Source organism: Echeneis naucrates, chromosome 15 (assembly GCF_900963305.1).
Source record: "Echeneis naucrates chromosome 15, fEcheNa1.1, whole genome shotgun sequence".
Classification (NCBI taxonomy): Eukaryota; Metazoa; Chordata; class Actinopteri; order Carangiformes; family Echeneidae; genus Echeneis; species Echeneis naucrates.
In genome coordinates this window covers 17,332,486-17,473,780 of record NC_042525.1, presented here as the reverse complement: position 1 = coordinate 17,473,780, position 141,295 = coordinate 17,332,486, and the positions used below count along the sequence as shown (strand labels likewise).

The window sequence follows — 141,295 nt, the reverse complement described above, 5'->3', positions numbered from 1 at the left end:
CCCAAACGAATGAAAGTAAAGATGCTTTCTCTTTCATAGTATCGGCTATGTACTTATCTTGCATTGCAATACATTTGCTTCCTGCTATCATGGATGACCATAGGTAGAGTTAGTTATGCACAACCTTAAGAAAAAGGATTGCATTTGCATTAGTGCAGAATAACTAAATATGCGTTGCATTTTGCTCCAACTTCTACTCCAAAACAAGAATTGTATGTAAATAGCCAACTCCAATTTGTCAACATCTACATAAGTAGACATGAGGTTACGACAAGAAAGTTTAAATAAAAATACACACCTGCTACCCAAAGTTAGAGCTTAACCTCTAATAGAACTGTTCAGACGTGTTAACCACACTTTGGTGATTAACTTGGCCTACTGAGGGATGCTGCCAAATAAGATGTCACTAATACCAGTAAATAAATTAATACTTTTTTTTTACATTTTTTTTTACTTTTGCACTTTTTTTTTTTTTTTTTTTTACTATTTACTATTTTTAGTCCTCCCTTTAAAATAGTAAAATCACATTAAGAGATACTACAGTAAAATTATTTCGAGATGGGGTTAATTATTTCATGGAGGAGGACAAATCTGCAGTAAAAAGTGTAAAGTACCCATTAAGAGAGAGCCCAAAGACCTGAGAATCGAACCAGATTTCTTCAGACATTGTTTGCCAAAAAATGGCTACCACCTGGAGTTAAAAGTGCTAAACACCGCATGTCCTGATGCTCCTTGGAAGTTCTTTACTCCACATCATGATATCATGCTCTCCCCTGCAGCGTGCAGCTCTGGGTGTCAATGTGACTCGGATCACCCTGGAAACTTTCCTGGCTTGGAAGAAAAGGAAACGGCAGGAAAAGGTTGGAACATTTAATTAACGTTGCAGCATCATCGATTTCTAACTTTAGCTCCTTCATAGTTCCCAGTGGAAAGAAGGTCCTCTGAAAATTCAAGTGCATGTCAGAAGCTTTTATTTTATGATTAACAGGTGGACAAAGCGAGAGAGGAGATGGAGAAGAAGAAGGCTGACTTCAAGGCTGGAAAATCACTAGTTGTAAGTCTGGTTCCGACTGGTGTGGGTGGTATTGGTCACCACATATTCTTTTTATAGATGTGGTCATTTTCTGAGTGTACATTTTGTCTCCTGTTATTGCTGGAGTGATTATTTTTATGGTAACAAAGGAATTAAGTGTTTAATTAATGTGTAGGTGAGTGGCCGTGAGGTGTTCGAGTTCCGCCCAGAGCTTGTCGATGATGACGACGCTGAAGCTGATGACACTCAATATGCCAGTAATGAAATTGAAGATGACGAAGAAAGGGTAACTATGGCATTATCATAATTACAGTTCAGAAATAACTTTTCTAATATATTACTGCCCAGAGTCATAGACTCTGCTTTCTGCTTTCTTCTCCTGCAGTCAAAATGTATTAAGTTTTCCTTTAGTGTTTCATTTAGTCTGTTAATGTTTCCATGTTTGAGCAAGTTATTTGGTTACACTGCAACATCTGATTTCAGTCAGTTATGTAGTTAAATTACAGTGAACAGAGGCAGCAAATGAGTTCTATCAAAAGGGGGATTTTTGAAATTATGCAAACTGATTCCCTAAATGAGGAATCAGTTTAAATTTATTGAGTATTTATGAAGCATTAATGAAACAAGTAGCCTGTTATTTTCTTTTATAATTTTTCAAAAATAACACATTTTAAATTCATGGATTTGAACTGCTCCTTTCCTCTAATATGATATATAACATAGAAAGTAAAAAGGAGTATCTGATTATCTGTGGGGAAAGTAGAATATAATTTCCCACAAATTTCTACCCATCCATTTCTCACTCAGTGACTTCATTTGCAGCAATTGGCTTATCAGCGTCACATGATCTTGAGAAGGTTAGGAAGTCATTGCTGGTTAAAATAAAAAACCTCTGTGAAGATGTTGTAATTCTCAGTCTTTTATAGGGCTGGTTCTGGATAGAACAGTGTCTGGCTCTTGACCCAGACCACTGTCCACCTTTTAGTGACCTTGACACTTTGATGCCACAGTGGACCTTTGAACTGTACATCCTGTTAATTTTGAACAAACTCTTACTTCATTAATGTACAGAGTGTTCAGGTTCAGCACATGAATTTAGCCACAACAAAGTTACTGTATGAGGTGAAGTAAGTGACCAGTGTTTCCTAATCTGTGAGCAATCTCATGATAATCCAGGTAAAAATGCATTGCTCATGCATTTTCTTCCTGTGTTAGATTTGGGCTAGAAATAATTCCGTAAATTAAATAAACAAAAGCAATTGTCATTTATCCAATTTTCTTTGCATTTCTTAATTGAGCACGATTGGGCTTTCTGTACCTTGATCAATTTCCTGGTTCCTTTTCTCTGGAAATAATATTGTGTAACAGCTTTGTCTGTCTGGTTTTTGTCAACTTTTAGGGCATTAAGTGAACAAATTAGCAGTTGCGCTTAAGCTTTGCCTGATAACCACATCTGTCAAAAATCATTGAAGTGTGACTTTGTGAGTTAACTTTTGCAATTTAGGTTTTTTTGTTGGTGTGGTTTCACATCAGTTACACGTTTTAAAGGTCAGACTTTTATGCATCAGATTTTTTGTCACACTCATGTCTAAATCCTGCTGTTCATCATTCCTTTTCCAGATCGATACAACAGCAGTCCAGGACATAGACTTATCCCGTTTTGTTCCACAAGAGGTTGACAACACAGGTATTACTGTAGCATCTATGGACCGTTTCACCTCTCGAAATAAGAGCCAACCAACAGAAGACAATGGTAAGAAAGACCCTCTGATAAGAAGGTGCCATGTCAAAAATGGTTTAAACTACAGTAGAAATACACTTTGTTTAAATAAAGCTCAAGACTACCTTAATAAGAGACATATAAGAACAAGCAGTCTATACAACATATTAACCAGCGTGACTAAAAAAATCCTTCTCCCTACAGGGGAGCAGCTGAACGGAGCTTGCGGCGGTGCTGAGGCCAATGGGCTTTCAGGAGCAGAGGGAGGAGGGGAGGATGGAGGCGGAGAGGAAGGGGAGGAAGCAGAAGAGGAGGTACCAGTGGACGAGAACCTGTTCACAGGTGAAGATCTGGAGGAGCTTGATGAGGAGCTGAACACACTGGCACTGGAAGACTAAGAGGCAGCGTGGGAACTGGAAGTTGGGACGGACTAAGTGACAAAGAGATGGACTGATGGGTGCATGGAGCTTAACAACAAAGAGACAAGATGTTTGAATGATTTTAAAATTCAGAGACTCCTGTAATAAAGCCTGACTATGTCACGACATCACTGCCTGTCTCTGCCCCCTCTGTTTGCTGTATTGGCCCTCACATTCCACCACCATCCCAGACTTCCTGTCCATTGGATGTCCAGACCTCCAAAGCTGGGCATTAGGGTCATCCAGGGCCAACTCCACACAATGTCACTTGTCAGTTTCCATTACCAGACAGTTTGGCTGTTGTGCACTTTTTGTGGCTCAACGCTGGCTTACGTTGAAAATAAATTTACTTTAGATGAGTGAGGCTTCGAGTGCTTCTCTTCATGATCACTGTGGTGATTTGCTGAGACATTACCAGGGCGTAAAAATCATAGCACCAAACCTGCAAGCAGGCGCTGCTGGAAATGCGTTAAATAACGTTATTCATGGGTGTTTAAAAAGAGCTTGAACGGGAGTGATTCTGTGGTAGGAAACCACCTGCTCTGACCAAAGAGCTGTACTCTGAGAATGTTGGATCTTTCATCATTCAGTCTAGTGAAGATTTTTTCCCTCAGCCACCATTTTATTTAAATTAAATTAAAACTCTTCAATGCTTGTGTTATGAGAATTGTGTAACTCTTTGAAGGAGATAGCCAAACCTTGCTTTGAAAATATCAGCAGTGTCTCTGAGACAGGATTAGTTGTGTAACTGAGCCCCAGCAGGGAACCTAAGCGATCCGATTTTGTCAGCCCAGTATTGTAAATAATGTTCTCATGAGTTGCCTCCTTAAGAAATAAAACATGACTGTACATCCAGTGTGTGTCTCTTCTTCAAAGTCAGCAATTCCCACATAATTTCACTGGACACAGACATCTTTAGACAATCATACTTTTTTTCAGCTCAAACTGTTGCTCCCATTTTGCACAAAGCAACATACTAAGTCCAGTATAGTTTTCATAGCCCAGAAACCAACCAGTCTGCTCCACAGGCCCACAGCCTGGTCCCAGGTCAGATGTGTTGGTCGAACTGTCATTTCAGAGAGAAATTAGAAACTAGACTCTTAACATGGACCCCCAAATCAATTAATGACAAGTGTTGATCTTGTACTTCAGTTGTGCAAAATGCCAAATCCGCATCTGTTCATATAATCAATAACCAATTGATGCACACAGTTCACTCTTCTTGATTCAGCCTTAGTGTCAGTGATATTCAAATGTAATTAGGTTTTGTGTATTCTTGCTATCTAAATGCTTTAAAGGCTGATAATTACATTAGGTTTAAAGGAAAGGTTAAAATTTGCTTAAAAAGCCCTGTCAACAACAACTCTACGCTTTCTGTGTATTTAACTTGAGAATGCAATCCTTCATTGAACACTTGTCTGTCAGGGTCACAGTGGGTGTTGGAGCCACTCCCAGCTGGCATCTCAGGTGAGGTCAAACTTAACAGGGCACCAGTCCATAGCCACACACCATTTGGACAGTTCAGATGATGAAATTATCTCAATGAAATAATGAAAATACTGCAGCTACTGCTTCCAAGTTATTAGTTTGGTTGTAGTGTCGTGTGTTTTGTAGTGTGGCTACAAAAGAAGAGATAAGACAGAATAGGTGGTGTTTGGAGCTTGTTTTTATTTTTAAAGAGGGGAAAATAAAAAAAATAAAAAAAAAACACAATTAATCTAATAAACACAGTGGTACGAAGCTCAACATTGAAATACAGGGAACACCATGAAGGAAGAAGGAAGGATCAGATCTGTCTACAGCCAACTTTACAAATCCTCTTCAATCAACAGATTGCAGACTCCTGCCCACAGAGGGACTGCCAACTATGAACTATAATGTAACTAAGACGTTAACTACTTCTTCATCTTGCTGATAAATCGTTGTGTGCTAACTGTTGTGGATGCACATAATTAGCCCAGCTGACAGAAGCCAAAAACAATGTCAAAGTTTAAACTATGTACTTAAAACAAACATAAAAGCACGAATCACTATTATATATGATCATGCTGCTAAGCCTTTTGTAGCTGATCCTACTGTGCACTTGTTATATCACTGAGTCACAGCAAGGTCACTTGACCAGAAATAAGGTCAGACAGGTGTCAAATGTCGTGTCAGTGGTCGGGAGAAGGTCTTGATGTCGGTCGGTCTGTCAGGTCAGGTGTCATTGTGTCATGACAACAGTCGCCTAGGGAACAAGAAGCTACAGTGTTATTCATCGGAAGAGAAACAACTCGATTGTCATTAGTAACTTGCCACACTACACAGTGATTTTTTTATTAATAGTATTATTATAATTTTTTTTATTTTTTTTTTTTTTTTACAGAAAGTAAACATGTCTACAGAATGTACAGATGTGTGAAATACAGCGGGATGGATGTATTAAGACTGAAAGGTTTCACACACAGAGCATCTTCACTGGCAAATGAACATATGAAAATGATTAATTATATACGTCTGCAAGTTTGTCCAAAGAATAACAGAAAATTATTTGGTAAATAGAAGCCTCCTATTAGCATGTAAAACCTGTGGACATCCGGTCCTTCACAGCTCATGGTCATTTCATTACTTTTTACATCCTTGTGCATCTAAATCTTCAGCAGAAAACATACTGTAGTACATTGCATGTCATGTCATAGTTACATTGAGTTCCTCCCTTCAGTGTTGCAGAGTACATCTGATTTTGGTTGAACTGGATTTTTCATGATGGATACTAATCATTTCCATCACCACAGTTACAGTGAACTGCTCTGTGTGCACTGCTTCCACTGATCATACAGACTTCACCCTGAACTCATTTACAGGCTGTGTTTAAAAATACATTGTTACCTGGCACTTACCGCTTATTTCAGTCTAGTAGGTACGAGGTCGTTTGTGAGATTCCTCTCTGGGAGGATCAGCAAGCATCACCTTCATCTTTACTCCGTTAACGACCCGACCATGGAGCGCGGCCATGGCTTCATCTGCACACTGAGAGGGGAGATGAGAGAGAAGAGTGGGTCTACTGAGAAAGACAAACTTGATTTGGTTTGTTTTCATTGTCACTGCTATCATTTCTCACCTGTTTGTCTGCATACTTCATATATCCAACTTTTCTCCCTGGAACTAAATGGACCTCAATAAGTGAACCAAAGCGACTATGGAGACAGACAGAGAGATACACACTGTGAGGGAAAAACCATTTAACTGTACAGCAGGAACATTTGTTAACACCAATTCTCTGGACGATCATTTTAAATAGCAGCATTACATTATTGTTTAAGGGCACTTAGCTTGATGTCCTAATTGGAGCAATCTGCAGAAACTGGGCTTAACACTAGTGATACATTGTACTTTTCACCCTCTGGTAAATGGTAAAAACTCAGTGAACTTTTACAATGTTATAATCAAGTAAAAATGTATACATTTACCAGAAAACGTCCTCCAACACATCTGGGGGCAGCGGGGAGGGACTGAACACAACAAATAAGCGTTCCTTGGATTTGCTATCAGGTGGAGCAAGTTTCTTAAGAGGGGGCAGGTTGACATCAGTCTGAACCCGAGATACTGGGGAGACAGGTGGGAAACCCTGGAGGACAAAAAGAAAACATCCATCCTCAAAGTTAAAACTTTAATAGAGTACTGCCATTGTTTTATATCTAAATATACAAAAGACATCAGCTCCAAGGTTATAATTAGCAACTTTTATGTAATTAATTATTTAATCTGGAAAATGGATGAAGTGGCAGGGGGAAGCCTGAAGGAACAATTACTAAGAATAGTTATTAACTTTGAGATGTTATTTACTGGGTGACTTGTTCCCCAAAGTTTAGATTTTGTCTCTGAAGCGACAGCAAGAAAAATAAACTATAGATGAAAACTTAATTAAAATGAGGCATGTGTATAAATAAGTGTTTTTACAGGTGAGGAAAATAACATTAAACCTGGTTCTAATATATTTAATTCTGATAGTGCAGGTCCAACAAATGTCTGAAAAACTAGAGCAATCTGTGGAAATATCCTCTTCTTTAGGAGTAGCTTTCTGAGAATTTAGCTCAAGCAAACAAACCAGGTGACCATTACAGACACACTGAAACAACACAAGATACTGAGAAAGGTGATCGAATAAAAGTTTGAGTCAGACTATTTGATATATTGCACTCACAGGAGGTTTCATCACTTGGCTGGTGGAGGGACCATTCCACACTGCAGACATCATCTGGGTTGCAACAAACTGCATGGCCATGCGGCCGACAGGACTACACACAAAATGAAATTTAAGGGAGACACAGAGAAATTTATACTATGAAATACAGGTTAAACTGTGATTGTATGATGTGTAGCACTGTAAAATAATTTCTATAATAATTTAAAAGTTCTTCACATTAAGTTTCCCTGTTTAGTGCCATTAACTTTTTCTGCTTCACACAGCACACTCAGACCTTTAGTAGATAGAGGGTGCTTTCTCTTTTTCTTCATATGGGTACACCTGGTTAGGACTCACCTGTCATTATGGTCCACTTGGGTACAAATCACATTCACCCAAGAATTTTTGACAACAAACAAACGTGACCGTGAAGATGTGGACAGACTTCACTTTTTAATTATCAGTGGCATTTTTTCACAATTTTTTTATTTAATGAATTTAATAATATAAAGGGCACTCATGCTCTCTGCCTCTATTATCTTCTGGCTCTCATCCAAAATTGCTGTTGTGTATTTTTGGTATATACATGTGTGTGTGTGTACCTGCTGCGGTCCTCTCCATCATCAACAAAATTTACAACCAGTCTGTTGCCTGGTGGGTATTCAAAGCCATTCAGCTTCTCCTTGGCATAAACTGCTGATCCCAAGTTACTGTAACGAATCAGTGCATGACCTGAGGGGACACAGCACATAGTCAACACAACAGATTTTAAAGCGTTTTATATTCAGTCATCAAACCAAAAAACGCATTAACATTCACAGGTTACTAACTTTAAAAAAAAAAAAAAAAATCTAAATTCAAAGAAATTAATTTAAGTGTGTGACCTGTCAAAATTAAAGTTATGAAGTTGTGTGGTTTAATCACTCAGACACACTCGGAGAGGCCAAGTTTTAACATCTGCAAGGTCCAGTTATCCGAATGCATGTTTTTTTTTTCCCAATTTCAAATTATATGTACAACTCGAATACTGTTGTGCTTGTATCAGACAGATAATAATTAAGTGATCAAACATTTTTCGCAGTCACTGACTCATCAGAGACTAAATGTAAAAGCAAATTAATGTGTAAGGAACAGCCATTAATCACTGCCTAAAAAACTAGATTTCCTGCTGTGGTCGACATTTGTGGTTTTTAAATGTGCCTTTAAACAAACTGAGTTGAATTGTGCACAAATATAGGAAACTCCTTCTGCTCTTTCTGGTTCTTCTGGAGAATTTTCCACAGTGCTCTTTGGGCATTAAATGAACAAATACAAACCAATAGACATACAAAAGGAGCGACTACACCATGTTATTCGATCAAAGACACCTTTGTTTTGTTTTAATTCACTTATAAATGAATACACTTTGCAGATGTATGAAACCCCTACTTGGTAATTAACCACCAACCTTTGCTCATTCCGTAAGCATCTCTCTGCAGCTCACAGTACTCCATACCAGGAATTATGTCAAACAGAGCAAATATTTGCTCCTGGGTAAGTGCAGCCCGTGTTGACACCATCAGGCACCTTGTGAAGTCACCGGAGCGGTAGTCCATAGCTTGGTAGTTTCCAGGGTCAGCTGTAGAGAGAAGAGGGACAGCAAGTGTAAATTATTAGACAGAGCACTGCAGGTGGGACTTCCCTGCTGAATTTTTAAATCAGAGATCACCTAGAAGGATACAAATTAATGAATGATGGAAAAATCCTCATTTAGTTAGCAAGACTTTAAATCACATTTTGAGTTTCACCTTTTCTTCTTCACTATTATCTCTCAGTAATCTGCTGTTGTAGGTTATGAAAGGATGCTCTAGAGCTTTAGTTATAAAAATTCTTACTTTATTAAACACACAACACAATATCACCGTTAAGTAAAAAATGTCAAATAATTTTTTTTTATGTTTTCAAGCAACGTAATATCATCATACTGGGTTCTCTTCTCATTTTCTCTTCTGATATCTTTTCTCTGTCTCACTAACAAGCTAGCAGTTATTATTTTTGAACAAATACTACCATAAACATACAAGACTCAATATTACACATCTAGTTGCCATTAGCCCACACACAATAACACAGGAGTCAAGGTTGTGTCTTGCATGTGACAGACATCACTGCTAGAGAAATTAAATGTATACAGAGCAGAACAGACTGAAAATGCCATAGATCGCGCTCACCCATGGGGAAGGCATACTGATTCATGGAGTCAGGACCACTCATGTAATCACCTCTTGCAGCACCGCTGGTGTAATCTTCAGTAGCTGTGGTCTTGGTCCGAGGTTCAGCCAGGATGGCCCTGTAAGCTAATAATGACACCATCATCAACACGACTGTACTGAGTAATTAAGTGTCTACAGTGCTTCACAAAATGTTCACAGTGAGGGACTATACATCTGCTATTTTACAAAACATTAGGTTTTAACAGTATAGCAAAGGTTCATGTACGAAAGGGTAGAAAAATAGCATCTTCTGGTTGATTTTCTCGATGCTACTTCCACTGAAAATAGGGGACCATGAAAAAATTAGGGTCTTACTTTTGTCACAGTTTTCTATCGCGACGGCAGCTTGTGAGGGTTTGTAGTATCTGACATAACCCAAACCTTTACTTTCCCCAGTGAACTTATTCTTGATTATCACGCAATATTCAATATCACCATATTCCTGATAGGAAAACAGACAGAGGAAATAGACAGGGCTTTTTTAAATAAACAGCAGATATAGGTTATGCAGTATTTCAGGGTAGTTCATTTTACAAAAAGACATAGTAATATCATCTCCACAATTTGTATCTTGTATTATACTGTTTTGGTTTGGGGATTTTTCAAATCCATTTTCCAAGTAGGCAGGAAAGTGATGAAATGTGAAAGCATAGGAATTGTCTGTGACAAGGTGAGCAGTTGGTGGACTTACTTTGAATGTGTTTTTAAGGTCCTCCTCTGAGAATGTTTTAGGGATCATGACAAAGATCCTGGTCAGCTCTTCATCCTCAACATCCCTGTGCCTTGTTGAGGACCGTGACTGGGCAATGAACACCTGCACAACCAAGCAGAGAAGGAAAAACAATGGTTGCATCTAAGTGGTTTTAGCATCAGCATAAAAAACAGGGAACGCTATCGATGACTAACGCTTTTAGAATCCAAAGAAAGCTGAGTTGAGTATACTTCAAACCCAGTAACACACCCCTATAGAAACCGGCTCATCCCAAAGACCCTGTACCACACAGCCAAAAAAAGCAACCTGGTGTGTGTCATCCAACGCAAGGAGGACTGCAATGACCAACACATAGGAGAAATGGAACAGCCCCTTCACAAACAAATGGCACAGCACAGAAGACCTAATCCCTAATAATCTTCAAGGATATTGAACCAAGTCCAGTCACTATCGACTCAACTCTCTTTGGACAATGATGACCTGGATGAACAGAAATTCTTTGGAAGTATTTTCCTAATCAAAGAATAGCACTGTCAGGGTAAAGGAGAACTAGATCTGGTGTTGACATGCTTAACGTAGTCATTAAAACATGCAAATCAATGGGGTTCATCTAGATCGTCATCATTCGTTGCTTTAATTTTCAGTGACCATTTACTATACAATTATTATACTCTGGAAATTATCCTGAATATCCGAGGCGTTGTTTCATGACAGGTGAGTAGCTCTGGTGTATTGTAGAGGGTTTCTTTGGTCGGACTACGACTGCACCAGGGCCCTCTTCCCGGGGTTGCTAACGGTGACACCCGGTGCTCAGCCTGCTAACAGGCCCCGCCAAACATATTTTCCACGTCGCACTTTAGACAGTAAACGGTGAACCGGGTCAATCCTGTCAACCACCCCGGCTTCCCCGGCGGCTTTGGCCGTTACCTTGATGGGTTTTGTTCCCTCCGCCAGCACTTTTCCGTGCATTTCCTCCATGGCCAGGCAGGCCTGCGAGGATTTGGCAAACTTCACATAGCAGATGCCTTTGGACTCTTTTGTTTGCTTATCTTTGACAACCCAAACCCCCTGAATGTCCCCAAACACGGAAAAACTTTCCCGGAGCTCCTCCTCGGTAACAGACCGGCTTGCGACCACGAAAAGCCGGCTGTTAGGGGGGTCGTCGAGGTTTTCGGTCGCTTGTTTAGCCGGAAACTCCTCCATGTTTGATTCCCGAACTGCATCTGCAGCCGTCGGTGCTTCTTTCAAGTGCTGCTCCGAACTTCCTGTTTCGACTCTGGCTGCCGCCTATCAGCAAAAAAAAAAAAAAAACAATTATGGGCCGACTCACACTTTTATCACGGAAAAAAAACATAAAGGTGGAAAAACACCGAATATTTTATCCAATGCATTTTTTAGAAATATTAAATTTGTTTTGGTTTTTTTTTTGCCTCTCGGGATATCAGATAATCGTAATATGCTGTCACCAACATGAGTCATTTCCCCGAGTTAAAGGGTGTAGTAGAGGTGACCGTGAACGCTTACTGCCCCCTGCTGCAGGTAGCATTCTCAGCACTCTTCTGCTACTCGTTATGAATGGATGCTGCAGAGCTTCACCTTATGAAGGACGGCGGTTCACCTCAGCGTCTAACCTCTGGGCTTTTCTGCCCTGTCGCATACCATTTTAATGAAGGTTACACAAATCTAAAACAAAAAACCAGTCTGTGTCAATGAAAAAAAAAAAAAAAATCAATGGAATAAACGTATTCCCTTGCATTTAATTGAATCATGTGACACAGGTTGGATAATACAGTCAGCTGATCATATGACGCTTGTGACCTGTTTCCTGCATGATCGGTATGTGGGATGTGTGTGTGCTTGTGTTTGCGTGAGTGCGTGCGTGTGGCTTGAATAACCCTCTTAACGACGCACGTTTAGATTAAAATAGCCTTTTCATAGAAAGTTCCAACTGATTGCTATTATTGTAAATTTTATTAAATATTGATAATGTTCTGACCTAGAAGGTCACCTTTCAGGCTGACACTCTCGAAGAACTAAGTCAATGAACAACAACCACCTATTTGTGGTATGTCATTGATGTGAGTGAATGCATAAAACTATGTAATAATAATAATAATAATAATAATAAAAATATGTAGAAGCAAAAATTATGGGAACAAATCATCATCATTATTATCAGCATAATGTACTAATATTAGATTAAATATTAATTCAGTACCTGATGTATCATACAATTAGAATGTGAATTACCTAGTTTTATTTACTCTAAATACAGTTACACATTTTAATTTATATCTTTTACTCCAAATCCGCGACCCACAAACGGAGAAGCAGATGAAAATGAATGAATTCATTAATATCATATGGTCATTTCAGCAGGTGCCTAGTTACTCACAATGCAAGCAAGGGAATGCCACATGAGGCTGGAACAGTCCCAAGATACACTTCGCATCGTTCCCTAGAACCTTGTCTTATTTCCTTAATGACTAACAACGAATTAACGAATTATCTTGATTTAACTATAAGTGGAAGTAAGACTGCTAACACTTAAACTTTGGGCTTATTGTCCCACAAGCTGCGAAATTTTCACTAAAAAGCAAAGCGATAAAATTCGGGTGAGGACACATCACTTAATAGAAATGGGATGCGGCCGGTTGGAGGGCAAACGTCAGATTTCGGAAGCGGTTTCCCGTCACGTGATCTGACGTCAAAAGCCGGTGCCGCTATAATCCAATGACCTTCTTTACGTCCGCCACAAACCGTTCACCGGCCGAGAGGATACACTTCAGCAGCACCGGAGGAATTTTAAACCGAGACATTTTAAAATCAAAAAGGTAAATTTTTCGAGTGAGCTGTAGTAGCAAGCAGCGGATTAGATTATCGTGACGCTATAGTATAACCGTAATGCTGCCAGGGATTAGCCATAAACTAACTAATGTTGGTGAATAGCTCGTTTGCACACATTGCACCAAGGGAGGTTTAGTAAGCCTGGTCCGTTACCCAAGAGCAATAGAATGATTTTATAATAGATTATGACCCTCAAAGACTTATGCATACGTTGGCCAGACATCCCCGATGTGTTTATGAATGTTTTGAAACGGTTATAGTGCGATATTAAGATCCCGACATTGAACCATCCTTGGGTAATAAATCCCCGGCTGATGTGCACCTCAGCAGGCCTGTCAGACCTATTTAGGTTTAAGTCAGGAGGCACAGTCAAGAATGAAACTGACGGGGCAACACTTGGTTTATTAGCGGTCTATAAAAGGAAGCTGCCTTCGGTGTGTGATGGAGAGTTCTCAGTGTCCTTGGGGCTTCATAAGAAGGTAGCCCGCCATATTAGTCAGAGGCTGCCCGGGCCTTGGTGAACAGGATGGCCTCACCGCGCTTTATCTATGAAACCTGCATAACATACTGAATGGTTTTTTCTCATATATAGCAAACTCTAACGTGAGCTATCCGGTTCAGTCGCTGTAGTCGTGATAGGTGTTACGCTGCTGTAGTTATTTCCGTAGATACAGCTCATGGGTTGAATGTAGGATTTTGTCCGCAGTCGGGGTCTCTCCTCTCAGCCCTGGTCTGTCTGTGCTGGGTGCACACTAAGCTCCACACCGGCAACCTTCGAGTGGTCTGTCTAAATGTGTTCCCCTTTAAAGCGACATTTGAAGCCCGATCGGAAATACAATCCTGTCGAATGGAGTGATTTTTTTCGCAGAAGTGTCTGTTGAAGACGGACGGGCAGATTTGAGTAAATTAGCAATCAGCTTTTATTCTTTGGCGGTTCGTTATTTAAGGACATGAGAAGTCATGACAGCTATGTGTGGTATCACTAACGCCTCTTTTGGCTGGCCCATTGAAACTCACGTTCTGTCTTACAGCGAAGAAAAGCCGCTTGGTTTGTTAATTCAGTGACAAGTTTAATAGCTGGATCAGCGAGAGTGTGACTAAGGCTGTCGGTGCCAACGCGTTTTAAGGGTCTTTTCCCTTGATCGATTTCCTTGACGTGACCTCAGCACTCAGTCAGCGATCAGATGAATGTCACGTGTAGTTAAAGGCAGAGCAAAGAAACGCCACAGGTACAGATAAAGGTGTCACTTCAAACGACCTTCACAATATGGCGCAGGCAACGAGCTTCCAGTAACAGAAGAAGTGCTATGAATAGAAGGCGTGTACTATTAGATGCTAATTTTGCTGCATGTTTATTGTTGTGATGCCCTCTCTTGTTACCGCAAACAAATCGGCCTACGGGTGCTAGTAAAGTCGTCTTGAACGTTGACATTAGCAAGCCCTTAATTTTCCTAATATTTTCCTGTTTGTCCTCCATGTCTTTCGACAGTAAACTATGGGAGACGTGGCCAAAGGAAAGAAGGTTTTTGTCCAGAAGTGTGCTCAGTGCCACACCGTAGAGAATGGGGGCAAGCACAAGGTGGGGCCTAACCTTTGGGGTCTCTTCGGGCGTAAGACTGGACAGGCACCTGGATACTCTTACACAGATGCCAACAAGAGTAAAGGTCAGTTTACACAGCTATAACAATCTACCCCTCAATCTAGATCAGAAGAAGAGTAGAGCTTCACAGCCCACATCAAAATAATTCAAATAATAGAACTATAACAACTGCTCCTTCTATGACAAAACGAAAAATCACTTAATTGATACAAAAATCTACCGAATAATTGATCATGCTGATTATCATTAATCAAAGTCAAAGTAGACTTTATTGTCGTCAGACCATACAACAAGCAGTTGCACAGCAGAATGAAATTGACATTTCTTCATATGTCAATGTGCTGCTTCTTTAATATTAATTTATTCATATCTTATAAATGAATATGGTTTATTTAATTTTCCAAGATGAACAATTTAAAGTTCAGACAAACCAACAAATCCTTACTTCTCTGCTGATATCTGGTCACTTATCCCTCTAGCATCGAAGTCACAGCAGAGCTCGCTTGGTTTTCTTTTATCTATCAGGCTTTCATCACTGCTCTTCTGTGTTTCCTCAGGTATTGTGTGGAATGATGACACCTTGATGGAGTACCTGGAGAACCCCAAGAAGTACATTCCTGGGACCAAAATGATCTTCGCTGGCATCAAAAAGAAGGGCGAGCGCCAAGACCTAATCGCATACCTTAAATCTGCAACATCATGAGCTAGTGGTTAAAATCAGAATATTTAATATCATTTTACTATGTCTTTTTTTTTTTTTTTTTTTTTTTTTCGTTTGTTTATCATTAGGCTTGGACACGTTAAATATATGGCTTTATGTTTGGTCATTTGTACAAAGGTTCAATATGTTACATAGGTTAAAAAAAGTGGCTCTTCCTGTGAGCCAGTAAGTTCACAGCAGCTTACTTCCTCTGAAATGTTGGGGTGTGATCAATCGTTCAAGTGGCCAAACATAAAACTAAGCTTGTTTTTGTCAATCTGTATTTTAACTCAAATGAGGATTTAAAAACTAATCACATTGTTTAAAATTGTTGGCCATGATAGGTTTGTCTGACCTGTCATTCATTGTGTTTTCTGCTGCAACATTAGTCATACTTCCTGCTAGCAGAGCCGTCTGCCATCAACCTCACTGAACACAAAAGTCATCTAATATCAGTTACATCAGCGTGATTTTGGGTGGATATCCTGGAGCGTTATGGTGGTTAACTGGTGCCGACACTCGGTCTACTTAGAATATTAATGCAAACTGGAGTTTCTGATCTATTACAAGCAGTGTGAATAATCTGCATTGCCTCTTGTCTATCCTTAAATATTTGCCTGCGGAGACTACTCCTTGCCATGGAAATCCATCTAGATTCCACAGTGAGAATATTTTGTCCGACAGCTTTGAGGACAATGTACCTTGTTTGAGCACTTCTGACAGTCCCTGATCCTCTGAGTTACTGAAGCAGCTGCTCCTGAAGACTGCTTTCTTGCTTTCTACTCCTCATTTGTCATTAGACTCGGCACAATGATTTAAAACAAAAAGTGCTGATAGTGACAGTCTGAATTTGCCTCAGTACAGCTAAGAATTGTGGGGCGTAAGTTTATACCAATGCCTTTTATACCATGACCACCATGCTGAGATCTCTACAGTGTGAAATCAGCAGGCATACAGTCACCATGCCAAACAATGTCATGGAGCTACTGTATCATATATAAAAACTAAGGTCACCATCTGAAGTGAAATTTGATTTTGTTATTTACCTGGTTTCACAGGCCTGAAGGAATATTTTAACTTATTTTACTGTAATCTGACTAAATCTGTAAAGCGGTTTGATGGGGTTGCTTGCTGTCAGTGTGTACACAGCAATATACTGTATGCACTTAAACCAAATTACACTATGAAAGCTATTGTTTGGCTGTGCACAGGATGGTTGAAGGATCAATTAAAAGAAAACGTCCAGACATGTAAGTGTGTGTGGTTGTCCCTTCATTTCTTTTTTATTAATCTGACATTGAAAGTACTTCTTGTATTTATTTTTTTTTTTTTAATCAGCTTCTGTCAAGGAAGGTGGAGCAATGGTTGTAAATGCTTGCCTCATGGACAAACAGATAAGAATATCAAGATCAAATTTTGTTAAAGAACAACAAAGAGTAATGAATCACAAATATTTAAAACAATTGCAGTTATCTCTGCACCTGTGTGGGCATTTATCAGTTTTTTTTCCTCTTGATTGACTGACTTCAGGCTATTCTAACACGGCAGAACATTTTGAGTGTGTTACTGTTTCATGTTTAAAGACCTTTTTATAGATTAGCTCCGAAGAAAAGCCTTTGAGATTGATTTCATCATCTGTAGCTGAGTTGAACTAAGATCAAACTCTAACCAGCACACCCGGTCATTTTGTGGCTGTGTTATATAATTGTCTGCTGAGCTGTCTTTCTGGGAACTGATCCAGCTGAGGGCTTCTCAGGCTTGTCGTGTTGTCACGTTTCACCCTTGGTCAAAGCTCAGCTGACAGCAGAGAAGTGACTGAGCTGTTTGGATCTGTCTTCAAACAACCCCCCTCTCCCTGCCAGGCTGAGTAAATTGAGTTATTTGTGCTGCTTGGCTGTAAACTAATTAAATTGCAGGAGTTATTAGATTGTAGAAAATATTAATTAAGATAAACAGCTGTTAGGGGCCATTAGCAGTTACTGTACATGGTTTTCTTATAAGGTCATGACTGAGCTGAAGGAGAAGGCAGGAACACACGTCTATTTTGTTGTTATTCTGTGTCCTCAGCTTGCAGTATTCAAGATACTGTGCTGAATATAAATCTGAGCTGTATGTTCAATTGTTTTCATTTGCTTACATTTGGAATGTAATCACTCACACCAGGCTGATTGCTTATTCTTTGATCATGTCTGTCAAGTTCAGACATTAATCCATCAATCCATCAATCCATCCATTCATCTTCTACCGCTTTTCCATTTCCAGGTTGCGGGCAGACATGAATCACCATTCCAAAATGGACTGTGCATTCAAAGGAGAATATGAACCTAACAATTCACAATTGTCTTTCTTTGGCCCAGAACAATTTAGCACTTCCTGCTACAGGAAGAAACCAAAGGGAGCACCTGAAGGTGTCCCCCTAGTCCTAGATGCTGTGAGGCCTTAAAATGTTTCTGAATGAATGAAGTCATATTTCTCTCAAATGATTTCACTAAATCATCATGAATGTTGTGTTATTCAGATGTATCCATATGTTTATTTAGGAGTGTCACCTCCTAGTTTAAAGGTAAGGCACCAGGTCTTTTGGGGTCAAGCTGAGGTTATATCAGAATTTCCACTACCTCATTAATTGGTCAGTTGCACAATGCAGATCACTTTCTCTGTGTACGCCCACCTCACCAATGGGACTGTTCACTTTTTATGTTTTCATACCCATTCAGTGGTTTCTTCATATAAACTGAAGGCAACAGCATACTGTAGATTAGCATCAGCTTGTGAAGAATCCATCAGACCAGGGCTAAAAATGTGTTCAAATTTTTAAGAAATGCAACCCCAGTTGGACACATGTGGAGTAACAGTGACACCTAGTGGACAACGCGGATGTAACACAAAATGCATTTTTTAACACATTTTTTATCACGAAAGGTCAACCAGCTTTCATAACCGGCACAGGAACTCAAGGATCCACGGACAGGTTCACAGGTCAAAACATAAAAAATGAATTTGTTGCATCAGGCAGCATATTAAAGTACAGGAAACACAAGGCTGCACCTCTACCTGAAAAACAGGAACTATGTCCAAGGTCACTGGGGAGAGATAAAAAGCTGCTTATGACATTTTAAATTAAAAGACGAAAGGACAAATTATATGGTCTGACCTGAATGAGTTTGACTGAAGTGAACATTTGACATCATGTGATCACATGTGTTTTCCTTGCAGAATGGACGGCAGCAATAAATAATGTTTGCGTGGCCCAAGTTTGAAATGGCAAACGGGTGTGAAATATTTATAGACCATAACAAGACACACACACACACACAGCCAGCTGTAATCATGGGTCTCCCTTCAGAGATATAAATATAGCTGACATATGACCCAAAAAAAAAAAGCAGGTCTGTGTGTTTGTGTTGATGGAGGGGATGGTTGGGTCACATACAGTTTCTATGCTTGTGAGTATAGAATACTCCCCTTTCTCTAATCTTAACCTCAATCACAGCCATGTGGGTAAGTTGAACTTACCCAACCACTAACTTAACTCTTTTCCTTAAAACCTTGAACCAGCAAACCTTTAGTTAACAAACTACAGCAGAGGAGATACCTAACAACACAGAAACATAAGGTAAACAAATCAAGGCTTCTTTTCAAGGCAAGCACTTCTTTTTTTAAGAGATCATTTCAAAGCATCTAACTGATACTATCAGACACCAACTTCTATTATCTGTCTGGGACATTTATTCACACCTCGCAATGCTCTGTAGTTGTGCTATTATTTTTTGGCAAATTCTTCTCCAATTTGTTTTAGAGTTTTACTCGTTCTATATGTTTGATATAGCCTGTGAGTCTTTTTTATCTTTAAGTCTTTAAGCCTTTTATGTCCAATTTACAGCCCCTTGAATTACCTTGATTTGAAATTACATATACCTTTCTTTTACTTCCGTTCTTTGAACCAGCGAGAAGTATCTATTCAAACTCTACTGAATATTATGGAATTGATCTTCACAAACACAGTAATAGTAGTGTAGTGTTTAGTATGAAGCAACTGGACTTCTTATCTTATTTGAAGGCGTTTCGCCTCTCCCAGGTATTTAACCCAGAGTTTAACCACTAAACAGTCCATGACTCAGATGACCTGAATGACTGAGAACCTTCACCGACAACATAGTAATGCAACACCCTGCTGCTTTTATACTCAGGGTTACTTCATAACAACTACGTTAATTCTGGCAAGGCAAATTTAAACACTCATCTATCAACTTGAAAGACAGTGTGTGGTATAGTTAATACTTCCCTCTCCCCAGCCCCAGGCTAATGTGAAATGATGGTGTTTGATAGTATGTTGCCATTTTTGTGCTGCAGTTATCTATTTGGCCACAAGAGAGAGCTTTTTGTTTAATTTAAACTTATCCAACCAGGCAATACAGTACAAGCCACTGAAGTTTCATAAATAGTTTCATTTTATTCTTCCCTTACTCTTTCTCTTTTTTTTTTTTTTTTTGCTTTTCATTTTGACTTTAATCTTTGATCAAAATTTTCATCAAATGTCCACAATTCAATGTCCATAATTTCTCTCTTTTTGATATTCAAACATGAAAATTTGATACATTTTGATTCAAGCCAAATGAAGGGAAGGTGGGAGAACATGGCTGAGCAGGAGATGGAACGGAAAAATAAAAAACCTCCAGTGTGACAGTTCCCAAACATTCCTGATATATTCAGATGACCTCATGGGGAATTCTCCCGTTGGCCCTTCTTGCAAATTGGCTATTTGCCATGGGAACCAGACTTTTTTTTTCCTTTTACCCAGTGTGCTTTTTTTTTTGTTAACCTTTTAAACATTTCTCAGCAGGTGTCTGTCCCTCATTGAAGGTCTCAGTTGAAAGTGAAAATATGGGTGATGCAATGTTATTGAAGGTACTCTTACTCAAATATATGTGAAACATCCTAAATCCCTTATGTTCAATTTATATTCATTATATAATTTATTACACTGAGTAACATTGTGCTTATCCTACACTACTTTATACTTACACTAAAATTGCTCTATAATAAACTATAATTAGTAGTATTTCTGGCTAACAATGTTGAAAGGGAGTTAGCCTCAGCTTTACAACTACTTTTCACGCTATCTGGAGGGGAATTGTGTCTATGGTGTCTATAATAGTGTCTATAGTCTATGTACTGCCTTGAATTGTATCAAATTATGTTTTGCATTGATTGGATTGGATGGATGTTCAATTCTCCCACATCTCCATATCCAAATCTCTCCCCCAAGCCTCTTTAAATGGGTCTGATGATGTGTTATTCACATTCTGTATGATTCCATAGAATTTAGATATTGCCCCTCTTGTATGTGGTTTGATTTGAGAAAAACTATCTAATGCTATGTGCTGAGGTTTACGTTTGTATTGTGGAACATGAGTTCTCACAAAACGTCTCAACTGTAGGAAACGGAAAAAATGGGAAGCTGGAAGCTGAAATGCCCACAGTAACTGCTGAAAGGAGGTCAAATAACCCCCAATATAAACATTTCTCAAAGTAAATACCCTTCTCTCTCCAGTCTGAAAAAACAACATCATCCAGTGCAGGTTTAAATGCATGGTTACAACAAATAGGAGAATCCAAATAACCTTTGGGTGTTTTCAGAGTTGCTATTACCTGCTTCCATATCTTTAAAGAATTAAAAATTACCAGGTTATCATGATATACGTGCTTCTTAGTCTTTATTGGGCTATTAATGAGTGTTAAAGAGGTGTGCTGACAAGAGAGGTGTTGAATTTGTAACCATGCAGGCAACTCCTCCAGGTTATTGTCAGAGTAGCTGATTCAACTTCTTAGTGACTATAATATCCAGACATGTGAACTTATCTGATACAGTTCTAAATTGAATTGAGGAATGTCATATCTACCAAATTTGACAATGGCATTAATTCACTTTTACCCCAATTTATCTTGTATCCTGCAAATGAGCCAATTTTTATTTAACTGCAGCAGTGGAGATATAGAGGCTTTGGGATCTGAAATAAATAATGTAACATCATCAGTGTAGGCTGAGATCTTTGGCTGAGTTCCTAGATGTGTTATAGGATGAATTTCAGCTCTAGAGTGTATATATAAGGCTAACGGTTTCAAAGACGGAGGATCTCCTTGGCGTGTACCACAATATAGCCAAAAAGGACCCAATTTATTTAGATTTGTGAGGCCATGGTTTCCTTATAATATCTTATAATATCTTGATCCTTTTAATGAAAGGATTGCCAAATCAAAATCTTACTCATTCAGGCAGCACACAGTACAGGCCAAACGTTTGGACACTCTTTCCTATTCATTTGAATGAGAAGGTGTGTCCAAACGTTTGGCCCGTACTGTATATGACCATTCTACCTGGTAGAGGGATATTATAACCGTATCTTCCATGTCACAAAGAGGACCATATAATATGTTAAATAGTCTTCTCATGTTAACGTATATATCTCAATTAGGGATAAACACTATCTGATCTGGGTGAATGATTTTGGAAATATGACTGTTGAGACGGTTAGCTAGAATTTTGCTTAATAGTTTAGTTTTGAATGGGAGAGGAGACACAGGTCTAAGGAGCCCACTTCCCTGTAGCAATTAAACATACACCGGATTAAAGGTGCCAGCAGTGAGCTGTATACCTTATAAAATTCTGCCCCAAACCCGTCAGGCCCGGGAGCCTTATTATTTGGGAACTGGACTTTAATTTCGTCTAGAGTGATCTAGGCATCTAACTCTGCTGCAGCACGATGATCAAGTTTGGAGAGATCACACTTTTCCAGGAACTCATTAATCTCATCCAGACTAGTAGTTTTGTTTCAGCCATATAGATTACAATAGAAATCTTCAAAGCATTTATTTTTTTCCCTGCTGATATGTAACAGTCGGTCCTCTTTTGTTCTTTATTTGGAGTATAGCCTGTGATGCCTGAGAATTTCTCAGTTGCCTCGCCAGCAACCTATGTGGCTTATCACCAAACTCAAATAGTCTCTGTCTTGAGCTAACTATTTGAAAGCATGCACGTTTATTGGTAGTATTTCTTAAGAATATTTCCATTCTGTGGTACATTATAGTTCTTTACTGCAAAAGGAAACACTGTTCTTTTATTGCACTAGATATACATGATTTAACATAAAGTAGCAGTATAGTATATATGATATATACAGTACAGGCCAAACGTTTGGACACACCTTCTCATTCAAATGAATAGGAACTTGTGTCCAAACGTTTGGCCTGTACTGTATATGATGTATATATATGATTTATATGATATGCAATGCATATGTATTGCTGTCATTTTACAGAAAAAAAAATGTAGAAAAGTAAAAATTCACAAACATTAAAGCATAGTGGATTATCAAAACTGTACTTAAAGTAGTGCTCTATATCAAGCAGCTGTAACAGTAAAATACTGTTTAGTGAATCAATTCATAAAAGAGTTTTTGCTTTTGAGGTTTATCATTTTTATAAAACATGAGGCCTTAACTAGGCCTTACGAGGTAAAGGGCAATGCAGAGAAAGGGGTGACATGGAGCAAGGCTGAGACAAAGATATTTGTGCGTGTGTTTGAGGTGAAAAGGACAGACACAGGTAGGTGTTCTAAAAAGAGGAAGAAAATAGTCTGTAGACCAGCCCACAGCTGCTGGAAGATGTTATGGCCAAATCCATCCATTTGGTTTAGTGTAATGTTCATGTCATTATCTCAGATGTTTGTCAAGATATAATAGGCTCAGAAATCATAGATAAAAGGCAAATTTTACCCCAAGAACCTATCTGGGAACAACAACCAGGGATAGTTATCCGTACATCCAGTGGCATACTGTAAACAAGAATTGCAAATTTCAGCGTATGTGACTTTCCCAACACGTAAACAAATATGGGATACAAATCACTTCCTCAAGTATACAATATTATATGGATTAAAAGATCCCTGGAAGACTTGTACATAACAGCTGTCATGTCTATCATACAAACAACACTGCCTTAAGAAGCTGAATTAGAGACTGAATAGACTCTTATCAGGTTTTGCATCTGGTTTTATCTGGAAATCCTTATACAGTCTGCATCATGCTCAAAATTACCAGTGTGTCAAAACATGACAATTTGACATATTGTCATGCGTTTAAGAATGAAGTAATGATAAAAAAAAAAAAAAAAAAAAAAAAAAAAAAAAAATTACATCCTGGAGTGAAGCTCTATTCAGTATTTTCTTCTTATTCACACCACTGATCCTCTTCTGTAGTTGAAACTTGTCACAGCTTAACTAAAATAACTTAGGTTCCTGTTCCATTAGAAGTCAAAGCTGTCAGTCAACAGTCCAACCTCATCCTGTAAAATCAATGTGTTTAGGCTCAGTCCGTATGTAAAACTATGGCTGCTTCAAGCGTGATAAAATTCCCATCATCCTCAATGCCACGGATTCCATAGCTGAAGGGCTCAGTCATTGATGTCCTGGGTGGATTCAAGTTCAGATCTACCACCAACTAATTGCTGCACATTATCAGCTTGTGAACAACGGAACATACTCAGGATAAAATCTTTTTCATAGGTTTTATTGGAATTATTATTGTTAATTATTGAAATGTAAAATTATCTCTACTGTGGTCTTGGCAAGTAAATAATTGGATATTGAATATCGAATATTGAATTTTGATCAGTAATACTTTGAGTGAGCCAAAAAGATCATTAGATACTTTAATTAAAATTTCTTCTTGTAAGTTTTACCTTTGACTGCAATTTTCTAGTAGTAGATATCTTTGATTATATTCTCTATACAAATTTTAAGATTGATTCTTTGTCCAATTGTATTTTAATTCGACAAACATTATTTTCGCTGTGTGTTCACCAAAGAAATGTCCCTCATAGTGCCGTTATGAGTAGAGCACAATCTTAATCTGTAATCTCAGACTTGTAGACATGCAGCTGGAGCTAGATGGAAGATTTTCGTAGGTGCTGCACCTTTCAGTGCAAATGTCACTTCATGTCAACAGTGCAAGCGGTTTTTTCTTGTCTTCACACAACAGTTCAGAGAACTGCAGGGTCATCTACCACCAGAATAGCAGGGTTGACTACCCAGTGGTTCGGTGTATTGTCATTGCGTTTACTATGTCATAAAGGTTTTGCTCTGTCCTGACTGTCATTGACTTCAAACGTGGTGGAAAAAAATCTTTATGTGTGGTTTGTCCAGAGGGAAGTAAAGTAAAGAAGTCAGTGGTTTGTGGATAATTGTCTCTGTTTCTGTTTAAACTGAGAGATCATCTGCTCTGGTTCGGCTGCTCGTTCCACTGGTTTTGCTGAACCTTCGTTTGTCCTTCTGAGAGAGCCCTCCGTTCTGGCACAGCAGCAGCTCATGCTGTCCATCAGTTTCAGTCTGAGAGCAGCCAGTGTTTCTGCTATCAGGGCTGTAGCAGTTAGTGTTGATCCTTAGATATTCACCCTCTAGGATCTGATCCTTACCGGCCTTCTCCCACCCATGTGAGTAGCAGCTCATCTGGAGGAAGCTCTCCTCCTCCACCGCAGCAGCTATTTTGTTCCTCTCAGTGAACATGTTCTCCGAGTTCTGTTGGTTAGCCAGGCCGTGCGTCGGGAAGGGCACCGGGAGGTAGTGTGATGAGCCAATCATACACTGGTTGAAGTCTGGAAGTGGGGCCGGCGGTGGAGCACCCAGCGAGAGCTGTCGGGCTGGAGAGGCTTTAGCAGGAGTGACAGCCTTCCTTGTGAAGAGGAACCGTCTGCAGCATGAGAGATGTACTTGACATGTTTACATCCAAATACAATGACCCTTTGTACTGACAAACAAACAAAAAATCACTTTCAGTACATATGAAATTTTTTTTCAAACTTGCCCCCTTATGTCAAACTGGTGAGGGAGTAAGTAAGAGGTCAGAGAGATCTCTTTATGAAAATGCAGTGTCACCGGATTAATAGTAGATGTATAACATATTTTAGTCTGTTAATAAAATGAACAGATTAAGTTTGTTCAAAGACAGATTTGCTCTGGTAAAAGCGTGGAAGATGAGTCCATGAGAACATGGGCGACTTAAGAGTCCCTCCAGAGTCACAAAGACAGAATAACATGAATATTTTATGTGTAACATGAGAACTAAAAAACCATACATACATACAAATTGACCACAAAGTGACGCAGAACAAATGTAAGCTAACAACTGGAATGTGTAGTTCCATAATAAAACATGCAAAGACACCACCACCCACCGATGTGTCAAAGAAAACAAACAGTTCCTACCTGCAGCAGTGTCTCCAGGCCAGGTGATGCAGCTCAAGCACGCTGAGGGCCAGAGAGACGGCCGACACAGCCAACATGAACACTATGAAGACGTTCTTCTCCGTTGGTCTGGAGACGTAGCAATTCACCGGATGTGGACAGGGCCAGGCCTGACAGAGAGAGACACAGAACAACTATGGGCTTTGATTTATAGGATGAACTCAAAGTAAGTTAGGCTTCTGTTTTTACCTTGCACACATACAGAGGACGGAGGAAGATTCCATACAGGAAGTACTGGAGACCCAGAAACACCACCTGTGTGGAGGGACAGTCACAGTCAGCATTCATCTATGACCTACAGTATGAAAATACAGACTTACTTCTCATTTCACTTCTCTTTTCTTTATTGCTTTAGTCTCTAATAGAAGTAGATTTTAGATTGAAATTCTCTCATCATCCATTGTACATCCTGCTCTGTTGTTATGTATGATTATACCCAAAATGAAGCTGAGACAGGTGGCGTTTGTTGATCAAGCAACTACAAAGATACGTGAAAGCTTGGAAGAAGATTATAAAAAGATTATAAAGGGACTTTCTTTTCTTCTAGTTGGAATCAACAGGACTTTAAAATTCAGGTCAACTTCATACAGACAACTTAAATTTAAAAGAAAAGCTACTTCATCCTTCTATTCCAACTTTTAACTAAATTGATTTTAAGCTGCACTGATTATACTTCTGCAACCATATTACATCTCCAGCATTTCTTAGCACTTGGATTAAACAGAAGCCAAACAAAGCCAAACCAAGATATGGTGCCTGGCAACTCAACTGATTGACAGGAGGCACCAAATGCCTAAATGAGCCACAAGACATGGATGCAAACAATGCTTGATGCAAAACACTTTAAAAATAAGTGTTTTATTAGGAAGGAAGTGCATTCAGACAACACAATGGGTTTGGGAGGGTCACACTGATATGAAACATAACAAAGGTCCATTTAAAGCTGCATTCATTATTTTTCACCATTTGGGGGTGGGAAATTTAGAACAAGCTGACCATTTATTCAGTCCAACATTCACTCCCTTTTCAGCTCTATGATTGTTTGGCTGCTAAATGCTACAGTTAGTTGCTTTTTCCAGGTCTTTGGTCCTGGGCAGATAATATATAGGGGGTTTATCACAGATTGCTCCTGCTGGATGCCAGGTTTTGCTGCAGTGGGAGCTGGTAAACTCTAACAGTAATCCTAAAGCACCACAGACAATATGAGTATTTACCTCCATGATGGTCCGTATCAGTATACTCAGTATGTAAGTCTGCAGCAGTGCCCCCCTCAGACGTACTCGACCTGCTGAGCGACCCTCGCTTTTTTCCTCATCATCCTTCTCTTCCCGCCTCCTCTGTTTCTCTCCTCCTCCTTCACCTCCTCCAGGGTCTTCCTCTCCCCCACCTCCCTCCTCTTCCTCTTCCTCCCTGCGCCTCCTCTTCTCCTCTCTGCGAACAGTGTGCATGGCGTGGCCCATGTAGATCAGACTGGGGGTGGACACAAACACTATCTGGAGCACCTGTGGAGATGATGAATTCAGACTGGGTTGGACTAAAGATGCCAACATTAAAGGACTAATCTAAATATTTTGCCGACTGTTATTTACAATCTGCATATAGTTCATTTTCTCCTATGAAACCTCTGTTAAACCAGTGCAATATTTCAATATGCTTGCATCATGATGCTAATCCATCACAGTGAAGTTTGTACAGCTAAAAATGTATAGTTTTCTTCATCCAGAACCAGCTACAATCGGGTTGTTGAAAAACTCTCACTCCAATACAGTTGTTGGGAACTGAGGCCTGGACGTGTTTTCTGGGGGGTTGTTTTTAATTCCCAAATTTTGGGGTTTGGAGTTTAATGGAATGCATCAGGAGGAAGAGTTTTGAAATGTTGTTCATGTTAAGATAATATTGCAGAGAAATTCAAACTCAAGTTCAAACTGACCTGAGATGATCAATGGCTGCAAAGGAGGCAGCAAACTGATCACAGAACTTCGGATACTAAGTCCATTGACATTAAACATGTTGCAGAGCTCTTTTATGGCAACTCTTTCCATCTTGATGAAGGCAAGGCATCCAAAAAAAGTAGTTTCACTGCTGTTTTCATCACATCACATTGTACCAGGCTGTATCGTGTCTCACCCAGTATCGTATATGTGCTATAGGGAATGCTCGGTCATAGCAGACATTCTCACAGCCGGGCTGTACGGTGTCACAGTTAAAATCTTCCTGTTCGTCTCCCCAGGATGACTCAGCTGCCGTCCCGAGTACCAGGATGCGGAAGATAAATAGGATGGTCAGCCAGACCTGTGGAGCAGAAACCACAGGAACCATTCATTCAGAAAGTTTTCAATAAGGCTTCAGTTTGAAAAGAGTCTGAAAACGTCTTAAAATCTGGGAATTGCAGCTCACAGTGATTGGACTGGATTGAGACCATTAGGACTTTGCCTCCAGCAGAAACTGGACACTTTATAACTGAGAGCAATCAGGACATTGTGAATACAGAGTAGTGATTAAAGGTATGATTTTATCGATCATAACAATGATGGCCAAGGGGCGGAGAGATGAAGTAGACTTCGTTAAGATCCCGGCTGATGGAACCACACTGCAAAACTAATGCCATAGTGCATGGGTGGGACCTCAAAAGGAAGTATCCCGAGAAAAAGCGAGAAAAGGGAGTCCGGCAGCAGCCTGGTACGGCGAAAGCTGCACCACTTGAAAGGCTAAGACCACCTCAGCAGTTATCAGGATAAGCAGACTGGCAGCGCTGGTGCAGCCTTTAAGAAAGAAGCACCAGCCAAGAAGTGGGATTATCTCCCACCAGAAGAGTACAGCAAGTTAATACCTGAACAGAAGAGAGCCCTATGTGAGCCCCGCAATGAGAGCCCAAGAAGTATCACCCAACGGGTGCGGTTATCCTGCAGAACACGTACTGGGCCAGGGACGATATCTATGCTCATGTAGAAGGAGTCCCATTCTTGGTAGACCCTGGGGCCAAGTAGGACACGTCAAGGTCCACTTCACAGATGGGGCAGTGAAGAAAGTCCCGTTTGGGACCTGGTAGGGGATTGTGTGGTTGTTAGGAGCGTACAACCTAATAATAACAACCCAGAAGAAACGGGGTTCCAAAATCATTTTTATTCTTTTAAAGAGGCTTATGTTTTGTTAGTTTTTGGTCATTGTCATTTGTTTATTTTTAAGATATATTAAAAAATGCTCAGCACTAAAACTTTATATCTGTTTAATATGAGACTCAGAAAGCAGAGGCTGGTTTGCCAAATATAAACAGGAAGATTTGGAAATGTTTTATTTACAGTGACTGTATATGTATATCTGCCTCTTGTACCAATGTGTGTGTGGTGTGTGTGTGTGTGTGTGTGTGTTTGTGTTTGTGGTACCTTGCCAACAGAGGTAGAATGTTCCTGTACTTCCTCCAAGAAGTTTCCCAGCAGACTCCAGTCCGCCATGACTGATTACAGTGCAGGTTTCTCAGCTCACCAGGTGAGGTCCTATCAGACGAACACTACAGACAGCACACAACTTTCAGATGCCATCCTTTAAAATATCTTCATATACTGGTGTTCTTTTTGCTGAGAAATTTCATGGGAAATGAGTGATGATGTTTAAGTCAGCCAAAGTTAAACTATCACACACTCATTCATTCAACATATGAACTGTGTAGCATGTAAAATATATCAGCCACATTATGCTCATTGAGCCCGCTCTTAAAAGAAGAACTAACAAAATGTAAAATATGATATGATACAAAATATTTTAGAAAATGTAGGTTTAGGCACAAAACCACATGGACTGATGAAACGCTGTCGCAGTTAATACACTGAAATATATAAACCTTTGCATCTCATTTCCACATTAATCTCATACAGTTCAATTTCTGACAGCAGATGTTTTAATACGTCGCCTTGTCTGTGATGGTCTGTTTTTCACTTGACAAGCGATCCAGCAGCACCATCCGCACTTAACTTTTCAAATGTGGATATCAAATCTGCACTCTGGAAATTATTTTCTGGAAATTTGCACAAAGTTGTTGAGCAAATGAGTTCAGTTAGTGGTGGCTCCCAGTTTGTGTGTGCATGTGTGTTTGTCTATTATCAGTGACACTCTCTCCCCCCCTGCCCTGACCCTATTAATAAAAATATCTGTGCCATGTCTTAGTTTAGCTTCAGTCTCAGTTCCCACACTCCCCCTCTGACTGCCCATGGGGAAGGAAAAACTAGTTTTACTGTAAACACAGCTACCACCTACCACACACGCAAACACACACACACACACATACACACACACAAACAAGACTGGAAGTCTACCAGCCAGGTTAGGGTTCCTACACTCAACAATGACAAACTTTGGTCAGAAGAAACAATAACACTAAAGATGTGAGAAAAGAATTGAACATGGGTGTGTTCAGCTCAACTTGGATGACAGCCTGATGTGGCATTTCCAGCTTTTTAAAAAGGTGTTTTTAAAAATCTGCTTTGTAGTCTTGAATTTATTAAGCATTTCAAACTGCATTGCTTATTTGTTGCTACAGGGACTAAGCTAAATGAAATGTTGGCCTCTGCTTTTTTTTCCAATAACATGGAGTGTTTATAATGTGAGGGATTCGTTTAGACTGCTAAAGAGTTGAGAAGTCGAGGGGATATTTTAGGAGCCCCTGTCTTCCTGGAGCAATTTTTCCCATATACAGCGTGAAGTTACTAAGACAACTACAGCTTTGATAAGCCTCCAGTTAAATCATGGGTGCAAAAAATAAATAGATAATCCTATCAATAAGAGGTGACTGCATAAGCCTGTGTACATATAATATTAGTAACAACTAATACAGGAAATATGGGAAAAAAGATCCAATCAAGGATTTAAAAATGTATATTTCATTAGGGAAAACTCAACTGCAGTCTTTGATATAAAACAATCACAAAGGGCAAAATGAAAGTCTTTCATTTTGATCCAAATATTTTAGGATTTGGTTTTTCCACAGAAGAAAGTATATACCTTAAAAACGTAAATATGAAAAAAATTCCCGAACCTCTAAGCCAGGAAAAAGTTACAGATTTTTGAAAATAAGAGTAACAAATTGCTGTTCAATTTGTCAGACCTGATTCAAAACTAGATTCCCATATAAATTGCCGTTCTTTCCAATTTTGTCATTTACGGAGAAGTTAAAGTTGCATTTTAAGATTTTTACTCTAGCTTTGAAATCTGAGTCTCTGTCAGAAGTTGCACAAACCAATGCACACTGTCAGATTAAACGCACAAATTTCAACAATAACAGTTAAAAATCTTCTTTTTTTTTGTTTTTGTTAGTCCTTTTTCATTTAAATGCCCCTTAAATGCCCCTCCCATCCTGTTTTTGTGAAACAAAGGCTTTGCACAAGCTGTGTGTGTGTGTGTGTGTGTGATGCCTGAGAAATGTGTATGTGTATTTATGTCATTCACAGGTGCCCTCATCATCATTAATAACAATATTACTTCCTTGTATAGACTTTCACCTGACCTCTGTCTTTGTGTGTGTGTGTAATTGTGCTTGAGTGTGTCTTATTCAGGCAGGATACAGAACAATAATGAGTGCTGGCACATGGGCACAAGAGATCACACACACACACACACACACACACAATGCTCTCTTTCTTCTATTCATTTAAAATAATAAACGATGATTCGCTGGCATGACATGCTATTAATCTGATAATACATTTTATTTGGAAATTGTAGTATGAATTTGTTGTAAATTAAGAGTATTAATAAGTCGCCATTATAAAAATGGAAAAGCCAGGGTAAGTGATTTACTATTGAAGCAAAAGAAACAAAATGAAAAACATACACACAAAATCTCACATTGAACACGTGGTATGAGCTTGGAAAACTTTATGCTCTTAAAAACTCCTTCGTAAGCACAAAAACCTTTTTTTTATCCTGCAACATTCATCATTTGTGAGAGAGAAGGTAGCTGCGGAAACGCATGATGCCTTTAGGAAGAAAAAAGCCCTTGACATAAGCTAGATGACCTTTAGACATGGTGACCCACCCGTCTACTTGTCCCATCCCTGAAGGAAATCAATCTTGTTTTCAAACCAATAATATTGAGATACCAGAAACAAATTACTTTTGTTAAACCGACATTTTATAGTAAAGAGATATAAAGTTTGAAAGGTAACAACTATGACATTTGCTAAATGAAAAATGAGGAGAAAATTATCATAGATGTCTAAAAATGTCCTGACAGGGATACAATGAATCCGGGAACCCAGTGTGGTAAAACTGAATTTGAAAACTGTAAATAACTGATATTGAGCGTGTGATAAATGTGCAAATATTTAGTGACAGCAGCTTAACTTTAAATCATGACAGTCACTAAACTCCACCTGATGGACTCATGCACACACTTTACCGTTTTTAAGGATACAGATGGCAAACAGTGGATTGCAGATCTTAGCTGCACTTCTTGACAAAACTGATGAAGTGTCCGTTCTTGTGCTCCTCAACAGGCGTTGAAGTGCCACTGTGAAAGGCACTTCTACCCCTTACACTGTTCCTCAGTGTTCAGCAGCAGCAGCGGCAGATCTTGTGAGGTTTGTGATGTGGTTCCGAGGCTCCAGATTTCTTCCAGTTGTTCTGGCAGTGCCGCTGCTTTCCTCTAGCTTTTCTTGTTTATGTTGCTGTGCAGCTTGTAGAGATAATTGTGTAGATCTTTTCAGCAGGGAGTGAGACGACCAGAGACACACAGAGACAGATGAGAGGGTGACTTCATTCAGCTGAAATGACAGTCTGAAGAAAGAGGTCTGAAGTTGGTAAGAGCCTCCTCTCTCCCAGTCGCTCTCTCTCTCTCTCTCTCTCTCTCTCTCTCTCTCTCTCCATCATCTACATCTCCAGAGGAAATGGGCCTGGTGCCTTGCTGCCTGCTATTCAACTCATGTGTGTGCATGTGTGTGTTTGTGGTGTCTGGCATCTGAAGGAAGTCAGATATTGTATTAGGACACAATGGCTGCAGGTCCCAGTCCTGCATTCCTTTGTGTCGTTCCATTCTTGTCTATGTCTCTCTTTGTATCCCCCATTCTCCATTCAGCCCCCTCATTACAGTGAGAATGCAAATAAACTGAAAGAATAAAACTTGCAAGTCACTATTCACATCTTCGGTGTAAACTGAGAGGTTTGAACTCTCATTGTGCCAGAAGATACAAATTAATTTCCATCCAAACATACAGATGAACATACATACATACATATAGATGAACCTATACATTCATTCATCTTTATATAGTGTCAAATCAGAAGTTTGGTAAATAAACAAAACTGGGCGTTAGTATATCTGCTTATAAATACATTTTATGTTCACACACAGTAAATCGGATGTTGTGTAAACCACCATACATAGATCCATGAAAATGGAACAGTTCCAGCACTGTTATGTTTTATTCCAGCAATCTATTTCTGTTCACCTTTGATATAAATCTTAAAGAGAGCCTCGTGTTTGAACGTGAAACAGCAGAGAGACTTATTCACATATTTGAACCTCAGGAGAACATCTGGAGATGCTGCCCACACACTGCTCCAACCGTTGGAGATTAATGGGCAGGTAGTGGAGAATATGGAACATTTGAATTAACTGGGCATTGAGGTCGACGGAGCACTGTCCTTTTCGGACCTCAGCAGCAACATCTAGAAAAAAGGCTCAACAGCGCCTCTTCCTGTTAAGGAAGCTGAAGACTTCTAATGTAAGCAAGAATGTAAACAGTTGTTTACAAATCGCTCACTGAGTCAGTCCTGACCTACAACATTTCATCCTGGTACACCTTCTCTCTGTTAAAGATAAATCCAAACTGTGTCATGCTACTAAAATAACAGGCACCAATCGATCTCCACACACCAGCAGCCAAATGGAAAGTCAACACCATCATACACAGCCCCTCAAACCCACTCCACAGTTCATTTTAGCTCCTCCCATCTGATCCCCGTTACAAGGTACCATTAGCAAAAACAAAGCAAAGAACTCATTCATTCCAACCACAATCAAAATTATCAATAAGTCCTAAGGGCTGGACTGTCTTGGTTTCTGTACTGTATCGTCATGTCTTATGTCTTTTTCTGTCTTTTTTGGATCTTTTAACATGCATATTTTTATTCTGTGAGCCACATCGAAGACAATCAAGTTCTTTCTGATTCTGATTCTATGTTAGCTTCTAACTTAGCCTATGTGATGTATGAATCCCCAACTATCTGAATGTGTTTTTATGCAACTGTCACTGGTTTACTTGAGTTCAAGAGGTAAATATACAGCCATGAGACTGACCGATTGTTTCATTCATCATATGTCTTATTTGAAATAAAAAAAAAGTATATATATTAGAAAGGTTGTACAGTTGAGTCTCATAAAAGCAGGTCTGCAAAATTTGGGGGTTTGAGACAAATGTACTTTCTGCAGATGGTTCTGACTGTTTTCACCACACACAGTTGTTCAGATGGAAAGTCAGCGTTGGGTCATATCTGTGCTACTGTACAATTGGAAATGAAGAATGTTGCTGTTGCTTTAAAGTTAGTTTTTCCATTTTTCCTGTTGTCGTTTCGGACTTTACATCAGTACGGGTTAATTAGCTTGATTTAATATTGTTCCTGTTAAAGCTAAGATCAATTAAGTGGCATTCATATTTAATTTTTGAAACAATAGACTTACAGGATATCTCAAGATTCCAAACTGCATTTTTACTCAACAGAAAATGTCAATAGGTCATGACTGCAGATTATCATTTGGGTTGGGAGCGTAATAATAATTTTGAAAATATTACATTTGAGGTTTCTCTATTTCAGCCTGGAAAATTTATTGATGGTTTTTTTGTTTTTTCTAGAGACCTTGTGATAATGTCAAGTGCCAGTGGGTTTCCTACAGGCCATTATCAGCGTGCTGTAGTGAGGACAGTAGGAGCCTCACCCCCCTCCCCTGTTCTCATTAATCTTGGTCTGTGGTCACAGCATGTGACGCTTAAAAATGTGGTGAACAGAATCACATAAACAGAAGCTTTTTAGTTTCTGACAAACACAAGAAAACTACTTTGCTACCATTACTGAGCATTGTTTGTGCAAATGTGGTATGATACATGTGAAATCTTTGCAACAAGTGTCGCTAATGCTGATTTAACAGTGAAGTGATCTCACTTTAACAACACTTCAGTCAAATGAAAATAAAATTAGTGATTGTTGCTCATATTGATCATGCAACACATTTGAAACATAGAAACAGAGGGTAAAGAGGGATCATTCTGTGGCCAAGAAAGAACAATAAAACATTGAGGGAACCTCTTTAAGGATTCGTTAAAGCCTCTCCCTTAAAACACATGATGTTTTCATCAAAGCCGAGCATTTAAACAGAAATGTAGTCTTCTCACAAAGACTGCAGGACGCCACAGGATTGATCAATAAGTCCTTATCTAGTCCAAAACAGCTCCAGGTGATAGAACCACACTCACAACCTTCCCAATTGAACTTTGCGTGTGCGTATTTGCCATTCCTATGTGAATTTAGAAATTTTTGGATGTCAAATTTTTTAACATTTGTCTCACTTAAAAGTGTGTGTTATTTGACTGTTAATGATGCACCACTCAGAATACATTAGGTGTTGTTTAGATAATGAATTCTGTTTCATGTCTACGGTTCTCATTAAATTCTGATTGTTGAAACTGAATTAAAACTATACAAACTAGAAATGAAAGAAATAAGAAAAAAGAAAATAAAAAGAAAAAAATTCCTGTCTGCATGAAGTCAGTTTTCGAAATGAAAGTATATTGTAGAGCTTGCAGTATGGTCTCTAAAGCCAAAGTGCTAGGACAGTGTCTATTCTCATTTTTAGGGTTAGGGTTAGGGTTAGACTTAGGTAAAATGTTAAAATGCTGCAGCTCCATAACGCCATCATAAGTAACAGGATGACATTGTTTTATTGCAGAAGTGAGTACTGCGTTACATTTTAAACAGAACCAATGCCTCCGATCGCATATTAGATTCGTGGGCTAAAACTTATAATAAAAAATAAACTTTATTTCCATTTTTAGCACCTAAATATTCTCAACAGGCCCCACTCTGCAGGATGCTGAATGCATGGTATAGAAACATTGTGAGGCTTCCGTCTCATAGTCACAAAAATCTGCAGTTGTTGTCACCCTGTTTATCACGCTGACATACAAATATAGAATGATTTTACAGCTTCACCACATTGCACTTGTAGGAACTGTTTATTTCAGTTTAATTTGTTTTCAGTTTTCAATGCATCTGTAGTGATTCTTCAATAGTTATAATAGGAAGTTGATATCCACATTGAATGATTAGTACTTTTATGTACACATGTACGTGTCTAACGGTTAATTAAAAAAAAAAAAAGTATTTTAAATTAGGCAACTGTAAAGTAGACATTTCTAAATATTGAGTAATTGAGTTCATTAAATAAAGGTTGAGTTATTACACATTGAATACGTGTATCCTTGTGGCTTAGCTGTTCTAATACTTCTTGGATACCATAGTGTTTATCAATTCCTCAATGACTTTAACACAAAGAAAGAAACTTCTTCATGAATTTCACAAGAATATTTATTTATTATTTAACACTTTATACATACAGAATCATAGAATAATCAAAGCAAAAACTCAATGCTGTCAAAAGAACTTGTTGAATAATAACATCTTAATCACTTTGATACAAGTTACAGTTGCTCATCAAAGTGAGAGATTTCGTTATCAGGTGGGTCAGAGAATGAAAAGCTAAATCTTGGATTATTGAATTATTTTAAAATAATAAAACCAACACACACATTCATCAGTAGGGCCTCCAGACAGGCTCCTCGCCTCTTATAGTAAGACATGCCCCCTCGATATAATTGGTCAATGCTGTGATGACATTTCTGTCCTCACCTGTGGTTTGGAGTGGTTGGTTTGATCCATAATAGAAATTGCTAGGCTGGAATGCACCACCGTGGCTAAGAGCTGGGGGAGGAGGAGGCGGAGGAGGGGAAGACAGGTAGGAGCTGTAAGGAGGAGACTGGGTGGAGTATGGGAGGACAGGCAGGTGGTGCATCCTGGGACTTGGAGTGAAGGCGGAGGTCATGTGGCCCAAGAAAGATGGCTCATTGTTCCACTGAGAGGAGGAGAAGGATCGACTATCTGGAGAGAGAGAGATACAGCCAATGTTGCAATACAATAACAAATTAGAAGTAATTCAGCTACATTAATGCAGATATCATAACTAAAATTTATAGGCTGAAAACTGCTTTTATGTCAAGTTGTAGTTTCATGTGATAAAAGTTAGTACTGTATTTGACATACATACCCAATGATGAAGTGCTGCTGGGTGACCTGAACACCACTGACTTCACCTCCTTCTGTCTCTGTCCTAAGGGGGACAGAGGGAGAGAAAAAAAAGTTAATGAGTCTGACTAGAATGGAGAAAACCATGGCATCCTCACTACTGGTGTGTACTAACGTCTAGGCAGTCGTGGTCCGTCCACAGTGATCTTGATGGCTCTGTGCAGGGTTGCAATCTGAGGGGGTGATGTCAGTACGTTGATAGAGAGGGTGAAACTCTTGCCTGGAAAAAAAAAAAACAAAACAAAAACACACGCACACACAATGTTAAAATGCTGCAGCTCCATAACGCTCCAGCTCCAGAGACACGCAATTCAAGGTCACAAAAACGGCCTGTAATAATACGTTCTAATTTAACAGCCTTCTTACGGGGACTTAGATTAGTAAGTTAATTGCAACATGCCTATGTAACCTTTAATCTTCATTCCCACACTATCCATGGTTTCTTTGGAGAGACAAGTGTGTTATTGTGTGTTTTATAAATAAACATGGAAATCCATGAATTATAGCGTTTAATTTATAATTCTATGCCTAATGTCTGTGTGACCTTGGGCTTTGAAATGATAGGACACCAACGGAGGAGGAAAGAGTAAGGATAAACCGCTGTCCTTTCTTTATTATTTTGTAGTTCTGCTTCACAAAAGTTGTTGAACCACTTGGAAGTGCTCCAAGTGTTTATGTGTATATGAAATATTGTATCAGTGCATCGGCGGTTCACCTCTCCCACTGCGGCCAATGAAGCGGAGGTCATTGAATTGGGCATAACCATGCTTCATGGTTGCTGTGGCGTTGCGCAGCTCAGCACTGCTGTTGTCATCGTTACCGGCCATCACTGTTACAACCACCTCATCTGGCACATCATTGCCCAGAGCAACCACCTGGAGGATGAAAAAACTTCAGTGTTAGTCCCAATGAAAGGGGATTTGGGTTGTGCATGAACCAAGTTTTATATTTGCTGCCACTCTCATACGATAGACAGAAGTCAAGAGAAAGAGACTGATTACAGTGAAGGCTCTTGGCAGGGTCTTGTTACACCTCCAGTGCTGAGGGAGGCTACTGCAGAGGAAGTTTGGGCTGTCAGTCTGTACCAGACCTCTGGGGGGTGTGGTGCTGCTCTGATGGAGGGACCGGACCTCCTGGTTGTCCAGATGGAGGTTTGTGGACGATGATGTCGGCCGGCGCTTCACCACAGGATCTGACAGAGGGGAAGAAAAAAAAAAAAAAAAACACGAAGAAAGACTTTATTTTACTGTCCTATTTCATGTTTATCTCCTCTGAAATGTTGGTCACATCAGTCTGTAATAATACTGAAAGAAGTATATACGAAAGAAATTCATAAAGAAAACATACACTTTCACATTTACTATTTAAATATGTTCAAACATATCTTTAAAGCGGATAAAAACTATATGTAGAGACAGGAAGAACAAGTGATCCTGCAACATCAACATCAAGGAGTCAGAAGAGAGATGACATGGAGAAAGACCAAATCAACACAATATACATGAATAACAGTATGTAAGAATTTACTGAGGCAAACTAACGCTGCTTTAATTGTAGAGGGGGAGTATGAAGCTATCTGACATACAAAGGCCTGCTCATATTATATTTAGTGCCCAAAACTTAGACAGAGGACTTTAATTAATCTCAAAAAGTAACGTTTTTTTTTAATAGTGAACTTTAAAATAGCGCCATTTCTGAAATAATTCTCAATGTAGTGACAATATAGCTCGCTGATTTAACACTGCTCTGAAGGAAGTATCTGTATCAAAAAGTTTGCTCACTGACAGGGGAGGCTGTCTACATTCGTTCTTCTTTTAGTCCAAATTACTCGCGAGGAAAAGGGAAAATATTACCTTATTAATGGACGAAAAGTTTATTTTTTTGGACCAGAAACGATTGTGAACTACAAATACAACAGACGCGCGGGGTACACCTACGTCATCAAATCGCGTCGAAAAATCGATGAAACAAAAGTGTCAACAGCAGCAGCGTCTTTCCTGAACGACTCTGGTGAGTTTTGAATTATTTTACCTCTTTCTCCGCGTCTTTGGCCTACCCACTCCCCTACCACCCCCTCCTCCTCTTCATACCCCCCCCCTCCTTTCTTTTTTATGCATTGTGCTTTTTTCACCGCAGTGTTTGAATAGGACTGGTCTGTATTATCATTCACATTTTACTGCCGGAGCGGAAGTTACTGCGGTCACAACACCTGTTCGATTGTGTATGTGTATGCGTGTGTCTATGCATGTATGTATTTATGTATTTATGTATGTATGTATGTATGTATGTATGTATATATGAATGAATGAATGTGTGTGTGTGAGTGTGAGTGACTGTGACAGAGAGAGATTCGCTTCAGATCGGTGCTGGCTTTATCTTTTCATTTTATTTACTTCTATTTTTGTTTTGGTTGAAGTTTTGTGGTTTAATTAATGAATTATGATTACTGACACTGACCTGGGAGTGAAGCTTTATTGCATTATTGTTGTTAACCTACTTTTTTCAGCTGCTCAGTGATGATGATTTGCTGCCTTTGTCTCTGAAAGTTTGGGTTTTGTGTTTACATTATATTTTCCAAGACAAAATTATATCTCCTATTTCAGGAAACAAATATCAGATTGACAAATCATTAGAGTGATCAAACTGCTCTGTTAAAACAGAATTAGAAATGCTAGCTGTAGCGGCAGCGTTTCCAATTCTGCTTAACAGTTTATGTGAATTCCTTCTTTAAAGGTTGGCTGTGGTTATGAGCAGTCCCATGGCCGGCTCGACTGCCTCCAGCTCTAAAGACCGTCCAGCTTCCAGGACCAGCTTCATCCCAGAACTACAGAGCATGATGTGAGACAGACACACACACACACACACAGGAAAAACTCACCCCAGTACAGTATTGGGCTGCTGCTGCAGAAAAGACTGTTTGAAGCCATAGAAACCTGTTTAAGAAATGACAGAGCCACAACAACATGTTTTGTTTAATGGCTCTTACAAAAACCAAAATGCTTTCAAGACTTAAAACTAAAATCAGATGTGTTGTAACAGACCACAGTATTTTATCTCATAATTTCAAGGATATATTAAAATCATATTAACTAATTGTAGAATTTCGTTACTTCCGAAAATATAAGTTTACGTAGGAATGATGTGTGTGACGTAAATTAAAACACAATAAAAGTTAAATTAATGCCTTAATGGGATTGTTGGGGATGCTGAGTGAAATAGAAATGAAAGTTAACATTAAAGTAGCATCTTCCTATTTCTATAGGTGTCCTATAACACGATTTCTAATGTTAGATCTTCCTGTATAAGAAGAAAAATCACATGGTGTTGTTTTTCTGTCACAAATTACATTGTTGTCCTAAAGGCACTGTCTTAATGGCGCGACTTCCCATCAGTAAAGTGTGTAGAGTAGACTGGATTGTGTGTATGTTTTGTGGTACTCACCTTGCGTTGTGTGTGGCTCGATGAGTTCTGCTGTTGGTGGTCAGAAAGCCTGAAACCCAACTAAACCCCAAAACCTAAAACCAACCCTTAGCCTGAAGCCAACCTGCCACAACCCCAAACCAAAGCCAGACTCACCTGCGGGACTGACAACCAATTAGCTGCTCCCGTTAAGGAGGGGAGAGCTGGTGGGGGCGGGGGGGGTTTCAGGTGTTTGTATGGCACAGGCGGAGGATAGGTGGAGAGACAGAGGGAACAAGAAAAAATGAGAAAAGAGCTCCAGGATGTGGCTTTAGCTTCGACTGCCATCATGGAAGTGGCTTGTCTAGATGCAAATTGAGGTTTGACCATATTGTGGTCAAAGTGTGTGTAGCCTGTCGACCTCGGCGTGTGGGGATGCGTGTGAATATGTGTGGGATGTTTGACCTCCATTTTCATTCGTTTAATGTTTTGTCTTATCTGAGATGTGAAGTGTTAACGTGGCAACACATATTTCTTACTTCTGTCAGTCTGAAAGTAAATGTTCTCCTGGTTTGAGATGGAGATCACTGGTTAGACTTTTTAATTTTTTTTTTTATTCATGAAAGCGTTTTTCTTTTCCTCACAAAACTGTGTTTTTAATTTCACAAAGAAATTATTTCACATGAACTAGCTTGTATGATAGGATGAAATTTAATCTAAATTTAGGTTGAAATCAGAGCAATATGAGCATTCAATTAAATTAAATTAAATTAAAATATTTCCAAGAGGATTTTCAAATAAAGCTGAGGTTTGTAACATTTGTAGTTTTCAGTCCTCTGAGCTACAGATACATTTCAGGCATCCAAGTCTCATTTGGCAGTTTTTCAAGCTTAGGTTAATTGTAACTACTTGGTGGATGAATCTATAATAATACTTAATATTAATCACCTACAGCAGCAAATTAACCAAAGCTTTAAAATAACAAATGAGGAAAGAAGTCTCAAATGTCGAATAAGTATCAATAAGCCTCAATCAGAAATCAAATCAGAAATTGTCAAGTACCTTAAAACTGTGCTTAGCTGTAACTAAAATAGTTGTCAATATACTTCATACAGCACAGTAGAGGATCAGCCTGTTGACTCCAAATAGTTTGTAAACATGCACTGTTGCGGAGGTGGTTTCACGTTCTGGAAACAAACAGTAGTTTTAGAGGAATAAACTGAAGTAAAAAACTAAAGAACTGTGACGCAAACTCAGCCCATCAGGGAGAAGCTAGCACCTCAGAAGCTGCCAAAACATAAAGCTTGAATATAAATACATATTATATAAATGAGCTTGCACGCCTTTGTTGTTTCAGAGAACGGCCTTTTTATATATCCATTTTAATCTAGTCATATTTTGTGTCTTTATGCAGGTTCGCTCTGGGAGATGCACGGAGGCCTCTGCACGAGACAGCAGCGTTGGTGGAAGACATTGTACACACACAGCTCATCACCATGGTAACATACTCTCGTACAAAGTTGATATTCAGCAGTTTTCATGCAGACAAATTAGTCTCATAAATGATGTGAATCTGTGTGATCCCAAATACAGATAATAGATAAGGTACTGTGTGTTGATTTGTGGGTAAATTATGGTGCTGACATCCACCAAAGCAGAGTTAAAGACACGTGTAAAATTACTCTTAGTTACTATCAGATTATAGTCATGAGCAGCTGAATTTTTATGAACCACATATCTAAATCTGTGTTCACACATTTAAGTCTATTATTAAATTTATTATTTTAACCAAAATTTTGACCCTAACCCTTTTTATTCGAGTAGTAAAGTAATTATTTATAGATCACATAACACAAGTTATACAGGCTTGTATTATGCCATACACTTATTTTTTTAACAGTTGGATTTCATCCTTTGTTTACCATTTTAAACAACTTTGATGTAATAACCTGCCTTTGGATCACAGATAAAACGCTCTCTTTCTGAACTGTATTTCTTTTATGTACAGGCTTTACACATGTATGTAAAAGTTTTTGTTCTTTGACAGATGTTTGTGATTGTCTTTATACCAGAAATGTAAAGTATGACACAATATATAATAAAAACATTGCATTTACATGACAAAATAGTTGAAATGTTGTATCAACTGAACACAGAAACTTAAGTTCTTTAACAAGAATATTTTCATTCTGATACACTTCTATTTTGAAAGGTTATATCCTCGAGCCTTTGGTTAACCATCAGCATTAATGCGACTGATTTGACTGTTGGTTTCTCAGCTACATCAGGCATGTGAGGGGGCGGCTCTTCGTGGTTCAAGGGTAATTTCTGCTGAGGACATCCTGTTCCTGATGAGGAGGGACAAGGTACAGGAAAAAAACATTCATGAAAGAAAATATTTATAGCTCTAAAATAAATGAATATGCCAGTGTGTCGCCATGTCTTTCAAACAGAGGAAGGTGGCCAGGTTATTGAAATATCTCCAATTCAGAGATTATAAATCAAAACTACTCAAAAGTCTTGAAGAGGAAGAGATCTCACAAGAAACAGGTGAATAAACCTACCTGCAGCTGATTTAACCTGCAGCGAGAGGATATCCTTTAAAAAAAGACACCTGGCTTAGTTTTATTCATTCTGCATAACAGACAGGTGGGGTGCTCCAACGGGCGCGACCGGTGGTAACCAACGGAGGCAGAGATTAGCCCAGGATTTCCTTGCGTGGATGGACCAGACTGGAGAACTCCTGTCTCTATCTGATCGACAAGATGTAGACCCTGTCAAACAGGAGAGGATGGAGGTCAGAGGCTCTGATGTTCACAGCACAGTGATCACTTTGTCTTGGTAGTACTGATGTTTTCATGTTTTTTTTGTCTTTGCATCTTCAGCGTTTAGAGCGTCAGACTCGAGCCATGGACCAGGCTCAGTACTCAGAGTTCTGTGAGAGTCGACAGCTGAGCTTTGGTAAGGTTTGAATCCACCAATCAGTCAGTAATCACTGCATTTCTTCAATCTATTTAGCCTGTCTGTTGATCCCTAAAGCTGCTAAAAGCAAGGGCCGACATATAGAGACAAAGACAACCACTCACACTCGTACTCAGAGCTATGGACAGTTTAGAGTCACCGGTTAACCCAAACATGATGTCTTTGGACGGTGGGAGGAAAGGCACCCAGGCACGGGGAGAACATGTAAACTCCACACAGAAAGGCCCTGGGGCCAGGAATCAAACCCTAATTGTTTTATCTCTGGATCTGCTGAGCTTGACACAAGGAGTAAGGTCACATTTAAAGATAGAAGTACACAGACAAATATATAGAACATTGGCCCATTTATGGCACTTGGAAAGACTTTCCCGGACATTTATGATTCTTGTTTCGTTAGAAAGCTTGAAGATCTGAAGCAATTTTTAAGTCCTATGTCCCTGTTCTGAGGATGGAATTAAAAAAAAAAAAACACCAAAACTGCACAGACCTAATAATTAATATGTTTAAATGTCCGACAAGCTGCAGACTGCTGTGTATGTGTTGTTGACCTGCCTGTGTGTCTGTGTGTGAACTTGACTTCAGCTAAGAAGGCATCAAAGTTTCGGGACTGGCTGGACTGCAGCAGTTTGGAGCTGAAGCCCAACAGCATTGCCATGGAGATCCTGTCATACCTGGCCTATGAGACTGTTGCCCAGGTAATGTGTTTGCTGTTGATGTCATGTCTCTGTCTGCAGGATGCCAGGTGATTAGGTTCTTGCCTCATTGTCTCCTTTTTCTATGTCCCTCCTCCAGATTGTGGATTTGTCTCTGTTGGTGAAGCAGGAAATGACAGCCAAAACCAATCCCATCAGTCATGTGATCTCCGCCAGTTATATCCACTATAACACACACACTGAGGTACAAGCACTCTTATACCTTGTTAAAGTTTAGAGCCACAGTTTTGTCCTGAGTAACATCCCCCACCATCCTTCTCTGCATCAGGTAAAGAAGGATCCTGACTCTCCTGAGGCCACTCCCCCTTCCACCCCAGGCTCCTCCCATGCATCCAAGCTCCTCCCACAGGGTAACGGCAGTCTGGATGGCCGAGCGAGACAAAGGAAACGCAAAAAGGTGTGTGTGCTATCTTATCTGTGGTACTGGTTCTTCTAAGACAGAACCCTGATCCAAAACTGACACACGAAGGACTGACTCCTGCCAAAATTCTTCGTGTCCTGCAGAATTACATCTTTGTTCTAATGATATATATCCTTTTTTTTTTGTGTGTGTTCGTATTAAGATAAACTTCAAACTACTTCAAAAAGTTCTAGTTAACAAAGGGTGAAATAATCCATGTTGTGTTTCAGAGTTGTCCAGCTACAGTGGAACCCCCCACTGGAGCCATCCAGCCCTGTCACATCAGAGAGGCTATTAGAAGATATAACTACAGACACACGGTAAATACACACAGCCTGACGCAACTGGATCAGGTTAACTCAGAAGAGAGTGAACAAATTTTTGCATACACAATAATTAATAATAAAACAGATCTAAACTTAACATAAAAAGTAGGGACATTTGTTTTTAGTGGATGATTTCTTTGTTGTGACAATCCTTCTTGGCAATAAATTTTATACCGTTGGAAAACCTGCTTATTTCCCTTTGAAATGGTGCCACATTTGTAAAGAGCATGCATATGTGGGATGAGCAGCAGAGCTAAGTAAGAAAAATTTGCCACATCTTCTCTGCCAATGCCAAACATGTTATTTTGCTGTTGCTATTGACTGTTGTTTTGAGCTTCTGGTACCCCCATCAGGTGCCAATCAGGTACCTGTGAGCATGGGCCCTGCTACAGTGATCAGTAGGTGTCTGCTCCAAGAAGCAGCATGGCACGTTTGACTGATCTGGTTAGAGCCCGTACGATAGGGCAACTTCAAGCTGGTGTTCTGCAAAACCAAGTTGCAGCATTATTTAGAGCACTAGTACAATTTCCTAAGTGAAGGCCAAGTTCCATATGACAGGGGATGTCAGAGACAAATACATGTTCCTTACAAATGTGGCATAATTTCAAAGGCAAATAAACAACAAGCTAAGTTTCAAAATGTATTATAGGCCTCTAATTAAAGTCTGTCCTTGTTTAGTAGATTTAGTAAATTTGTTGCCAGAACAAAGAGGGGACACCCACACCATCTAACAGAGCATTTGTGTATTTCTGCAGCTTAATGATTCTGGAGTGTGTCCTACTTTGAAACAGCATTTGACACTGCACCCTTTCTTTCTCTCAGAGTGCTTACTGGAAGAGTGGGATGGCTTTCCTCACCTGCTGAGGATTGTTACGCTTGCTGGCAGATTCTCTCTCTCTGTCACACAGACATATGTAGTTTTTCTTCCAATTTCTGTAATAAAGAGTTTTCAATTTCTAAATTCTACATGCTCAGCGCAGCTTTGTTCAAAACATCAGGCTGTGCTTGCACAAAAGGTAATACTGTAGAGAGAAATAATATATATAATATATATATACATTTTTTCTCAAAAATCGGCAGTGCGCCTTATGTATGGGATTCATGTTGTGCTTACTGACATCGAACCAATTTCAGGTGGTACACTGTGCTCAAAAATCTGTTAAAATGTTTTACTGCAACTTTGGTAAGCAACAAGGCCGCTCCAATTGATGGATTGTCGGAGCATTCCCAGCTGACACGGAGACGTATTAACGTTGGTCCTTAACGCAGTACACTTACCTCCGCCACTTTTCTAATACCAATACGTAGTCTGCTTTGCTTTATGTTTTATCATGTGCCTTATGTATGAAAATAGACCCGTTCATTGATATGGCGCATTATAATGCATTGCGCCTTATGGTCCGCAAAATACGGTACATACTGCAAGCTTGTTTAAAAGAAACTTTATTGGTCACAAATACAGAAACACAAAGGGCTACTGAGCATGCTCTAACCTCAGTTTGTGACATCATAGCAATATCGGCACATGGAGGCGGGGCAATTCTCTGAAAGAGATGCAACAACTGAAAAATGACAGGCAGATTTTGCACAATGACTGATTTGTTTCTGAGTTGTTATTCACTTGATGTTCGTATCTCTACGAATATTTGAATGTGTGTGAATGTAAGATGTGCATGTGCTGTTCAGTATTTCTGAGCACCGGTGAGCAGTGACTCCCTCTCCATCAGCAACTCTCCATATCTTTGCTGAAGTTCTCGTTCTCTCTCCATCTGTCGCTCAACGTCCTCTCGCAGAGCCTGAAAAGCACACACACCTACGTCAGACATCACAGTCCCAGGCTGGCGAGACCAAACAATAATGCAATAAATATCATCTGACAGCCTCATTCGGGAGGTATGGATGAGGTTAAGTCACAATTCAAATGTAAATGACAACTAAGTGCTTTGAGTCTACATGGATCTATTTCATAAAATGACCCAGCATATCATTGATCAGCAGATTGTTCAGTTCAAAGTGAAAAGCCAAGGAGCACCTGTTAAACGATCATCTTTCATGTACATATACTGTATGAATTAGTTTATCCAATTTCAGCAGTAGAATGTTGCAACTTCTTGGTCAATAAATGACGTGTGTGTGTGTGTGTGTGACAAATGAGACCATTCATTTCCTTAGTAATGTGTGCGCAGATGTGTTACCGCTTGTCTCCTGGGAATTGCAGTGTCTTCTTGTTTCTTCAGCTGAGTGAAGGTCTGGAGCTCTGTGGCTGCCTGCTCCACCTAGTGGAAACATCTGTGTTATTACATCATTCACCACAAACACTTCCAGCCTGCAAGTGAACTGCCTACACACTTATTCAAAATGAATCATGCATCAACTTTAATATCGGTGAATTCTTCCCAAAATTCTGTTAAAGACTGAAAGTGGAGTAGCAGGGTTCAGTACCTGTTCCCAGAGCTCATTGTGCTGCTTCAGAAGACCCAGAGCTCTGGACTGAAACCCTCCCAACAGGATTTTGAGCTTCTTCTCCAGCTTAGCCGCTCTCCTGGCCTCTGCTGTCATGTGACCGCGGTTCACCTGCACAGAGGCAGATACACAGACTTCAGTGTTTGGGCCATTTAAGTGCTTTCAGAAGGACCATTAACAGGTTTTATACACCTAGTATCTCACCTCTAGTTTCTTCTCCAAGCTTTCAATACGGTCTTTCTTTGATGCTAGGTTAGCTCTGGTGTATCTGTTCTGTCCAGGTAGATATAACACCTGCAGACAGAGAGACAGATAAATATCTACCAACCATTGGCCGAGGAGGACAGCAGTGATTAAAGCAGTCTAATCACAGTCAGATGATCCTCTTTCACTGAATTAAACAAGTCTGAACATCTGGACTCAGCCTTTGCTCCTCATCTTCATAAAGGGATGCTTACCTGGCCATAGCATTCCTCCCACACCTGGCTGTAGGCCTCCATGCTGAGATCACCATGCCCCATTCCTGCCTTCACTACCTCCATTTCTGTTGCCAGTATTGCTTTGGCCTGTTCCAGGAAGGTGACAAACAATGACAAAACTTACTCCTTACTCCTCTCACACGATCATTGTCACAGTTGCTTATACACATAAGACATGTTTGAATGGATACACTGGAGCTGAAGCCATCATTTGACTTGTCAACAGTCAATTAACAGACAACAATTTTGCTACCTGCTCCATCTCTTCTGTGCTGATTGGCTTGTAGGAATGTGTCTCCAGGTAAGATATATGTAATGCGTTGTTGGATGTGGAGGTGGGACCTCTATTTTTGCCACGCTGCAGTTGGTTGGCTGCGTTCATTGATGGGTGATGGATGCAGTCGTAGTGCAACATGGTGATCATTTCCTGTTTGATCATCTCCTCAGCCAACTGGAGGTCAGAGAGTGGCTCAATGGAAGCGGGACGGAGGACAGACTCATTTACCTGCAAAGATGGATATTCACAAACTGATTCATAGTGCTGAAACATAAAAGCTCTACTGTCTGTATTCATCATCTACCTGGAGGAAAAATAACTCTTTATTCCAACAGAAAAGTAATTACACAATGAAAGTAACTTCCACATGATCCTAACATGCAAGTCTGAAATCAGGTGTAGTTATGAAATGATTACTCCTTTATGCTAAACCACTGTAGAAATGACAGAAAGTTAAACATTATAGAGAGCCACTCAAACCCTTTTACAACATAGTGGGTAAAACAGATTATGCTGTGGTTGGCGACTGTGTGGAAACATATTTAAGCAGTGGAGCTCAGTCATCAGTCATCCTTGCCTACTTCTCTGTTACTGAAATCTCAATATTATATGTTCACATTTATTCATTTGTAGCGATGTTACATTTGTATCCTGGGACTATTTACTCTATTCTCAACTTCAATCAGGAAACCTAACAAATTCAAGAGTGCATTTCCTGTTTCAGTGGAAAGTCCAGCCTGGTCCGCCATACTAACAACTCGTAGTGAACTTTGGTTCAAAATGGCAATAAAGACATTCAAAAGTCTGAATTGGGTTTTAAATGGGACTGACAAGTGCGGAGAAACAGATTGTGAGTGTATTTGTTACCTCAGTGGGTCTGGGGAGATTCCTCTGAACAGGAGTGTGTCGCAGCTTCAGCTCCTTCTCTCTTTCAGCCTCCCGTATAGCCTGACACACACAAAAAAAACCTTTGTTTGACATAGGTTTGTTCTTTTGTTTTTCTTTTGTGCTGTAAGAAGAGAATTTTAATATTGTATGTTGTTGTTGTGTGCAAATATGAGTGAATCGCTATACACACCTGTTTGCGTGCCTCTATGTCAGCTGAATCCTCGACAAACCCAGTGTCTGTTTCTGTTTCCTCAAGTTCTTTCTCTGCATTTTCTGGTAGAACAATCTCAAAATCATTCTTGGGAACAGGAAGCGACATCAGACCCTGCCTGAGCTGCTGCAGGCTTTCCCTTTGCTGTGTGGAGGACAAAGACATCAGTAGGTGGAGAGTTAATTTATTGATTCTGATCACTTTTTCAACATCTCAAAGAATGAAATGTTGATGTTTGAGTTGTTTGTTTGTAAATACAACAAAACATTCATTATTTTCAATTGCATCATATATTTTAATATGATTTGATTATGCAGGTCACTGGTTACATTGACTACTCAAAGAAAATTTACAGTTGGGCATGTATAAAATTAGTGTTTACCATGTGTTTAGCATATGCAGGATCAGTGAGCTGCTCCTCGCTGTTAATGTTCAGTTTGTCCCTCAGAGGTGTACGCCCAGGGGTTAAACCAGGGGTGATGGCCCCACGTGGTGTCATCCCTCCTCCAGCTTGAGGGGTCATGCCCTCTGATCCCTGACCTGGTCCAGGAGTTCTGTGGGAGATGACGTGACCTTGAGTGCTAGAATTTAAAGCATTAGCCGAATTGTGTTAAATTGTGACAGAAGTGACAGCTTAGTCCACCTGAATGGTGTACTGAGGACAGTGTTGGGTGTTTGTATCTGCTGGCGCTGAGGTGTCACTCCACTGAAGTCACTCTCGTGCAGTGGGGTGTTGAGGCCTCCCTTCAGTGGGGTGTCGATGTTGGTCAGAGCCATCAGATTCTGGGCTTCCTGAAAGTACAAACATACAGAAGTAGCAAATATTTAACGGTGTGTCTGTAAAAAGACGCATCTGATGCAAGACACTTATCACTTATCTATTCAATTCTATTCATTCACACAGCTAGTGGGCGAGTGTGTTGTGTGTATCTTAACTACCTGCAGTATCCTGTCCTGGGCAGCAGGGGTCCGTGGGGTGCGTAGTCCAGTTGTCATGGTGTTGGTGACGCTGTACTCGGAGAGGAGGGTAGATGAGGCAGAGTTGCCACTTTCACTCTCCTCAGCGGCTTGACGGGCAACCTCACTGGCAACACCCAATTTGACGACTTCCTCCAACTCAGCATCACTGATCTATTAAAGAAATTAAATGAATACAGTGTGTGGTTAGTGTCTGGTGTATGTTTTTATTTGCAAGAGACTAATAAAAAAAGTGTTACCTGCGGTGCAGGTAAAACCAATTTGGAGCGTTTTTTGGTGAACTCGGCCACTCCACTGGTTTGGAGGATTGCTGAAGGCAGATCACTCTCTTTCTTCTTCTTGATCTTCTGTTTATCTTTCTTCCTATCCCTCTCCTCACGCTCACTATATACAAACAACACAGTTTATAAATGTAGAGCAGTTTTTTGTTAAAGTTATACAGTTTTCAATTACAACATGTTTATATTCAACAGTGTAGGTGTGTTCATGAAGTTGTATCATGACTTTAGTTTCTGTGTACAGTATTTGTTGGACTTTTACATTAGCTTCTTGTGTGCATGTTTCCCTGTAGCCCAAATTGTGCTTGTGTATAAAATGTTGCTCAATGTTGTTACTGACTTGCGTAGTTCTCCGTCCAAGTGCTGCTGCCTGAGTCGTTTAAAGTTTGGCTCCAGAGCGTTGTACTGCTCCATGCTGGTGTCATAGAAACCCTTTGAATCAAAATTCAACAATTAATACTATAGTTTACAGCAGTTAGCCACGCACTGATGTTGTGGATTCATTTCAATCTAACATCCAAAAAAGTTATTTTAGATAATATATTTAATGCTGTGGTTACTGGTGCAGGTTTCTTCTCAAAGGGAATTTCAGCATTGTAGTCTACTCCTCTCTTCTTCTTCCTTTTCTTTTGAACATCAATTCCTGCTGCTCTTAGCTCCCTGCGTTTCTGCAGCGCAGCCAACCGCCTGCAGCAGAACAGTCAGTTAATACTTTTTCACAGCAGGTCAGCAGCTTTATCAACAACAAAAAAAAAAAAAATCTGACAAACCAATATTTGACCTGACAAAAAACAAAAAAAACTAAAAAACAAAAAACAAAAACAAACAAACAAATCTGATCAAATCTGTGTGTCTTTCTATGTGTATGTACTCTGTCTCACCTGGCTTCCTCCAGCTGTTTTTCTCTTGCCTTCCTTTTGGCTTTCTTGCCTTGAGTGTTAGCAAGTCGAGCCCTGGCCTCTGACAGCATCTCCAATTCATCTGGAGATAATGACGGACAGAAATCAATAAAGGCAATAAGTGAAGATACGCAAATGTATATACAAGTGCACAGAAGTAAATATTCTGAGGACCAGGGAGAAAATTATGTCTCATACAGCTAACAACAAAACCAAAGCTTCTGGAAAAATGTATCATATCATTGTCAGTAGTAAGTATATCATCGTACCTTCATCCATATCCACGGGGTCAGGTCTGGCAGGTTTAGTTTCAGGATTTGGGTCAATCTCTCCTGGTTTTAATTTCCTGGGATCATCTCCCACTTCCTCCTCATTGTCTCTCTGTGCTGCCTTGTCTCTAAACAAACATGCATGAATAAATATAAGTTATTACTACGTAATGGTGGTAGTAACAGAAAATCTCTACTGTATGGATGTGTGACAGGATATATAGGGCCGTACAGCAGGTATTCGTAGTGCTCCAGGCACTGAGCAGCAGTGCGTCCTATTATAGGAGCGATGGTCCTCCACTGAGTGGGCATCAGCTTGGCCAAATGAAGCAGCTTCTCCTCCTCCTCTCTGGACCATTCTGTCTTCTTGATGCTCGGGTCCAACCATTCATACCTGCACATAGACACAACACCCTTTTAATTAATCAGCAACTCTTTCTTGAAGGAGAAACCACTGTACACCGGAAGACACATGTAAAGAGAAGATAAAAGACATCAGCAAAAACAACTAGAAAAGTAACAGTTCTCAAACACACTCAATCTGTACTTCTAAAATGCTACAACCACTTTGACAACACGAGTGATAGTAAAGTTGCAGATAATGTCTGCAGAAAAATCGCTCTGACTGACATCAAATGTCTCACTCACCATCTGGCTTTACACTGTTTAGCAGACTTGCGGTGCAGGAGGGAGGCAATACGAGACCACTGGTTTTTCCCATATTTCATCACCGCTGCCTTGAGGATCTCATCCTAAATGAAGGGGAAGTTGAGAAAGAGAGACATCCATACACAAAAAAAGTTTGGATAATCTTTCCAAGCATTTGTTCCAACCAATCAGAGTAATAACTAGTTGCTAAGCCCCCCATGTCACACTTTTTGCATTTCCCAAGGTAACCGTGGATCTACCACTGCTCTGGTGCATACTAAAATTGACAATTTATACCTCAGAATTTTTTATATATATATATATATATATATATATATATATATATATATATATATATGAAATGCTTCACCACTTAATATTTGCCAGTATTAGAGTCCTGAGATAGTAAACGCTACATATCTATATATGGTTGACATCTGCTCAGCCAATATCAGCAAATAGAAACTGCAGCTAGAGGGACAACTCTATCCTCTCGTCATTTATTATTTCTCATATAAAATAACTGTCAAAACTACTGAAAATGAAAATTAGCATTGGTAGCAGCCTTAAAGAGCTCCTGAAATACAAATTTGGTCGTATTGCACGCATTTTTAATGTTCAGCATAATAATTATTCAAATAGCTTCTTTTTTTCTTTACCGTTGTTTTAGTTAGATTTTTTGTCAACATTTAGTGTCCATTTTGTCATAGCTGGATGCCATTATTAGTAAGATTAGTATGCTGAGAAGCGAATAAAAATGTAATTGTACTAAAACTTGTTTCTGCATGACAATCTTCGAATCTGCAGAATATTACCTATACTATACACTACACCTGCTAATGTCTTACGTTCAAGAGAGCATTTGTGCTTGGAGGCTTCTGTCCTGCGACAGATTATATTGCAGGCCCAGATTTTCGATACATTTGCAATCAGTCAAAAATCGAGAGACCCTTTGGCTCCTGGGGGCCTTTGGTATTCACCCATCCGGCAGGTTTGCAGTCCAGCCTTGATTCACACGTTATAAAGACATTTGCCTTCCCACAGTTGTTCCTGTGTCAGCACAGTTTGTGTCTAAGTTGTGCTCAGCTTCACAGGAACACTAACTAAAACTCTCTTAACACAGTTTGCAGAAGCGCCACCGAGCCAATTCGCTAAGTTAGCAGCTAGCTTCGCGCTAACTAGCACCCATAGGTTTAGTATGAATGGTTAGCATCAAACTAACGAAGCTAGCCATGTAAACACGTACCTCAGTGTTGCGCCAAACACCTCCTTTTATCATAATACGTGGCATCTTGGCGGCTCTTGGTTCACTCTTTCCCCAGCAGAAATGTTAGAAATACCTCTCAGTCTGCTCGAAACACAAGTTGCGTTAAACAGTTTGACTAAAACAAAAACTAAAAACCGACAGCCACACAACTGCGACAGAGCGTGCACTACGCTGGAAACTTGCGTCGCAGAATTCAATGAGCCTGTCGAAATGGATTGTGGGTATTACGCGTCGAAATTCGTCCCATTGCTCCTAGTAGCGGATTAATGGATCATTGGAGACCACAGACATCCTGCCAGCCGTCGACGGATAAACCGACAAGATAAATGAATGAAGGCCACACAAATGGAGTCAGGGAGAAACGTGTTAGCTCCGTCTGCAGCCAGTGATTCTTACATTCGATCCAAACAGTTGTCTCTGGCGTTGTAATAATTAAACTGATGTAAATACGAAACAATTTAACCTCAACCGTAGTAGAAAGTGGTTTGAGTTCAAGCTTAAAAAAAAGAAAGAAAAAAAAAAAACAACAAGCAATTAAAAAAGGCACAGTAAGATGATCCAACAAACAATTTAAGAAGTTTAAAACCCGCATGCGTTTATTTTCCAACTCCAAGCGAATCCAATTAATTGGATAAAATTGAAGACAACATGGAAATTTAAAAAGAACTACATAATAAAAAAACCTTACAGCACACACTCAATTGTCTAATGTAATACCCTAATAATCATAATCACAACACATTTCCCATATAATTTCGTGCGACCTATGATAATTACTTAATTATCATTCAACACTGGTCCTGGCTCTCCAGTGTGGTTGTTGGTACACTTTAGAAACAGTCTCACACATTACGCCCCACCTTTGAAATTCAGCAGACCAACAAAATTAGCTCAACAGACTAATATCCATTAGCTGTTATCAAGATATAACAATACTGTCAAAGATAATGTCTGGTTGAAAGAGTTTGTCCATCCACATATCAAGCAATGACACATTAAAATAAGCATTGCATTATCATATGTAGATTAATTACTTTTATTCATGTTAAAATTAATATATGTGCTATATATTTATATGTAATCTCAGCCTGAAAACAAAAAAGTTCAGTCAGATATCTGGAGCAATGGTGTTTTTATTTCAACTCGGTATCTGAGTTACATATTTACTGATTTCACACAAATGATACCAGGCTACATGTATGTTCTTCAAATGTTAGCACGACACGGAGAACACTTACATCAACATGACAACAGACATGCACAAACAACGCAGTGATGGGAGAGTGAGCAATGGCGGAAAACTGCACTGACCAACAGTTGGCCCAAGCAAAGAGAACCAACCAGTCACAACAGGTGAATTCACTGACTTGACGGGATGCAGGGATGAGGAGAGGACGAGGAGAGTGAGAGGAAAATGAGCAGGAGGAACAGATGACAAGAGGGAGTAATTAGGGGACAACAGGATGAGAGAAGACAGTGGGGGCCAATACCTAAAATATTAAGACAAATTGTAACACTGAGCACCATAATAAACAAGAAATAAAATTTTCAGTATTGACAATAAATACCAAGAATCTCATAAATAACAGTATCCCTTTGCAATAACATATATTCTTAAATCTCTTAAATCTTGTTATCAGTTGCACACATTCCCATCAAATAGTATAATTTGCCTTACTGCAGTGCACACATTCACACACACACGTTCAAATACACACATGCGCACACACACCTTTTTATTTCCCCTCTTTCTCTTTAAATACATTTATGTTCAGTGTTATGATAGCAATACTGTCGGACGAGGGACATGGAGTCGTCTAAATATAGTTTAAAGGTGATGCTTAGTGTGTTGGGGGTCACATGCAAACTGATATCTACAACTGTAAACTGCCTCTCTCCCACCCTCCCTCCCACCCATTCTCATAGACCCCCATTTACATCTTTCTTCCTCTCTTTTCCCACCTGAACGTCATCATTTCATACTCATCATTCTCCTTCCCTTCCCTTCCCTTCCCTGATCTTTCATCATTTACCACCCTCTTCACCCACTATTCCCCCCATCTCCCTCCCTTTCCCCTGTTCTTTCCTAATATATCTATTTTAGGTCCCCAGCGTCTCCCTGGATGGTCTTTTTGATGCGGAGCAGCATTGTGGTCAACCACTGGTCCAGGCGAGACACTGAGTCGAACTCCTTGACAGCCTCTGTGAATGCCTCGCTGTTCTGCTCCTCGTGGGCCTCTAACAGTTTCTGTAACAGAATAGTGTAAAAAGGCATATTAATACCACTAAGGAAGAGTGAATATGTGAGTTTAAAGTTCTAACCGGAGGCAAATGACCAAGATAAAGTTGCTGATGTGTGACTGAAAAACATTTTCAAAAGAGTTATAAATACATCAGGCGATTATTATCATACCTAAAACAGTTTTTTTTATGACCAGGGACCACGTTTTTCCAACATCTTTTAGATTACTTATACTTTACTTGTCAAATATTTGTTTGCTGCTTTTATAATCTTATTAAGCTTGAGTTATCTTTCTCTGCATGTGTCATTTATGATATATATATATATATTTTTTTTTTCGTCTGAAGTGTGGTTCATGTAATTTGACACTGGCCTTGTTGTCATTTTACTGAGCAAATTGTGTAGTTCAAGTATAAAAGACATATTTATCATGTGTGTTGTGTCCTTGCAATCTTTCAATGAATATTATATAAAGCATAGCATATTTATAAAACTGTGGCAGATGCAGTCCTTCATATGTTCATGCAAACTCAGATGCAAGGAAGTTGATTGAATTCATCTTTTTGTGAAATGATAACATGTATTTTATTTTTGCAAATCAGAATCATCATATTTGCATGACATACTAATCTGAATTTAATGATGATCTGAATGTTTACCTTTACAAAATATTTGTGAAAACATGTTCAAAGTTGTGCCTAACTGCTCTGCAGAGCTGTACATAAGCACTGCTGGGCTTTTATGACGACCCATTAATGCCTTTGGTATAATAAAAGAAATTTACCTTTAACAGTTTGAGCTCTCTTGAGTCTGAGAAGGCTGGAAACATCTCCTCATACTTCTCAATGGCCAACTATAACCCACAAGTGTACAACAGCTGAATTCCACATGCTCTCTAATATTAACAGTTGATGTAAGGGTACAAGAACACCAATACACAATAAAATATACCAATGAGTATGTGAGTCAGTAAATAAGTATATAAATCATAGTCTTTTAGCATTTGTGTTGAGTAGTATGTATGCGTGTCTGTATTTGTGTGTGTGCATGTTTTGTTACCTTGGCGTTTAGCTCGTCTACTATGAAGTGACACAGTGAGGCCTTGAAGAAATACTCTTTGGCGTTGTATTTCAACAAGGGGTTGTCCATGGTGCTCATAGCAACCTGAAAGACACACAGAGACTGATGACCCTGATTTAAATGTGATGTGTGATGAATTACACATCACAGTTGAATCTTTTTCAACATATATTATGTATGGACATTTCATTGTTCTATTTTGGTGTTGGTGTCCTACCAAACACCAAAACATTGCCAAACACAACGACATCACAAACTAGAAATTCAAAAATGACTGTAAAATAGCATCAACATTGCAGACATAGCAGCTCCAAATAGCTCATTAATACATTTACCAAAGCAACATTTACTTTGGGGCTATCGTTTTGGCTGCGTGGGTTTAGCTGTTACCTGTTCATAGATTTCGATAGCTTTCTGATACTGCTCCAACTGAGCGCTGTAGTGTCCAACCTTCAGAAGACATTTGTTGGCTGAGCTGAATCACGCAAACAAAGACACAAATGGTTCAGGGCTGGTGTGTGTAGTGTGTAGTGTGTAGTCTTTCCATATCTATCCTCACTACTGCAGAAGTTAAGAGAGTATTTGACTGTATGATGCACTGTCATACTGTTACAGAGATTAGTCTGCCAATGTGACTCACTGTAACAATGTCAACAGCACTTTGTACAGTGTCACCCATTGCATTTCATAATAGTACAAAAGGTGAACTTAGCGCAACTCAGCTCCACAGTAGAAGCTAGGGGCTGGACTGTTCAGATCATTTGCCTCGTCATGGCATGTGGCCTAAACACTCTGCTATTGGGTCACTCCAATAGCAGCATGATGGCTTACACTGCCATCACACACACTATGTTGTCAGGTCCTGTAAATAAAATACAATATCTGAAACAAAAGCCTCGGAGAGGACACCTTTCAATAGCTTACTGTAATGAGAGAAGCTGAAACCATCAAACATTTTACCCTTTTCAAGTCAAAATAGTTGGTGATCGTCAATTAAGTAAATAATTATTCAGCTACTTTATGTTTATTAATGTTTGTATTTTTATATATTCGTGTGACTTTATCTGAAAATTCAAACTGCATATTTACCTGTTTGATTCTTCTCCCTTGTAGTAATCTGCTGCCTGCTCATAGTGAGCAATGGCCTGAAAACACATATACATAAGCGTGTAATAATATACATAATCAAAACATATAATGTTAACTACATTTCATAATGAAAAAAACATTTTATTAAAATCTTACTTTACCTTCTCAATGTCAACCAGCTCAGATTCATAAATCTCTGCTATAGTGATATGATGTTTGGCTGCGATGGTAAAACGACCCTGTAGTCCACAAGCAAACACACACAGGGTTGTTAGTCAGAGATAAAAGTGACAGTCAGACACAGCAGGTCGATGTCTGAGGCTGAGGCAGAGCTTACCATGTCGGTGTAGATGTCAATAGCCTGATTTAGACAGTTGATGGCCTCTGGAAACAGACAGATAAGAAGGTAAAGGAGGGATGTTACAATTCCATGGAAATTGGACATAAAAAGCAAAATGAAAGCATTTTCTTTCAGCTTCCTCCCCCCTGTGAGTGCTAAGTTGCTAACTTAAAGCTCATTGTAGCAAAACAGGAGGGCTGTTGAAACATAACCTAGATATCAATTTTCTTAGAGCAGGCAAAAGTCCCATTTTAATCTTCCAGCAGAGCCTCCTGTGGGTCCTGACTCTAACTGAGGAAGGGATTCAGAGGCTTCCCCCTTTTCAGAATTTGAGCCACAGCGGTGTTCAGATTTGAAAGGCATGTCCTGGTTCAATGGCAGAAAAACATGAGCATTTGAGGTCCACTCCTTTGGAGGCAACTGTCCAAAGGAAATCAATACGCTAAGGCTCAGTGGGTCGGGACTTGGCTTAGGAACCGGAGGGTCACCAGTTCACACTCCAGCCCGAACAACGAAATGCGGAGTGTGGACTAGTGGATGGAGAGGCGCCAGTCCACCTACAAGGCATTGCCAAGGTGCTCTTGAGCAAGGCACTGTGTGTGTGTGTGTGAGTGTGTGTGTGTGTGTGTGTGTGTGTGTGTGTGTGTGTGTATATATGTATATATATATATATATATATATATATATATATATATATATATATATATATATATATATATATATATATACAATTGTGTGCGCATTGACTTCAGTGTGTGACAATAAATGATAATATAAAATTCACAATAAAAGATTATTCTTCTTATAAAACCTCCCACAGATGAGAAGGGACGATGGAGCACCAGTCACCATGGAAACAGTCTCAGACTTGAGTTGATTAGCGAAACAATACTTCATGTATATCACAGGGTCAGTATCATGGCATCCTCATCTCCTTACACATTTATTGGGGTTCTTTACCCTGAGTAAAAAAACTGAAAAATAAATTGGTTTGTAAGGCTCATATTGCTTCAATATTACACAAATTAAAGGTGGATTTACAGATAAAGAACAATAACTGAGGAATAGTAAGTGCAAATGCAGGTGAAATGTGTTTTCCAGAGAAAGAAAACTTTTCCTTGGTCCTTTTGTGATAATGATAAAGTAAAATACAATAATGTATACATATATAACATGTATAGCATTGTGTGCATTTTGTAGCTTTAGAGCTTAATAGACAATCAATGAAGCTTATGCACAAAAATAAGTGTTTCAGCAGACACCTCTATTCTTGTTGCAGTGTTTGATAAAATGAAAGTAGTAAAGTAAAAGTAAGTAAGTGGAAAAGCAACAGCAACTTCCATCTCCACTATTTCAAATTCAGCGTGGCACACAGACCAAATTGTGACTCCAAACATCAAACCATCATATTCCTTCAAAACCACATATCTGAACACAAGATAGGACAATACAGATGACTGAGAGGAGGATGAACATAGTAAATAATGCAGGGTGTAATGTTGCAGATTAATGTCAGGAACTGAGAGCTTTGCCACAACAACCTGATGGGTCAGTAAAATGGAGGGAAGACAGAGTAATGGAACCCAAATGGAGCACAGTTCCACTTGTGCCTGCACCCATACAGATACGGCCAGGAACACCTGAAGTGAAATGGTTTAGATTTGTTCAAGCTGGAGGCCTGAGAGCTCTATCTCGCAGAACATACACACAGGATTACTGTTCCAATACCTGATCGACGACAGTTCAGTTCCCTGAACAAAATAAGCACTGGTAATAGACACCTCCATCAGACTGACCTCCAATAAATGAAAAAAGACTTCTGCGATCATTGTTTATTAAATGATACACACATGTACAAAACATTGTGCTGTTTAGTAACAAAAGCTTTTGACAGCCAGGATGCACTGAATGAGATTCAGTCAGCCCTGCTGTTGTGTGTGCGTGCACGCAGAGGACAGCAGTGCTAACTCACCCTGTGGGTCAGCCTTCTTGTAGGCGTTGCCGGCATCAACAAAGCTGGTGGCAGAGTCCAGTTTGTTCTGAAGCTGCATGTGGAGCCGAGCGGCCTGACAGAATGCATTCCCTGCAGCTGCACACACACAAGTAGTTTAATCAGAGTTCAGTTTCTTGTTTCACTAAAACTGCCTTTGACTAAACGGTGACCTATGTGACTGTGATCAGAAATCAGTCTGCCTCTATCACTCTCTCTGTCTCTGACACACACACACACACATCCAGCAAACGAAACATCAAAACAGCTAAATTCTGCTCAGGGAGCGCTATTATTGGCTCAACTGCTCTCAACAGAGCTCACGCTGGTTTCTGCAGCCATGCACTAAACGTACTCAATACACGTCCACTGTAACTGTTTAGTCAAAGCTGGTAATATTGCAGGCTCCGTTGCATTTATAACCTTGTTAAAATGTGGATGGATTAGTGTAGTGTGCATGTAGGTGGGACTGTTTGTGTGGGAGTTTGTTTATGTGTGCAAAAATGTATGTGTCTTTATTTATGAATTTTTTCATAGGATGCATTCTGTATATGTTTGTCGGTGCATGTGTGTGGGTGTGTATGTTACCACTCCAGTTCTTTGCCATCTTAAACATGTTGGCTGCTCTGGCGTACATTTCGCAGGCATCCTCCACCTTATGGTTCCCCCTATGACACACAGAAACACAAGCACACACACAGCAGATCAGACACAATTAATCATTTCCAGTATCCTGCATTTCATGAATTCATGACTTTTTTTTTTTTTTATTGGCTGCTATAAGTCAGATCTGAGGCCGTGGGACTACAGGTTGACATGTTCACACAGTGTTTGCATCATTCCCCTGATGTGAGCCTGCTTGATGGAGAAGAAAAACACGGAAAGCACTGAATCAAGCAGCAAGTGCACAGACAATTGCTCACAATTACGAGCCATTATACCAAATTATTTGAAGAAAAGTGACTTCCTCATTTGGACTTGTTTTCACCTCACGTAAAAAACGTGGCTTCCAATGTCTTGGGGTGAAAAGGGGTGAAAAGCCCTGCTGTGGAAAAACATGCTACAAAGATAATAAAAATCTGTTGTCAGAGAAATGAGAAAAATGTACTCTCCACTGACTGAGGCCTGCAAATCAGAACAACTAGGCAAGTTTTCAACCCAACCCAACCCAACCAATGAATGCAGCATGCACTACGGTATGTGTTGAAGCAAATGGAGCTCATGCCGTGCAGAGACTGGAAGTAACTCAGCGTCCAGCAATTACCTCCGTGTATATATCACACGTCATTATTACAGTATAAATTGCTAACTTTCTACTAATGAAATGTACACCGGCAATTAATGAAATACATTGCGTTGTGCCTAGGATTGTGCATAGTATTGCCTCTTATCCAGTATCAGTCTAGAAGGGACGTTCTTTACTGTGGATTGACTTAAGAACAATAAGAACAACAAAGGAAGGAGTGACAATGGCTTAATTAATGGGGGTTTTTATGAATTAAAAAGGGGTAAATAAAAACGTGCTGAATATATACAAGTGCAGGTCAAAGCATAAACTAAGTGAAACAGGTGAGCTTGGATATGTAAATGGAATGGCATGATATAACTATGATAATTAAGTGGCTGGTGATTCTCACCCCCCCCCCCCCCCCCCCCCCCCTCCCCCTTTCCTGACCTCACAACAACTGGATGGTAAAATCCCACATCTTAAAGCTGCAGCTACAAAGTGAACCCAACTGAATTTAGTTAATATCTTAACTGGGGGCTGAATGTCTTGAAATATGTGGGGAAAACACAATAGTGTGTCTTAGTTTTGTTATGGTATGAGTAAAGGTTTGAGGTTTGAGACCTGCAGTGTGTCAGCATTTCCTGCTGTCACTAACAAGTTGCTCATGTAGAGTGAAAAGGATCAGATGATCAGATGTTATGGATTAAATGCTATTGATGCTGATTAAATAGTTTATGTTGTTTGCATTTATATGTAATGTTAAAATGTATGTTTCCTCGTGGCTCATTGACATTTTTCTGATTAAAATGTCTTTAATGTTCCTTTTGTTTATAGATTGATCTGTCATTACTTCCCTGCTTACTATTTGTCTGTCTGTCGGCCTATCTCATATAAATTTTGATGTAGCGTTTTCATTTTACTTGTAATTATCCCAAACACATGAAAGCCACCAGTCCACTCCCATCCGTTAGAAAACCGACACACACACACACACACACACACACACACACAGCCCCCGCACCACTTCATCACCACCGACTGGTTCTTTGCACACCGTCCTGACTGCGCTGCTCTCACAGCCTGCATGCATCCCTTGCGCGGTCTCACGCTGCATCTCAGCCCGCTCACATCACGCCACATCCCGCAGCGGCAGCAGCAGGAGACGATGGACCACGTTTACATTTTGCTTTTTCTGCAGGCCAAGGCCACAGCAGCTGCCGTGACAGCCCCCCCCCCCCCCCCCCCCCCCACCCTCCCACCAGATCTGAGCTGACGAACGAATAAATCCTTCAGAAGGACGCAATGTCACAGTGAAAGTTACAGGGATGTAGAGAACAGAGCACATTGAAATTAAAAAGATCAGTTATAACACCAATCAATTTCAAGAAGAAAAGCAGAAACACCAGCCAGCTTGTGATGGGCCCTGCGTGCATCAATCTCTCCTTCATACCAGAGAGAGAGAGCGACGTAAACAGAGGCAGAGAGAGGAGAGGAACGAAAGCAGTCTTTTACCCGAACATCCCTCCCAAGAAGGATCCGGACGCTTTGACCTTTTTGTCGGCTTCAGCCATCAGCTGCATGGCCTCCTTCTCTTTGCCGGAGTTGTCCATGGCGAGCTGTGTCTGCCGCTGGAGGAGGGATGGGAGGAAAACAGGCCGATGTTCCGCAGTGGACGGAGAGGAGGGGGATGTCTCCGCTGGTGCTGATGCTGAGAGGCTGCGGCTCTTCTTCTACGGCGAGAGAGAAAGCCCATTCGCGGCGCACTGCCACCATCTGCTGGATAGAATAGGAAAGCCTGCTGACAGCTTTTAGCACAGAAATATCAATACAGATTTGATGAATTGAGTTTTATTTGTGGCGTAGGGAGGATTAAAGGGTTAAGCATCACTTCCAGAAGCATCCACATCGTCCCTTTTCAAATCCCTCAGGATCCCCCACAGGAACTATTTATTCTGCCTGCAGTTTTCAAAGCTGTCAGAAGGTGATGGGATGATTGTAAGTTTCCTGGAGTTCTTTCCCCCGTATGTATCTGAGAAGCCTCAAGTAATTTCAGTAAATTCAACATGGATATAGTCGGTGCACTATTCGTGTCACCAGTCCTGCTCCATCTCTGCCTGTTGGCTGTCATAAGATTCACTTTCAGATATGACCAAAGAGTGGATATGCTGAAAAAGCAAAATAAGCTGAAATAGGCGAGAGGGGTGTCTGTGGGTTCATCACTGAAAACAAACCTCTTTCACATCACAGTGAATTGATTCAGCTATGATGTAAATAAAAATCCTTCAAAATAAATTAGGAAATGAAAGAAATCTGATTCAGATTTTCAGTGTGTTTGGAAAACAGTTGAAAACTTGGAGGAGCCAATGAAGGTTGACATAAAGCTGCACCTGAAAATAGGTTACACAAATTAATAGTGACAATAGCATTAGTAAAACAAAACTCTAGATGTCATGGGCTACCTGAGGGACTCAGGAACAAACACAGGGCATGGTAAGAAAAGGTTTATTTAACAGTGAGGTAGTGATGTGGACAGCTAGGGTGAGTAGGGTCTAGGGCTGAACAGGGCAGGCGGGAGCAGGCAGCCAGTGTCCAGGGCTGAACAGAGCAAGAGTGACTGGGGAGGACTGGGACAGGAACAGAGCAAGCGGACTGTTAGGCAGAGACAGAAAAATAGTTAAGTCAGCATGCTGGTTTGCACACATAATCAAGAATGGAGTTGGACGTAGAGACTGACTGAGCAGAGGCTACAATCTGGCAGAGTGGAAGTGGCAGGGTTGGGTCTTGGGTTGATGGTATGAGTTGCAGCTGGGGGAAGGTTCTGCTCTGTATACCTTACTCCACGGTTGTTCACAAAATCCCACCAACAGCAGCAAAGGTTTTGTGCACAAGCACGAAGGCAGTGTGTTTGACACGCCGTGGTTGACAACAGTAATTACCTATTGCGCTCTTCCCCACAGCTTATGTAGCCTACCGCATCATCTCACAACGCAGTGAGTTCTGAAAAGTTCATCCAGCTGTGATGTTGGACTTTAAAACAAACTGATTACACATATTTAGATCAAATGTTTTAATAGTCTTTCAGTCAGTCTTAAAATAGCATTCAGTAAAATCAGGACACAATGTAATTGGCAAAGAAACCCAAGACAGTAAAGCATGCTCAGTTTAATAGCTAAAGTCTGGTGCGTTCAACATTTTGCTGGAGAACCTCTACGGTTGTGAACATGTTTTAACAGATAATTCAGTGATGCATTTGAAGTGTTAGCAGCTGAGTCTAAATAAATTGCAGTGCAGGCCGTCCTCACTAGGTCGTGTACAAACCATGGCCTGCTCCTACTGTGTGAAAGACAACTACCTAAATGTGAAGAAGGAGGTTCTCTGAGGAAACATCATTGAATGCAGCTTCACTCCTATTTGTTTCACTTTCACTTTCAGGAAAAAACAAAACAGGGAAAAACACATCATTTTGAGGAAGATCACTGTACAAAGAGTCAAATGTGCCAATCATTTTACATTTTTACAAAAAAGTCAACTCATTTCATCAGCAAACTGTTTTTTTTTTTATATAAATTATGCCCCTCTTACTCATTTATAATCAAAATAACAATAAATAATATTTATTAGGATGACATCGCTGATAAAACAACTTCCACATCTAAACAGACAAATCATGCAGTGGCAGCAGGGTCTTTGGCTCCTCCACATCCAACAACTGTCTGACCGGTTGTGAAGCCATTTGAGGGGATGTGGCTGCTACTGGTCAGAAACGAAATTATTTAGAAAAGAAATAAAAAACAAAAAAAACAACAACAAACAAACAAAACAAAACAAATAAATCCTCTCCATTGGCTTAAACATTACGTTAACTGTCATTGTTGTTTTGCACTGTATTATTTTTAATTGCTTAGAAGAATCTGTCCTTGAGACATTTCCCTCAAGGTTCAGACATAAATGAAGTGCATCATGAAACCAGTGCGGAATCAACTCAAGGATCCAGTGGTAGTCTAACACAAATCTTATGAAACACAAAAACAGATCTTCACCGTATCTGTTTCTATACTTCCCTAAATACACTGAGCTCATTCAGATGATCTTCTCTCTCATGTTGTCTTAACATGCTCATAAATGTTCTGAATGAGGGTTTCATCCTCGTGAGGGGTTAAGGATGGATGGTGGGAATGTGCGACCAACCTACAGTGCGATACAAAATAAATAAATAAAACTCATACAGAGAGGGCTTGATGATGGACTGGATGGAAATTGGATGTACTGATGTAATGCAAAACCACTAACCTTAATAAATGTGGCAAATTCAACTTTCAACTGAAAAACTGTGTGTGTGTGTGTGTGTGTATACATGTTTTATATTTTATGAGAACCAAATTCAAGTTTGGTTCTCATAGTTTGGTTGAGGAGGATATTTGGGCTTACCCACACAACTTTAGGTAAAGGTAGTAGAGGTTAGGGTGTGGCTAGTCATTTATATTTCTATAGTTGTACATAGGGTCGATGCAATGCATCATGCCAATAAAGATTCACGCAAGTGTGGAATCACGAGTGTGTGCACTTTCCAATGTCCTCTATGGTTTATGTATTATATTGCTCCGATGTAAAATATGTGTATAAATATTTAGGCCTTATGTTCTAAATTTTAGACAAGCAACAAGATGTGGGGGCGATAAATCAGGATGGAGAGCACTGTGAGCCCAAATAGCCTGCTCAGGCCAACACATCAGACTGTTATTGTACTGGGCAGCTGACAAGTGTGAATATGTGCCACCCTGTAAGTGTGAAAAAGAGTGATGCTAATAATGACAAAAAGACACACTCAAAATAATGTGCACTTTTGAATCGTGATGTTTGTTTGGTAAACTTGAAATCTATGAAGAGAGATAAATTGCACCAACTGTCAGATAAATAGGCAGATAGATAGATAGATAGATAGATAGATAGATAGATAGATAGATAGATAGATAGATAGATAGATAGATAGATAGATAGATAGATAGATAGATAGATAGATAGATAGATAGATAGATAGATAGATAGATAGATTGATTGATAGATAGATAGATAGATAGTTTTGTCATGCAGTATGTTTGTCAAAATAACAGAAATTAAAACTAATGCAAGACTAAATGGGTTCTGATCAAATGCTGATATACAGCAAAGTGCATGCTAGAAAGGAATTTAGAAAACTTTTAAAGCATTTGTCCATTAAAAAGAAAAATAACAGTCTTTATAATCTTGAAATCTTTTCTTTTCTTTATTCCCTCACCACTTTTTTTGCCTCCCTTACAGCCATCAATTCGTCTTCACGCTCTCGCACAGCACTATTATTTCTCTCTTCAGTCCTCCTCTGACAGAGTTTCATGAGGGGTTGATGATCGGGATTTACTGTGACCCATGACCTCTGCCTTCCTGTCCTGCAGGAAGTCCTCAATCTCTTCAGGCAAACACTGGAACTTCTCCTGAAACTCTGCCTCCACTGCCCCCTGCAGCTGAAGCACAACAACAGAATAGTGCATATGTGTCAAAGCAGTTACAAGCAAACAAAACTGACAATATAGAAATGCATAAATGTATCAGTGCTGACTCAGCTCTCAATCAAAACAACACTTAAATGACCCTTGTTTATTTGCTATTGTTGAGAGGATGAGCTGTGCATTCGTATATTCAACCAGCTGTTTTCAGCCCTTACTGGCAAACATTCAAATGACCCAATATGGCTGCCAGATGACACATTATATCACTCAACTGGCCAGTGTTGACGTCAGTACCGATTCTTTACTGTGTGGGTGATGAGCCACAGACAGCAGCAGCTCGGAGCTGCATGTATAAGAGATTTCTTGCTGTGCAGCATATCATAAGTGAGATATTGAAAGAGCTAGATCGGGCATTTCATGGAGGCAGGAAAAGAAATAAATTAACTTCATGATCTGGCAATGATGGGGACTCAAGGAAACGAATTGCTGCTCATGCCCTACCTTTGGCTTCTGTTCTTGTATCTCCTGCAGGAGTACATTGTGTTGTTCAACCAGCTGATCGTGGCGCTTTGCCTGAGTCTCCTCAAGCTTGAGGTGGATAGAAAGTTAAAAAGGGTTATGAAGCATTTTATGACTGTGGAGAGACACAGCTTCAGATAGACAGGCAGCGGAACTTCCATAAAATTTTCATAATCTTCTCTGCAGGAGAAAAAAATTCCTCTAACCCAAATTTCTCATCCTCCACTTACCCGTTTTATGTTCTGGACGACTTCATTGACGTAGGACTTATTGATCTCAATCTTCTCCCTGGGAAAACATAGACAGATGGGTTGAGCTCAGTTGAATTTAGGCTAAATCTGACAAAACTTGCTGTGTGTGTGTGTGTGTGTATTTATGGATCATACTCCTCGGCCAGATGCTTCTCTTTGGACTTTGCTTGGTTGATCTTCTCTGTTCTCCTTCGATCCATCTGTCTCTTCAGCTCTTTCTTCTCCCTGCAGCAGAAAAGACATCACAGCTAATGGTGGCCTGCGACTCTGCTAAATTTCACAGTTGTCTGAACCACACCAGGTAACAGTGTCTCACACTGAAGCATACAGTTCATGTGCAGTATCACGCTGAACACGTGAATAATTAATTAATTCATCAAAAGAAATACTCAAGTCAGGAATCAGAAGGTAAAAAGCAAAAATAAAATTTAACGACCTTCCTAAAACTGCTACTGTCACAACAGGTGGTTTTAGACAATACGGTCGTCAGTTTCCACAAAGATCTACAGAATTGGTCCTTCAGCAGCTTTTATACTGCCACAGAATCTGAATTTCCTCTTGGACATACTACTCAATATGGTGAGCAGAGGTGGAAGCTACAATCAGATTGTTTATTTTAACAAAAGTAACAGTACAGCAAGTAAAAATCTGGAAGCTTTAGCGTTCCTCCAGTTCTTCTCCTCTTCTGAGGGTTATGAGAGAATCTTTCATCATCAACTTTTAATCTGAAGTGGAACAATAGCTTTCAAATAAATATAGCTGCTGTATTTTACAGTATCAAAATGAAAATACTCACGTAACAAATATGAAACAGTCCCTAAATTGAGCACTAAATGTACCTCATTATTTTCATCTAATGACAAGCTCCAACCTGCAGCTCAGTGCTCAGAGGAAATTCTCCTCAGGTCTTCAAAGCACAACAAACATTAAAACAAGCTAAAGCAGGAACCTGGGAACCCAGGCGACAGTTGTACTTTTTTTTTTTATTTATTTTTATTATTATTATTATTTTTTTTTTAATCTTACTTGTCACAGATGTCTTTGAGTTTCTTCATCTGGGTGTTGTGACTCTCCTCAGCCAAACTGCAGAGTCGCTCTGTCAGCTGGAGCAAACAAAAACGAAACCTTATACAGCATCATTTGCATCTAATGTTCATGTTAAAACAAACTGAGATGACTTAACATAGAGGTAGTGGATTTTGAAATGAACTGTACCATTTGTGTGGTTAAGGTTAGAACCTGAACTTGAATGTGAAATATTAGATTCACTTTATACAGTTTTTTTCGGTCAAGATTGGACTCAGCCTTCACACAACTGGACAAATTTAACACTCCTTCAAAGTGCAAGGTCCACTGAGTCCCTCTGTTAGGAGCCCTTTGCTATCATAATTCCCTTTGCTGTCAACAAATAAAAAATAACAAACTCCACCATGATTGTGTTTCTAGTACTTTCAGTGTCAGACAGAATAACCAAATAAATGTCACAATTACCCTTCAAAGTGGTGTCATTGATTTTGTGATTGTGGGATCTGCAGATCTGCAGATAGGTTAATGTCCATTTTCATGACTATGCATTTTGTCTGTGTTAGAGGAACTGGCTGTGAGCTTTCTTTTTTCTGGGATTATGATCAGGATGACCAGTGAGACTGTACCATCTTTATATGTTCCCTCTGTAGATATTTCTGACTGTAGTACTGCTCCTGCCTCAGAGCCAGGAGCTGCTGCTGTTGTTCGTCTCTCAGCTGCTGGAGGCGGTCGTCTTTCTCACTGTCTGAACATGAACCCCTGATGAGCATGCACGCACGCACGCACACACACACACACACACACACACACACAGTGGAGTGACACAAAACACAGGAATAGTTAGAAATGTTCTCCTAGCTTTTATTTAAGATAAACTCACAATGCTTGACAGTATGACATATTTTCTGTTCTCAATTACTGAGCACAATGGTGGCAAGTGAGGAAAACGTTAATAACGCGTGTGTGTACCGGCTCTTGCTGCACCGTCTAGCCGTCTTCTTGTACTTGTTGCTGAACTCTCTCAGCAGCTCGGATGTCTTTTTCTGATGTCTGCGTGCCAGTTCCTTCAGCTCTTTAAACTGACGTCTCTGCTCCTTCTGGTAGACCTTGGACTGCTGCAGGCTCTCGATGGAGAACACCGGGACATCTGTGAAAGGGAGCTTATTATTACACTTTGGCAGGAATGAATGAAGTGTTGTCATTGTCTAACTTACTTTATATTTTAAAAATGAGATTCAGTCAAACTGTAAGGACATTTTTCTGTTTAAGTTTAATATCTCTTTATGTATATAAATATATAAAAACAGGAGCATTAACAGAGTTTTTATTTTATTATTTAATTTATTATTAATTCTATCAGTAGATATTTTTTATGTCCTTAAATGTCTGAAATAAGTTTAAGGGTTAGTATAAGTTTTGTTGCTTTTGTTCAGATATTAATTCTAACAGAAGTTGAAAAGAATATCTGATCCAAAGTGGAATTATTAATTGTATTATAGTGATTACTGACCTATCAAAACACTTAAAACCAGGTCTTCGGTCTTTGCTGCTGGTTTAGCTGCCTCTGAAACATAAAGAAGGACAATCATCACCTGTGTTTCTTAAAACCAAGTGAAAATTTCTCAAAATTATTAATTAAAAGATTGCTAGTATTATTATAATCAGACAAATCATGAATCAAGAATCCTTCACTTTAAGCACTTTCTTTTGGGTAAAACATCTTTGAATGTACATGCGAGTGTCCTTATTTACAGGTGGCTGCTACCTGTTGTTGCTGCTTGCTGATTGGCTGTGGAGGCTTTGGGTGTCATGGCAATAGGGGTCTGTCCTGCGGGACCAGGATTGGGGCTGAGTCCGTTTTCCAGTGGAGCTGGTTTTAGATCATTCTTCCGTTCTGCACAGCTGTCAACTTCCTCCTGAGGAGCAACGCCAGTGTGAATCAACGCGATGTGGTTGACTTTCAGAAAGGAGACTTGAAACAATAGAAACAGCACCAACCTCAGCCTGTGATTCCTCCTCCCCGTCCTCCAGGGTCAGAGCCGCCAACTGTTTGGACCTCTGCTCCAGCAGGTTCACATACCGGATGGGGTTGGACAGAGCCTCGATCACATCTGGAGAGCGCAAAGAGCTGCATAATTACAAAGTGGAGTCGTGCTACAGAGCTACTATCAGTAGAAACATACATGAACAGGTCATTTTTAGAGATTGTGAAGCAGCTAGGGGTTTGTTTCAAATCCACAGAAAGACAAAAATCCCTTGTTAAAACCACTTATAAACTAAAATGAAATCCCTTATGCACTATTAAAGGGACAGATGTAAACCAGCAGGTGTGCTATGACTTGAATTATTGATTATTAGATCAGATATTTGTTAGTTCCAAGAGTATATAAAAATTATTTCTATTAATATAACCAATTAAATGAATGTGACCAGAACCTAAAAAAGCAGCATTTAAAATGTATTTATTTAGTTAATATAAGCGTTTACTGTGAGCTGATGATTTTCTCTTACTCCTGTAGTTCACAACAGGTCTGATGACTGAAAAACCCCCTGCAGCACAACCTACTGTCAAATCACTTCCTGACAATGTTTGTATATGTAATTGTTCCCAATAGCCTGTGATTGCATACAACAGCATTTTATTCCCAGCATTACTGCCTACAAGAGACAGGTTATAAGACTTTTAGCATTTCAATTTTTTATACCTACTGAGGTCTTTTTTTGGTGGGATGGAAAATAGAAGTCAATGTTTTATCAGAGTTTACTACACATGTATATCAATGAATAAATAAACTCCACCTCTACAAATGTTATTAAAGGTTGCAAACTGGAGCAAGACTCCAAGTTTAAAGTCTACTGCTGCCCTTGGTGCTCCAGTGTTTATTATGCTCCATAATGCAACTGTGAAGTATTGATGTTGTGTCATGTTTAAACATGCCGGCTAAACAAAAGGCTGCAGGGTCATTCAAACAAAGAAGGTCTGCTGAGACTGTGAATGTGTTCGGGAAACTTGTTGCTGTGTTAGCGGCCAAACGGACAGCATTGGATCTTCTGTTAATGATCAAAGTGTTGGTCGATGGGAAGAAGAGAGAAGTTTGTACCAGCAAAGGTGTCTGGAACATAGTCTTTAACCTCGATGTAGACAAACACAGCTGGTAGAATCAGGGACTGGTTCTTCTCATTCCTTAGGCCTATGTAACGATAACCTGAGGGGTGCAACAAACAGGCTGATGTAATGCTCAAGGTGAATAATAATGAGCAATAAGAGAGGGAGGCAGACAGGAAGGGATGCAGCTGAGTTTACACTAAACAACAGCAGGACAAAATTGCAAGAAAAAAAATACTGTTATCTTATTTAAAGTGGTGAATGACATTTTCCAAAACAGCAGTGTGTCTCTGCAAGATGGTTTAAATAGTTTTTTTTTTTTTTAAGCAGTAGGAGGCAGCATGTGTTTCCCTGGAGGTGCATGTAAGGTTAAAAGAAAAGGCCAACAGTTTTAAAATAATTTTACAAATAGATCAGAGGATTTACAATCATCAGTAGGAAGAGAGATACACATGTATTAAATGTTCAAATCGGGGATTTAAGTAATAATGGGAATACTTTGCATATAAAGACATGTACACCCTGCAAATTTTTTCCACTTAGTGAAATAATGAAATGGTAACTCATCCTGATCTTGATTCATTTTCATGAACCGAGCAGAATTTAAATAAGGAAAAGCCATTTTCTAGATAAACTGAAGAAATATGGAAACGTAGAGGAGTAAAAGGAAAGTGTAATTTAAAGAAACTAATTTCACATAAATAAAGCAGTGGAGAGCAGGCTGCATCACAGATATATAAAGCATTCCCATAACAAACTCAAGTACCTGGTCTAATGGCTGAAACTGGAATAATGCGATGGCCAATGAACTTCCCTCCTTCCTCAAAAGCAGCGATTCTCAGTGAGGCCAGAGTGGGAAGAATCACCTGTTAGAGTTGACAGAGAGTGTGAGACGTGACTGATTTGAGCCGTTCCCTCCTCCGCCTCCGCCTCATCTCACCTTTTTGAAGATGATAGGCTCTTCGTCCCACACTGGGTTGATAGCGTTGTTGTTTTGGGAGGTTTTGGTTTTCAGCGCTTTCCTCCTGGTGTCTGCAGGAAGTCCAAACATATCCACCTCCACGTAGACGCCCACCCGCCGTTCAGTCAGGAACTGGCCTGATATCACCTGGGACACGGCACATAATACATGCTAACACAGGATATATAAGAGCAATGAGTATTTCTTAGAGGGTTCCAGGAAAAATGGAGTGGAGCAGACTCTAAATGTAAGATTTGTAACATTTAATAATGACACTATAAAAAAAGCTGCCAGCCCAGTTTACAGGATGATCATAAACTGTAAGATGCTTCGTTGTGCTGAAGCTGCACCTTGACAGACAGGGTGTTAGCAACGATGCCATCCACTGTGTTTTCAGCAAAGGGGTCAAAGTGCTTGTCTGGACGTCTCATGAATTCAGGCTTCAGTCTGTACCCGCTGCGACCGTTGTACTCAAACATGAAGAGATTGAGCTGCATGGACAAATCTGGAAGAGAGGGGAGGATATGAGGGCACAGTGACACAATTGGGTGAAAGCTGCTGCACCGTGGTTGTGGCATTTGCTATGGTGAAGCTAAGTGGAGGTGGCTATTCAGGTCTTCTGCAATCTTTGAATCAAATTTCTATCTGTTTGGCTCTACATAGTTTGAAGTGACTTGAATTTGGAGCACATCCAAGGGCAAAAGGACGAGATAACCATTAAATCACAGTTTAAAATGATGCTACTACACTGCCACTAACTGTCAAACTGGATGAGGCAGCTGGCTTTAAATTGCAGTTTGATTTATTTTTTGATTTGCTCAGCAGCAACACCACCATGTAGCATTTAAAGGCATTTGTCATACAAGGCTCTCATAGTTGAATACTTAAAACCACAGACAAAAACTCTTGGTATCATTAAAGGAAATTATTTTGTATTAAAGGGCCTAAAATACAAAGATAGTAAATCTGTAGTAATTTACCGATGGTTTGGTAGTTCAGAGCCACCAGTTGACATCCAGCGTTCCAGAAGAGTTGAGGCATAAAATTGGATGAGTCGACTCTGGTTCCCTTCGGGTAGATACGACTCAGCTGGGATTTATTATATCTGGTTTGTTTCATGTTAAAGGCAGAGTCAGTTCATTGGCAAAAGTTTTCTCATCACACCGCCCTATTTCAAAGATCGAAAATAAGATTGACTAAATCCAAAAAACATAATCATGATGCTGTATGAACACATAAATCAATATAGTTTATCTCAGATATGCTCATTTCTATATTTATTACATTTTCAATTTTTAAGTAAAATATGTAATTGTACTGCTACAGACTGGAGAGATTTTCAAAGAGAAATGCGGCTGCAATGCATATTCAAATTAATATTTCAAGTTGTTCAGTGACTGAGATTTGCGAAGGCTTAGACAAAGAAAGCGCCAAAAGAAAGAAGAACATAAAGTGCAGAAGCTGTTGCCATGGTGCAGAGGAGCTGTGGTAACCGTTGCCAAGGATACTCCACAAACTCCACTGGTGACTTTGTGAGATGCTCCAAAGCTTTGGTTTCCACAAAAGACGACATGTGGTAACAGCGTGCTGCCTCTGCACAGCCATGCGCACGCACGCACACACATATACACACACACAAGTTTGGTGACTACACTTGGAGTAACTTGTATTAAAACATGATAAAGATCAAAATTCATAATCAAAATTAAATTTTCCTGATAATGGGAAATGTTGAGATCGGTACAGAGAGAGCTCAGGAAAGAAAATAAAATACAGGTGCTACTGTAAAGAAAAAGGAAAAGAGTATATATCAGTGTGTGTGAGTATTGTGTCCTGATGTGCTCCTCTTACTCTTGGATGCTTCGAAGGAGTTGAATTTGGTCGGCTGGACATAGTTCACCAGAGTTGACATTTCCTCCGTAGCTATCGCCTCCCGCTCAGCAGAGCCCTGGAAACAGAGGACAAAGGGAACACAGTCTGAGTGTCGATATTAAGATCGGCGCGCTGAGTTTAATAGTTACATCATTTTAAATCACGTTGGGTTAATGTTTGGAAGCAACAGATTTAAGCAATACACATTTGCTCAAAGTGGTTTTGGGCCTGTGCTACAACACATTTCAGGAGTAACACAGTCTGACACCAACATGGCAACAGCAAGTTTTTTAACACAGACACACACACTAGGATTAATTAGCTTCAGTTGATATTGTTTGCATTTTTCTGTGTCCATTTTTTTCCTCTTCTGAATGATGATTTGTGATTTTCTTTTTGTTTTATTTTGTTTTTGTTAAATAAAGTACGGTTTACATTCTTTCCTCTCTACTGTATGGGCCTACAGCTATTTTTGACCTATGGTTGAGTTATTATTTAGAATGTATTATACACATTTTCAGACAAATAATAGTTAGCCTAGTCAGCTTTCCGCCAGAAGGCAGTGGTGTGGTTTGGACTGTGTTAAATCAATGCTTAGAAGACCCCAGAGATGCCATTATTGAGATGAATTTCATTTTGTTTGTAACAGAAATGGGAATGTAAGAGTTAAATTTAAAGTTATTAAATGCATTTCATATGCCCTATGATGGGCTTAAGTATAATTAATTGTGTATATTTTATGTAAGATTTAGGATTGAGAATAATTTGATTAATTAATGAAATTTAAATTTAGAATTGGATAATATATATATATGTGTGTGCAGAAATACTGTGCAGGATGTGTGAAATGTTCTATTCTTCAAAAAATGCCAGATTTAGAGCTATTTAGAAGAATCATTAAAATCCATGATTAAGTTTGTTTATCTAATGCCATGAAATTTGTTAACACAATTTATGTTCTCTTTTCTTTCAGGTTATCAACCTACTAACTCAGTACTAGCACTAATAACATTTATCATATCAAATCGTTATAGAACATGAAAATGAGAGAGTTTGTCCGAAAGTCTTAATCTTTTCTGAGCGAGTTTAGGATCTTAAATAACTTGAGAGCGATTTTATGTTTCTTGATGGGAAATTTTCACCCCCTCCCTCCTCCCTCCACTTTCACATCTGTTTGTGAAGATAAACTTCATAAAAACACAATCACACACTCAGACAGCGCTGGTACGCCTGAAGAGGCGGTCGATTGCGAACACAGGACACATTAAGAATAAACAACAACAGTGACAACGAGGGAACAGAACAGCAAAAATAAAACACACATGGCAACAAAAAACAGCAAGTGTTAACAACAACAACAACAGCAACCACCACTGAGAACATTCAGAGTAAGAAGCAGGATTAACCGTTACACAATGGCACAAAAAAAGAAATGAGAAAACAATGAAAATAAACAACACTTTGTAAATAAACATAAAAAAAAAATGACGACAGTGGTGAGAGTGACCGACCCATGTCACCACTGACCTTTTTACCATCATCATCGTCATCATCATCATCGTCCTCACTCTCAGCCTCCATCTCTGTTAAAATTAAAGTTGAACAAGTCTTCATCCTCATTGTCTCTTCATCCCTTCCTGTCCTTTTTTTTTTTAATAACACAAGACAAACTCACATCTGTGCAGTGACTGTAAAAAACGCACAAAAAGGTCTGAACTACAACTAAACAGATCTCTGTGGTTTTATGAACAACCTACTATGTTAACCTCTCTGCAGCCCAGTCAAGCTCTCACTGACCATTTGTTCACAGTCACTTTGCGCCGGCTTGTGCTTTGGCCCAGCTGCTTGTCTGCATTTTGTGCGCGGACAGACCAGGGCTCCCACTCCCAGACCTGCTTCCTGGTTCTGCACATCAGGTGTGTCTGCAGGGATCCTTAATGTCCCCCTGCACTGCTGTTTAATTGCTGCTTTGAGCTGCCGACCTCTTCTGGGATGTCCTGCTCATTACCGAGACATCCCTGAAGAGGACTGCAGAGGAGACTCTGACACATCAGTGCGAGCAGATCCGTCACCACGGCCGAAGCCATGATGGAAATAATGGTCGAGTAATGTGTACCTCATAACAAAGTACTTCTATTTAAACCTGAGTCCAGAAGATGAAAATCAGTTTGTGTAATAACCATATCACACACATCAAGTGTGCAGTGTAATTATATTTTACCTGAAAATGGAAAGGTTTTGTTTTTTTTTTGTTTTTTTTTTGGAACTAAAGATGTTATACTTATGAGTCAAAAATTAAATCATTTCAAAGGCTGTGATATTCATCACATGTTGTCCTCCTTGTCCTCACTCATCCCTGACATGAAAATGTTCAGTGATCTCATGAATAGGGCACTATCATGGCACCTTTTCACAATGAAGCTGATTTTGTGGTGAGTCATGTTTATAAGGAGATGTTGTTGCCCTGTGTGAAACACACACACACACACACACTAAGTGAATAATTAAAGTCTGAATAGTCTTGAGCTTTCATGTTTTCCCATCAGTGTGATTCTCGTCTAGCCTGAGAGGAGACAGGAGAATATATTGTCCTGTTGTGATGCAGAGGCTGTTGGTTTGTCACAGCTGAACACATTTCACATAGATTTCTGGGCCAAAAAAAAACAAACAAACAAACAAAAAAAACCCAACAACAACAACAACAACAACAACAAAAAACTGGCTTTGTCTTTGTGTCTTACCTCCCGTGTTGTTGCTAGGAGACACTGGCTCGATGCTCTGATTGGCAAGTTGGTCTGTAAGTCTTTTGGTGTCTGTGTTATTGGAGGGTTTGTGTGATTTCTTGTTCTTGATGAGAATTTTGCCCATCAGCTCCTGAGGACTGGGGAGGGGGACACCTGACTCCAGCTACACACACACAAACACACACACACACACACACACAACGGAGAAGACAATTAGAAGAAGTCATGAACAGCACGCAGTTGGCAACTAGCTAGCAGTGTCTATTTAAGACTTGTCCTTTGTGTGTGTGCTCTTACAGGGTATTTGTCCAGAGGATCAATCAACAGCGCATCTCCAAAAATGGACCGACAATATTCAGCCATTTTTGCTTGTTGCTTCAAACTGACATGTAGATGAAAAGATCATTGGAGACACAGGAAAATATATAACCTGTTTGTTAAACCCATTCACACACACACACACACACACACATACACATACACACACACGAGTAGGGACAGAGATTCTCACGAGTCCACGTGGTTTTCAAAGGAGAGTATGACAGGGAAAGGTGAAGTCTTGAATGCGCTCTCTGCAATGGCTTCAATCACTTCCTGGAAAATAAGAAGCAGGGATACTAAGAACTCTGTAAGTATGAGCAAATCAAACCATTGCTGAAATTCTGGGATGGAAACAATCTACATTTACCAAAGTGTATTTTTCAGCCCCTAGTATCCGGCTTTGTTTTTCTTTTATTTACTCTACTACATGCATATTTTCTTTTCCCACCACATTTCTATGAAGTTGTTAGAAAGAATTAAGCTTTCAGTTAAAGGCTTTTATTTTTTAAATGTTGGTTATAATTTTGGAGCTCAGCTCCATCTGACCATAGCAGTTTCCTAACAGTGATTACATTAGGAAGGGACGAGGCGTGAGCTTTTCTGAAGCCCATATTTGCAGTGTCATATCAACAGACAGATGATTTCATTTGAATAATTAATAATAAATAATTAATAATATCATAATGTTTTCCATGCCCAAACTTCACCATTGCCTTCTATCCAAGTTGAGAAAGCACTGCAAAGAATATGAAATTTGCGGAATTCCATAAAAACCTATAAACACCATCATTTTTATTCTATCGTAGTCTTTCAACTGACTTGAGGCCATGTGTATGCATATTGGTATTGCATCATATTTTACAAACATTTTACTCTCCAGGTTCTACAAAGAAATCTCAAGTAAAAAATTGCATGAACAATTCCAATATTTCCCGAAAGAAATGATCAAATATGCCCCAGAAAAAGAGACAAAATACTTCAGTTGGCTTGGAAAACATCTAATGTCACCTTTTAAATTAGCAGCTGGGATCGAAACATTTTGATTGTATCCTTTAAAAAACACACAGAAGGTCTTTAAATCAGGACAACAGGTTTAAATTTTTACAAGCAGTCGGAAACAAGAAGAGAAAACATTTTAAAAACTTTGCGCTGACAATGTATAGAATATTTATTAAATTATGATCTAATAGGACATTCTGCTAAATTTGCCAAGAAGATAAGTACACATTTACTACAAGCACAAGAGACTTGTAACGCTCGGGTATGTCAGTCACCTTAAAAGAGATTTCTGAGGTCATGGTAAACCCGTGAGTGATTACAGGCTCCTCCTCAGCTGTCCGTCCTTTCCACACGTCCAGCTCCACGCAGCGACATCCTGCCAGGAGCACCTGCCTGTACATCTCCACTGAGGAGCTCCCTGCCAGCTGGCCCGCTGAGGCACAGGGACGGCACAGAAAAACATCACACAACATCATAACAGATTCAAATACAAGGTAACAACTGATGTTAAGTGTGGCTTCAGCAGAACTTTTTAAAACTCAATAAAAATGAGCCTGAGGTCTAATTTTCCCAGCTGGCTTCACAGTAAGCGATTTAAATGAGGTCATTCATGCTTCTCTTGACTGCTGTAATGTGCTTTATGGTGCTGTCAGTCAGAGCTCAATCCTTTGACTAAAACTAGTGCAGAACGCTGAACTGACGCATGAACTGGCATCGACCCATTCAACACATTAACACACATTACACTTCTTGCATTCCCTCACTGTAAATAATTTGCATTTTATTTTGAAATTCTACTAATCATCCTCAAAGGATGAAATGGCCTTGCTCCAAATTATACCAAGGACTAATTAACCCAATATATGCCTGTGGCTTCATGAGTGGCTGGGGCTCTGCTAGTTATTCCTAAGTAAACACCAGGGTTTTACTTAAAAGCATCTGGGTTTTTAACTTTTCCAAAAAAAGAGATGAAGAGTTTATGTTTCATTCTGTGTTTTGTCTTCCCGTGTTAGTGATAATATGTATCCTTCTGTTTACACTTAGTGTTTTCTAATGATCAGTCTCATGACTGCTTACTTACTTACTTTAACTGCTGATTTCCATATTGCTTTCTTTAAAGCACTTTGTTAACAAAAGTGGTCAATGAATTATGTTTAATATGATTATTTTAACAATCTGTCTCCACTGATAAAAATAATTCCAGCTGCATTTTCAAGTGACACCACCCAGAGCATGACCCAAACGTCATCTTCCAGGGCGGTTTGTTTCAGATTTAGGTTCAGCTTCATAACTTCCAGTCTGGATCAGACTTGCGTGTACTTTTGTTTAACGCTTGGCTCTGGTAACACAGTCTGGGAATATTCTTCAGCACAGGTACTAACTACTCAATGAAAAAAAGTTGCTGTAAAGCGAGACAGATGTTTTAGTGGAGATGTTTTCAAGTTTGTGTCATTCTGAAGGACTACAGCGATTCACAGAGCAGAGCTTTGTTCTGCTTTGTTCCCAGAATTCAAACTATCATACTGATGTAATTTGTCTTCTGTTTGTAGCAGCTACAGTGTAAATGAACAAAGAGCGCAGCACAAAAATCAGCATGACTCTTATTCATTTTCTTACATGTGTTAAAATAACTCAACCACCCCCCACCACAGCTTTAAACTCCTCACAGTGTTGGAAGTCCTGTTTAAAAGTCAGCCATTAATAACTGAACTTCGTCAGTAACTCACTGCAAACTCAAGAACCTGTTGCTGGTTGTTTAAGTAGCAGTACTTGTGTGCACGTCCCGCATGTGAGTACCTGTCAGGTATGTGTTATGGGAGGAGTTGATGAAGTAGTGAGACAGGGGGAAGTTCATGTCCTCTGACTGGTCCAGTTTTTCTGGTGGAATGACTCCATTCTCATCACTGGACAGATAATTGGAAAACGCCTGGACAGAAATCATGCCTTCACAACACACACAACACAGACATACAAATCAAAATAAAAAACCTGTTGCAATAAAAACAGGTTAAAAGAGCAAAGCATCAATGTGATAAATGTTTTATTAATTTTTAATCTCCCGATTGAATTTCTCTGTTTAAATATTTTATGAATCCTAAAAATATTTATTTTTCATAATAAATGTGCACTTTGTTTTTGTTGATGCCAATCAAATCTTCTCACTTAAATATAGTTAAGTCAAGTAAACTGCCGGAGGTTTGGATGGGCAAATGCATCCAAACTTTTTATGGGTACTGTGGGTCACCTTAAGAAGATTATAGAAACCACGTGAGGTATTTTTTTTTAGTTGTTAGGAATCATAACACACAAATTAAAGTCTTAATTTCATCGAAAACAAGTGTAAAAATGGAAAAAACTTAATGTTTGTGGTGGGAACAAACTGATATCCTAAAAAAGTTTCTTAAATATCACAATGAATATTTTCACCACCTGCCCACCAGCCACATTGGTTTTGTGAAAACAATGACCGATTTATTAAGCAGATAGATATGAGCCAAATAAGTTTGAAGTTGTATCACAGATGGATAAAGATTTTCCTCCAAGAGCTGGTGCTGAATTTTTAAGTAGGTCTCAAGTTTTCTTCCAGAAGGAACCAACACGAATGTGAGGACCTGCTTATTTTAGCACTTTACTCTCTCTGGATATGTGTGTGGGTTAGAAGAGTGTTTTGGTATCAACATGCACAGATACAAACGCACACATTGGAGTGGATGGACATATTTGCTTGTGTAGGAATGCATTGGAAATGTATCAAATATGTGTGTTATATCTTTGCTTGTGTGTGTGTGTACCTTGCTTCAGCAGTCCCTGGTCATGTTGGTATCTCTCCATTAGAGTGAGTGTCTGTGCAGGACGAAGAGGCGGGTAGAGGATTTCGTTGAGCCTCGGGTCTCTCTGTTTATTGTTGATGAACTCAGTCATCTGCTCGACACTCAAAGTTGCATCCTTCCCTCCTCTGTAGAGCGGCACAAGGTTGGGGCTCAGGTTAGAGGGAGGGCACTGCTGAAATTGCTTCAATATTTCCAACGAGAGGGATCACCAGTGGATCTGACCTAGTCTCCAATCTGTCTTGATTGCCACCCCGTTTCTATGAATCACAGTAGCCACACCCTAATGCACCCTTTTTTTTTTTTTTTCCTAATGGGACCATCATTTAAATAATGAAGATTCTGCTGTATTAAAGAAGACTTGAAACTAGAGCTTGAGAACAAAACCTCATTGGGGAAACATTTATGGAGCTGATTAATCAAGTAAACAGTAGGGTAATTTTTACAGAGCTTTGAAGGCACCACCAGTTTAAGAGTTTAAGACTCTTCAGAATAAACTGCTGTCAACCAGACCAAACTGACATTTTACAGACTAAATGATGAAAATCAAGCTGCTGATAAACAATCAGCAGCTTGCCAACAATCACGACTGTACTTGGGGCCTGACTCTACATTTGCTGAACGTAGCAGATTTAACACTTTGGTTAACACACAAACAGCTTCTCTCTTTAATCCTCCTCTGTGCACAAGTGGGACACAAGATGAATCATTATTCATCATTCTTCCCGTATCAAAGAAGGTGGCCTCAAGCAAATAACACATTTAAAAAATCTCATTTTGTAGAGCAGCTTCTTCAACATTAATATGTCTTTGAGCTTGTTGCCGCTCTGCGACTGGGAGCAAAGCGAAGGACTCACTGAAGTTTAAAGATGTTGCTGAGCTCAGGCCGAGGACACAGGCTGTCCAGAAAGCTCCTGTAAACTTCAAGGGTGAAGTCCTCCAGTTTGATACTGTCACCCTGTTGAATACATAGGAATACATATTAAAATATAGACAGTTGAAGGTGTTAGTGTCAAAGACATTTTGCCTCATCATTTCCTGTTTGATCCTCTTCCTGTTTGCAGTGAAACAAACCCAAAACAAAACAACAACTCAAACTTCTCTGTTAAAATCACTCTGTGTGCTCACACAAATATTCAATGTGACTCTTACTCTTTGCATTCCTACTTTTTCCTGGTTGCTTGAAAAAAAAAAAAAAAAAAAAGATGACCCAGATATTTGAGCTCATTTCACCCCTTCATGCACTGTGAATCTTTCTGGACAAAGAAACGGGCAGATAAAAACCCGAATGGCAAATGGAAGAGGAGGAAAAAGGAGGATGAAACCGAGAGGGACTGTCTGTGTTTATGTGCATGTACTGTTTACTGCCATTCATGTCCTCACCCGTCCGTAGGGGAGTCTGCAGCTCTCCAAAGCATTCTCTACTTTCTTCCTGTCTGATGAAAACAGTCGGACGATGCTGCAACACACCACATCAACACCACTATTAGCTCATCCTTTATCACAACATGTTACCAACCCCGAACCTACATTTTCACATATTAAAACATCACTCTCTCTGTCAAATACCCCAAATTAGCTTCTGCATATGCCCTCCTCCGCCTAACAACTCGTACACAACTTCCTTCAGCAAAATCAACTAATTTCTCCCCGGCAATGTGGATGTCCTCGGTGTGTTTCCCAACAACGCCCCCTCCAAACCTCTCTGCCTTGACTTCCACATACATCGACTGACCTTAATTCTGCTCCTGGTTTGCCTTTAAAATACAGCTTTCCATCAAAACTGTATTACCCGTCTCATGCTCTGGCAGTGGTTGATTACCAGGTCAGAGCTGAATTAAGCACCTTCATGAATCCTGTCCCTGTTTTTGCTTTCCCAAGTGCACATGGAATTGAGTTTATTTTTGGAAGCAAGGGACAGGAAAGAGCAAAGTTTAAGTTTGCGTTCGTCTCTACAGATTTCGTCAGGCTATTTTCTCCAATCCTCAGCCATCGACTGTAACATGTGCCTTGAAAGTTAACTTTGAGACACAGCCATTTATTAAAGATTAGGAAGGCAAGGATAGTGATCAAGTGACTCACTTCTTGACAGGGATTCTCCCTTCCGCGTTTGGCTGGAGTGTTAACTTGACATACCTGAAATATGGAGATGCACAAATACATGAACTGCATTCTTATGGACATATACTGGGTGCAAAGGAGAGGCACATTAACAGTTTTCCAAGAACACTTTATTTCTAGGGAATTTGTTGACAACTTGGGGGAAAAAAAATAACAAAAAACACATATATGATTTAAATGTGAAATTTAAATGGATGCTATCCCAATAATGTATCTCAAAGATGTGTGTGTGTGTGTGTGTGTGTTTGTGTACTCACGCCTTAAGAAGAGTGTGGTCTCTGTTGAGATTGTGGCTCAGCAAGTTGGAAGACAGCAAAAACAATTCCTCACACCACACCTACCCAAATCAGATTATCATCATCATCATCATCATCTGCCTTGTCTGGTTTGATTTCTTTTGTAAAGCACGCTGTAACTTGGTTAAAAGTGCTTTATAAATAAAGTTTATTATATTATTGCATTAACCATCATCATTCCCTGTGCTCAGATCAGTACCTTGGCCTCATCCTCCTGTGAAGCGATGAAGATGAGCTGGTTGACGTTTACAAGGTCTGAGGCTGTAACCACGGTAACCATGCGGTTCTCCAGACGACCAACCAGGTTCCCCACATCCAGCAGCTCCCGCAGCTTGGCCTCCTATTGGATAGCACAGAATGAAAGCTGTCGGCTGAGACAAAGCCTCTCAGAGAGGAGACAGCCGAGGTGAGGGCAGATACAGATGGACATCAGGGTACTCACAGGGTGGTGGAAAAGGGAGTGAAAATGTTAGTGTGCTGCAAGCTGCAGTGCAGAGGAATGGCCGAGAAAACAGCTGATGATCTAAAGGAAGCAAGTTGAGCTGTTAAGACTGAAAAAAATCATGTTCATTAGGTACCTCATGTTCTAAAAATCTATAGAGCCAAACTCTAACAGCCTGATAGTGTTGGTCACTTCAATAGATTTGTCCATTTGAAATAACCAATCCTAACAGTACATGTGGCATTTTCTTCTGAGCAGCACAGGTGGCATGTGCCAGCTTCATGTGGAAACTGCTGATCCTGTGCAAACTGGCAATGTGTTGAGTTTGTGGAGTGGCGTGCGCACTGTCTCAATACAAAGCATTTCTTTATGCAGAAAAAAAATACATATCTGTTGTATTGTAGCCTCTAAAATAACATTGACAAATGTGGTAAAATTGCTGTGACAAATCAAATCAAAAATTGTGATGTAGTGGATGGATAAAAAAATAAAATAATAAATAATGGTCTGCATTTGTACATATCACTTTTATTAGTCAAACTAATTTCTGTATATGTCAACTTTTCTGATCCATTGATGTGGCCACAACTACTTGAATTCCCACCTCACACATAGACATAAACAACATTACTGGTTTTAAAAATAGATATAGCAAAGAGATTATTGGAGGGATATAAATACACCTTGATGATCTTGACTTAAAATCATTGAGTCATATGGATGGTGGTGTTCATATGGCTGCCAATGACCAACATGTCATTATATCATTTGAAACAACATCAATAAAGAGCTTTGTGGCATGAAATCAATAATGGCAGCTACAAGTTATAAATAAATGTAAAACAATGTTGGACACTGAATGATAAGCGAAACAAATCTTCAGTGGCAGGTTAGTGAGAGATCGGTGAGGTACAGCAGTGAAGTGAAGCAGGAAGGAGACAGCACACACAAAGGTGAAACAAGTTGCAGAGGATGCAGAGAGGTGACTGTACCTTGGGTGTCTTGGTGCTTCTCCCCGTTCTGACATCTTTTATGAAGGTCAGGTCCAACAACTCGGTGTCCTGAAAGAATCACACCCATGCAAACGACATAAACATGCACATGTACACACACCCACGCACACACAAACACAGCCAGCGGTTATCTGGCAGGTCAGTGCTTCATCCTGTTTCTTGCTAAAGGATTTAAGTGCACCCAGGGAGAAAGAGAGTGAGCGTGCGTTTGTGACAATCAATGATACGCTGTCTTTATGTCTCTCCTTCCAGTTGCTATGTAAAGTGCAGCATTGCATTATTTTGTATGCAAATTTACAGTTCTCACATCCAGTACATGTTTGATGCATATTTGGCTGTCATGACTTACACTGTCTTCTGTGTGTTTGTGTGCCACTTCCTGTTTTATTTTGATTCTCACGTTCTGTTTCGTTTCAGGTCACCTTACTTTCTGTTCCCTTCGTGTTTTCTGCTCCTGGGATTGCCCTAATGTGCCTCACCTGTGCCTGTCTAAGCACCTCCCCCTGTCTATATATACCTCACTTCACCGGTTTGTTCTTTGCCAGGTTGTTGTAGCATGTCTCATGCTCCAGCACTCTTTGATTGTTGCCTGTGTAACTGGTTTTCAACCCTGTTTGGATTGTTTGGCCTTGTCTTTTGCCTCTTTCCCTTCTGCTTCTGCTGCGTGGACTGACTACTCGTGTACCGAGCCCAGATGAAAGTTTTTTTAATTTCATTTAATTTTTAGTGTTAGTCTTTAGTTTCAAGTTCTATCCAATACTGCACAATATAGGAACGTAGACCATAAATAACCGTAGACCATAAATAACCATAAACTGGTTTAAATGGGAATAAAAACAAAGATGGGGCCGGCCAAATCACATAACAGCAGTTCAAAAATCAGTAGGTAAAGTCACTGTGGGTTGGTTCTTGCTCTCAACAGGATATCATATGGCTTCTTTCATTAGTTACAAAAGAAGGCTGTTCTTTCTAAAAATAAACGTAATAAAAAAGTTGTCTACAAACAATACATCCTAAAGCATCAATGGTTGCAGACTAATGATCAGTTGGAGAAAAGAGGTGAGCTTATTGGTGAGTAGAGGGGTTAGGGTTGTTGTAAGACGTTACAAAGTAGTTGAAAACTGGCTTTAAATGAGAACAATGGTGAGGTTTATCAATATTCTGAGAATAATTACAATGACTTTTCTTCTTTAAAATGAGTTTTTTTTATCTGACATTTAAAAGAAAAATTTCCATCTTATAGCCTCAAGTTGTCTGAGAATAGAGATAAACTCCAGGAACTTTCAGAAGCTGGTCGTACGAAGGTTAGCCTGCAATAGATGTCCAACTTTAGCTCACGATGCACCAGCTTAGCTCTGTTTCACAAATGACTAATTAGCATTCAATTAACTATTAGCAAATAGCGACCAGGTCAATAATTGTTGCCAAAAAAATATACAGCTGAAAAAATAATGAAATGAACTAATAACTATGGCCCTGATTCATTTCAGCTAATATGTCAATGAGTGATATATGGATATTGCAATCTATTAAGCATGAAGGCTTTTGAATGTCATTTAAAATGGTGAATCCACTAAATTAGTAACCTACAATCTTGAGATGTCAATTAAGTATATTAAATTTGAATGAAATAGGACTTGACTACTCAAATATGCAGATTCATAAATCAAATTGAGGATTTATAAATTAACACTTTGTTTTAGCATGAAGTCCCTCATCTGGCCAGTCAACAACACGGGGTACATCTTAAGAGGCCAATTCAATTCAGTGCATGTGTCAGTGCAGTGTATTTGCATCAACCTTGTTTTGTTCAGTCCAGTAGAGATAGAAGCCATGTGAATCCACAAACAGTGTCACTGGAGTCACAGTAGACAGATCCTGAAGAGAAAGACAGGTAGAACCAGTGAAAACAGATGGAAGCACAAGGAATCATGACAGCAAAGCAGCTCTACAAAAACGCTGTCTGCTCCAGATAATGCACAAGAAAAAAAAAAAAAAGAAAAGAAAAGAAAAAGAAGGACAAGCTAAATGACAAATATTTAAAAATTCCATGTCCTTGAAAGCAAAGAAAAAAAATCCCACAATGCAGTGCATAATTGATGTAATAACCATTGCTTTGGCCAGTTGGGGGCAGCAAAGAAAGGTTGCAAACAAATTAGTGTATCACTACTTTTTAACTTATGAAAATGTCAGTCACTGACAGTTCCAGCCGCTACGGTGCAACATTATCATTGACACCGAATCATGTTTGTCTCCACCTGATGAATGTGAGTCAAATGTTCACTCTCTTTTAGCTTTTGGACTCCTGAGGGAACTCTGTGCTGGCCTTTAGCTAAACGCTCCACCATTTTTACCAGACACTGCTGTTTGCTGCTGAGCAGGGCGCGTACGGTGGGTGTGTAGCAGAAACCAGCTGCTTGCTTTCGCTGAAAATACACGAGCCCGTACAGCTAAATAATGAGCCGAGACTCACTGTACAGCCCTGTAAGGCTGAGGGGAGCTGCGGATTCAAGTACTGATGCTCCGTAGGCTCAGCGCCTTGAGTGTGACTGACGCGGTTTTCACATTGTCTTTCAGTACATTGTTATGATTAATATATAGATGAAAGCTGTTTCAGGTTAGCTACAGTATAAATACAAGCAGCGTTACTCACAGCCTCATACTTCAGTTGTATCCAGAGTCAGATTTTACTTCTTACTGCGACAACACCTTTAAGCATGCTCATTACACGCTCTGGACACAGTATAACCTAAGTTTGTCACAAACTCCAATTATTGTAGCAGTTGCCATAGTAACCCACCATGACAGTTAATAATTGGCTCCAGGTGGACCCAAACAGTGCAGCTTTCCTCATATTTTGTCATCTGAAAAGTCTTTGCACTTTACAAAAACTATGTGTTTCACAGGATGAGTTCGTGCGTCAAGCAGCTGACAACTGCTACTGTTGCAGCAAAAAAAAGACACAAAAGCCAAAATGTATGATACATATGTTGACACATGCAATACCATTGGCTATTGACTCTACACAGCAAATTAATTTGATGATAGACTCTCACGTAAACTGGGATTTAAAAGCCATCACTGAAAGCCATGACATGACAGCAAAACTATTCAAGTCTCGATGAACTGAAGAACTGGTTTCAATAACGCAATATCGCAACAACCCTGGTGAAAACTCTTGGGATTTTATTGTCAAAATTTGGACCACATGGCCATATTTACTTTTGTAGAATCAAAAATGAGAGGTTACAAGGCTTTTTATGGTGAACAACTTTGAGGCCTGGGAAAACGTACAGCTAGAGAACAAAACAGGACTCAGGAAGGAGCCACAAGGAATCTCATGGCGAATCTTTGCTCAAGTCAATCTATGAATTTCCAAACAAACATGTTCAAACTCAGTAAAAAAGCTGAAGCCTCATGTTGCTTCACCTCATATTATATGCAGTGAAAAAATTATTGATGGTAATGAAATCAATGAAGCAGATAAAGTGATCGTAAATCAAAATTTTAATGATGCAATCAGGTTAACTGGCAGAGCTTCATTCATCTGCGGAGGTCCATGAGTATGTACATTTTTATTTAGTCCTGCTCACGTAAGTAATGAAGGCTGGGGAATGTTTTTTCAGTCAGTTTTTGAGTCAGCTCATTCATTCATCTTCAACCACTTTATCCGTTTCCGGGTTGCCAGGCTGCTGGAGCCAATCCCAGCTCACATTGGGCAAGGGGCGGGGTACACCCTGGACAGGTCGCCAGTCCAACGCAGGGCGAACACACAGACAGACAGAGACAAACAACCACTCAACAACACACTCGCATTCATTCATTTTTCACTATTTTTGTCATTTTGTCCGGTTGATGCTTACCGTCACCACAAACCACTTCCATTCAGAATGCAGCCAAGAAACTGTATTTATTCCTCCCATGCTGATTTAATCAACAGGAACAGGACAAATGAGCTCAGTGAAAACTAACAGTTTAAATCTTGAAACTAGAAATTGCTAGAGTCGCTAAAACGAAACATTGCGTCAGGATGGAGATGGAGGGATACAAGCCTGCTGATATTACGTTTCAGCAGTGCAACTTCCTGAATCACATTTCTAAATTATGGAGTAAACCTGGAATATTTGGGACCCCAAGGGGTCTGGAGACCAATGACAGTTGCCTGCATTGCTCAGTCGGTGATGCAGCCTTGAGTTTTTCAATTCATTTCGGGGTCATTCAGAAATTAGAAACAGATCTGCAGCTTCTAGGAAAGGTCACGCTGTAAAAAGCACATTTGGTGACCTGCTACAGGAACCCGGCAGTTTTTTATGCTGGCAGCATCTCTTGGTGCCTGTCAGTGCTCATAAAGTTCTGTACATTTCTTTACATGCGTTTTAAAAAGGTCACGGTTTCTGCTGTCTGAGCTGCTCGCCCCATCACAGCAGAGCCTACATTCAAAAGAAGGTAAACGAGAAGGCTAGGCTAAAAGGATGGTTAACTAGATTCCTGGTTGTCACCCGTTGACATGGCAACTGATTTTATTTTTCATAAAGCTGAGGTCTACATGTTATTCAAATATCAAAACACACACACACACACGCCACACAGCGAATGAATTCCACATTGGATTAGTTCTTCCATGAGTATGATTCATGATATTATATGGCTGACACACACACACAAACAAATAAAAATCCAATCTTTCGCACACATATCTGTTTAGGTGGTGGTAACCATGCCAGTTACCATGGTAACCGGACAGCACATTTCTCATTGTCAGGGCTCTATATTTCAGCATACCAACACATGAATGCATGCACCTTACACACACACGCACACACACACACACACACGCACTCTCATAGTGTACAGGAAATGCATACTAATAGCTTCCATGCCAACAGGTGGAAACAGAGAAATTGACCACCATCGTGCCTCAACCCCACACATTCACAAACATTGCTATTCTCCTCTCTGCCTTGCTGGCATCCAATCGACAGGTACTTACTGCCAAATCTCAATCAACAAATGAATAGTAAACACATCTGACAACGTAGCTCAATTCCTCCTCTTCTTCCTCCCTCTCTCTCTCTCTCTGGATCCACTGGATTTGATTCAGCTATGCTTGATGATGATAATTTGGCCAGAATGTACATATGTATTGGAAAAACAAATGAAACAGAAATGGTACATGAAATGAAGAAGCAGAAAATAATGAAGGTGTTTGGCTTCTGTGCTTCTGTTTTTGTTTTGCGTCAACTGATTACTGAAGGAAAGTCAGTGTCCTTACCTCATCCCATTTTATGAAGTTGCTTCCATTTCTCAGTGTTTGAGAGACAGAGGGAGTCTGGAGTTTCAAAGCATGGACCCCCGGCTGAGCGCTCGCCATGGCTTAACGCACATTAACATACACACACACACACTTTTGCACGCACAAACTGGAGATTCTCAGGCTCAGACACTTGGATGCTGCATCTCTGTCATGCCCGAGTCCAAACTCCCCAGAAGTCAGGCAGAGAAGCTCAGCTGCAGCAGCATCCTCCTCCTCAGATCTGCTCCTTTCTCCTTCCCTGTTCACTCTTTTTTTAACCTCACTCCCTCTCCTTCTCTCTCCTCTTTCCCTCTGCTACAGCTCCTTCCTCTCTCCTCTCTTTTCTTTATCCCTCCCTCCCTCTGCTCATCTCTCCCTCTCTCCTCTATTGGTGCTGCATCTCTCAGAGAGACTGACTAAAACAGATGCCTTCGTGGGAGACAGGATACATGTGTGTGTGAGTGCGTTAGTGAGCACATCTGTTTGTATGTGCGCGCACTGCCTCCACAAATTGACTCATCGGTGACATGCGCACAATGGCAGCTTCCCACAGATGGGGGAGGGACAAGAGAGGGAGAGCAGGAGTGAGAAGGGGAGATAGAAAAAGAAAGAAAGAAAGAGAGGAGAGTGGGAGGGAAGGAGATTAAAGGAGAGTGAGAGCGATAGAGAGATAGAGTGAAGAACAAGTGGGAGAAAGGGAAAAGGAGTACCACACAATGAAGAGTGAATCAAAACCAACCTGTATCACGGTCAAATAAGGCCACTTTTGATTTTACACCTCATTGCCAAAAGTATGTGGACATCAAGCATTGCAAGCTAGTTTGTGCATTAATATGCTGCTGTGAGAACATCGTCTCTACAGGTAAAGAGCAAGTTTCTGGCTGTTCATCACCTGTTTGCTGGGTTTGGCCCAGGTCCTGACCGCTGTCATTAGACATTGAGGTCTGGCCTGCAGTGAGTGTCGGTGTTGGGCGTTGGATGGGATTGAGCTCAGGATTTAGAGCATTTCAGAAAGGGTTTAACTTCTTGAGGGTACTGATACTAAGTTTCATTTTCATTGATTGATTGCATTGGTATACATATGATCCATTACATGTTAAAACAGATTCTATTCATGTGAACATTCTTCATCCTGCATTTACTTGTTACATTTCTGCTGCTGTTTACATAAGTAACCATTGCCTCTTTGGATTTTATAAAGGGAATATTTCGAAATTATCCTGGTTTCACTTTGTGAAAAGAAACTTTTTTTTTTTTTTTGATCAACTTTACAGAGTGTGGCTTTATGCATGAGGGAACCTTGAAACAGGAAAAGGCTGCTGTCATTTATAATATCATTGAAAGCTGTAACATGAAGAGCTAAAATGAAGCTGAACATGTATACGTCCACATAGTTTTGGCCATGGAATATATCTCAAAAATACACATGCTGGCATTAATTTGTTATGTTGACAAACACAGCTGATTATAATAGAGGAAGGAGAGTGGGCGAGACATTGGAGATTGAATAATTGAATATTGGAAGGATAATGTAAAACAAATACAGAGGAGGACAAACAGAGAGCAGTATCTCAGTTACTGAACAGAACATTGGGCCAATGGCATAACCATAAGGTACGAGGATTAAGATACGTGTCAGATCCAGTCATCGCCTGCACTATCGTGTCTGTAGTATCTGCCCCGTCTACTGTGTTAACTAATTATCAGCTGTTTCAAATCCAGTCCTGATGTTTGTGAAAGCAGAAAACATAGATGTAATAAAAGACAAAAATAAACATTTTATGCGTCTCTTCTGATCTTACAGGGACGTAACTGCATGTGTGCTGATGCATTTTTTTCTCTTTGTACAGATGCAGCTTTCGATTATTCACACAGTTTTTATTTGAACCTTCTGTTTTTATAGTGAAGTCCATGGGTTCTACAGACAGTCTTTGTCATTGAAGCCTATTTCTGTGAGAATACATAGAAATAGGATAAAAAGTTAGGAATAATGGATCTCTCTTGGAAAAAAATAACTTACTACAGTGAATTTCCATCAAATGACTAAATGTCACAACGAGTTGAATAGTGGACACCAAAATGCAGACAGAAGAAATCTGAAGATATAATTCTTGTGAAAGGGCAAGCTGGTGGGTTTATTTAACAAAAGGGTTTGGGATGCAGTGCTTGTCTTGTGAGTGGCTTTGCCGTCCAGGTGAGTGTGGCAGCAGCAGAACAGGGTGGTTGCTGACTGGGGAGATCCAGGTCCAATGGGAGAGTGTTCCAAAGACTGGTGGAGCAGTGGAAGCAGGAAGGCGGTTTGCTGGGCTGAACACAGCAGAGAGGAGTCACAACAGGAGTACAGGAACTGGGGACTTGATTGCAAAAGGAGAGCTGAGCTAGAAACACAAAGCATAAATTTGACACAAACATGAAACTCATCTGAAGCCAAGGTGTGGTATTGCATGGGTAAGCAGACAATTGGGATGAGTGGTGAGCTGAGCCAGGCTTTTATCCAGAGAAGAGAGACAGTGGTTTCATTGCCGATGACTGGCAGGTGTGCAGGTGAGTAGTGACTCCAGCACCGCCCAGCTCCAGACAGACAGACAAACAAGACAGGACGACAACAAAAGGGGAAGGAAAACAATGGAAACACTAGGATCCTGCCTCTAAATGATTATCTTGTTCATCTAATTCTACTTTTCCAAAAGCAGAAACGCCTAATGATGAAAGCTGCTCCTCTTCTTATTCCAGTGCAATTAATGATTTTGAAATAAGATGCAAAAACACACAATGCTCGTTAACAACCACTCAAAAATTCGCCTTACCACACATCCATCTGCAGGGATGTATCGATTTACTTTTTAATACACAAGAGCATAGAGCATTCTGCAGTGTGACCCTGTAACCTTCTCATTCATTGCGCTGCACACAGATACAAACAGCACACACACACACTCTGTGGAGGCCCACTTTATCAGCCGGCAGCTGCCTACACACCCACACTTCAGTGCATGTGAAGACACGTGTCGTCATGTTGCCTTGATACTGCCAGTTTGTATCATTAGTCAGCCAAATTGGTCAAATATACAAATATAAATTGAGCATGTTTGATTAAAAAGTGGCATGAAGCCAAGAGATGGAATGATGTAAAAGCACAGAAAGGTTGTTATGAGTCATCAGGTGATAATTACGGTAAAAAAAAAAAAAAAAAAAAAAAAGATTCTCAAGTTTATAAACAAAAACGCAGCACAAATGCTTAGATAGGACTCTAGGTTTGTTCACATAAAACCAGCAGGTGCTCTGCTTCAGAAAACGCTGGGGAGGCATGGAACAGCTCAACGACTGTCAGCACAAAAGAGCAGTTAAGGTGCTCTGTGCTGAAGCTTGGTGAGATGAGTCCGAGGCACCGTGGAGTCCCACAGCAGGTGTGGGAGTTTCGGTCTCACATGGATTCAGTTCTGGATCTTCCTCTGAATTTGCATAAAAAGAGTTCAGTAAACGGGGTAAACGTGCCGTGCCATCAGCCTGTTTATGGCAGTTGTGGGAGCAGAGTCCTCCTTAGGATTACATGAATCATTTAAGGCGGAATAGCATGCTCATGGGTCTTAAATTGCCATGTGCTTTACAATTTTAGGTTTATTTGGATAATAAGCATGAAGATTCAGACAGGTGGTGCAAAGAGAGAAAACACTAATACCCAGTTTAATCAAATAGTCAAATGTTTTCCTATTTTAATTGAAAACATTTGTTTCAGGAGGAACTGATGCATTTTAATGTTTTCTCTTGGGGTCACATACAAACTGCTGATTTTTTTAGATTTAGTTTATATTAACAAAAGGTCCACCATCATACAGATCTCATCATGCAACTAGTATTATAGAGTGAAAATTAGGTGAAGGCTATGAATTCTGTCCATGTATGGAAGTAAAAAAAAAAAAACAAACAAAAAGCAATAAACTTAAATACAAAGTAGTCATGCTGCTATTTTCAATCTATTTTAAATTCAATATAATTATAATTTATGATAGATACCTGTAGAGATATTAGATACTCATTTGCATTTGATTTCAATTTGTTTTATACAGCAGTTAGAATGACATAATGTCAGATATTTTCTTAAAGGAAGACGAAATAAATATAAATAAATAATAAATAAAATAAGGTTTCACAGAGACATTTTCAATTCTAACATGTACTAGAATAAATATAAGCCTGCACTATCCATCCATTGATTTAGGGTAAAATTCTATTGATAATAGTCTGGTAGCCAGAGTTTGTTTATAAAACTAATTGTCAGACTGAATGTGTTGCTCTTCCCGCTAAGCTCCATGCTAATGTTGTCACCAGATCTCAAGAGGCTCCAAATAGACAATGGCTACAAAAAATAAAAACCAAAATACAAAAATAAGACTCAGAGTGTTAAATAAACACCAGAGTTTTGCATTGAGACTTTTTTTTTGGTTTATTGTGTTTTAATTTGCTGCACCCTGAATCACCAGCTGAACACACTGTTACAAACACATACAAATGTTTCCACTCATGCAAACAGAAACACACACACACACAACTGAAGACACTCCTACTGCCCACACGCTGGCACTCACACAGACAGAGGGGCGCATATCCAAACACACAAACAGGCACATGCACTAACACACATTTGCACACATCCCAGTCTTCAACAGCAGATTTCCGTGCTGGGAGCTTATATAAGGGAGAGTGGGAGGCTGAGAGCTATTTCAGGACCAGGAAAAGACGTAAGTGTTCATGTGTGTGTGTGTGCATAGCTATAGTACCCATATGGATTTGTATTGGTACTGCTGTGTAGGCCTGCTGTAAAGGACTATAAGCACTCTGATACAGTGGGTTTCATAACCAGTCAAGTTTGAAGTGAAGTTTGGCTCAGAACCCCTGGCAGTTCAGAGTCTCTGTGCCTACGACATGTTCAGTCACACCCCGGAGCTGCCTGCACACACACACACACACACACACGCGCATTTTAAGAAGGCAGCCATCCCACAGAGATGCATAGCAACTGGAAAATGCCTACATGTTTACTTGTTGTAAGTACAGACATGTCAAGTTCAACCGGATGTTGTGGCAGCAGCATCCTTTTCTCTACCAGCGCTGATGAGAGCCTTTCCAAAAGCTTTTTTTTCCCCTTTTAATTGCAGTCTTCTCCCCACCAAAAAAAAAAAAAAAAAAAAAAAAAAAATCTGTAAATTTCCAGTGATCTGTGGGAAACATTTCAAAGGGCTGGCTCGCTACTTTGCATTGAAGACGGTGTTTAGAAAAGCCGTCCACAGCATGTCCTGTGTTGTGGACCATGCGGAATAAGGCAGAGTCTGTTAAGATGCACTGCTGCTGTGAACACCACCAACTGTTCGTGGGGTTGAGGCAAAAATCTGAGTATGGGATTGAATGAAACCAAGACTATCTGCTTGACGGTTCGAAGATAATTTCTCCAGCTTGCCACGCTAGTAGCAGCAATGTGTCAACGTAGTGCTTTATGAAATATTGGATGGATTGCTGTAACATGCTGTGTAAATATCATTTGCCTACAGAGCATATGACCCTGCTTCATTTAAGGCCATCATCAGCATCAGGATTGACCAACATGGCATCAAAAGCAACTCAGAGGACGTCAACGCGTGTGTTAAGTCAGACAAAAAAATGTCAAACAAATTTTACATCCTGTTCAGTAAATAAAAAGAATAGCTAAGATTCTCTCCTGACATTTTGTTGGGCAGATATAAGCTTCCCTTTGCTCTGGCGGAGACAGGATCTCTCACTTAATGCAGGACTGACTGAAACAGTGAACGCTAGCTGGAGGGCTGTGCTGACATAGGCATACAGATCCAAAGTTTGTCCTTGTTAGTGTGATTCAGCCTGTCTGTGGGTCCTGGAAAGCTTGGCTGTGAAGTGTGAAGGCACATTTGGCTGCTCTTTCCTCCATCACTAAATCATCTGTATTGGTGTTTCTGAGAGATTCTTTTACCGGTTTGTTGCATCAGCTTTAAAAACTCTCAAAACCAGGACGATCTATTCAGATCTAAATTTCTTTATTTTTTCTTTTCCTGAGTGTGTTTTTGTTGAGTGTAAGAGTGGTTTTGTTAGAAGACACAAACACAGACCCAACACTCACTCACAGTGAAAGCAAATGGGTCACATTCTTAACAGAAATGTGTGAAAATACCTTAAAAGTAGCAGCAATAATCATGTTTCTGTAAACTTGAGGATTATAGTTCAACCTATGATGCTTCCTCAGATGACCACATTTTCATAAGTTACTAAGGCTTGTTATGTGACATGACACTACAGCTGCAGCAGCCCAGACCTTATCCAAAGCATTTAAATGCTAAGGTTTTAAGATCCAGCCATGAATCCTGACATGGTGGAGGTCCTTGAACAGAACTACCACTTATTCAGTCAAATTAACATTTGGTTTGTGTTGATTTTAGGTTTTCTGCTACTCTTGCAGGCTAAGTTTTAAATACATTTGATTTAATGTTTATTTGCACATTAATTTAGTGATTGAAAAGGCTATCACGTTGTGTGCTACACTGCAGCATCAGATATGTAATAGATCCAGATTTACCTAGATTTGGGGATCAAATGTATATAATATCTTTTTATGTGTTTATGACAACATACCATAATAGCGCTAATATATGAATACCAATCAGGTAATATCTATCTGAGATACATCAGTGTAACTTTGCACGATTTAATACAAAGTTAGGATAGACTGTTTGATGTCATTGTGCTACAGAGACCATCTTTGTGCTTCTTTCAGACTGAAAACAACAATGCCGATGAGAACTACAACTATAACTGGTGTAAAGGGATCACTCAAGCTTCTTTCAGGTTCTTCCATCTAGTGGCTGAGAAGAGTCCTTACACAGATTTTTAATGTTCTGAGCAGGATGAACGGCCCCTGGGAAGGAGCAAGTTTTCAGGCTCACCCTGACTGAAGAGATTAATTGCAACTAATAACTTGCTTATGGTTCTTCAGTCATCTGAAGAACCATAAGCAATAGTAATATTATGTAATATTAGCATTTTACTTTCCTTCAAAAGTGATTTTGAAGTGCTTTTCTCTATATCGCAATTTATCCAATCACTCCAAAGCTGTATTTCACTTGCTGGTGCTTCTCTTGTGTACATTGACTTGCCTTTCTCTGGACCAGGTGTGAAGAAACCCATCCACTCACTATTCTACCTCTCAGCAAGGATACACAAACATCAAGTGATGAGGTAATTTCCTGTGAAAATTGTAGATTCCTTTTTGAAATAAGACCACACAAGATTATTCATGATATTCTTTTCCAAGAGCTCCAGCATGATAAGTGTCTGCAAGTATCTTACAAGAATGACTACTATCTTCATATTTACTTGATCAGATTCAGCTAATGTTTCATTATCAGTTTTTACTGCCCTCCCAAATATATATATATAAATAAATTCTGTTTTTATTCTGGAGCAAACACCTGTAATAATGACTGAATCTCTATCAATGACACCTCAGTATCTTGGAGTCAGAGTCACATGTATGCCAGTAAAGCCAAACTCATCTCTGTGGCAGAGAAAAGAAGAGAAAAGGGATTAAGGGGTTCATTTTAGAGTCACTACTAATTAAAGAGCTTTTTCAAAGCACTACATGAGGTGCCTGTGGGGGATCATCCAAATTATACACATCTAATATCAACATGGACTTAGTTACGACACTGGCATAAAAAACATCAGAACTCTTTAAACCATCATTTAATGAACCAAGGTATCAATTTGTTCCCAGTGATAGATATCTCATTTTAAAAATGGCTCTTTGAATTATTCAGTGAGGAGATAATGAGAAGACATTCCACACAATGCCATGAAAACAACTTGCACCAGCCCGGCAGTCATCAGCACACGTTCCGTCTTGTAAAGAGCATCACCCAAGTGGTGCAGAAAATTGCTGGGAAATGAAAAGGAGTTGAAAAGGTTGCACAGCTTCGTTTCCCTCATTGTGCAAGTTTTCTTTGGGTTAAATAAGCAGGTGGTTTATCAAGAACTTGAAAGATGCATCGCACCATACAGTGTTCTGTTAACTACCTACTTGTTCTGGGAATCCTTCATAGAATTTGAACTTTTTATTTTTACTTTTTATCTATTATTAAACCGGCTTGATTTCAGATGGATTAGGTGTCAAATCAAATCAGATCAGATTTATTTATATAGCGCCAAATCACAACAGAGTGTCAGAGTTGTCTCATAAGATTAAAAATGTATCGGTTTTCCCTGAGGAATCAGTCTTGCATCCAACACAGACACAAGTGCATGTGCATACACAAACAGACAAACCAAAGCTTTTTTTTTTTTTTTTCCTTTTTTTTCTAATCATATCTCATTGGTTTACAAAACTGACACTCGTGATACTGATCAGGTTGACATCACAACCTCTTGATTGAAAAACTAAGAAAAAATAGATGCTCTTGCACAATCACTTGACATATACTTGACATGTGTGTGTGTGTATGCTGTCCACAGCCACTCATCAGAGCTGTTAGGCATTTCTGTAGTGCTCTCGCAGTGAACCACCTGCGACCTTGGTTAGTTTCCATGTGTCATTGCCATGGTGACTCACAAATGGTTGTCACAGCTACTTGGTTTCAATGCTCCTGGCTATCGTCCATCTGTCTGTACAGCTTTTGCCTTAGCCGATCAGAGTCTCTGCTGGGGCTAGTCTCTGCTCTTGTCCTGGCCTCTGGGTATTTCCTGGTGTGGTGTCATGGAGATCTGGTGTTCAACACCTCAACAGTCTTGCGGCCATAGTGCCAGTAGCTGTAGCCTGATGCTGCTGTTGTCACAGCTGTGATATACCTGTAATCGAAGACAACTTATGACATATACTGCACTTCAAACAAAAATTTCATTCAAACTATCAGAATGGTTGGATCTTATAGATATACAGCACAGGCCAAAGGTTTTGACACACCTTCTCATTCAAATGAATAGGAAAGTGTGTCAAAACTTTTGGCCTGTACTGTAAAAGAAACAAAACAAATAAAGCAGCAAAAACAACAAAAAAGTGAATTATTACATTTGAAATTATATAAATTCTATATATATATATATATATGTTTTTTTAATATAAAAAAAAAAAATAATAATAAAAAATAGTCCAACCGCAGAACTTAAGAGTGTCTGCTGAAGTAGACTTGTGTGCAAATGTAGGTCACCATGAAACTACAAAATATTGTCATGGTCTAATTTCAACAACTCACTCGAGTTGTAGATCGAAATGAGTCAATGCACTTAAACTGAACACTCTGCTGGAACAAATAGCATTTATACACTTGACTGAGATGAATCCATTTGCATAACATTTTTCCCTCTGTTGTAACCACTATGATAAAAAACCGACAAAAAAGGAGCTAGGGATATTAAGGTCAATTGAAAGCACCAGCGTGGGTATGCGTAATAGACTGTGGTTTACCATATGCACTGCAGCAGGACACTGTCTGTATAATGGAAGACTGGAGCAGCCAGAGAGGCTGCGACCAGAAAGAGTTGGATGGCCGTGTTCACCTAACACAAACATAAAAACATATGGACCATGTTAGTTCAAATAAAACCAGCATGACAGCACATTTAAAGACCAATTACTGAACATTTGGTTCTTTATTCTTGTTTTTATAATTCAGATTCTAAAATGGATCAGAATAAATAAATTCTTCAAAATGTTTGGTGCAAACTTTACTTGCACATGAGCATGTTTCTACGTTGATTCATAGTTGAGTGGTCATAGTATTGAGGACTAGGTATCAAAGGTATATCGAGCTGCAGATTCCTAACTTAAACTATTTACTTTACACCAAGGACGTTCATTTCCACCAATACTGCCAGATCTCTTTGTTTGGTATCTTTACTTAAATCCTAATCAGCAAAGTAATTTACACATATTCACATTTCGAGCAATAATCAATGTAGTGGCAATGATTTGACTGTATGTTTAATATTTTATTATGAAATGTACGTCCATTGAAAACTTACACTGAACGAAAAATAATCAGTCTTCTATTTGCGCATCCAACAACTCTGACTATAAACCCATAGCTGAACATCAATTCTCTGATGTGCTGTGGCAGTTTATCAGCTTCTGCATCTGCGAGCGTTGTACACCAATCACACATTGATATTCTGTGAGCTTCTAGTGTTGCCAAATCTCCGCTGTAGTGCAGTGCTGAGAGGGTGGGTGGTTCAGAGTGTGCATGTTTCTCACCTTGCTGAAAAGTGTGGGCTTGAGCTGAGCTGTGGTGTAGCAGGGGTTAAAAAATTTACTGAGTGTCAGCTGTAGGAAAAAAGAAAGGTTGGGAAGTACATGAATTTCCTTTTTAGAATGTAATGTAATTGCAATGCAGACCACCTTGACTTCACTTATTATATTTGACCAGTCTTGCACAAAATACCTTGAAGCTTCACTGCACAAATTCTATTAAATCAACACAGAAACTTGTGTGTTTCTTACCGGTGGTGGTACGGTCTTGTATCTGACCCAGAAGACAGCAGCTATCAAACCAATGTCTCTCAAAATCACTAGAGCTGTCAGTGGAGCTAAAACAGACAAACAATTAATAACCGTATTTGTGTCATCATCACTACAATGTCAATGAGATGCTATAAAATGGAAAACCATGACAACGAGAAATTGAGGCAGCAGATAATTGTTTTTAATGTTTGCGTCTTTAAATGAATAGCACACAAAAGGCAAACAAAAATACAAGAATCCAATACCTGGTATGAGGTCAGCGTAGGTGAGACTGACATATAAAATGCTAACAAGAATTTTGTCAGCCAGTGGATCGAGAGCACTTCCCAGTGCTGACTTCTGAGTGGGCCACGTTCTGGCAATGTAACCATCCAGCTAATCAAGAGAGGAAGACAATAAAAAATAAGAGTACAACATTTACAACAATACAATAAAACAAAAGTGGTAAATAGTGTAATGATATTCTGATTGGCATCATTCATTATCTTAGTTTCATGGTAACAATGTTCCGTGCTGCCCAATTCCAGTGAAGCAATTCAGTGCTCATTTTTCAGCTGGATCTGACCATGTCAGTGATGCACTTCATAATCAAACATGCTAACTCTTATGTATGGTGAGTTCAATAAGCTGATTTTTCACTCTCATCATGTCAAACCAGAAATTAAAGCTAGATATGACAGACACTGTTTTCAATGAAGATGAACAGCGGAAGGAAACCATAATTATTAATCAGAAACTTTGCTTACATTTACTGCATAAACTGCAACACAGTGACCATATTTGTTTACAGGTGTGTAACTTCAGGTTTCATTGACTATGCCACAATAGCAATGGATGTGTGTGTCTACTACCAGGTCAGTGGCTCCAGCCAATGCAAACAAAGCCAGACTGAGGTGAAAGTGCTGCTGGATGATCAGGTGACCCAGGAATGGAGCGAGCAAAATTCGACAAACACACAACACGTTGGGGATTGTCCAGGGGTTTTCATACTGCACAGACACAAATTGGATACACGCGTTGATATGTCAACAGTGAGTTAACAAGCCAGGAAGATATAAATAACAGTACTGACAACACCAAAGGTAAATCAGGCTGCCACAGCAACACCAGCCAACATCTTTAGTGCAGGAGACTTTTATTTTACTCTACAGCAACTTGCATCGGATTTTCCATTTTTTGCAGGATTTACCTCAACATTTCTTTAACAGGTGTAAATCCAACATGGAACATAATCTAACAATTATTTACATGCTATCATCTAGGCCAAAATATGAGAAATAGATGATCAAATTAATTCCATGAAATTATAGGGCATTAGAGGGCAACCAGGTGAAAAAAAAATATACATTCGGGAACTTTGTAAATGACATTGGATTTAGGGTTAGGGTTAGGAATTTGTAAAGTTAAGTCTCCATCAGATGCATTAACGTGCTGACCGCAGTAATGATAATCTTGTCAGATTTCAGGACTTTGTTGGATTTTAGTGTCCGATGGAAGGTTTGGCCTGCTGTCAGTGGAGGGCTGATGGTCTAACAGCTCATGTCTGATGCACTGTTTGCTTTCTGTTGCTGCTCCGGCAGCTTTGGACTCACCAGCTCTTTAAACTTAAACAGTCCGTGTCCCGGTACGGCTCCGTCCTCAGACCGGTCCGTCGCCGGGCTGTCCGGTGTCTCCTTCGTCTTTCCGCCAGAGATTCCACGGGCGTTGTAGGGCAGAATGGACCGGAAGCTGTCCGCTGACCCCTCAAGCCCTCTCCGGTACGGAGTCACGGAGTTTGGCCAAGCTGCTGGTTTCACCTGCTGGAGGACCCCAAACCGGCCGTCGGTTCCTTTGAGTCTGAAGAGCAGCGAGCCAGTCGCCTGAGGGCGCTTCCACCTGGCACACTGGGTGACAGGTGTGAGTCTGCGCCGCCATGACGCTGGCTCGAGCCAGCACACACGCGCCGACACCATGCAGCGGACATTTGTGATCCTCTGAAAACACATCGGCGTTATCATCATCATCATCATCGTCTTCTTCATCTTCAACACGTTATCGAGCCGCTGCTCTGCTGCTGTCGGTATCCGGCTTCATGGCGGTGTTCAAGAGGCCGACGGTCGGGACGGAGGAATTCACGACTCAAGCCAGAGGGCTGCCATGTTGCCGTAAACTGATACGGCACGCGACGTCGTAAAACGACTTTCCTCAACAGGGCTTTTATGTTGAAATTTGAGAATCTAGAAATAGAAATCTTTTTAAGAGAAAAAGGAAAAATCCTGACACCAGCATTGATGTTGATATATATTTTTTTCTCCAGTGATTTATTTATCAATTAAAATATATCAATCGCAGTTTAGTGGCGTGTTGAAGGAAAGAGACATCCGAGAATTTAAATAGAATTATTTGTGTTGAGTTTAAGGGCACATTTAATTTCTTCGCGGAATTCCTCAAAACTTAAAAAAATAAAGTAGTCAAAGTGTAATTTTATGGCTCTTTGTCTCTCAAATAAACAAAAGAAAAACCTAAATCATTTTTATATCAGTATTTGAGGAAAACCTGCAATGTGAAATTTGTCTTCACACATTAAAATAAATACATAGATTTAATGAATTACTGTTACTGATTATCGTTGAATTCATGTTTATATTATCGTAATCACTTTTTAATTAGGAAGTGTCCTAGTGTAATAGTAATATACAGCTTTTTTGTTTAGTTTTTTCTCTTTCAGCTTTTTAGCTATTTGGGGTTGACACAGCAAGTCAGCCCTTTTTTTTTTTTTTTTTCATTGGATGCCCTTCCTATTGCAACATTCCCCATTTACCTGTGCTTGGGACCAGCATAATCTTAGCATTGGTTTGCCTTGTAGCTGGGGGTGAGCCCTGTGTCTCTGCATGCAAAACAAGCTGCCCTACCACTGAGCAACATCCCCAGACTAATAACAATATGCAGTATTATACAAAAATAAAGTTTTTGGTGATCAATATGTTTAATATTTTGTGATAATTGCTTTCCAAGGGGCAGAACGGTGGATTAGTGGTTTGCGCTATTGTCCCAGAACAACAAGGTTGCAGGTTTGGTTCTCCCTATGCCTGCGCGGGTATCCTCCCACCATCCAAAGACATATATGTGTAGGTTAATTGGTGACTCTAAATTGTCTGTAGGTCTGAGTGTGAGTGGTTGTTTGTCTCTGTGTGCTAGGCCTGTGATGGACTGGCAACCTGTCCAGGGCGTACCACACCATTGCCCAATGTGAGCTGGTTTTGGCTCCAGCCCCTCCTGTGATAGAGATTGATTGAATGAGGCACATGTGAAGTCACTGCCAATCCCATTTTGTAATATTATAAAACCATTTCACACTGTATACAGTATCCAGAAGTAGCTGAAATTTCAGAACATTAGAGAAAGATTCAATATCTGAGAAACCAAGAAATTTGATATTTGCTGCTGCTTAACATCACAATAGGTCTGGTTAATGATATAGGAAGTGAATATGAGCACTGTGATTTCATTGCACGCAGTGCTTTCTACTTATTGAGTTATTATTGGCTTTAAATGTTGGATTGGGCTGGAGTTTTGGATGCTGTGTGATGTAAAGACAAAGTTTTTAAATCAATGAATGAGAAACAACCTCAGTGTATGGATGCCAACTATTAGTAGTTAAGCATTGGGCACAGCAGATACTATTCTACAGCCTGAGCACAAGCTGTATCACTTAATGATTTAATACTGTAAACATTTATATAAAGATACATATATAATTTTTATGCACATAAATACAGTGAGAAAAGTACATTTTAACTGTATTTAAATTATCATTTGTGTAGAAAACAAATTCTATCGCGACCCAGAAACGGATAAGCAGTTGAAGATGAATGATAGAAAAACAAAAAAAACCAATGATATCACAGTCTCAACTGTGAAATAGTATTATCATGTTTTACATTTCATCAAAAACAAGTACATCACTATTTCTCCCATATGCAATGCATAAGTACATTGTCATAGACTGACTTTATTTTGAAAATATTCATCCACAGCTGTTGTAACTTTCAACAAGTAGCACTAAAATAACACAAAAGTAGCTGTACATGACTGTTTGGATAAGCCAGTTTAAAATCAGGTATGATTTTAATTTCAGAAAACATTTTATATCTTCATAGAAATAATGTGTGTGTGACATGTCATATCACTGAAGGTGGGTCTTGAGTAATGTTTGTGACGTAAACCCAAACCACAAGTGCAATTTTTCAGATATTTGTTCAGCTTGAGGTTTGATTGCCAAGAAATGCAGGCTCTTTAAGCAGAGACGTATGTGTACTGGAATCAGGAGGCTGGGATGAGATGAACTGTCCAGACTTGTCACAGTCTCTTACCAAAATATTGAAGTCTGTTGGTTGGCGAAAGGGTTTCGCATATGAAGTTGTTTTTTTTTTTTTTTTTTTGGTGAGGATACCTTTTCCATTATTCCCAGATACTCACCTTATAGTGAGATCTGCAGACACAAGCAGGTGTGTATTCCAGGAGAGTCTGATCAACAACAGGAACTGCTGTCAGGGATTAAACTGTCTGCAGCTGGTACAGCTTGGCTCCTTTCTTCAGCAAGTAACCCTGTTCATTCAAGGAGCTCACCAGACCTTCAAAGTCCATCACCTAGAAGGCACAGTAAAGATGCTTTAGTTCAAAAAATAATAACCTTATAAACAGCAGAAAAAAGCAGGAAAAAAAACTGGATGCATACACATATATATACATATATATATTGATATAGAGAAGATGGGTCTGACATTAGCAGTAACACAGCAGACACACAACCATAGTAAACACACACGTGCCTCTCCACAGCTGAAGCCTTGACTCAGACCCAGTGCAGATGATGTGTTTACACAGCAAGAGTGGTGTTTTTACTCTCCATCCAGCACCATCACTATTATGACCTGAACTAATAAGGCTGACGGAAAATTACAATCAAATGCATATCTGTTTCAGTGTATCTCAACGTTTTCACCTTGAAGTTGAGTCTGTCAGCAAAACTTCGAAGCATCTGGAGGTCAAACTGCTTCTGACCGGTTCTCTGTGCATGAGAGTGCAGCGTGTTGATCAGTTGTTTCCCAGCACTGCGGTGACTCATGCCTGACCCAAGCTGAGAGCGCTCAAAATCCAGATTGCCCAGACCATCTGAGTATGTATCAGCCAGGCTGCAAAACAGATCACAACCCAACAAGTGACAAAGGGAGACATTTAAAATCCAACATTGCAGTCCAAGACTGTATTTTTGTATATTGCTACATGGACTAGTTTGATTAAAAAGTATATTTGACACTGTATATCAATATAAAAATTTTTTTCCACCTTTTGACAAACCAAATAGACAAATTTTGGTGCCATATGCAAGAGAAAGATATGGACAACTGTGCAAATCATTCACAATGCCACTTCAAAGAGTATTCAGTATATCATCCAAGGCAACAAATACACACTGGTGGTTAAACAGCTGTTTGGTTACAGGAATACTGAATCCAAAGAAAAACAATATTAATATATGTATAGTTCCTTGTTTCACCCTCTGAAATGAGCAGATACATCACCTTGAGCTTTAGGAAACTGGGATGAGTATTTATATTTTAAATGATTAATTGAGAAAAAGAATCAGCAGATTAATCTGTAACAATCACAAAACGCCTGTGGTGTCACCTGTGTTTCATTATCTCCACCACATCCTCAGCATCATTCTTGGTAGCTGTCTCTCTGAGGTCCAGCCTGGCTCTAGCCTACACAAAAATACACAACCACCTACATTTAAGTACTGGGGCACAAACCGGAAAACAGTTCTTTTACAAGCGTAGCAGAAAAAGCATGTCTGAAATCACTGCATACTTAAGGGTGGGATGACAGACAAACGTACCTCAGTGAGTCTAATCAAAGACTCCAGCTGTCGCGTGGTGATGGGTGTAGCGTCAGCAGAGTGTGCCTGAGATCTTAGAGAGAGGTAGAAGTCTTGAAGTGTTTGTGCTGCTTCAGGAGAGAGCGAAGGATGGACGTAATGACGAGCATAGCTGATGTACTTCCTTAACAAGCATGCTGGAATGGGGTCCACAGATTCACCTGCAGGGATCTTGAAACACATTAAAAAACACATGAAATGCATTAACACAAAGGACAGATAACAATGTCCTTTTGTGAAGAACACTTGTATGGTCTCTTATTACCTGTAAACGTTCAGACAGTGGCATGTCTGTATGTTCTAGAAGGATAGAGGTGTCCATTTCACTATTAGCCCTGTTGACTATGGCACTGCTGATTTTGCCCTTTCCTGCTCTGTTTGCCATGACGTGCTCTGACAGGCGGCGGTCATGTGACTCATCAGGGATGTCCAGGAGGAGGAAGACAACATCAAAACGAGACAGGAGAGCTGAGCCCATTCTAAGGACATGGAAACACAAATGCAGATCCATTTATAGACCAATTAATATCTTTTAGTAGTAGCTAATAAAAAAAAAAACATCATGTGAACTTACTTGAGATTTTCAGAGACAGTCTTTCCTCTGTTGTAATGTCCTCCAACTGGATTTGCAGCAGCTACAACGGATGTTCTGGCAGGCAGAGAGGAAACTATTCCTGCCTTAGCCAGGCTCACAGACTGTTGCTCCATGGCCTCCAACAGAGCCTGCTGCTGGTTTCCCAATTTATCAAACTCGTCAATGCAGCACAGACCTAAGAGAAAGAGAATAAAGACGGTGCTTTGGGAAGTTGAAGTGAGTCCAGTCTAAGAACTTGGAACTTGACTGTGAAGGTGGTTCTGTGTAGCACGATGGTTGTTGGAGTGAAGATCAACATGCCATAAAACCTATTAAACTTAATTATACCAAATCTGTTTCCTAATTAGAGTATCAATCTTCTAAAAGCTCTCTGCAGAGTTGTGTAATTACTATTTCACAACAATGAATCCACAATAATGACTTTGAACTAGTGGGTCAACAATTATATAGTTGAGACTAATAAATCAATATACACAATACAGACACAGCCTAACCAATATAACCTAAAACAACCCATTAACACACTTTTACAGCAATGTTTGAGCTCCTTTTCCAACCTTGGTCAGCCAGCACCAGGGCTCCAGCCTCCAGACCATAATCCCCTGTTGCTGAGTCTCGGGATAAACTCACCGTTAGTCCTAAAAGAAAAAATACGATTATATTCCCAACTTGATTGTGTTGTAAATAATCTGTTGGTACACATAAAAGTACTCATAATATACCCGTAGTGCTGGTACTGTTGCCACATACGTAAATTCCTCTTGGAGCGATATTACACACTGCCTACACAGAGAGGGACACAAACAGAGGATACAAACATATGTAAGTATTAAGTTTATTTCACATACTGAAACAACATATAATAACTTCAAAAAGTATCCAGGCATTTCAAACCTTGGTTAAAGAATGACAAACTGGCAAGAGTGTAGTAACAGTTGGAGTTACCTGTAACATCTGACTCTTTCCTAGACCGGGATCTCCCACCATCAGGATGTGTGGGTCTCCTCTGACTGGGACACTGTTCTTGTCGGTGTGTTTCTGTCTACCTCCAAACAATGTCAAGGCAAGGGCAGCTTTCACCAGCTAGAGACACACAAGTAAACAGGGGTAGAAAACATCAAGTAATTAGAAATAGCCTGCTTATAGGGTGTACACTGTATTAAAGCAAATGATAAGTATCCTTTGGTAATAAACATTATGGCGTTGTGTTTTTCATTTTGATAATTGCTGTGGGCATTGCACAACTCACAAGATGGCCGTAGATGACAGGACACAAAGAACTGAAAGAGGGAGAGAGAGTGTTTCGTCTTAGTGTATTATTATTAGTGCACAGTGTTAAAATAGTATTAAAAAAGACTGAAATGGCTCATTCTGTGTTAACTTCAATAAAATATCTGTAACATCGTAGGTAGAAAAATCTTACTGTACTATGAGTCTCAGCAATTCTGACTGAGATTGGATCTCTTGGATGGCATAAAGCTCCTTCAGGCTGAACTCCTCCCCTCCAAATCGATCTTCTAGTGACCCTCTTGACATTTGACCTGACTTTGATTGCTGACCTACACATTAAGAAGACACGACGACTTACTGCTCTGTAATATTAAAAGATCTGCTTTAAAGTAACTGCTCTTCATAGTTGAAGACCAAAGTCAAAAGCAGTACAACACAAACTACTTTACCTTTAGCATTACTGACTGACGTAGCTTCAAGGTAGAGGAGGAACATACACTGATCCTTATTCCCCCGTGAGGTACCTGCAAACAATAAGTGTGATTGAAATGTGTATTGTAATTTGTCTCTGACACTGATTTTAAAGGCAAGGGCGCACACCATGCTTATATTGTACCCGAAATTTTCCATATATTTATACACAGTACAGCCCAAAAGTCTGTGACCACTTGTCAAGGAATGTCAAGGTAGTCTCAGACTTCTGGCCCCTACGAATGTACACTGTATATTTAACCTCTTCTGTGTGTGTTCTGGGTGTGTTTTTACCATCGTTGGTCACTCTAACTATTCCTGTCACAGTAACGGTGTCTCCAGGGACAGAGCTGTCACATAAGTCAGCAGTCAGGTGACACTCCACGGTGCGTGGGATTCGTCCAGTCTCCCTTTGTTCTCCACTCACCATCTCCTGTACCCTAAAGTAGTGAATAGAAAAGATGGTTCCTCCTCTTCCCTCTAGACCTGGACTAACAAGTGCTATGATGACTTTAGTTGTGTCACCATATAGTTATAATATGGTATTTTCACTTTTGTATGTTCAAATGCAAACAGATGCATATGATATCCTTACTTGATAATCTGCCAGTCCACCGTCAGTGTAAGAGGAGAACTCCGGTTTGGGGTGAAGGAACGACTGCGACAGTCAGGTTGAATACACTAAGCAATAAAACATACGTACAGTCATAACCATTAGATGCTTTCAAAGGTGATTAGTACTAAAAGGATATTATATGTTTTGCGTAATGTATCACTTTTGTATGATATATGGTGGAGACATTTGACTAAAAGAAGGATTTTGCAGGAAAAATTAATGTCTACATACCTTAGTGGGTGTTGCATATTTCCCGTGCTGCAGTGGCAGAGACTGTGTGTGTGAGCAGCCCAGGCATCTAAACGCCATCCTGGTGCAGAAGGGTCTTATATTGCTAACTCTGACCACTGTTCCCCTAACACAAACCAGCCGGCCAAACACACTAGCACGCAATAGCCGGAGTGGTGTCAGCGGTTCATAGTTATACAGCCTGTGAATAATTTACACAAACAAAGTCATCTTCACTCTTGGTCAGCAGAAGAGCGGGTGTCAGGCAAATCACTAAATGCACATGCACAAGTTTGTACATCACCTCGCACTAATGTGAGGGATGTTGATGATCGGCATAGCAGCAGGAAGCGCTTCCCCTTGCAACTCAGCGGCCTGTTTCTCTAAATCTAGAGTCAATACCTGAAAAAACAAACAAACAAACAAACAAAAAAAAAAAGAAAAGCACACAGACACACCATTAGCCAGACATTTAATCTCCTGCAGAACACTACCACATTTACATTCTACACTTCTTGGTTTCAGTTCTTTATGTTCATGAAGAAGTAAATGAAAGATTAATTTCAGTGCTAATTAATGACATCAAATACAAATGTTTGCTAAATCTTATTGGTATTTACTAAACCTTAAATAATTATGTTACATATGCATCTTAAAAAGAATCTAACTTGGAGATGAAAATGTATGTGAAGCAGTAACTGTGTATACCTGATGAATGGCTACTCCCAAACAGTTGAGCATCAACTCTGGCTGTTCCTTCAAGTCCGTAGTTAGTTCAGGAAGTGCTTTATGCACAGTCTTGTCTCTAGTTAAATCTGCATAATCCACCAGGATGCTGCCATGGCGCTCAATCTCATCCTGTGCACAAGCGAATACTCCTTTTAATTGACATGGACATTTTTTCCCTTCCCTCTCATCACTGACCAAGCAAAGAGGTCAAAATACTAGTAACGCAGCAAACAGAAGAACTAACTGATGTGGTTCAGGCAGTGACCTTTCAGCCCTCAAGAGTCTAATGTTGACTTCAAGTGTTGCTGGATGTTTGACTTGTCTGGACTTTTTTCTGTACCAGAAATCTAAGAGACAGTCAAGCTATATTGAGAGTTGAGAAATATAAGTTTATGGAACATAGAAAGACTGACCTTGTCATATAGGTGAATCTTGGAAGTGAAATATTTCTCAAACACTTTGATTTTCTCCACACTAGGCGAGCTTTCTATGAAGCCTGCATATAACAAGATATTGAGACATACACAGAGAGACATATAATGCCACAGATGCAAAATAAACTCACATGGCCATTCCATATAACCCATGCAATTGTGTGATACAGAGCTACATATGTACCTTCTGTGAAGTAGAGTGACCACCCCTTGTATGGACACAATGCATCTAGGGTACTTTGACAGAGGGCTGGAGAGAAAAGTGGTCAGCGAGCAGTATAAATTGTAATGTAGTGTTGCTGTGTTTCATGTATAAGTTCATTTCTTCTGATAAAATTCACATTTTTTTATTTTCAGCTGAAACCAATTAAAATTGGTGAATAAAATGGAAGCAAATGGAACACACCTCTCTGAGTGCTGGTGGGATGGTTGCCTGATCCTCTTGACCCAGAACCTTCCGCACTTCTCCATCCCCTTCCTCCCGAACCCCTTCCCCCACCTCCGCCTCCTGAACCTCCTCTCCATGGTTTACTTCTCCATCCTCCCCCACCTCCTCTCCATCCTCCTCCACCTCCTCTCCATCCTCCTCTACCTCCTCTCCATCCCCCACCTCCACTTCTTCCTGCTCCTCTTCCTCTCCATCCTCCAGTCCCACCACTCCCTGAGCCTCTCCTGGATTCCTCTCCACTCATTGTTTTCCTAAGACAGACCAGGGAGAAGCAACAAAGCAGGCATTATTGTGTCACAGCAAAGTTTAGACAAAGTAATTACTGACCAGCTGCAATAAATTTTACTATTCGAGTACATGAGGCCACCAGCAGTGATCTGACTAATCATACATCCCAACAGCTTCTTAGAAAACCATGACACAACCTTGACATAACTTGTTTGGTGATGTGCATTCACTTCCTCACCCAGGCCCCCCACTAGACGGAACAATAAACACAAAGTCACAAGTCTTATATCATTTCTGTGACTCTAACGTTAACGTTTACTGCTTTCTTCGTGAGCTAACTTTACTGTTATAGACGAGATTTTAGGAAACATTCCGACTGAAAACTCTTTTAAAGTACCAACGCTGTGACACAAACCTTTTTTGCCTTAGGTGAAATAGTCTGCTGACTGAAAACCCGAAAGCAGGCTGAAAAAGTTTGTTTACGTGGAGAAAATTAACAGTTTGTTTCAGTCAGGATATCAACAAACTTCTCTCCACTGACGATGGAGCTTCTTCTTCTGCTTTTATTTGCTGCAGATGTCACCCCCCATGTGCTGCATTGCCGCCTGGGGGACAACATAGGTACTACAGCCTCGCTTTTCCTGTCAGCAGTGGAGCCGACACTATGAGTAGAAATTATACAATCTCTTATAATTTTGTGCTTTTCTGTAGGCCTTTGTGGAAAACCATTTTAGAAATTATTTCAAGCAATAGTTGAAGAGGAATTTGTAAAATGAGTAAAATGAATATGCATAAACAAATCTAACTCTACCCTATATATATCCAAGTCATTTGCATGTTTATAAATTCTTACACCTTGAATAATGATTTCAGAGGTATTCAAGTGCGTAAGTATTTATGTATATTCGCTGTTAGAGAAATAATCATAGAATCACATAGTCAGATTAAAGGACTATCCTGATTTGTTATTTTAATATAATGCTAAAGCCTGGATTTCCTGCATCTCGTCCTCACAAACCTCAGCATAATTTTATTTCTAATGTAATTGAATTCATAAGGATAATGGAAAAGATGATTATCATGTAAAAAAAAAGTACATTAATAAAGACGGCACCAGTCTTTGAAGGTATTTTTGGTATATTTAAGGAATATTTCCCAACATAAGCATATTTAGGGTTTATGTTTTATTATTTAATTTGTTTAATTTGTTCAATGTGGGGCAGTATGGCAGCATAGTATTTAGTGCTGCTGCCCTACAACAAAAAGGTCACGGATTCAGCTTCCAGGCATGTTTGAGTTAATTGGTGACTCTAAATTGTCCGTAGATTTAAATGTGAGTGTGAGTGGTTGTTTGTGTCTGTTTGTCTCTGAATGTTGGTCCTGTGATGGACTGGTGACATGTCCAGGATGTACCCCGCCCTCATCCAGTGTGAGCTGGGATTGGCTCCAGCACCCCCCACAACCTGGAAATGGATAGTAGCAGTAGTAGTAAAAGATAAATAAATGAATGAATGGTTCAAAGTGATGACATTCACTGAAAATAGACAGGTTCACACAGTCCTCTCTTGCTATCTTCTGGACATTTTTTGTCATTACACTAAATATGGAATGATCATTACAACTGCCAATTTCTGTATCCACCTATGTAATTTTACAAAAGTGAGACAAAGATTTGTAATGACAAGACTTCACACTGTCAAGGACCATAATCTGCTGTATCATAATCCATTCACTCATGTGAGTCAGTGTGTACAAGTACACAAAGAGCCACACAAACTCACTCTGTCCAGGATTGCAGGGAGAAGAGGGATCATTGTCCACATTAGTAGTTTCACAATTGATCTTATTAATTTAACAAAGTACAATTTGTGCCAGTGGAATCAAATGCAGAGAGTACATGGATGCCTGAACTGAAAATAGTTCCCAAAGATGAATAAGTGAGAGCAAACACACACACTCACACAAAGTTGTCAAGGGAGTGTTTTGGGACAGAAAGACAGAACAAACTAGGAGGAAAATCAATACCTGAAATATTGTGTCCTAGAGTAGTTAGTCGTAATGGCAGGAGCCTCAGAACGGATGGATGTGCACTTGAAGATAGAAACACACACACACGTAAGGTAAAAAACAAACTTATTTGGCTAGCAGGCAAACAAACATAGCTATAACGTGAGAAAAATGGCTCCTAATGCTCTCTAATCATTATCCTCATAGCAGCAAGAGATCAATTTACACTTTTTCGTCTTGTGTCTGTTCTTCCCGAATCGTCTCTTCAAGCTCTTTCCGTGTTGTGGAAAAGTGTGAGAAGTGTGAGAAGCAACAACAACCGCCACAGAGCGATGACTGATCATGTCGTAGCTAGTGTCTCACAAAATGTATGACAATTTAAAGTCATTTACGCAAGAAGAAGAGTGGTTTGGATTTGTTTTTGAACATGTTTTGAATGAGTCCTAGTGTTACTTGTGTGTGTGTGTGCATGTTGGTATAAAGTAAAACATACAGGTAGTGTAACATCAGTGATCACCTATTTTCAGCTGCTCTGCTACATTTTTGAACTGACAGGGAATCTATTCCTTCCCTGGAGTTTGAGTTTTTTACTGACCCGCAGAGTGACCATGCATTTGTATTTTTCCCCATATTATACTTGTACTATGATTTACTTGGTTATAGTCATATAGACATCAAATATTCAGATTTTTATGTGCCAAATGTCTCTGTGGCTCTGTGAGCAGGCTTCCGCCACACATCATTCTTGTGAGTGTCTCCTCAGTTCCTTTGACTCTCACAGCTTAATGCAACTGAAATATTATTTATTTATATGGGCATTAGTCCAACCATCCATTATTCATATCGCTTACAGAGTTCCAGGGTGCTGGACTTAATGCAAAGTTGCAATGGGTGAGAGCGGGCTTCACCCTGTAGAGGTCACCAGTCTATCTCTAGCTGACAAACTTATCTACTCACACTCTCATACCTAGCCATGGAGAATTCAGCATTGCCAACTGACCTAATGTACATGACTCTGGACTGTGAATAAAAACTGGGATACCACAAGGAAACCTGGAGACCGGGAGAACACGTAAACTCCTTAAAGAAAGTTATGTACGTAATTTATACTTTAGTGTCATGCAGTATCTCTTGTCCCTTCGATTGCTTGACTTTTACTTTCTGTTCCCGTTTTGTCATATAAACAGGCATTTAGTTGTTTGTGTTCTGGTGACTTGCTGTGCGTTGTGATGTGGAGTATCATGATGTCGACTTTACTGAAATATACTTGACGTAGAACAGAATGGCTCCCTGCAAGTACTGTAAAGCAGTGATCAATCCTGACTCCATGAGGCCAGCAGATATTGATAGGTGCAGGTAGGTGGTCCTCACCATGTTTGCTGCAAAGAGCTACTGAGCTGTCAAATCCTTTTATTTCATGTTTTCAACATTTTATATGATAGGCACTATATCTGGAAATATACTGGGTGGAAACTTACATCTATTGACCCTGTTGGCAAATTTTCTTTTATGTATGCACTTCTCTTTAGTAGAGGGAAGCTAGCAGTTGTAGTGTTGCCTCAATGTCAGGCTTAACTCTGGACTTACTCCTGCACTAAATACTTATCAACCCTCAGAAACAGCAAAAAAGTGGATTTCCCAATCTTATCAAATTGTGTTGGTGATGGGCCGCTGCAGTATATTGATTAAAAAAAAATATTTTGCCCCCACTTAGACAGTTGTAATAATTCATCAGGATATGTGAGTCCATTCTACATACTTATCATTTGTAATACACACACACACACAATACCAAGCCAGCTCACGCTCACACTCCGGAAAAAGCTACTCTGGCAATTTGCCGCTGAGCCCTGCTGACATTTCTGCCTTCTCTGCAGGCCACCAGACTACAATTACAGATGGAGGCATTTCGGCTGTTATCTGAGAATAACATATGCATGAAGACACCAGCAGCGACTTCGAAACATGGAAACCGAAACCAGTCTCTCAGGGTCCTCTGTAAATTGCAGTTTGTCTTCAAATTGCACAGGACTCGAGAAAAAACAACAAAAAATAATTAGAACAATTGTTGACATTCCCACCAGAGTGAATGAAGTCAAGGTAACAAAGTTACTAATCAGATCCTTTTATTATCATCCCCCCAAAATGATCTTTTATGATCCCAGCAACCTCTCTCCTCTTATTCTCGCTTCTTCTATTTAAGTGATGCGTAAAAACACATTGTCTCTCACCCTTCATTTATACACAAACACACAAATACACAAATGTACAAATTCCCTTGCATATTCCCCGAACGCTTGCAGTTGCAAACAAAGCTGTTGAAAGAAAATTGAATTCTTAACATTACAGTTTAAATTCTCAGTTATACTTTCGCTAAATCTCTTTGTTGATGACACACTATATGAGTAAGAGTGTGTGTGTGTGTGTGTTTTACGACTGTGTAGGCTATTAGCTCTGAGCCCCAGTGAGTCTGTTTCTTCATTTCAACTAATTTTAGTTTTTACTGCACACTAATGGACTATTATGAAACACACACACAAACACACATAATAGTCACATAGTTGAAGTGGGCATGCGTGTATGTATGTATATGTGTGTGTGGGTCTTCTTTTTTCTTTCAAATCATCGGTTTCAAGCAGTGAGGATAAATTGGTTTTAAGTGAATATACAAAATGAGTCTCTACCAAACTCATTCAATCAGATTTTTACATTTCCCAAGAGCAATTAGCTCACAACAAGAGCCACCTCACAAATCCCAGACTACAACTGCAGGGCAGAAATTAAATGTTCAATTAGTATTGGAGTGTACAGATTAAGTGAGTGGAAATGTAAACATCATTGCCTGATAATGAGTGACATATTCTTTACTGCTCACACTTCCACTAGAAAGGTTTTTTTTTTTTTTTATTTGAAAATCAGCTTCACTTGAGAAAGTTGGTGGAAGCATTTATTCATTCATTCATCTCCTACCACGACCACACTCTGGGTTCTGCTCACCACTATGCCACCGTGCAAGGATGTGGGACAATATAAAATCCATTACACCACTTAGGGAAGACCACACCAAAAATAAGCAATGTTTACTTTCAACTATGCTAGACTACCCTCAGAGATATAAATGAAAATACCAGCACCTTCCATATGTCTGTTGTGTTTTTATAAAGACTGGGGAAAACAAAGTAAAAACACAAAAATAAATAAAAATAGGATTGTTCTGTCCATAGTCTCTAAGCTCAAAGCTCCCAAATCAACGCATTCAATCTTGCTTGCGTAATCCATTCACAAGCAATAATGGGCATGCTGCAATTGTGTTGTTATGGCAGCAGGACAAGATTGATAATGGCAGCAGACTCTCTCTGCATTAGATCCAGTAAAAGTCTGATGCAGAGAGAGTGAGATTAGAACTAAATACATCTCTAGACTTGTTTGAATTTACTTTACTGAAAGTTTGTCTAATAAACTGATAGCGTGAGCTAAAATAACATGGACTTAGATTTTTCTGATGAACCCTGAGCAGAAAACAAAATTTTTATCAGCTCATCCCTCTAAATAAAATCATACAGAGCATTATGAACCTGCACCACGAGGACAAAAAGAGCAAGGAGAAAAAAAATCTTAATCCCTTTTAATTCTTTGCTTTAGCTGAAAACATATTAGCTGTGTCCCATTTCAGGGCCACATCCTGGGCTGCTTTTGAAGACCAGTTGTTTAACAGTGGCAGAACTAGGGTGTTTAAAGACTCCCTCATATCCAACTCAAATTACTGTGCTTAAAGAAAAAAATATGTCAGGAAACAATGAGGGGACACACGCTTTGGTTGCAAAGGTAATGGCAGACACAGTTGGTGATGCAAAGCCAAGAATTCCCATAGAAGTCTTAGCCTGGTTAACCATTTGTCATCTGCGACATTACGAATGACTGCACCCATACCAAAATCCAACGCACTTCTATGAAAGATGAGCGCGCTGGATTGTGACACAGCAACTGACCTTTTCCTGGTTAACACCTCAAACCATAACAAATAAAGTTTTTGCAGACATGATTTAATTCAAATATAGTCCTTGATCCCAAAGTTTTCTTTGTCACAAACACAAACTGGAAAATCTGTATGAAACAATGTGAAACGTTAGAAAACAGAAAGGGTGCAGCCATGAACATGGCTTGGCTTTTAGTGTCACACAGTGCACTCAGTCTTCCAACCTCAACAACCATACAGCTAGTTGTTCCTCAGCCCTCTAATAGAACCCATAGCGGTGTCTCTTGAAATTGTGCCGCTACCAAGTCAGACCGCCATTTGTTGCTATGGTTACTATACTAATTTCTTGGTGGGGCTTGGAAACATTATGACTCTGGTAAAAATCACTTGTTCTTCAAGGTTAGCCAATGTTTGTTGCTGTGGTTACGTATGGTTAACTTTGGTGAACAGCCATCACTTATAGAAACAATACGCCATGCATTTGTGTAAGGCTGACACATCCATCCAGCCTAACCTCCTCCTGACATGGACCTTGTTGTTCTATGGAGCACTTTGCTGTGCTTTTGTCATAATTACTCTGACCACTACATGTAACTAACCAGTGGAAGTGAAAATTTTCAACTCCGAATGTGAAATCCCTCCATTGTTTATAACTTTTTGCCTCATAATTGCTTCATTACAAGCTCCAGCCACTCATAAACTAGTAATTTGATCAACAACAAGATATTGACCCAAATACCCCGAGGACACTACAATGATAACCTGTATCGACAATTGATAGATGGATAGTGTGGCTACGCGCCATGGTTACATCCCATCAGGCCAGATGACATCGACCTAAATTTGTGATATTTAGGAGTTATGTTTATTGGATTCAGGGTCAACAATTTATGGCCTGGAAGCAACTTTAAAAGATATTGAAGGCCATTTAAAATGGGAAAACTGACTGTAACCTTTAAATAAAAGTATGTGAACTGAAGAAATTACATTGAGGGTTTTAACAAGAATGTCATGCTGACTTTTGTGAGCATGGATGTAACAGGGTTTGTAGGATTATTTCCTTTCATTTACCCTGTGGGTATAAAGTGATTGACACTCAGCAGAGTGTTTCTTAATCCACTTACTGATATGAAAATGCTCAACATAGGTACAATGAAATGATGATGAAACAGAGACTCTGACAAAAATAAATTAGTATTTCATGTTTGGTGCTATGGATTATTGAGCTCAGGCAATTTTCAATCAGTGGCAACTGTTTTTCACACATTAGTAGAATAAATGACTCTCATCTGAGGCTAGAAAAAAAATTATCTTGATTTCTGTGCTTGCACAAACACCAGCAGGAACGATAAGCAACAGACCTGAAACTGCACATTAACACAAATGCTGACCAGAGTTAATAACTTAAAAAAATAAAAAATAATAAAAAATCTCATCAAGTCAGGTCACAGCTCAAATCTTTCTAATAGGCTGCATAAAAATGATCACATAAACTGCCATCAAAAATGTTAATTGCATTTTCTAATTTGTTCTAATCTGCATTGTTAGTAATTAAAACACCGGTTTAATCATAATTAACCTATTATTCCAAAATGAGCTAAATGTAATTAGATTGTTTATGTTTAGTGAATAAAATTATGTATGCACTGCTCTTTTCAATAAAAAAAAAAAATAAATAAAAAACCCATGAACAGTCTCTCCAGATAACCTTTAAATTAGTTTTTCTACATTTATTACAAGCACTTCCTCCTTTCTTCAGGAGAAAGGGCCTCCATGATCCCGCTTGAAAACTGTGCCAACTGCATTGTGGGTTTATATTACATTTTTGATGTTTTGATAAAAAAAAAAAAATACTGATATTCATAAGAAAATATAATTGCAGTTTTAATTACCAAACACCACCTCAGAATAGTTTTATACCTCCTCTGTCAGGACTTGTTCTGAAGGTGTAGCAAGAGTTCACTGAGTACTGACTGTTTTCAGAGAGATCAAATAAAAATACAACCGATTTAAGTAAACACCCAGAGAAACCAAATCCTGCATGGTTGGTTGGTGGCTAAGGTGGATGTGGGAAATGGCCAAGAGCGGTTACAGAAGTCCTAATGGCTTATTTTAAGTGTTTAAGAGCATTAATAGATAGTGGTTTAGGTCATGTAACACAGAACGTAAACTGAAATAGCAAAACATGCCACCAGTGTTAAAATTTCATTCATCTTCCACAACTTACAGTGTCTGTTTCTGGGTCACAGATGTGCTGGCAGTGTTAAAATAACACAAAATCATAAGAGACCAGAAAGACCAAAAAGTTCGGTTGCAAATGTGGAAATAAAAGTGTGATTCAAAAGTCATACACCCAAGACAAGGGCTATAAAATGGACAGATCAAGCCTCTTAGTCCAACATACTATAGCCACAGTCCATCAAGCTGACATCTACTCCAAACCATATAACCTGTTTAGTAGTAACATCTGCTCACTCAGCACAGGGTTTATCACTCCAGTCAAGTCGAAAATATTGGTATATTATACTTCTGAAAATAATACAGTCCAGTGCACTGAAAAACATGATTAAGATTAAAATTGAAATTCCTCAATTTGTCAGACAGTGTTGGAATTACAATTGTTCCAGCAGCACAGAATGAAAAGCAAAGCAAACATATACAGAAGGGGTGGGTGTAAAAGTAGAAGGAAGGGAGAACGTGAAATAAATAAAAAGTAATTAGTTAGGGGAATAGGGTTTGTTTACAGTTGTTTGTAGGTTATTTCCAGATGTGTATATGTATGTGGTCTACTGAGAACAGTGCAAGTTGTATAGTTTTATAGCTGCAGGCAGGAATGATTTGCAGTAATGCTCTGTTTCACACTTGGGGTGGAGCAGCCTCCCGCTGAAAGACTTTGCAGACCAGTGAGTAAGCCCTGCAGGGAGTGAGAGTCCATCTTCATCACAGATTTGAGCTCCCCTCACCATCTCCAGTTTGCATCCATGCACAGAGCTGGCTTCTCTGACCAGTTTGTCCAGTCTCTTCCTGTCAGCAGCTGGGATGCTGCTCTCCTCGTATGCCACTCTGAAAGATGGCTGATGCCACAGCTCAGTCCAAAAAGGTCTTCAGGACTGTCCATGCACTACGAAAGACCAGAGTCTGCTCAGCTGCTGAAACCACTGAATATACAAGGAAATGGTCTGAATTATTAAAACCATTATTCAAAACAGTTTATTTGGTTGTACAAGTCTTTGCGTTGACTGAAGAATCAAATCAAAAGAAACAATAAAACTTGGGAGACAATATCCTCAGCCATTCATTGTTAGTTTAAAGATTAAAAGCTTGCTATGTTTTAGAGAGAGCACGGTCTGGTCGAACGCACAAAAAAAGTTCACGCTGACATCAGTGATCACGAAGCGAGAGAGCGAGAGATGATAATTTTTGAGAAGCTGCTTCTCTTTTTACAGTTCTGTTGTGCTTCCATAAGAGTGTGTGTTTTTGTGTTGTGATTTTTTTGTCTCCCTCTTGTCTCTCACTTGACTTGTCAGCTCCTGCACTTTACCGCTAAAAGCCTTTGTTAAACCAAAACAAACGCCAGCTCTGGAAACCATGCTGTCTGATAGTTGAAGGTAAACACATTGTGGGTGTTTTGCACAAGGAAGAAACAACATCTTTTTTTTTGTCTTGGCGACAGAAAAGCAGACGCCTGGCACAGAGGCAGACACTAGCACTGCCACACTCTGTCTCTGAGACAACTTTTCATCAAAACACTAGTCACTAATAGCTCTTTTCTGTGCCAGCTAGCCTGAGCCACGAGGGATCAGTATGTGTGCAGGTGTTTCGTCTCTGCGACTTGAAAGTAACAGCACTGCCACCTTCAGGGACCTTTTCCATTACAGCTAATGGGGCAGGATGGATGGTGGTTAATGAGCCTGTGGACAGGCGACACTCACCACCCTTTACCCAAACAGCGCTTTGTTTCCATCGATGATAACTGTTGAGGAAACTGACAATGTGGCTCACTTCTCTAGCACAGATTTTACTTACAGCGGTGACTCATTGGTTGTGGTAAGATGTAGGGACTAAAACGGTCACATTCATCGGCCTGTTATTGTACGTGGTTGTTTAACATAAATCTGAATTCTTTAAAATGTGCAGCCCTGATATGCCCAAGTTTCAGTGCATTTTTCAGTGACTCAGAGATGTCTGTTTCAGGACATGGCCTTCGTGCTTGAGAAAACATGAGCTGAAGGCCAAATGTAGAAATATTTCTAATATGAATTGTTTCCTAAAATATGCTGTGCATCAGAAAAAACTTGAAATTGATTTTTGTTTACACTCCATCTGTCCTTGAGATGTCTTTCATTCTTTGCTGGTTTGAACATTCATAATTTTGTGACGTTGCAACCTGAAGAAGTATTTAAATATGTGGCCTGCACAAGTTAGATAACAAGCTCAATGTCTTGTATGAATCATTTTGGCAATTGTGTTTTAGTCTGTTATCTGAATTTAAGCATCTTAAACGATGATTTTCACAAAGACCACACCATCAACGGAGTATGTATGAATGAAGTGGGATCAAAATCATCAACTGTGATCCCCCCTCATTCAAACCCTACCCTTACACTAACCCCAACCTTCTCATTCCCTTTAAACTTCAACTGAATTAATATGAAAAACACCAAATCTGCGCAAGTATTGTTGCACGTGCCAGAAGATAGTAATTTTCTACATGCCAGTGTTTGTTACCAGGGAATTTAGTTAAAGTGTGTTTGAAGTAGCATTTAATCTTAGTGTTTATATTGTCTTGAGCACTAAAGGATTCTTTTAAAACCCATAATTTCTCCCAGTTGACTACTAGAGTTTTGAAACTGTGAAGTTAACAGTTAAATTTCAAAGACGAGACTGCCAGCTATACAAGAGTGGTGCAAGAAGTAGAGAAGACATTATTTGCCAGTGCATTCTGTTTTTTTCAAAACGTGACTTTGCATAAATAGAAAGAAGAGAGATAAAGCTATAAAAAAAGAAGTAGGGCACCAACCAAGGGAAGACAGATGTATGTATAGAGATATGTGTATAGTGGGTGGTAATGATGTCATCACTGCCATTTCCGTGATATAGTTAGGGTTTCAATAGCACTGGATAGAGACTGTAGTGGAATTACAGAAAAAGGATAAGCCTTCATTACTTGAAAGAAATTGCCTTAGAATACAAATAGCATAAAATATGTTTACAAATGTGCATGTTTTCAGAAAGAAATTAGAGTTAAAGTCAAAAAGAGCCAGCCTTATATGTAGTTCAACAGTAGGTCAGCAGTCAATATTTAAAATATAGCATACACCCCGCGTCATATTGGCTTTTCTCAGATCGCTGAGCCTCACTGTTGCATTGGGTGCTTCATTACCTTAAACACACAATATTTATTTTGCCTCACACAAACTGCTCTGCTGAACGAAACACTCACTAGTGCACCAGATGTGAATTATTCCACGAGGAACAAGTTATCAGTCTTATCCTTTCCACCCACTGACAAGGTGAATCCATGTCAATGTATAACCATCTTCAGTTGTCTATCATAAAGCTATCAGCTGCAGGAAGAACTAAAAGTGCTGATTAAGAGGAACATAATTGAAGGGGCTTGGATCTTTGAAGCAAATGAGAACAATGCGGATGATTCTTGAACTGAACATCACAAAGACACAGATACCAGCAAGCAGCCTTTTTTAGTCTCTTCTGAACATCAGCCAATTCTCACATATCCCTGCTTTTATTATCACAGCATTAAAATCTGCGAAGCTGAAATCCTCCACCCTTCATCTATCCTAGTTTTGTTCCTCTGCTCCCCGTGTGATGGAGCGGCAGCTGAGCAGCCTGTTTCGGTGGCGGGCTGAATCATGAATGCTGACTAAGTCTCTTCCTGTTCCGCATTAAGAGCGTCAGATAAACGCATGTGTTAACCTTGTCTTCGGCATGATCCTTAGTGGTGCGAGGCAGAAGAAGTGCTCACACAGGCTGATAACAGTATAAATTATCTGAAATAACTTGTGTGGTTCCATTCTGTTTGTTTGTGGTTATAGCTTTGAACCGTGCCAGGCTCCTACAGGCGCTTTCAGATAACACCAGTAATGTATTGTTTATGGCACGGGGGCCTCGGGCAGACACAGTGATGGATTGAGCCGTTCTCTCTTCTTCTCACAATCCGTCTTCAAAGAAACCAATCGATCTGGAACAAAGAAGTGGGGGAGGGGGGGGGTATCACAACAAAAATAGACTTTCTGTATAGTGTTTGGATGCTGTGATGTGTTACTTTGTTGGATGCAATTCAGAGAATGAAATAAAAGTTTACCTTTTGGGGCGGAAAAGAGCAGAAGTATGTACACATTTTTAAATGAGTGAGTCATGGTCTATAAACAGTGGCATGGAAGCTTCAGAAATTAGTTGCAAGCGTGGTTCTGTTTAGAGTCCCTTTTGCAAAACTTACATTTCCCACAGTGAATAAACTCAGATGCCTTTTCTAGTAAAAACTAAGGTGTAGGTTCTATGTTGATTATGAGTAAAAATATCAAGTCTGCATAAAGACTGTATTCAGTAAATAAGCTGTCAGGACTCATGCGACTTTGTGATGTCTCATTTGCAATGTCTCAACCATGCCCCAAGTACCTACCTGCTGACACCAGAAAGCCAGAAAGAGGCTTGACTTGTTCATCGTGCAACATTAATCTTCTTACAGATCTCACCAGGTCAATAAAATGCTGTACAAGACTCAGATATATGGACTTTAACAACTGCTCAAAAGAATCTGTCAAATATTTTATAATATATATTTGATATTAAATCTATACCAAGTTATTTTGGAAACAGTTTATTTATGTATTAATTTCTGTAAAAGGTCTTTAGCTGTGCTCATATAAAGCAAATGTTAAGCCGATCGCGTTAAGGTTTATAACCACTTGATTCCATGGGAAAAATTATAAAGACTGTAATTATGCTTACACATCCCATTTACTTTATGTACTATGTGGTTGGCTGCCAAGGTCCCGTGCATTTGTGATACCAGGACTGGGATATCTATTTTACCACCTGATGAAAAGCTTTAAGGGTATGATGATGAAGATCTTTTTTTTTTTATTTTCTGACAGGCTAACATTGTTTTTGTTGCCCGGGATAGAAGTTCAAAACTCCCTCCAACCACCCCAGCAAAAGAAAACGCACAATTTACTGTGTATGTACTATAATGAAGCAAAAAGGGGTATCAGGCAGTGCATCTGATCAATCAGCTTACAGTTATTTTCTCTAAACAGTTGTAAACAGGTGACAAATTGAAGGAAAAGCTTGGGTCCGCCCAAGGGGGCTCCGAGGATTATTTAGGATGTTAAGTATTGTTTGATAATATTTCCTTAATTTGTTTAGAAGGCTTGGCAGATTCTACAAAGGGTTTTAGAAGGTTTTAGTCATTAAGACACTTCAAGAGGTTGTTGGGGTTCTTCTTTGAGGTTGCAGTGGTAAGTGAGAAAGTTTCATAGGTGGGACTTCAAGGAGATTTTGGGAAGTTTTGGAGGTTCTGTGGCTCATTAAGAAGGTTCTCCAGGCATGTTTGGAAATTTTAGTGGACTGGGTTGTAAAGATCCTTAAGGTTCAGAAGGAGGTTCAAAGGTGACAGTGGTCAGTGGTGGTTTTACAGCTCCAATCAATTTCTAGAAGTCCAATTAGTGATTCATGAGGTATTGGTGGATTTGGGGTCCTTTAGGTGGTTAATCACTGAACATTATTGGTCAATGTTAAATTTTACTCTACAGGTGTTAGATATTGAATTTAGTTGATTGTTTTATGCTCAGATTTCAATGCATTTTATGTAGCCCTGTCGTCCATGAAACAGACCTGGACCTGTACACCTTACCTCTAATTCCAAAATAGTACTCAGTGACATTGAGAAGCGGTGAAAGCTCATTGCTGTCAGCCCAGTAAACGCACACTGTGGTTCATCTGTCGCAGAGCTGCAGTTACAATGTTCACCTCTTGAGGGCAAAATGACTCCACATTAAAATAAAAATGATCACCATATGCCTCTTTCTCTCCTTTGCTTTCATTCCGTCAGATTTTTCCTTTCTTATTCCCTACCTTCGACCTGCATCTTTTGTTCTTTTTCTTTCCCTTTTTCTTGCTGTTGACCTCTCCATTTCTCTCCCCCTCTCCTCCTCTCCCTCTGTCTCCCTCTTCCTCTCTGTGGTGTGCCAACCAACAGTGTCACAGGCTTCACTGCTTTACCAGTTTCATCAAAAAGCTATTTAACAAACTGCAGACCCGGGCAGCCATGCCTGCAATGCCTCCACTGCGCCTTTATTTTCTGATCTCTCTCTACCTCTCAACTTCCTCTTTTTCTTTTTGTCTTTCAATCTGTCTTCCTTTCTTTTTCTATTGTTCCTTCCCTCTGCATGCCCACCTCTTTCTCTATTTCTTGATTTCTGTTTTTGTGTTTTGTGCTCTTTTCTGTATTTCTGCTTGCTCTCCACAATTTTTCACCTTTTCTCTTGTTTATCTCTCGCTTCCTCTTTTGCTGTCAAGTCAGTTAAATCTAATCTGTTGCCCTGAGAAGAAATCCATGTTTCCAGCCCCTATCCTTGAATGTTACGTTGCGTTTCATGGTGAATAATTAATAAAAACATAAATGTTATCAATAACAATAGAATGAAACATATTTGGCTGATGTAATACAGTTTGTGCAATCAATAGAGAACATGCAGACAAGTTATTTCACAGATACAGGAATATACTCAACAGGACTCCGAAAATTATGTTTTTTTTCCCCCTCGCCGAATCACATACGCAGCCCAAGCTACATTCACACAACTGAACTCACCTAAAAATCTGCACAGCAGTTACAGTGTGCAAGTGTTACCAGGACTGGGATATTTTTTACATGAAAAAAATGGATAAAAAAACCCCAAAATACAAAAAACAACAAAAAAAAAAAAGAATCCTAAAAAGTTTTCAATACGATGAAAGTATATCTACCTGTGACAGACAGAAAAACTTGTGCTCTACAGAGCAGTCTAAGCGTGAGTAAGCAAATGAGGTTTAATGAGGTTCAACATTCAATTTACTTTTCTGGGACAATGAAAAATGACATGCAATATTCCTTCATTAGTAATGTGCAGCTGCATGACAGCTGTAAAAATAATTCCAATATAAAGCAAATATAAATAGAAAATAGAAAACGAAACCTCTTGGGATTGTCCCCCTTATTATAAATATTTCCAATTAGCCTACTAAATAAAAAGGAACGTATTAATGGAGTATTTAATTCATTCAACGTTTATGGATTTTATTTTTTAATTTTATAAGTAATGAATCTGTGGCCACATCCCTGAATCCATGACCATATGCAGCTCAGTAATAGACAAATGTGGTTTCTTTTTTAAAGTGTGAAAGACTCTCAAGAATTCAATAAGTCACATGCTCTTTCACTCTCGCCTGCTCCAAAATGGCCCTTAAAGGAAAATTGTTTTTCCTTCAGGTCTCAATCCTTCTCCAACCCCTCCATTGAGTATTTTTTTTCCTTTCTGTTTTTTATTTAAACCGGTAGTTGGTGACGTGCTCTTTATTGACACAGTGGTTTGTTTGAGCTCAGTCTTCGCTGGCTGTGTGGTGCCAACATTTCCTTCTGCTTCAGGCTGTGCTCTCAGTTGTTTTCTGATCCATTTTTCTCACCCACACCTACTTAAGGCATTACAGTGAGCCAGAGCAGCATAGTCAATCTAGTCAGCAGTTCCTGACTCGTCACTTGCATTCATGTACATATGTAGACAGACCTACAAAGTAAAATACAGAGTGATATGGGAAAACTGATCTTCTTCGTAGCTCTGTGATATTATTAGTCTTTCGTTGCATTTTGAAATTCCTACGCCCTTGGAGGACTCCAATCCAGAATCCAGTCCAGATTGGTTCTCTTTTTCAAACTGTTTTACCTATTTCATATTGGTTTGGGTGCAGTTTATACCGACTATATTCTTAAGGAGAATACAGTGGTGTGTGTGTGTGTGTGTGTGTGTGTGCGTTAGTGGTTGGGATTGGGTCACTCCTGACTCTTTGGATGGCAGTAATTACTCAGCAGTGCTCTGTGGCGTGAACGCTTTGCTCCTGACTGTGCCAAGTGACGCTGCAATGTGTGAGCCCTTCCCTGCGACTGCGGCAGTGGAGAGGCCGTTGGTTGCTGGAGCTCACAAAACAAGATGCAGCTCTTATCACATGATTTCTAGCTGCATTCAACTTCAGGGATTAACGTATTAGCGCTGAATATAAAAATGAAAGATGACTGCCAGTGGATAATATAATTTAATATTATTGTTACTAAGAAGCTGAATATCAGAGATGAAGTAGTTGTTAGTGGATTTTGTTACTTGTATAATATGAATTTTGACTTTTGCATGCCTTTTTATGACACACAGAAACCCATCAAATGGAAGAAATGCGTCACACACAAACTTTCAGATATCAATGTCAAATGTGCAATTATTTCTTTGCAGCAGCGGTTGACAGAAACAGTTGAAGGTCTAATCGCTTGCCGGCTGCATATTTTTTAGCTATATCAGAGAAAGCTGCCTCACTTCTCATGTAACAGTAGACGATCAAACTTTCTATTATTTTCTGAGGACTCACAAGATATCCAATTACTCTTTCCACAACAATTCAGTTTGACAGTTCATTTACTGTAGATGGAGGATGTCTGGTGACTTATCGGTCTTCAGAAACGCTTCAGGTAGTTTAGGTGTTTTGAGCAGATGAAGTCTTGTCTCCTTCTGACTCTGGAGGGCTCGGATATTTGGATGTTTCACCCTTGGTGTCTTTTCCTCGTGCCTTTCTGGAAATGTGTTTATTTTTGTATGTGTGAGTGTGATGGGGAGGAGGGGCCGTTGTTCAGCAGGAGGTCTGAGATTGTGCTGACACAAGGGGGAAATGTCAGGGGCACAGACAGTCTGGACATCCTGGCTGACAGCAGGGTGCAGTCTGTTTTCGTTGCTCGTCAAAGTATCCTCTCTCTCTCTTCGCACTGAATCTCTTTATTCTGCTCTCCTCCCTCCCTCGCCTCTCTCATCCATCCCAAATTCCCATTCTCACACTTTTATCTCTAACTCTACCTCCTTTCCTTTCCTCGCCCCTCCCCTCCTCACCTACAGTACTGGCTTGAACTAAGCAGCACTGGCAGTAATAGACATTGAATTACAATTAATCCTGCCTCGCTCAATTTGCCAATAAGCTTCCTGCTGAGAAAAGAGATGGAAGGGAAGTAGGCAAAGGAGGCGGAGAAGAGAAAAGAGAGGAGATGAAAGTAGCTATGAGTGAAGATGGTGAGAAATGAACGGAAGAGACTGGAGTAAGAGGAAAATAGAGAAGATAGAGAAAGTACATTTAATAAACTTTTTACTATGCCAGAATTATGTAGTACAGTAATGCTTATTTGAATTTTGCTAGTAGGAGAGAGAAGGGAACAGCATGGGGAAAGCAAAGCAGTTTGAAAGCAATTCGGGTTTAATTCTCATTTTATGTGCGTAATGGAGCAAATCACAAAAACAGAGCGTTACTTGCTGAGATAATAAAGACAGAGGACATAAGTTGAGACGACAGCTAGTTTTAGAGAGCTAAACAAAGGTGGAAACAAAGATGTAATGCCTTTCTCCCTCCAGTGGGCTGGACTCCACTTGACTAAGTGATGTGGGCAGTTGCTAAAGCATCCACCAGTCGGCTGTGTGCAGGTTCGGGAACAGCTGGTATGGCATGCAATTGAGGAGCATACGTTTAAAAAATGGTGGGAGTTAGGAGATGTGAGAAGAGGAATAAGAAGAAGAGAAGACAGAGACATCTATTTCTGCTGCATGTGAGGCCTGAGCGCGCGTCCTCACTGGTCAGTCTCTTCCACTAAGCCAGTGGTTTCCTGTGGACAAAGCCTTTGGCTGGAGCAGAGAGGCAGAGCGCTTTGCTTTGTGGATGTTGAATTTGCAGCTTTAAACAGGTGGCACATTACTAGCTGGCATTTGGAGAGCAGTGCCGCAGGGCAGCTTTTGCAGGCTTCTGCATTTCCATGCTCCAGGCAAAGTTTCCTGGAATGGTGATGGGCTTTTTCCTGGATTTCACCTCCGTTGCTCTCTTGCGCTCAGGTCCTTTTTCTCGACGGAGCAGATCATGCTTTGTCTTCACATTGATTACACCCAGCTCTGTCTTCACATTCAGCTTTCAAATCATGCAGTTCTCCACAGAGCAGAAAGCAGGAGCGGGTTGAAATGTTACGGCTCTGTTGTTTTTCTATTATTATCAGTGTGTTCCTCTTTCCTGCTAGGCCACTTCTCTATATAAAGGAGGTTTTATGTGCTTGTTCGCTGTTATGTTCTTTTTGGGGCTGTTATGTCCATTATATAATACTCGTGCTCAATCATGTGTCATCTGGACCCAAGAGTGTGCTGGTTTTCATCCCAAGCAACATCAGCAGCAGCTGATTTCTCTGATTAGTACACCTTCAGCCAGAGGAGGAAGTAAAGCATGAAATCATCCCTGTAGTTGGCATGAAATGAAAATCTTCAGTGTTTTGGGTTTTTAATGAAATGCAGCTTTTATGGAAGTTTTTGTTTATATTCACCAAGCTTTGGTAAATAGACAGTACAGACAATGTTTCTGTATGTATTAACCAAGTCTCTTACTCATCGCATTTTGTTTTGTGTGTGTGAAAAAAAAAGCAAACCTTGAACTATTACAAGAGACATCTCAGGGATGTTTATCAGTTGATCAAATAACATCTTTTGCGTTGCGTCCTTTTGGAATGCAGTTGTAAGAGCTGGGATTTTACAGACGCTTTCAAGCTGACAGGCTGAATTTGTCTGTTTTGTCTTATTGATTGACTTATTTGGCCACTAGGCAGCAGAGGAGGAGTGATACATATCATGGTGATTAACACATGCACCTTCTAGGCCATAACAGTGCAGGACACACTAACATGATACTATGATATATTGAAAAGAAGCAAAACAATACATTTATTCATAATCTTCCAAAATATCAAGCTGCAGGGTATACGAAACTGATAACTCGCTGCTACTGTACATGTGCACCTTCTTACAGGAAATAGACAAATCTCTACCAACTGGTTTATGTTGAATCGTGGCATGTAAAACACTTATTAGCATTAATGGGCTCTAAAATGTTTTGCAATTGAGTCAAATTGAAGCAATTTCAAAATCCACAGGTGTCCACAGAATCCACTGTCTGTCTTCAATTCATGAACTCATTGGCATTGTTTGGTTCACAGACTGTAAAGCATTATGGCATGCTTGGAAAGTGTTGAAGGCAGAGGAGCTGGAGGTACGTAGCAGGAGCCAAGTCGACTTGAGTTGAGTATGAGATGGGTTTTTGTACAGTAATCCCCCATGGGGAAAATGTGTCAGTCAGTCAACACCTGTGCTTCCGAAAACAAGTGAAACTTTCTTGCACAGTAGTCAAATGAGCAACGAACATTATTTCTGCTTTCATTTGTGTAGCTGCTAGTTTTTGGGTAACGAATGAAAGGTGAGTAGGCGGCACAATGTGGAAGCTTTTGTCAGAGTTCAGAAGTTTCCCAGAGGCAGTGTAGACTCGATTCATAACCGCAACCCTAAAAAAGATGAGTTTATTTTTGGCCAACACAAGTTCTCATTAACGTGAGAGAAGTTACAGAACAACATTGTAACTCACAAGTCACCAGAATGTAAAACTACTATACACTCTCCTTTTATCTCTGTTTGGTCTCCACCAACCCTTCACGTTTTCTTTACCGACATTGTTTGTTGGCTCTGTGTTTGTGCAGGTAGTGTACTTCAGGTTTATCAGAGGTTATTGCCTGCTCCAGGTGGAGATACTGTACTGAAAAACTGTACTGAAAATTAACCAACTAGCTTTGCAATGTAGAAGGCTTTCTAAGAAAAAAGAAAATACAGTTATAATTGAATTCTTATGTGCTGCGTGGGTTTCCTCTGGGTACTCTGGTTTCCTCCCACCGTCCAAAGACATCATGTTTGGGTTAATTGGTGACTCTAAATTGTGCGTAGGTCTGAGTGTGAGTGTGAGTGGTTGTTGGTCTGTTGTCTGTCTCTGCATGTTGGCCCTGTGATGGACTGGCGACCTGTCCACGGTGTACCCCGCCCTCACCCAGAGGGAGGTGGGATTGGCTCCAGCACCCCCCATCTGTCAGGTTACTTATGTTCCACTAATGGACATAATGTTTGCAATGCTTTTTTTTTTCCTTCCTAGGTTTAAGCATTTGTTTTCTGTCTGTTTACACAAAGAGAGCAAGTTAAACTGATGGTGGTACAAAACCACATACTGAGCAGGGTCAGTATCTGCCTGCTTTATGTGATTGGACATGGCCTATAAACAACACAAGGCGTCTGGCAACAGAAATTGGAATAAACTATAGCTTAGACAGGCGACAGGCTCCATTTCTGATTTCCTGTCAACTCTCAAAGCAATCTGCAGTTTCCTTTTTTTGTCCATGTTGTTTTATTATGTTAACTTATATTTAGTTTGCTGTCTCCCGATGTGTGTTAATCACAGCTCTCCAACCTAAACAACCATATCGGTCGTTTGTCCCTGCCCTTGGGTACGACCCGTAGGAGTGGTAGCATTGTTGTGGTAACAATAATAAAAACATGGCTAACTTTGTAGAACAATGGTGGCTAATGGCATCATAATTATTAGTGCTGCTTGATGTCTTCTAACAACATCATTACAACACTAATTATATTAGCGCACTGGAGTTGGTTGTCAGTTAAATATTTTCTTTCCTGTAGCACATCCATCACACTTGATTTCACTCAAAGTACATAGCAAGTGCGGAGACATTCACAGTGAACTCCACTGACTCAGAGGCAACATGTTCAGATGGACTCTGCTTCACCTGATTATATCTCTGGTGTGAATCCTAGTTTAGCCGGTGACAATGAGGTGGCTTCTGCAGGCTTATCTCATGCTGAGCATCGAAAGAACCTCGTTTATAAACCAGGAACACTTTTCAACTATAACTTAGCAACTGCTAAACCTGTGCTTGAATTTCAAAAAGTGATAAGGCTGAAAAATCTTGCCCTGTGATGGCCTGGTGACCTGTTCAGGGTGTACTCTGCCCTCGCCCAGTGTGAGCTGGGATTGGCTCCAGCAGCCCTCACAACCCAGAAATGGATAAGCGGTAGAAGATGAATGAATGAATCAATAAATGAATGACCCTGTAGCATCACATCTTGGGTTGTTCTGCATGTCCAAGCTGGTTTTTAAGCCTCAATGCAGCTGAGTGAATATCATTGCTTTTTTTTTTTAATGAAGTGCAAAAGTTCTAATAAATTAAATGTACCAAAAGTTTACTATTGTTGTTTTAAAAAATGGCAACAGGAACAGCTTGGGTGATTTTTGTACGTAGGAGCAAACTTGACTTGTGACTCTGTAAACCTTTGAGAAAAAAAAAAAAAAAACGTAGGCTCACAGTACAATAGCAACTGTCAGAGAGTGATTGATGTAGTCAATATTAAAATGTTGAACTATAGCGATGTAGAACTGAGAAACAAAAAATATTTGACTTTCCACTTTCTCGTCGACCCAATTTCATTTACCTGAAAAGACCGTGAAATGAGATAAAAAGCTAAAAAAGAGCAAGAAAGTGAACCTTTGAAAAAAGATAATTTTGTTCATCATACTGCTCCCTATGTTCATCCCAAACCTAACTTGATCAATTTAAAATACATTATTTGTGGATAAATAGCAGCAGAAATAACTGAAGATTGAATACTGATCAAAGGAAAAAAGTGAATATAGACTGATTATTTAGATGTGTACAGATAAAATGTTACAAGTGAAGGAAGCAAGCAAAGCCAGTTTCAACTGCAAATGCATTAAAAAGAGCAAAAGCTGAAATTTTATACATTTTATAAATCCAGACTAATGAAATGCCAGCATTTGGGAAGCCTTTAATTCACTTCAGTGTGAAGATAATTTTTGTCTGCATTTCTGCTGCCTCACCGCAAGGATACTTGATTTTTTACTCTACTTTACCAGCAGATTTATGTTTGCAGATGCTATCTGTTTGCACTCAAATAAAAATCAAAGGGATAGAGTTTGTGCAAGGCTGGTCGAAAAGCTGAGAGTCCGTGAAGAGCTATGGCTCGTCAAAGTAGACAGAGAAAGCAATAAAAAGTGACATCAAGTGAGGTCTTTGCTCCTCCTTTGCAGCCAGCATTGTGCTCCCATACACCAAGGTGCACTGTCTGTTTTTTTTTTCTGCTTGCTGCTTAAACGGTCCTTATAGCATGGGTCAGTAAACAAAATGTGCTGTGGGCTAATAAATGGTCTCATGGCAGGAGCGGGGCTATTTTTCCCACAAATTGCTCTGGATGTCAGAGAAAAAAAAGGTTACACTTCTGATTTAGCAGCTGAGTTTAAATCCACTGATGCTAAACTGGAGTGTTTTGGAAACCTTTTCACCTTTTTATTGTAGAAACCAAGCTGCTCCCTCACTACCATACAGAATAATAGCGTTTTCTAAAATCCCAATCACGGGTTTTAAAGGTTGCATCTTTCACAGGATTCCTGAGTTGTTTTTTTTTGTTTTTTTTTAATATTGATATCCATAAGAACATATATGATATCTAAAGAAGCAAAAACATCTCTGTGTGGTTTTACAACCCATCTTTCAGGCCTCTGTTGGGAGTGCTGGAAACAATAGGTTGGTGAGCCAATCAGAAGAGAGAAATAGTCTCTCTTCTGTTTGACTGGCAGATTTTTGCATGATACACTAAATGGTTTAAATGGCATTAATCATAACAATTAAAGATATAAAGTAATATTTCCATGGTCAGTATGTGAGGCGCCACTATGGAGGTTATGCATGTGCTGCAACATTGAATCGAATTCTGTGGAACAGCAGGGTCGTAAGAAATGAGCAGTATAGTCGGACTGGATCCGTTCACGGTGACTTCAACAAACTGCTCTTTAGTTGGTTCAGGGGGGAGGAACACGGCTGCCTCCAGCTGTCTCACCGGTGTGTACTGAATGAAAACTAGCGACGCAGCAAACAAGTTCAAGCCTGAGCAAAATGATGTTGTGAAGACAAAGAGTGATATATTGTGAAGCAATTAGGGTGTTGTCAAAATCAATGCTTGAATTCACAGGGAGCCTCTGAGGGAAGACTGACACAGATGATGGCTGCTGTCTGTTGTGGAGATGGAGGAAAAACCTGAGCCTGAACTAATATATAAACAATGCAGCAAGTTTTGATATGACTGCATTAATGTCACATTAGTTTCTGGGGTTAATGAGAAATACTGGCGATAATGGATAATTATTTTAAATATGAAATCCAATGTTTTTCATGAAGAAAGTACCACATCTTAATATAAAAAATAAATCATCATTTAATATTTAACAGCCTCGGATCCAAAACAAAAACTACCCATTTATTCTTTGGCAAGGAGCCCAAGATTCCACCTCAATTAATTGAAGTCTGTTGACAATTTTTTTTTTTTCTTTCTTTCTTTTTTTAACAACAAATAAAACAAATGGGACCAAATACATCATGTCCTTAGTGGATGTGACAACTACGAGCTGAAGATGAAGGAACATGAGGGAGATGGGGCAATTGCTAAACAATATGTTGAACAGCGTTTCTTGGTTTCTTTTTAAAATCCTGTCTGAGACAGAATGAAAAGATTTGCTTCTGTCACTTAAGTGTTTCCCCCCAAAACTGCGAACAATCCATTGAAATAAATGGATTACAAAGCAAAACTAAGACAAATATTATCAATATGTATAAAAAGGTCAGATCATGCCTTATTTTTGAAATCAGTAAATAGGGGAAAGACATCGAGTCAAGCCTCATCAAAATTACCTGGCGTTCTCTGGTTTCTTTCCAGCTTTTAGCTCCCTGACTCCAAATCCTGCATTTTGTTCTGCTTCATTGACACTTGAACTATTAAACTATCAAGGTTTTAACTGAATTCATTCAGTAGTAGTGGGAAACCTCAGCAAGTAAACTGCGGCTCATGCTGAAACCAAATGAAAACACAAACCAAAAAACAAACAAATACAAACAATACAAATTGAAAAGGCAGACATCAGGGGAGTTAATTGAAGCATTCTGTGACTGAATCAACTGGGAGCAAATTACACAGCGTTATTTGTAATAGAAACCAAAATCACCCCCAACCTGCAGTCCAGGAAGTAGACAGCACTAAACTGCAGTGAGCAGAGAAACTGGCGTCTTCAATAAGTCTCCAGTACAGAAGCCACATCATTGTCTAAAAAAAGACACAAAACAATGAGGAGGAAGAGGAAGAGAAGAGACCAGACCAGGGCACGGGTGAATGGGCCATGGGGCCCGCTTGCTCACCTCCCATCCAGTGGGTCAATAAAAGTATCTATAAAAGTTTTTTTTACTGGCTACATCAAGTCATCTGTGTGACCTCCCTCAGTGGATAAATCCAATGCAGAGTTTCTCTCCTTGTCCAAACTGGGAGCAAATACTTCCGTCTAAACCAGCTGTGAGCTGCTACAGGGCTCAGCACTCATTCAGATTTCACTTTATTTCCCCTCCACGTTATGGTTTTAAGTTACTTGATGGTACTTCATTCATGATGGCTGCAGGAGCAGGATATTCATTCATTCATTCATCTTCTACTGCTTATCCGTTTCCGGGTTGTGGGGGATGCTGGAGCCAATCCCAGCTCACACTGGGGGGGTGAGGTACACCCAGGACAGGTCACCAGGGTCAACACACAGAGACAGACAGAGACCAACAACCAGTCACACTCACACTCAGACCTACAGACAGTTTAGAGTCACCAATCAACCCAAACATGATGTTTTTGGACGGTGGGAGGAAACTGGAGGGAGAATATTTACTAACTCCGCACAGAAAGGCCCCAAAACTAGGAATTGAACCCACAAACTTCTTGCTGTGAGACAACAGTACCGACCACTACTGCCTAGGAGGGTTAGGGTTAGGGCTTAGCGTTCATGGTAATCCAATCAATGATTTTTCCTAAAAAAACTGCAGAGCTTGTGGTGATGCTGGAGGAAAATAAATCATGGGCTCAAATCTGTGGCATGGCCGTACCAGTTTAAAGGCATGTATTGTTACTGGCAATACTGGTGCTGTGGCCATGAATGAACATAACACATCTTTGTTATCGACTTAGTACATGTGAATATATTTCTTTTTTGGATTGAGGAAGAAGACCAATTGACAGGCCTTCCCATCCCTAGAGCTGTGCAGAAACAATGGCTAAAGACAATGGCAAATTGTTCACACAGCCAATGCTATGTCAACAAACAAAATATAGATGCATCTCCTTTTGCGTGTATCTTTGAAAACAGAAACTCTGCTAAAGTTGACAATTTAAGATAAAGAGTCCCAAATGTACCTTTTTTTTTGAACAATTACAGACTTGATATTTTCTTTTTTTTTTTTTTTTATGATTACAAAGTAGAAGGTATGGTGAGTGGCTGGAGCTGTATTCATAACGTCAAGTGGAAAGAAATCACCTCAAAGGTTCAGTTCATATCAGCAGTCACACACCTGCTGCTTTCTCAGGAGTCTGGTTAGTTAACAAAGTAATTTATGACGCAGGAGATGCTTTAGGTATACCATATAATGTAACTGTTCTACGGTGCCTTGCAATACCCTAAAACAGGACACAAACACAAACACTCTCAACCATATCTTTCAATTTCTGTCCCTCTCCCTCTGTAACCCTCCTCCTTCTATTGTCTCCCTCCATCAATCTCACCCCTCCGCTCCATCTCTGTTAATTCTACATCTCTCTCCCTCTGTCTCTCCCTGGTTCTCTGCCATCCGTCTGCCTCTGTGCCTGAGGTGCCAGTTGCTATTTGGATGATTTAGTCCGAGAGGGAGAGAGGGATTTCATTAGCTGTTTACCTGAGGGCCTCTGGTACCAGTGGTGCTATAACGCTGCTTTATTAAAAAAAAAAAAAAAAGAAAAGCCCACATTCAGCTGCAGAGCCCAGTGGCTCAGCAGGTTAAGGTTTGCTCTGTGCGTCAGCCCATAGGTTTGACTCCTCAAAGCAGGTGTTCACCTTTGGGCTGTGATACCTGCAGCTCTATGAACATGTTTTTTTTTTTTTTTTGAATCCTAGAAATTACTGTGATGAAGACAGGGCCTCAGCACATAGAGGTGCATTGGGCACCGTGGGTTCAAGTCCTCTGTGTGGGTGTGCAGCCATGGGCGTCCGGTATCTGTGGTGCTCTAACACTGGTTTATTAAAAATCTTCACCACACTGGAAAGCAGTTCAGTTCAGTTTGCCGTGCTCACTTTGTGTTCAGGCTGTGAGATTTAATCCTTTTTAGAGTAAAGAGAAAACGCAAGTAGTAAGAAGAAAGCTATTTCAATACCTGTTTACCCTTTGCTGCAGTGACTTCAAGCCTTTTTTATGAGTTCTGCTTCACATTATTAAAGTGTGGCAGGTAAAAGAGGCACAATTGAGTGCTGCTTTGGAATGCAGCTCTCTCTCCCTGACTCTGATCCCTCCTCCTAGCAATCAAGCCAGCTGGGTTAGGGTTAGGCAGCTGGAGCCTCTTGCTCCTGCCTGGCATGCTGCTGTGTGTGTTGATTGCTAAAGGTATGACTTAAAATTCATTATCTTTGAACAAAGTGTATTAAATTACATTTGTTGGACTGTGCAGCTCCTGGCCCTGAAACGTTCCACCTGTAGGTTATTGTGCAGCTTTGAGGTGGTGGGTAGGGTGGCATGGCCTGTATGAGCATTAAATTGGAGTAAAGTGCTATATTTAAATTGTATTTCCCCCTTTCTTTTTTATCGGTATAACCTTGCTGCTGTTTCGTCTCCACCTTATGATACTGTTTTGTCCTTTTGTTAACTTTCTTTATTTCTTTGTTTAAACTTTAAGTCCTCCCTTAAATTAACTAATATTTAGTTTACTCTTTACCTTCAGTTTTGATTGAGTTGCTTGTGTTCAGTCTAATTGTATTTACCAACTGGGCTTGCTTGTTTATGTCCTGTTGTTTCAACTATTTTGTTTCCTTTTGGAGATGGAGACAGCTGATTTGCAGCACAGGTTACCATGGTGATGCAGCCAGCTTAATAGGGAGCCGCCTTTGTCACACAGAAAAGTCTGGCTTTATGCTCAGCATACCTCGCTAACACACTAATCTCACTTTGCAGTACACCCCTCCAGTGGCCTTAGTTTTGTTTATTTTTGTTTACTCAACTTTCAACTTTCAGTTGATTTAATTTTATTTTGGGAATCTAATGCAGCTTCTACATAAAAGTATTTTATCTTTTGTGGTAGACATATTTTAAGATTTGTAATAAAGCACCTTAATTTTTCATTAGCTTGGTCAAATCAGATTTTATAAAGTGGTAAATTATAACAGTTACATCAAGGCAGTTTACATATAGAGCAGTTCTAGACCCAACGCTTTATAAAATTATTATATTGGTTAACCTTTTCTTTTCCTTTCACATTTGCCTTTTTGATTAATTTAATAAATATCTTCCAACTTATTTTGAAATCACATCTTTGGCCTCTTCTGTACTTACCTGTGTGGCCTTGTTTAGTTAATTACAGTTTAAGTGCCTTGTATTGCAAGTCCCCCAGGCAGCGTTGTAGATATTTTACAGCTTTAGTAAATGATAAAATCTTATCGCCCCCTTGTGCCAAAAGCAAAATTCCATTCTATTGCAACTTGAGTCTTTCCTTTCAGTGTTTTTTTGATTATTTGCCTGAGTTCTTACAAGTGATGACTTGACAATTGACATCACTGATTTAAAAAGTCCACCTGCGTCAGAAAATTAAGCACAACCTGTATCGTGAAAATTACATTTAAATATAGCTGTGTATTTGTTTAGGTATAGGACTTCCCCTGGCTAAACACATCTTATGTAACTGCATTTCCTACACCGTTAAGCTTACAGTATATACATCACTGAACAAAAACTGACCACCTGCAATTAAACTAACCTCTTGGCTCATTCATAAAGGGTCAACCAGCAACTAGATGGTTGCACAGTAACTCCTGTGACCTATTTCGGCTCCTCTGCCATTGCCAACTTAGCAGTGGCAGACTTTGCCTAACAATTGGCATATCCAAAAATGGGTGGGAGCAGGGGGGAATTGGTGCATTGCAGGTTTCTGGCCACTATACCGCATGCTCACCCACCCCTTACTCAAAGCAACACAGTATCAATTGCGCAAAGGTGTTTCGGCAGAAATTAATTGTATAAATATTCAGCCATCGTGTTGCCATGAGAGAAAATTGCCTATAGACCAAAGAGCTCCTTGTTCCGGACTGCGAAACTAAAGATTTTAATTAATTTTATGGGAGTCTGGGGACTAACTCACTTTTGAAATCAAATGTGGTCATTTTAATCACTGCAGTTTTTAGCATTTCTCTCGGCTACATCTCTCTGCCCTAGAGGTTTCTGCTGGGTTCTGTTTACAAAAAGCATGTTCAAATGTTTTATCCTTATCGTTTATTACATGCAAACTATGAGCCAATAATCAAACCATTTTGGTAAATGGGTTACAAAAAATCAACATCAGGTCAACATAATGTTAATAGAGACTGATGCACTGTAGTTGCAAATCAATAGTAAAATAATTCAATTTCTTGAAAAACTATGCATAGAAAACTGTTTTTTAAATATAAACATAACCCAGTCTGTTATCTGCACATCTGCGCAACGGCACCTTTCTTTCCCAATGCACAAAGCAAAGACAATAAATGTGAGATGAATGATGCATAAATGACTTAAACATTTTGCATGTGTAAACCATTTCAAGCAAGAGCATTTAAAATTACCAGAAAGTCAGCCCATACATGCTGATCAGATGCTTACAACTGTCTTACAAATATCTATTGTATTTCCTTTTGAAAAAAGTCCTGCCAACTTTTGTGTTTGTTGAATCCTGATCCTTGTGCTTTGGAGAAAATTTATTTTCAATTATATTGCAGTACATTCATGTCTCAGTACAATATTGTGATCAGCTGTAGGGATGAACAAGCTGGGGAAAACACAGATCAAAGTTAAATTCACATTTTTATGCATTTAAAAGAAAAAAT

At 39.7% G+C, this 141,295-nt stretch overlaps 11 protein-coding genes across 13 annotated transcripts in view; 3 read left to right on the top strand and 8 right to left on the bottom strand.

The window, feature by feature from the left end:
- zc3h15 (zinc finger CCCH-type containing 15) overlaps window positions 1-4,027 on the top strand; it is a 7,793-nt gene extending 3,766 nt beyond the window's left edge. For both annotated transcript variants that reach the window (XM_029521006.1, XM_029521005.1), the window contains exons 7-11: window positions 780-860; window positions 989-1,054; window positions 1,209-1,319; window positions 2,654-2,786; window positions 2,958-4,027. In XM_029521006.1, coding sequence (XP_029376866.1) covers window positions 780-860; window positions 989-1,054; window positions 1,209-1,319; window positions 2,654-2,786; window positions 2,958-3,151 — 585 coding nt within the window. In that variant the 3' untranslated portion in view covers window positions 3,152-4,027. The remainder of the gene's footprint in view (window positions 1-779; window positions 861-988; window positions 1,055-1,208; window positions 1,320-2,653; window positions 2,787-2,957) is intronic.
- A 1,455-nt stretch (window positions 4,028-5,482) lies between these two features.
- On the bottom strand, window positions 5,483-11,564 carry rbm45 (RNA binding motif protein 45). Its single transcript, XM_029521181.1, has 10 exons — window positions 11,229-11,564; window positions 10,281-10,403; window positions 9,905-10,031; window positions 9,548-9,673; window positions 8,785-8,955; window positions 7,940-8,069; window positions 7,356-7,449; window positions 6,622-6,779; window positions 6,273-6,348; window positions 5,483-6,181 (listed from the first exon to the last, which is right to left on the bottom strand). Exons 1-10 carry the CDS (start codon window positions 11,502-11,504, stop codon window positions 6,065-6,067), a joined length of 1,398 nt encoding a protein of 465 aa, XP_029377041.1. The 5' UTR covers window positions 11,505-11,564; the 3' UTR covers window positions 5,483-6,064.
- Window positions 11,565-13,015: 1,451 nt separating this feature from the next.
- Window positions 13,016-16,702, top strand: LOC115055335 (cytochrome c). The gene is made up of 3 exons (XM_029521059.1): window positions 13,016-13,135; window positions 14,638-14,812; window positions 15,306-16,702. Exons 2-3 carry the CDS (start codon window positions 14,644-14,646, stop codon window positions 15,449-15,451), a joined length of 315 nt encoding a protein of 104 aa, XP_029376919.1. The 5' UTR covers window positions 13,016-13,135; window positions 14,638-14,643; the 3' UTR covers window positions 15,452-16,702.
- Window positions 16,703-23,642: 6,940 nt separating this feature from the next.
- Window positions 23,643-32,480, bottom strand: LOC115055148 (gap junction alpha-5 protein-like). Its single transcript, XM_029520654.1, has 7 exons — window positions 32,140-32,480; window positions 29,132-29,256; window positions 27,876-28,040; window positions 26,963-27,250; window positions 25,938-26,003; window positions 25,710-25,858; window positions 23,643-25,194 (listed from the first exon to the last, which is right to left on the bottom strand). The coding sequence occupies exons 2-7, from the start codon at window positions 29,198-29,200 to the stop codon at window positions 24,705-24,707; spliced, it is 1,227 nt and encodes a 408-aa protein (XP_029376514.1). The 5' UTR covers window positions 29,201-29,256; window positions 32,140-32,480; the 3' UTR covers window positions 23,643-24,704.
- A 4,066-nt stretch (window positions 32,481-36,546) lies between these two features.
- runx2a (RUNX family transcription factor 2a) lies at window positions 36,547-40,693 on the bottom strand. The gene is made up of 7 exons (XM_029521389.1): window positions 40,536-40,693; window positions 39,973-40,027; window positions 38,096-38,286; window positions 37,810-37,969; window positions 37,210-37,314; window positions 37,057-37,119; window positions 36,547-36,890 (listed from the first exon to the last, which is right to left on the bottom strand). Exons 2-7 carry the CDS (start codon window positions 40,019-40,021, stop codon window positions 36,547-36,549), a joined length of 912 nt encoding a protein of 303 aa, XP_029377249.1. The 5' UTR covers window positions 40,022-40,027; window positions 40,536-40,693.
- supt3h (SPT3 homolog, SAGA and STAGA complex component) lies at window positions 39,052-46,973 on the top strand. Its single transcript, XM_029521387.1, has 12 exons — window positions 39,052-39,104; window positions 39,828-39,932; window positions 41,908-41,992; window positions 42,773-42,859; window positions 42,947-43,043; window positions 43,139-43,290; window positions 43,379-43,454; window positions 44,058-44,170; window positions 44,268-44,372; window positions 44,457-44,585; window positions 44,819-44,908; window positions 45,737-46,973. The coding sequence occupies exons 2-12, from the start codon at window positions 39,841-39,843 to the stop codon at window positions 45,776-45,778; spliced, it is 1,068 nt and encodes a 355-aa protein (XP_029377247.1). The 5' UTR covers window positions 39,052-39,104; window positions 39,828-39,840; the 3' UTR covers window positions 45,779-46,973.
- cdc5l (CDC5 cell division cycle 5-like (S. pombe)) lies at window positions 46,341-53,749 on the bottom strand. Its single transcript, XM_029521386.1, has 19 exons — window positions 53,551-53,749; window positions 52,305-52,408; window positions 51,889-52,050; window positions 51,657-51,784; window positions 51,370-51,469; window positions 51,049-51,175; window positions 50,829-50,920; window positions 50,450-50,594; window positions 50,172-50,363; window positions 49,876-50,024; window positions 49,615-49,786; window positions 49,212-49,376; window positions 49,001-49,081; window positions 48,110-48,361; window positions 47,836-47,943; window positions 47,582-47,671; window positions 47,357-47,488; window positions 47,110-47,190; window positions 46,341-46,710 (listed from the first exon to the last, which is right to left on the bottom strand). The coding sequence occupies exons 1-19, from the start codon at window positions 53,593-53,595 to the stop codon at window positions 46,597-46,599; spliced, it is 2,439 nt and encodes an 812-aa protein (XP_029377246.1). The 5' UTR covers window positions 53,596-53,749; the 3' UTR covers window positions 46,341-46,596.
- A 1,917-nt stretch (window positions 53,750-55,666) lies between these two features.
- On the bottom strand, window positions 55,667-63,150 carry napba (N-ethylmaleimide-sensitive factor attachment protein, beta a). 2 transcript variants are annotated; one of them, XM_029521235.1, is made up of 10 exons: window positions 63,053-63,150; window positions 60,901-60,980; window positions 60,295-60,411; window positions 58,320-58,366; window positions 58,144-58,221; window positions 57,983-58,038; window positions 57,284-57,368; window positions 56,873-56,977; window positions 56,598-56,666; window positions 55,667-55,819 (listed from the first exon to the last, which is right to left on the bottom strand). In XM_029521235.1, exons 1-10 carry the CDS (start codon window positions 63,148-63,150, stop codon window positions 55,667-55,669), a joined length of 888 nt encoding a protein of 295 aa, XP_029377095.1. The 2 variants fall into 2 exon arrangements, with proteins under 2 accessions (XP_029377095.1, XP_029377096.1); XM_029521236.1 differs by lacking the exon at window positions 60,295-60,411.
- Window positions 63,151-66,885: 3,735 nt separating this feature from the next.
- plcb1 (phospholipase C beta 1) lies at window positions 66,886-90,893 on the bottom strand. The gene is made up of 32 exons (XM_029521841.1): window positions 90,795-90,893; window positions 87,323-87,400; window positions 85,502-85,570; window positions 84,267-84,407; window positions 84,029-84,108; window positions 83,733-83,786; window positions 83,034-83,109; window positions 82,508-82,608; window positions 81,615-81,778; window positions 80,620-80,766; window positions 79,098-79,255; window positions 78,014-78,096; window positions 77,800-77,884; window positions 77,500-77,665; window positions 76,286-76,341; window positions 74,738-74,834; window positions 74,395-74,479; window positions 73,867-73,991; window positions 73,237-73,391; window positions 72,866-73,033; window positions 72,692-72,791; window positions 71,921-72,025; window positions 70,818-70,930; window positions 70,585-70,735; window positions 70,330-70,383; window positions 69,789-69,966; window positions 69,446-69,560; window positions 68,820-68,896; window positions 67,929-68,018; window positions 67,773-67,830; window positions 67,525-67,611; window positions 66,886-67,038 (listed from the first exon to the last, which is right to left on the bottom strand). Exons 1-32 carry the CDS (start codon window positions 90,891-90,893, stop codon window positions 66,886-66,888), a joined length of 3,468 nt encoding a protein of 1,155 aa, XP_029377701.1.
- An 8,226-nt stretch (window positions 90,894-99,119) lies between these two features.
- crls1 (cardiolipin synthase 1) lies at window positions 99,120-103,464 on the bottom strand. The gene is made up of 7 exons (XM_029521075.1): window positions 102,921-103,464; window positions 102,180-102,317; window positions 101,574-101,703; window positions 101,308-101,393; window positions 101,062-101,130; window positions 100,276-100,367; window positions 99,120-99,659 (listed from the first exon to the last, which is right to left on the bottom strand). The coding sequence occupies exons 1-7, from the start codon at window positions 103,347-103,349 to the stop codon at window positions 99,566-99,568; spliced, it is 1,038 nt and encodes a 345-aa protein (XP_029376935.1). The 5' UTR covers window positions 103,350-103,464; the 3' UTR covers window positions 99,120-99,565.
- Window positions 103,465-105,676: 2,212 nt separating this feature from the next.
- On the bottom strand, window positions 105,677-112,780 carry mcm8 (minichromosome maintenance 8 homologous recombination repair factor). Its single transcript, XM_029521148.1, has 22 exons — window positions 112,643-112,780; window positions 112,051-112,250; window positions 111,958-111,990; window positions 111,736-111,801; window positions 111,531-111,613; window positions 111,097-111,246; window positions 110,693-110,790; window positions 110,392-110,590; window positions 110,140-110,225; window positions 109,839-109,984; window positions 109,523-109,597; window positions 109,267-109,402; window positions 109,093-109,123; window positions 108,789-108,926; window positions 108,566-108,626; window positions 108,401-108,481; window positions 107,823-108,018; window positions 107,514-107,727; window positions 107,210-107,419; window positions 106,999-107,075; window positions 106,313-106,502; window positions 105,677-105,957 (listed from the first exon to the last, which is right to left on the bottom strand). The coding sequence occupies exons 2-22, from the start codon at window positions 112,241-112,243 to the stop codon at window positions 105,865-105,867; spliced, it is 2,556 nt and encodes an 851-aa protein (XP_029377008.1). The 5' UTR covers window positions 112,244-112,250; window positions 112,643-112,780; the 3' UTR covers window positions 105,677-105,864.
- Window positions 112,781-141,295: the final 28,515 nt, after the last annotated feature.

Excerpts from the sequence above, each read along its gene's own strand:
- rbm45 (XM_029521181.1), bottom strand. The coding sequence starts at position 11,504 with ATGGAGGAGTTTCCGGCTAAACAAGCGACCGAAAACCTCGACGACCCC. Across the intron at positions 9,674-9,904 it reads GATAGAAAACTGTGACAAAA|CTTACAGGGCCATCCTGGCT; the intron begins GTAAGACCCTAA and ends TGTCATTATTAG. Across the intron at positions 7,450-7,939 it reads GATGGAGAGGACCGCAGCAG|TCCTGTCGGCCGCATGGCCA; the intron begins GTACACACACAC and ends TTTTGTGTGTAG.
- LOC115055335 (XM_029521059.1), top strand. The coding sequence starts at position 14,644 with ATGGGAGACGTGGCCAAAGGAAAGAAGGTTTTTGTCCAGAAGTGTGCT. Across the intron at positions 14,813-15,305 it reads AGATGCCAACAAGAGTAAAG|GTATTGTGTGGAATGATGAC; the intron begins GTCAGTTTACAC and ends GTGTTTCCTCAG.
- LOC115055148 (XM_029520654.1), bottom strand. The coding sequence starts at position 29,200 with ATGGCGGACTGGAGTCTGCTGGGAAACTTCTTGGAGGAAGTACAGGAA. Across the intron at positions 27,251-27,875 it reads TAGCACATATACGATACTGG|GTGCTCCAGATAGTGTTTGT; the intron begins GTGAGACACGAT and ends TCATCTCCACAG. Across the intron at positions 25,195-25,709 it reads GCCTGGAGACACTGCTGCAG|ACGGTTCCTCTTCACAAGGA; the intron begins GTAGGAACTGTT and ends CTCATGCTGCAG.
- supt3h (XM_029521387.1), top strand. The coding sequence starts at position 39,841 with ATGAGCAGTCCCATGGCCGGCTCGACTGCCTCCAGCTCTAAAGACCGT. Across the intron at positions 43,291-43,378 it reads TCAAACAGGAGAGGATGGAG|CGTTTAGAGCGTCAGACTCG; the intron begins GTCAGAGGCTCT and ends TTGCATCTTCAG. Across the intron at positions 43,455-44,057 it reads GAGTCGACAGCTGAGCTTTG|CTAAGAAGGCATCAAAGTTT; the intron begins GTAAGGTTTGAA and ends ACTTGACTTCAG.
- runx2a (XM_029521389.1), bottom strand. The coding sequence starts at position 40,021 with ATGGCTTCAAACAGTCTTTTCTGCAGCAGCAGCCCAATACTGTACTGG. Across the intron at positions 37,970-38,095 it reads CCCTGCCAAGAGCCTTCACT|GTGGTTGCTCTGGGCAATGA; the intron begins GTAATCAGTCTC and ends TTCATCCTCCAG. Across the intron at positions 37,315-37,809 it reads CATTGGCCGCAGTGGGAGAG|GCAAGAGTTTCACCCTCTCT; the intron begins GTGAACCGCCGA and ends TTTTTTTTCCAG.
- cdc5l (XM_029521386.1), bottom strand. The coding sequence starts at position 53,595 with ATGCCACGTATTATGATAAAAGGAGGTGTTTGGCGCAACACTGAG. Across the intron at positions 49,377-49,614 it reads CTGCATATGCTAAACACATG|CAAAGGGAAAGCCTGCAGCA; the intron begins GTAAACACTAAT and ends TCCTCCACACAG. Across the intron at positions 47,944-48,109 it reads GCACAGAAGAGATGGAGCAG|GCCAAAGCAATACTGGCAAC; the intron begins GTAGCAAAATTG and ends TTCCTGGAACAG.
- napba (XM_029521235.1), bottom strand. The coding sequence starts at position 63,150 with ATGGACAACTCCGGCAAAGAGAAGGAGGCCATGCAGCTGATGGCTGAA. Across the intron at positions 60,412-60,900 it reads GATGGCAAAGAACTGGAGTG|CTGCAGGGAATGCATTCTGT; the intron begins GTAACATACACA and ends GTGTGTGTGCAG. Across the intron at positions 55,820-56,597 it reads GAGAGCTCAAACTGTTAAAG|AAACTGTTAGAGGCCCACGA; the intron begins GTAAATTTCTTT and ends ATTCTGTTACAG.
- plcb1 (XM_029521841.1), bottom strand. The coding sequence starts at position 90,893 with ATGGCGAGCGCTCAGCCGGGGGTCCATGCTTTGAAACTCCAGACTCCC. Across the intron at positions 78,097-79,097 it reads CCTCAGAAATCTCTTTTAAG|GAAGTGATTGAAGCCATTGC; the intron begins GTGACTGACATA and ends CTTATTTTCCAG. Across the intron at positions 72,026-72,691 it reads AGTTTCAGCCATTAGACCAG|GTTATCGTTACATAGGCCTA; the intron begins GTACTTGAGTTT and ends TGCACCCCTCAG.
- crls1 (XM_029521075.1), bottom strand. The coding sequence starts at position 103,349 with ATGAAGAAGACGATGATGATGATGATGATAACGCCGATGTGTTTTCAG. Across the intron at positions 101,131-101,307 it reads ACAAGACCGTACCACCACCG|CTGACACTCAGTAAATTTTT; the intron begins GTAAGAAACACA and ends TTTTTCCTACAG. Across the intron at positions 100,368-101,061 it reads AGCCCACACTTTTCAGCAAG|GTGAACACGGCCATCCAACT; the intron begins GTGAGAAACATG and ends TGTTTGTGTTAG.
- mcm8 (XM_029521148.1), bottom strand. The coding sequence starts at position 112,243 with ATGAGTGGAGAGGAATCCAGGAGAGGCTCAGGGAGTGGTGGGACTGGA. Across the intron at positions 111,991-112,050 it reads AGGAGGTTCAGGAGGCGGAG|GATCAGGCAACCATCCCACC; the intron begins GTGGGGGAAGGG and ends CTGGGTCAAGAG. Across the intron at positions 109,985-110,139 it reads GTGGACTGGCAGATTATCAA|GGTACAGGAGATGGTGAGTG; the intron begins GTAAGGATATCA and ends TCACTACTTTAG.